This window comes from Leuresthes tenuis, unplaced genomic scaffold, assembly GCF_036924035.1.
Source record: "Leuresthes tenuis unplaced genomic scaffold, fLeuTen1.0.hap1 SCAF_12, whole genome shotgun sequence".
NCBI classification, from domain to species: domain Eukaryota; kingdom Metazoa; phylum Chordata; class Actinopteri; order Atheriniformes; family Atherinopsidae; genus Leuresthes; species Leuresthes tenuis.
In genome coordinates this window covers 28828906-28969765 of record NW_027325366.1, presented here as the reverse complement: position 1 = coordinate 28969765, position 140860 = coordinate 28828906, and the positions used below count along the sequence as shown (strand labels likewise).

Sequence of the window (140860 nt, the reverse complement as noted above, 5' to 3'; positions counted from 1 at the left end):
ATGAGACGTGACGCTAATGCGCACAAAACAATTTAAGTTATTTCACAGTTTTGAAGCTTAGATTGTTAAACTACTGTGTTTTGGAAATATTTTACAATTTCTGCTGAGAAATTATTTATAATTACAATATACGGTAAAAAGCTGCTGCGTGTATTTTATCACGGCTGACGTCTGCTATATGTATAGCATATATATTCAGCTTCTGGACCAAGCAGGTTTGTAATTAGCAGAATCCAAGTCAGTGTTGCAGAGGATGTTATATCTGGGATCCATGATCTGAAATTAGTACAAGTTGATATGCCCCCACTCACCAACTGCTTCTCGTTTCTGTCCTTTCTCTGGTTATCCTTTACCCCCCTTCCAAACAGTCCCAGTTCTCCAGTCACCTTAGTCTGTCCTTTTTGTTTCCCTCAGATGTTTGTGTGACAGATTAATCAGAATTAGTTCCTGCAGAATTTAGAGTCATTGTAAAAGTACAAACTCTGTTCCCGCTCCCGTGTTCTGAATCTCAATACTTTCACACTTTTGCCATCTGCTGCACTCAGAAAGCAGAATCCATCCACCATAAGCTCAAAACGACACGTCTGAGGATGTAAATAATTAGTCATCCTACATCAAGCTGAGATTAACCCCCATGAATGGCTTGCATCAGAAGCTTCCATGTCGTTGAAAACTTAATTTCTGCACTGTTGATGGATACATTTGAACACTCTGATTTATGTAAAGGATTTCCTTTTTAAATTCCCCCTTCAGACATAGTCTGAGCTTTATATAAATGCTAATAAGTCAGTGTGATAATAAATATCAGGGCTTCCTTCCGAAGTAGTTCACATCTTAAACTTTCCTCTTGCATCAGAGGAATATAAAAACAGTCTGCTGATGACATTCTCTTTGCAGGGAGGCTAAAACTTTATGAAGAAGTAGCAGTGATCTAAATACATTTTGGAGCACCAATAAATCTAGAACTGACTGATACAGTGTATGCTTGGATCCTTCAAGTCTTCAATTAGCTTCTTAGTATTTAAGAAACTAAAATAAGTTGATCTGGGGGAAAGCAGCACTTAGAAACAATAAAACAACATTAGCAACATTAGGGCCAAACATGCCACTTTTGTTTTACGGTACCACATCACACAACAGTAACTAGACGAATAGACAAAGTTTTAAAAAAAAATAAAGGGGGGGAAAAGTCACTGTTGTCTCATGGTAGTGCTCTGTTTCAAGACTAACAGGAACTCTGCATCATTACAGCACCGAGTTAATTTGTGTTATCTTGTCCCCTTACCAGGAAAACCTTTAGTGATCATGTAACTACACATGAAGGGTAAAAATGGCATCCATGGCAGTGATATCCGGGCTGCAAGAAGATCACAATCTCACGTCACTCAAAGGCCCACGGTTGAATATGCTGCTCTTAATTGGTAAATCCACTCTATTTATTGAGGGAGTATGAACAAGCTATCTATACGTTGTATATTTTAGATTTAACTTGAACAACCCTGATGGTCAACTATTCTGCTGTAATCCCACAAGTGAAACTTCCTTGGATGCCAGGATTTGCAGAATAATTCCTTGAATGCATTTCCAGGAAACAACGGATTGAAAACTGAAAGACTACTGGTATTTGTGCTTTAGAACCTGAAAGTATGTTAATTTCCTGACTCACCACAAAAGCCCTAATCAAGCTAAATCCCTTGGTAACAATACCATTAATACTATATACTATTACTTTAAAAAAATGTTGTGCAGTGCTCATGATGCTGCTCATTAAAGGCTTGTTGACTTTTCTTAGATGAGGTCTTACAAAGCATCGGCTTTAATTTGCACTACTGGTAGTACAATAAAAATCATTATGACTCAGCATGAACAAATCTTTGGACACTCTATGGTGCTGTTAAGTACAATCTTTTCCAGGAATGTTCCACATTATGACACACATGAAAGATTAAAAATGTTATTTTTAAGAAAAGATTAGGATTATTTCTCCCTTATCTCTCTCTATGGTGATGCAAGTGTGCACATGCTGCCGTGTGTCAGTGTGTGAGCTTCATAGCTGTTAGAGGTGTGGGCTTTTGACTCACCGCCTCTCCTCCTTAATACAGACTGCTGTGTCTCTCCCCATGATTTACCCTCCCAAATACCACCTGTCAGTCAAACTCTGTATTAGACTGTGCCCTTCAGGTGGCTCAGCGGGAGCCTTTGCACACATATCAGTGTTTGTGTAAACGTGAGACGAAAGTAATTAGCCACCTCCCTTTTTTTTCCAGACCACAAGTTCAGACTCCAGCGGTGCTGGAAATGATCTTGCTGGATACCGACAGATGACATGGACACATATTAGGTTGACTAGTCCTCAAGCCACTTCAAAATGCTCAATGTGTCCGCCATCTGGAACCTCAGAAATGCCATCAGTGTCACACTTTTCTGTTTGGTTGAACCATCCCTTGGAGGTGGAAGTGACTTTTGTTTTTTGAAAGTAGTTTTAAAGACTTCATGGAAAAATGAAGTGATGATACATAATAACTCCATAATTAAATGTATCTGGAAAGTAATAATACCAGAGTCAAGTGCTAGAGCAGTACCTTAGAGACTTTATAAAGAAACATTTAACTTAGTATATTTTTCCAGTAAGGACGGCTTTGTGGCTCTGGTTTGGACTCTCCACCTCCCTTGGAGAAATCTGAGGAAATACTGCTATGTCATGGAAAGTGGCCCGTATCCAATAATGACTCATATCGGTTTGATACTCTTTAACAAAATTACATCTATTGATTTCTCCTGGTAGTTTTTATGAGAGTGTGAGCATCAAGTTTTACATATTGTGACCTAATTAGAAATAATCTGGTACTTGCCTGGTCTTAAAAACAAGACACATTTAATCTTAGATGAAAAACAACACGACATATTAAATCATATCTTAATTCATCTATCAAAATCCAAGTCAAAATGAATATACCACCCTTACTACTTCAATAGGACTTAAAGTAAGTAGCAGCCATATGCTATTTGTCAAATACAGTATATCAATTGAGTGTGAGCACCTCTAGTAAAGCAGAAGTTTTGGCAGTTTGCTGGTCTGGTGCTTTCAGGTGTGTGTTAACAAAATGTTTTAGGAGGAAACGCATCAGCAGTTATATTAGAGAAGCAAATGTTGCTGTCCATCAATCTGGGAAGGGTTATATGGAAATTTCCAAACTATTGAGAGTCCATCATTCTACAGAGAGAAAGATTATTCACAAGTGGAAAACATTCAAGACAGCTGTCAATCTTCCCAGAAGTGGATGTCTCAGCAAGTTCACCCCAAGGTCAAAAACCCAGGAGCTACATCTCAGAGGGATGATAACTGGGCTTGTTCTGCAGCCACAGGACCTGGGCACCTTGCAGTCATTGAGTCCACCATGAACTCCTCTGTGTACCAAAGTATTCTAGAGTCAAATGTGAGGCCATCTGTCCCACAGCTAAAGCTGGGCTGAAACTGGCTCATCAACAGGACAATGATCCCAAACACAGCAGCAGATCTACAGCAGAATGTGTGAAAAAGAAAAGAATCAAGGTGTTGCAACGGTCCAGTCAGAGTCCAGACCTCATCCTGACTGAAATGCTGTGGTGGGACCTTAAGAGAGCTGTGCATGAACAAATCGAAGAGTGGACCAAAATTCCACCACAATGTCATTCAGAAAACATTTTCTTCAAGTTATTTCTGCTAAAGGTGGTTCTACATGTTTTTAGTCTTTTACACATTGCCTTCAGCTTTTCAGCATAGTTTTTGTATAAATATAGATAGTTTAATTATTCATGCATTATTTATCTGAGATTGTATTTGCCAGATTATTTTCAGTTATGCCCTGATGACTGAAACTTTAGAATTAAAGGAGGGTGTACTTTCTTTTTCAGATGACATGATCATACAGTCTCACTGCATTTTGTCAAGTTTTAACTGGTGAAAAAGCTAAACAACAACAAAAAGAAAAGGTTCTCAGTACCCTTGAATCTAAAAATGTTTTTTAACGTATTTTTTATTGTTTTATTGTTTTCACCTCCCTGAAGGTAATTACAGAATTTAGATAGAGCCAGTTCTGCAGTTGGAGTAAATCCAATCATGTGTCAGGTTGAATAAAGAATGTAGAAAAAAAAAAACTTAATATAAATCCAAGTTTAATGTATTAATATGCAGAAACCTGCAGCCCCCTCTGACTATATTTGGAAGATTAAGTATTTATCTTTAACTACAAAAGAGGTTTAACTTTTTTGTGCAATACCATCTCCGGCCAAAACATTTCAGGCTTCAAGAGGAAATTGAAAGTCAACTTCTCCCATGAAATGTGTAGCCAGTAATTTTTTTTTCGTCGTTCTGCTGTCAGTAAGCATCATTAGATTGGGGCACCATCTCTACTGATGCATAGGTTTTACCGGTGTGTGTTGAATAGACAAATGAACCATAAGGCCAGTCAATCTTCCACCCATTGCTAATGATCACGAGCTGTGGATCAAAAGAATGAGATTACAGTATATACAGCATACACAGTATACCATCCTGTGTTTAATGCCTCATTTTACTGTGAACACAGGACCGTATTTGATTGTATGTAAGGTATGCTGTGATATAAATACTGTAAACATGCAACCTGCCTTGATTCAACTAAACTCGTTGTGCATCTGCAGCACAGCTGCTGATGGAGGAAACCATCTGTGTTCCAGTAACAGCAGTGTCACTCACACAGACAGACGTATGGATTATTTACTGCAGCCTGCAGGGTGTACTGTACTACAGCACGATGAGCATGAAAGCATCCAGGTCAAATCCCTCGGTGCACACTCATAAGGGGATAAGAGGGAAGAAGTGAGAAGAGCAAAGGAGGCCGGATGGAAAAGAAGAGAAAAAGGAATGAACTGATGAGGAAGAGCTGCACCTCAAAGTGAAGGAACAGATGATTGGTGGTAAACAGTGAGGATGATAATTGGAAAGCAGAGAGCATCTGAGGGAGATAAATGGTAAATGGACTTGTATAGCGCTTTTCTAGTCTAGCTGACCACTCAAAGCGCTTCACTACATGCCGCATTCACCCCACTCACACACACTCATACAGCACGTCTTAAGATTCATAACTACGTGCTTTCTAATCATTCATACACACATTCATACCCCCAATGATACTCTGGGGGGGCAACGTGGGGTTCAGTGTCTTGCCCAAGGACGCTTCGACATGTAGCCTGGGGAAGCCAGAGTCGAACCACCAACCTTCCGATTGGTGGGCGACTGCTCTTCCTCCTGAGCTGAGATGTTGATGAAGAGATGGAGGGACTGTCAGTGTGAGTTTTTACGTTCACTCCCGAACTTTGTGAGGACCAATTTATGTTCAGGTTTGAGCAGAACATTTTGCCAATTCCTCACTCCTTAAGTCTCTAAATGCATAAATCATAATGATACTGTTTCATTGATATGAAATGAAGATTTTCCTGATTTCTAAGCTGCATTTGTATCAAAAAGATTAAAGATGGGGAAAAAAAATGCAAACGCAGAAATCAATTTCTAGTGCCTTTTGTGTGATTTAGTTTAATGACATTATTATTTAAATATTTAGATGTATATTCACATTTTGTTTTACTATTTTGTAACATATGAGGAACAGATTTTAATAACTGTGCTGTATTATATGTTATATATATATTTTATATTCATTAATATTGATACAGTTATAAACTGTCATTTATGTGGATTCAGAGCTGCTTTTATATTTAACTTCTGTGTATTATTCAATAATTCACAGCTGTGGGTCAGCTGTACACTGGTTTGATCCAGTTCTCCAATACACATATTTAGATGTACAAGCTGCAGCAGCACTTAAACTGCAATTTCAATGAATCAAACATTCATTTGAGAAACCCGTCTTCATGGAAGAACAGCTCCACGGTGTGTCTGTTTCTCTGTCATGTCATTTAGCAAACTTACAACTATTAAAGAAAAAAGGCCACGTTAAGACAGTATGCCATCCAGTAAAACCCTTACAGATAGTCTAGAATGCTGTCGCACCTCTACTGTTCCATCAAACAAAAAGATCCCATCACCTCATCTTTCCACCCGTATCAAATTAAAATCAAGAGTGACTGCAGTGTCTGCAGCCAGCTGAATGAACTCAGTCATAAAGGCTTTTGGTCCTTTTCAACCCCTGCTTTCCTCCCAGGAGCATCATTGGGTATTAACAGCCCAACACACAAATCATCCTCAGTCCAAACTGTTCTCGTGTTTGGTTATAAGACGATGAAACGTGCGCTCATATACCATCAGAGTAGAGGGTGTCCTATACTACCGTCGAGAATCTCTCCAAGATTCACCTCTTTCAGAAGCAATTTTTCACTGAACATCTCTAACAACCAGACATGCCAAACCTGCAGCTCGTTCTCTTCTCTGCTTTTATTCTGTGCTTTATGAATTGCTTTTGATAGAAGCGTCTGCTAAATAAAAAAATAAATGTGTAGAAAGCTCTCTTTCTACACTTTTTATCTAACGTATTTTATGGTGGAATACATCAATTGTTTTCAGAGCCTTTACAGAAGGCTCGCTATTGTCAGTTATTTCCATCCTTATCTTGTGCTTTCCTTGGACACATGGTTACATGGTTATTCCATTTTATTTGACATTTTGCTCAAATTTTGGGCAGCTTTTTTGCCATTTTGTGTCAGCATGTCCATTGTTAGCATGATATTGTTGACATCTGGTTGGCAGCCTTTGTGAGCTTTGCATTTGTGCCAGTGCAGAGTGCTTTTGATAAGCTGTGAGCCTTTGTGTCACGTGTATAAGGTGGCCAGGAAGGAGGACCTGAGGAAGGAGGACCCAGGTGCAGACACAGCTTTAAAGCCGGGAGGTCAAATGAAAAGAAAACTAAGCCCGATAACCATTTCCAAAAAAAGAACACTAGAAAACAAAACCAAAAAGCAGACCGAACAAGGAAAGCCAGGAATAATTCAGCACTGACCAATGCCAGCAGCGACAACTCGGGCGGCCAACCTGAAGCAAACAAAGGATCGGCCGAAGAGTGAATGAAACCAGGAGTTTAAATACAGAAGAAGGTGATTGGTGAGTGAAGACAGCTGAGGGAAATAACACAGGTGAAGGGAGTGGAGCTGATGACCGGACTGAAGAGAGATTGAAGAAGTGAGGAAGTGAACAGGACTGAGACAAAAAGGCACAGATTATGACACTTAGAGGAAATATTTGTTTTAGTATAACCTCAGTGGTACAAGTCTTTTTAAGATATTTTTTAAATGTTTGAATGTCAGAGCCAGCCTTGGTTTATGCCCCTTTTTGTTATACTTAATTTTTTCCTAATGAATCTTTTGAAGATTAATTTAGACCCAGGATGTTAATTATGGTATTCATTTTAAAGTAGTTGACTTGCCTCTGATTTACTTATTTGTTTTTATTCTAATCCTTTTTGATTAGCTTCTATTGTTTTGCTGATTCCTTTGATTTTTTTTTTTACACCCACAGGCTCTTATTTCAGTTGTAGTTTTGCTTTTTTTGATGTACTTAATTACTTAATTACTGTTGCCACTAAACAACATATTGTTTTTCCTTAAACCAACACCGGTTTAATGTTACCTCCCCTTTCCTTGGCTGAGCCGAGTCATAACAAATGGATATCTTGGGCTAGATTGGGATATCTTTGGTAATAAATTGCAACTTCTGCCACTAACTGGCAATTAATCCTGGATCTTTGTTATTCAGATTTGACTCTGACCTGCTGGTAAACAGAAGAACAGTTTAGTCTTTCCTGAAGATTCTCCCAAATGTTTCCTGGACATAGATTCAGTATTGTTGTTGAATTTGGCATTACAGGTTTGGTTATTCTATATTTTCAACGACTCATCTGTTGATGTATATTGCTGAATGGAGGTAAAAAGCAAAAGTGTGCATAGAATAAATGTTTTTTTTTTAAAAAAACATAAAAGCAATAGATACTTGCCAAAATGCTATATGCCGCCTTGTGTCATCCTGATTTGTCAGTGTATTAACAAACAAAAACATCACAAGCTTTACGATGATAACCTACTGTCTCTTTGAAGTCTCTGCCTGTCTGGTTGTAACCTCATTAGTGTTAGAGACATGTGCATCTGTGGCTCATACACTCCAGTACATACTGTAGATCCCTGCTGAATGCTTCTTCTCTCAATGGGACTGAACATGTCTTTGAAAGACACGAGTGGCACAAAATCAATGTTTCCATCATGTATAAAGCACAGGACCATGCTGACACTTCCATTAGTGACATTCTTGCACATCAGTTTAAATCCCACTCATCTGCTGACACCATGAGTACAGTGAGTTCCAGGATCAAAAGTTTTTCTTTCTTCAGACTTACTGGAAAGTAGGAAACAAATGTGGATTTAAAAGCATACATCTAGTCGACTGTAGCTCAGTGGATAGAAGGCTGGTGATACAATCTAAGCTGCTCCACGTGCCTCAGTCTCCTCAAACCACGCACCGAAACCCACATCGCCTCTGATATGCTAATTAATGTGTGATTGTAGATAATGGGAGTGACATCTTGCTCATTCTGCGTTTGCCTTTATGTGTCTCAATACGAGCAAAGCATTGTGTATGACTCAGAGATTCAGCTCAAAGCAGAGTGAGCTAATAAGTTTATCCATTGCAGATTAACTGGCATTTGTAATTGTCATCCTGGCATTTAGAAATGTGTGGCTGCAAATTTCACACAAATGGGAAGAAATTAGCAGGAATAATTTCTATTGATGAAAATGGTGTTTGTTTTAACTCTATGTAGCAGGACATTTACAGAAGTTTATGCTTGATTATTCTGTGTTTTGCTGTGAAAACTACTCTCTAAATAAGTCTATCTTAACAGAAGAAGTTGTATAGGAAAAAAAAAGAGTATATATGTATATATTGTGTCCTCTCAGTGCAAAAGTGATGCTCGACTTTACTGTTAATGTTAAGCTTTTACTTAAAATGACAGCCTGCTCCCACCATGTGTGTCTTAAGCCTTTATGAAGTGGGATTTACATTTAAAGTATTGCCTGTGGTCGTGGGAAATTTACCTCTGGGAGAGATTTTATCCCGGGATGTGGTTGATAAAAGACATCAACACTTGGAAGGACACATTTTTATAAAAATGCATCACATTTCAGTAAGAAACTGTGGTTGAAGCAGATGAAGCATACAAGTGTTGTGCCTCTGTAGGCAGGCTCCTTCATAATGTATTCATATACAAGCCCACTTCCAGAAAAGTTGGGAAGTTTTCAGGTTACACGTCCAGATGCAGTGGTGGATCCTGTTGAGGGAAAATGGCTTTCCAAGGTACTCCTGAGCCCATGTGGCTTATCTGATCAAAGAAGTGTGACTGTTTCTAATGCAGTGCTGTCTGAGGGCTCAAATGTCATTTAACAGTGGTTTCTGTTCTTGGCCTCATGAGATTTCCCAAGAATATCTGAATATTTTCCCATTATAATGCCCTGTAAAAAATCTCACGGATGAAATTTTCATCAGGAAGAAGAGAAAACGACCCTGTTGGGAATTCTATAAATGTTTAATACAAGCAGGCAGCTCAGGTTAAGAGAGAAGAGATACATGATTATCATCAGATCATGTCTCACAGATACTGACATCTAAAGTGCTGCCGGTTGTCCTTTTAATTCTCTAACTGGTCTTAGTCTAAATGTCAGCATCTTGAAGCTGACGTTGCTTACAGGCAAAAGTGGAATAAGATGCATTTGAAGTACACCACAAAAAAAAAAAAAAAAGAAAACTGGTCTGGAAAGTTTGAAAAGACCGAGCTACCCCCTCAGGTTCTTCATAGTGGTTTGGTCCAGTCCAGGTCTGTCCTCCTCACAGTGGTAGCAGCTAGCTCAGGTGTATAGTGTTAGTGATTAATGTTAATGTTTCCTTCTGTAATGTTAATTCTCCTTCTTTAACGTTCATGTTTCCTTCTTTAACGTTAATTCTCCTTCTTTAACGTTAATTCTCCTTCTTTAAAGTTAATGTTTCATTCTTTAACGTTAATTCTCCTTCTTTAACGTTAATTCTTCCTTCTTTAACGTTAATGTTTCCTTCTTTAACGTTAATGTTTCCTTTTGTAATGTTAATTCTCCTTCTTTAAAGTTAATGTTTCCTTCTTTAACGTTAATGTTTCCTTCTTTAACGTTAATTCTCCTTCTTTAACGTTAATTCTCCTTCTTTAACGTTAATTCTCCTTCTTTAACGTTAATTCTCCTTCTTTAAAGTTACTGTTTCCTTCTTTAACGTTAATGTTTCCCTTCTTTAACATTGTTTCATTCTTTAACATTTTTGTCCCTTCTTTAACGTTAATTTTTCCCTTCTTTAATGCTAATGTTTCCTTCTTTAACGTTAATGTTTCCTTCTTTAACGTTAATTATCCTTCTTTAACGTTAATTCTCCTTCTTTAACGTTAATTCTCCTTCTTTAAAGTTAATTCTCCTTTTTTAAAGTTAATATTACCTTCTTTAACATTAATGTTTCCCTTCTTTAACATTGTTTCCTTCTTTAACGTTCTTGTTTCCTTCTTTAACGTTCTTGTTTCCTTCTTTAACGTTCATGTTTCCTTCTTTAACGTTCATGTTTCCTTCTTTAACGTTCATGTTTCCTTCTTTAACGTTAATTCTCCTTCTTTAACGTTCATGTTTCCTTCTTTAACATTCATGTTTCCTTCTTTAATGTTGATTCTCCTTCTTTAACGTCAATTCTCCTTCTTTAAAGTTAATGTTTCCTTCTTTAACGTTAATTCTCCTTCTTTAACGTTAATGTTTCCTTCTTTAATGTCAATTCTCCTTCTTTAAAGTTAATGTTTCCTTCTTTAACGTTAATTCTCCTTCTTTAACGTTAATTCTCCTTCTTTAAAGTTAATTCTCCTTCTTTAACGTTAATTCTCCTTCTTTAACGTTAATTCTCCTTCTTTAAAGTTAATTCTCCTTCTTTAACGTTAATTCTCCTTCTTTAACGTTAATTCTCCTTCTTTAACGTTAATTCTCCTTCTTTAACGTTAATTTTCCTTCTTTAACGTTAATTTTCCTTCTTTAATGTTAATTCTCCTTCTTTAAAGTTAATGTTTCCTTCTTTAACGTTAATTCTCCTTCTTTAACGTTAATTCTCCTTCTTTAACGTTCATGTTTCCTTCTTTAACGTTAATTCTCCTTCTTTAACGTTAATGTTTCCTTCTTTAACGTTAATTCTCCTTCTTTAACGTTAATTCTCCTTCTTTAACGTTAATTCTCCTTCTTTAACGTTAATTCTCCTTCTTTAAAGTTACTGTTTCCTTCTTTAACGTTAATGTTTCCCTTCTTTAACATTGTTTCATTCTTTAACATTTTTGTCCCTTCTTTAACGTTAATTTTTCCCTTCTTTAATGCTAATGTTTCCTTCTTTAACGTTAATGTTTCCTTCTTTAACGTTAATTATCCTTCTTTAACGTTAATTCTCCTTCTTTAACGTTAATTCTCCTTCTTTAAAGTTAATTCTCCTTTTTTAAAGTTAATTCTCCTTCTTTAAAGTTAATGTTTCCTTCTTTAACGTTCATGTTTCCTTCTTTAACGTTCATGTTTCCTTCTTTAACGTTCTTGTTTCCTTCTTTAACGTTCATGTTTCCTTCTTTAACGTTAATTCTCCTTCTTTAACGTTAATGTTTCCTTCTTTAATGTTAATTCTCCTTCTTTAAAGTTAATGTTTCCTTCTTTAACGTTAATGTTTCCTTCTTTAATGTTAATTCTCCTTCTTTAAAGTTAATATTACCTTCTTTAACATTAATGTTTCCCTTCTTTAACATTGTTTCCTTCTTTAACGTTCTTGTTTCCTTCTTTAACGTTCTTGTTTCCTTCTTTAACGTTCATGTTTCCTTCTTTAACGTTCATGTTTCCTTCTTTAACGTTCATGTTTCCTTCTTTAACGTTCATGTTTCCTTCTTTAACGTTAATTCTCCTTCTTTAACGTTCATGTTTCCTTCTTTAATGTTGATTCTCCTTCTTTAACGTCAATTCTCCTTCTTTAAAGTTAATGTTTCCTTCTTTAACGTTAATTCTCCTTCTTTAACATTCATGTTTCCTTCTTTAATGTTGATTCTCCTTCTTTAACGTCAATTCTCCTTCTTTAAAGTTAATGTTTCCTTCTTTAACGTTAATTCTCCTTCTTTAACGTTAATGTTTCCTTCTTTAATGTCAATTCTCCTTCTTTAAAGTTAATGTTTCCTTCTTTAACGTTAATTCTCCTTCTTTAACGTTAATTCTCCTTCTTTAAAGTTAATTCTCCTTCTTTAACGTTAATTCTCCTTCTTTAACGTTAATTCTCCTTCTTTAAAGTTAATTCTCCTTCTTTAAAGTTAATTCTCCTTCTTTAACGTTAATTCTCCTTCTTTAACGTTAATTCTCCTTCTTTAACGTTAATTCTCCTTCTTTAACGTTAATTTTCCTTCTTTAACGTTAATTTTCCTTCTTTAATGTTAATTCTCCTTCTTTAAAGTTAATGTTTCCTTCTTTAACGTTAATTCTCCTTCTTTAACGTTAATTCTCCTTCTTTAACGTTAATTCTCCTTCTTTAACGTTAATTCTCCTTCTTTAACGTTCATGTTTCCTTCTTTAACGTTCCTGTTTCCTTCTTTAATGTTAATTCTCCTTCTGTAACGTCAATTCTCCTTCTTTAAAGTTAATGTTTCCTTCTTTAACGTTAATTCTCCTTCTTTAACGTTAATGTTTCCTTCTTTAATGTTAATTCTCCTTCTTTAAAGTTAATGTTTCCTTCTTTAATGTTAATTCTCCTTCTTTAAAGTTAATATTGCCTTCTTTAACATTAATGTTTCCCTTCTTTAACATTGTTTTATTCTTTAACATTGTTTCATTCTTTAACATTTTTGTCCCTTCTTTAACGTTAATTTTTCCCTTCTTTAATGCTAATGTTTCCTTCTTTAACGTTAATGTTTCCTTCTTTAATGTTAATGTTTCCTTCTTTAATGTTAATTATCCTTCTTTAACGTTCATGTTTCCTTCTTTAACGTTCCTGTTTCCTTCTTTAATGTTAATTCTCCTTCTATAACGTCAATTCTCCTTCTTTAAAGTTAATGTTTCCTTCTTTAACGTTAATTCTCCTTCTTTAACGTTAATGTTTCCTTCTTTAATGTTAATTCTCCTTCTTTAAAGTTAATATTACCTTCTTTAACGTTAATGTTTCCCTTCTTTAACATTGTTTCATTCTTTAACATTTTTGTCCCTTCTTTAACGTTAATTTTTCCCTTCTTTAATGCTAATGTTTCCTTCTTTAACGTTAATGTTTCCTTCTTTAATGTTAATTATCCTTCTTTAACGTTAATTCTCCTTCTTTAACGTTAATTCTCCTTCTTTAACGTTAATTCTCCTTCTTTAACGTTAATTCTCCTTCTTTAAAGTTAATGTTTCCTTCTTTAACGTTCATGTTTCCTTCTTTAATGTTAATTCTCCTTCTTTAACGTCAATTCTCCTTCTTTAAAGTTAATGTTTCCTTCTTTAACGTTCATGTTTCCTTCTTTAATGTTAATTCTCCTTCTTTAACGTCAATTCTCCTTCTTTAAAGTTAATGTTTCCTTCTTTAACGTTAATTCTCCTTCTTTAACGTTAATGTTTCCTTCTTTAATGTTAATTCTCCTTCTTTAAAGTTAATGTTTCCTTCTTTAACGTTAATGTTTCCCTTCTTTAACATTGTTTCATTCTTTAACATTTTTGTCCCTTCTTTAACGTTAATTTTTCCCTTCTTTAATGCTAATGTTTCCTTCTTTAACGTTAATGTTTCCTTCTTTAATGTTAATTCTCCTTTAACGTTAATGTTTCCTTCTTTAACATTGTTTCATTCTTTAACATTTTTGTCCCTTCTTTAACGTTAATTTTTCCTTCTTTAATGTTAATATTTCCTTTAAGAAAGGACATTTTGAAGCCTGTCATTTCAGTATCTCGGAGCATCACATACACATAGTCTCCCAAAATGCCAGCTGAGACGGTATTAGAAGCAAGAAATGTCAGTCTGTCGTGTTTAGTTATGAAGAAGAAACAAATTAATTAGATAAGAAACAATTATTATAAGGTAGCTTGAAAGAATGGGGGAAAGTCACAGGACCCATTGTCAAGGACTGGTGGAAAGGTAGGACCCAGATGCAGCTCTTTAACTTCCAAAACAAGGTTTATTCCAAAAAACAAGACAAGGCAAAACCATAAAGCGCGGCAGAGCCGGATCAAGACTATGACTGTGAAAAAACAAAGGAACATGACTATGAGGCAAAATCAGCCTTATCTCTGTGGCAAGGCATGAAGGGATAGTGAGGATTCTGTGATGACTGAAAGGAAACTAGGAGGCTAAATACTGTGGAGGGAGTGATCAGTGAATGAGGTGCAGCTGTGAACAATGAGCCAGGTGACGTGAGTGAACCGAGGTGGCAGGGCAAAAACATTACTAGAACATAACTTGAAAACATGATTAAACATAAACTGTGACAGGGCATAAACTGTGACACCCATGATGTGGACACTTGAGTTGAAGACCATACTGGACTGTTTTCCATTTCCCTGCATTTTCACCCATGATTCAAATTTACCTGAAAACTCAAATTCCCTCCAGACAAAATAACAGATGAAGTAGCAAGTCTCTGTAAAAACAACACACAGATATTATTAAAGCCAGTCTACGTTCCACGGCCAAATAAATACTGTCCAAATGGGATGAACACAGAAATAACCCTGCCAGTGCCAACAGGACACAATGTCTATGATGAAGACCCACAATGCAACAAATCGATCAGGAAATAAATCATAAAAAAGAAATTGAAAGTGTTCCAACTCGTGTTTTGCATGAATTTGTTTGGCAGAAGTAAACAAACAGTCGAAAGCATCATTTATTTATAGGTGCAGATCTGAGGTGTCATCTAAAGATCTGTCGCAGAGATTGAAACTTTAAGCATAAATGCCGCAGGCTTTGTCTGCAGTGAGAGATAAGAGCGAGTTTGGGTTCATCTCTGCCACCCAGAATCATTCCAGTGCTTTCAAGAGTTCCTACAAGCCTTGAGGTAATTTTATGCTCTGTCTGTCACATTTCATGGACGCCAACACAAGTCTCAACAATGCAGCTTTTTAGCTTCCTCGAACACCAGCTACTAAATATTTACAAATACTACCGTTAAAATGTATGTGCAGCACACCAAATATTCATCGATAGCATTTTAGCTGTGAACTTCAGAGATGACTTAAGTGATTAAATCAGATTCTGGTAACAAACAGAGGTTCAACGATCATTTTCATGTGTGTTCACTCTCACAGTTTCGATGCAATCTGTCCTTAGCTTCTCAACTTCTTTCAATTTGCTTTATGTGAGTTTGTCTAGTTTAGAATGTAATGAACATGATTCACTTGGATTATTATTGTAGTTCAGTGATTGTAATTGGCTTGATCTGGACTGTATCTTTTGAAGAGCCTTGAGTCAGAGGGCTGCATTGGGATTGGGTCCGGCCGGGTCCCACGGGACCCAACTCAAATCTCGCGGGAGCAGGCGGCTAAAAAAAAAATTACTGCGGGATTGTGATGTAGCCTTCGGGACAAGATGTCAATAAATGATGTGGAAAGGAAACTCAAAGAAGGTCTTTACAGCACAAAGACAATGCAAAGCAGGTCTGACATTTGGAGAAGTTGTCCATGAATCTCTTTATTAATAGCCTATAAAATTACGTGTTCTCTCCTGCGGGACGGGAGAAAACACAAAATCAATGCATTTCTATTATTGTGTGGGCATAAATTCTCAAAGTTTTGCGGGTGCGGGCGGTAATGGTAAGAAATTCAGCGGGAGCGGGATGAAGAAAACAGTCCTGTGTAGGGCTCTACATTGAGTTAACATTTGCTGGGATTTGGCGCTATATCAGTAAACTGAAATGAATTTAATTGAACTTGCTGTGATCTGCATTTGGGCTTATCGAGTAACTGTTGATTGTATTTACTGTAATTGTATTACATTATAGTAATTACAGTAGGATTCCAGCTTCTTCATATATGGCCAATGAAGGTCCTTCCATCCATCTACTGTCTATACCCGGTTGATCCAAATTTAGGGTTGCAGGGGGGCTGGAGCCTAAACCAGCTGCCATTGGGCGAGAGGCGAGGAACACCCTGGACAGGTGTCAGAAACATTCTCTCAAAATTAGGCTCAGAGTCGCTGGATACAATTAACACAAAACATGTATTTCTTGCAAGAAAGAGACAAGTCCGCACAACCCATCAGGAAGCTGGCTCAAAATGGAACCATTGCTATTTATATTATTCATGTTTACTGGCCTCACAATGTTATGGGAAAACGAGTTCAGACAGTCATGTTATGAGACATTGAGTTCAGACAGTCACAAACAATTTCACTAGCTACACAGTGTTATGAGAACCAAAAGGCAGGAGGAAGTCTGCCCCCTTCATATAAACCTTTATTCTTGCAGCTTTTCTCATGATGATTTTTCTAACATTTCCCTCCTGTTTATGCTGAGACCAGTCCATCACAGGGCCACACAGAGACAAATATCCATGCATGCTCACACTCAGTCCTACGGTCAATTTGATCAGAATCACCAGTTAACCTGACATGCATGTTTTTGGACAGTGGAAGGAAGCCGGAGAACCCGGAGAGAACCCACACATGCACAGGGAGAAGATGCAAACCCACACAGATTAAAAGTGTTAATCTCCACACCTGCGTTCAGCCCACCAATTAAAGTGTAATAAAAACACCCTGGATAAGGTCAACAATTTATTATTTTATTGTAGATGCCTCAGATTTGAGCTATGAATATAGATAAGTAACTAAATTGATGAACAGCCCAGTCCAAATTCCTCCCCTTGGTTCCACCACTTGGCCCTTTCCCTCCATTTTTATTATTGAGGTAGAGCAGGTGCCCATTAAGTAACGGTAATATTACCAACCAAATGGCTCCAGACATCCCACTCTTGCTTAACATGTTTCAAGACCCTGTGCTGTCCACGTCAATGGGAATTCCAGCCTGAATGTACCATAACAGTGAACTGCTGTTCTGGAACTGAAAACTCATTCATCAGCACAAAGTTCAGGAAAAAACTCCAAATCTAATAAACCTGCTTTTGATTTACAGCACTCCAACATTTTATGTGCACAGACCTGAACACTTACCATATCGTACATATGAAATGTTTATTTAGTCATGCACATTCAGCACCCCAAATATTTATGTGAAGGGTTTCAAATACTAATGTAGACCATGCCCGAGACACTTCATAATATTTGGCAGTGCAGCATTCAGCAGTCCTAGTCTGGAATCCATTATCATCTACAAATAATCAGCTCACAACTAATTATAAACTGTTAATGTTTATTTTACTATCTGGTAAATGCGGCATTTGTACGCCTTACCACTAATATTCAGGACTGGATCTTAAATGTTCAGACACCTCACACTAGATACAGATCAAAACAGAAAACTCTAAATTTCAACACACAGTAACTCCAAGAGTTACTTTCAACTTTCAAAAGAAATCTGAAAATATTCCTTCTCTTCAAAAAAATGTTCCTATAATGGTAAAGAACTTCCTCTATGCCCTCCTGCAGGATAACCTTGTTAATATTCAGACTGGACTATGTGAGCCTGAGAGTGGCAGCTGAATTGAGCCCTGTGTGGGTGATCTGGATATTAAATACACATCTGTCACAGTGAAATTGATCTGACTCTTTTATAGCACCCTGACACCTCATACTGCAGCTCCTGTGTTTCCTGCTCAGAATTCACCTCACAGAAAAGACAGCAACCAACTTTCAGTGTAGAGTTTTCCAAGCAGGCGGTTTGCATACAGACTGCAAACAACAAACATCTCCTCAGTCTGCTAAGACACACATTCATAAACGATCTGCAACAACATGCAACTCAGAGTTCAAACAGCTCTCCAAACCTTCCCTCTCAGTCACCTGTGCAGCATTTTCTCTCTACATACCACGAGCCCAGTTGAAAAAAATGCTTAACAGTTGAGATGCTGTGTAAAAGGTAAATGGAGTCAGAATGCAACGAATTCTTAATCCCATAAACCAATATTTTATTCCCAATAGAACATAGAGAACATATCAAATGTCAAAAGTGAGACATTTTACTATTTCATGAAAAATGTAAGCTTATCTTGCTTATCTTTTTGAGCAGCAACACAAAGTTAACTCTGTGTAGCATCTCCTGTTCTTTTAACAAATGTTTTAGTAAATGTTTGGTACTGAGGAGACCAGCTGTTGGACCTGTGGGAGAGGAATGCTGTCCTAGGCTTGTAGTCTGATATAGGATTCTAGCTGTCCTGGGTCTATTTTGCTGTATTTTGCATATCAGGCAGTCCAGCACCTGGACTCTTCTGTCACAACGCCATGCTGTTGTGATAGATTCAGTATGTGATTGAACATTGTTTTGTGCAAGGTCCTCCCCTGAAAAAGACATAATCTGGTGCTCTAAACCCTATATACCTCGCAACATTAATGGTGCCTCTCTAGATATGCAAGTTGCCAGTTCCACAGGTACTAACGCACCCGCATGCTATCAGAGATGCAGGCTTTTGAGCTGAGTGCTGATAACAAGCCTAATGGTCCCGCTCCTCTTTAGAAGGAGAAGGATGCAGCATCCATGATTTACAAAAAGAATTTCAAATTTGGATTCATCTGACCACAGAAACGTTTTCTACTTTGCCTCAGTCCATTTTAAATGAGCTTTGGCCCTGGGAAGATGGCAGAGTTTCATGTTCTCATATGGCTTCTTCTTGGCATGATAGAGCTTTAATCTGCATCTGTGGATGGCACAAAGAACTGTGCTCACAGGAAGTGTTCCTGTGCCATGGAGTGATCATATCTGTTTAAATGCAGTGCTGCCCGAGAGCCTGAGGATCATGGGTATCCAGATGGGTGCAGATGTGTCCCCTGTGCACGGAGAAGTCTCCACATTCTCTAAATCTTACTATACTGTAGATGATGAAATACTCAAAGTCTTTAATTTGACTATTTTTACAGTGAAGAATGGGATACATGTTTAATACTTTCATACTTTCCTCAATACAGCCAATATTAAGCTTTGAAAAAGTTTTGTGTTTTTGCCTCTGGAAACATTTTCAATATATTTATTTATCTTACTTTTACACTTACAAAAGAAGAGAACATGCACAACGTTATACAAACGTACAAAATGAAAAAAGAAAAACACCAAACGAACAACAACAATACAAATAAAATTGATTTGATGGCATCAAATTCAAGATAAGCCCACTTTTCATGAAATAGTAAAATGTTTGACTTTCAGCATTTTATTTTTAATAAAACATTTGTCTTAAATTATTATTATTAAATTATTTAATTCTGTTCTTATTTACATTTTACATGGTATCCCTATTTTCTAGGAATCAATCACATTTTCAATCGGTTTAAATCGTGTCTGGATTTATCTTTAGCTGCTGGGTGCAGAAGAAGTCATTAATTCCTTCATTTTGCAGTGTGGTACATAAATCAGACTGTAAATATGTCTCTATCCAATGTTTACTATCATGTAATTTATGTGTTTAATCATTTATTTAATGCCATAAAATTATGTACATTGTCAGGACAGATTGTCAGTAGTGTAGAAAGGTCCTTAAAGTGTCCTTAAAGTAGAATTTAGAAACTTGAATAGGTTTATTATCGTAACATTTGCTGAAAGTGGCAGTAATACACAAGACAAACTGTTAAAAAACTAAAATATGGATTCCTGTGGCTTGTCCTTGTGTTTTTAATGCAGTTTTTAGGAGCCCACATGCCTGAGTGCAAAGGCAGAGACCGCACAACCTCCAGTTGTATTCGTTCAAATTTACAACCTTGGCATCTGGAGAATTTGACCAGCCGCTAATGGCTGCCTATTACATACTTAGATGCATCTAATGCACTTTTTCTAGTTCTACCAAGGCAGACTCATGTGACAGCTAAGTGTAAGAGCAGTTGGATTCTCTTTGTAGAAACGTGTAACGATTTTTTCACCCTAAAAGTTTAATTTGTGTTCCATTAAGGTCCATTAAGGATCTTCATTTTCGGTCAAGATCAAGGACAATGCATACAACTATTACAACATACCCTCACAGAAATTTGTCTTGCCAGCCATAACAGTAATTCATTGTTAAAGGGACATAAATACTGCATTCGGGTCTGATAAAAAAATAAAAAATAAATAAATGATTTGATGATATTGCCAAAAATAAGGCTAAAATGGTTATTTCCCTTTATTCTTCTCTTACTCTTCCTTACCCACAGAGCAACAACCAAACCAAAGTGAACAGCTGTTGTCATTACCATTACTGCATTTGGGGCGCTGGTCCCACTAAGCGTGCTTTTACAGCATCTAAATACAACTTCCATGAATAAGTGATGTTCTTTGGCTGAAATACCTCCACAAAAAAGAGATGAGACTACAGGAAACTTTTCTAGATAGAAAACAGCTTCGCCAAAGCTTAATTTAGTAAATAACTTTTCATCTTCACATGAAAATGTCAGTTTTAGTGCTTGTTTTGTTTTCCTTTGGAGTTTTTAAGATATGAGCTTTACTTAATGCTTTCGCTGGTATTTCATTTGGTGACATGTTTACACTTCGGAGGACTGGAATGAATTCCAGACATCATAGAGCTTTGGTTGCAGCTCGGAGAGGCTGCAGTGTATTTTATTTTGCAAAAGGTGACGAGAGTTCACTGCATTAAAGCCAAATATAATGAAACATACATCCTGCTCTGACAGAGTGTACTCAGAGCCTGGGAGGGAGCTGTCAGTCAAACAAGTGAAAGTCTGTGTTTGTGTTGTTTGCATGATCGAGAGCAAATACGACCGTCTGACGACATCCACAGTAAGCTGTGTTCACATACAGTGCGTCTGAGGAGACATTCTGTTGGATCCTCATGTGGCGTTTGGCTGCTTTGGCAACAGCTGTTGTCGCTCTGCTCCTGACTGACATTGACTGGCAAAGATTAGCTGTTCAAATTTTGTTAGACGAACAGGAAGCAGCTTTAATTGGCTGCAACATGAAAGCTAAGGGAGGCAGGTTGGACTGTGTTCTCAGTGACCAGAGCCAAGAAAGGTCAGCCTGCTTACTGTATGAGTGTGTGTTCTGATGCATGTCAACCTTTGTGAAGACCTAACTGACCTTTACACTGATACTGAGGACATATTTTGAAAGTGACAACCATTTTCTTAGAGGATGCTCCTCTTCTTTAGCTTTTAAAGGGAAGTATTTTTTAGTAGTCAGGGCCATTTTTATAGCATAACACTGTAAAGTGCATATAGTGTGAAGTACACCTGGGAGCATAACTGGGATAGATTAACTGAATAAAATGGATGAATCAAATATCTTTTAAGATATTGCATGTCCATATGATGTTATCAGTCAAAACTTTGAGCACACTGAGGAAACCTCAGTGCTTAAAGGCCACGGCAAGAAACACTGTTGCATGACTGCTGAACAACACTGTGGAAGCCATCGTCAAAGACCATTAACAATAAAGTTACATGGCTTTAGGAATATCCTGTACTCAATACAGTCCATCACTGTATCAGTATTAAACTGTATTAGAGTAGAAAGAAGCCAAATATCACCTCTGTGCAGAAACATGGCCGAGTTCTCCAGACACAAGCTCATCTCAGATGGACAGAAAGACAGTTAACACATGTTCTGTGGTCAGATGAATCAATGTTTCTGCTACTTCTGGGAAAAAAAACCCAGAAAACTGACTCCTGGTTCTACAAGCTAAAGATGAGAAAGATCTTCCAGGCTGTTATCAGAGCAAGATGCAAAAGCCAGCGTCTGTGATGTTATGGGGGTGCATCAGTGTCCACGGCACATATGTGGGAAGATACCATAGATGCAGAGGCTGGTGTTTTGCAGAGATATGTGCTACCATCAAGGTGAAGTCTTTTCCCAGGAGCTCCGTGGTCATTTTAGCAGAACAATGCCAGACCTCATTCTGCAAGATTTCCATCAGTGTGGCTTCATAGATACAGAGTGCATGTGTCTGACTGGCCTGATTGACTGAAATCTTGAACTCAGCAAGAATAAACACAGATTCCTCTAAAAACAACTGCAACAATAATTCTGCTCAGTTCCTAAACTATAATTACGTTCAACTAAGAGTGACTTCACAACTTGTGCTGTGGCATTTAATTCTAGATTTGTATTTTTTAAAAATATAATGAAGTTGGTCAATTAATATGCCATAATTTCAATAAATTAGAACTAAAACTCAAAATGTATCTTTACTGAATATAAATACTTGCAGGATACACCAATGGTAAATTATTGCCTCGTGCTTTAGATGCTGAACATGTTTGTTTGGCTGATGAGCTCATCTGCAGTCTGTAGTGGCTCTCCGGGTGAAACTACAGCTCCCATATGGGGCCATTTTGTTCCGCTTCCAGACAAAAGTCAGCTGAATATAAAATTAAGGACAACAAAGGTCTTGAAAAGTCAGAACTTAATGAAAATATTAGGGATGTGCAGTGTCATCCACAGAATTGCTTCTCACACACTGTAAGAAAATTGCTTAACTGTTAAATTGTAATTTTTCTTAAAGGATGTGAAGCCTCGAAGGGACAAACTCTGACATCCTACATCGATAACATATATTTTAGATTTTTATTAGCAGAAGAGAAAAACTATGACACACCTCAAAATAATCTTTTCTGCCTCATTAACCTGGAACTAACCGGATTTTGCATATTAACAAAGCATGAGTACTGATTTTCTTATGTATAGTTCAGAAACAAACGTTTAAAATGTCAAAATTAGAATGTGTCATACACTGTTATATCTTTGAAGTTATCTAAAGATGCCTTCTTGCATTTCTAATTGCATAATATATTATTATTTATGATTTATAATGAACAAGAGATTCAGAAAACTTCCTGCCAGCCACTGGACCCAGTTTTCATGTCTTACTTTCAACACTTTTTTTATGTGTCGATGTGACTAAAATGTTGGTTTGTAGCATTCACAAATCATTGCATTCTGTATTTTGTTTAAATTCTGCAGCATCACAACGTTGGAACTCTACATATGTTAAGTGACGCAAACATAGTAAAATCAAACACATTTTTTCTTTTATGGAGCAAGAGTGAAAATGAGCTGTCATGGATTCAGAATGAAGCAGACAGCTTGAGAACTGTGCTAAAACTCAACTGGATAGTGAAGACAACAACTCTTTGTTTATCTTTCGTGTTTTTCCCAAATGATGAACGGATCTTAAATGCTCATAGCTTTCGCATTTGGTGACAGCAAATTTTCCCTGAAGAGCAAGTCAGTCAGTGTAAATCTGCCTGTTTAACGACTGTGTTCTTCCTGTCTGGGACTTCTCAGGCTGGAGAGTCAGATGTGTGAGGCAGACTGATGGAAAATCGAGTTGGATCACCCCAGATTTTAACAAGCTTTTATTTCCGATTCCACCTTAAGAATTGAGACGTATGGCTGCTTTGGAAATTCTGCTTCCCACAGTGCTTCCGTGATGTTTCTGGCTGTGCTGACAGCCAGAAACCATACTGTGAGGCATTGCTTCTGCACAAGTGCTGCGTCTGTATGCGCTGGAAACCACCAGAAAAAAGCCTGTTCTTAATGAATTCAGCCCGCAGCTTTCTCTGCTTTGACCCTGCTGACTCATTTCTGATAATACAGATGCTTTTGTGCATCCTGAGTTAGATTCAAAGGAATAATTATTTCTAGGCAAAATGACTACTTGCTGTATTCCAGATCATTAGATTGAAAGAGTGTATTTATACCACAGCTGGAGCTGGCTTAACAATGAATCAATTCCATATTTTTTTATTTAATTCTCAACAGGTTCTGCTGCAGAAATCATAGATCCATGTCTTATGGCTTAAATCAAAGAGGGTACCTATGCCTTTGAATGTATGAGCGTGGCTTCATCTATTATGTATCTGAATAAAAATAGAAGATATAGATCATGATCTGTGTAATGCTGTTTTTAGATTTGGTGGATTGTAAGACGTCGTATATGAGGGTGTATTATTATTATGTTTAATTCAGAGTTGCTTTTTTCAATTTTAGGAGGAGGATTCATTGTTTTCGGGGTCAGCTATGCTACTGATCCCCCTCAAAATGTTTCCGTCACACTCACTAAGCCCCAGCTTGAGTGTACCGCTCCACCTCAAAGTTGTGTTTCTGCACTCAGATTCACTACTGTGTGTACAAATGTTCTCCAGTTTGAACCCTCAATCTTGGACTTAAATCAAACCTGTCAAAATTTCATCCTCATGGCCAAACGAAGCAAGATTTGAATTTTGCTTTATATATAGAAAAAAATTCTTATGATGAACTTGATTGAAGATAATAAAATAGTTGCACCGGAGTGAATTATTTCTAAATTCAACATGTTTTTTCAATGTATTTTCTCTAATCAAACTACAATAAGACACATAATCCTTGATAATATCCAATGAGTAATAACTCTACTTTATGTCTCTTTCTCTACTTCCTTCCTACAATTACTTACATCTGACTCAAACAACCATTTTCTAGAGTAAAAACACAAACAAATATATTACTCAGATATGATTACCATATCACCTCTAAAGAGACCTTTGCTTATTTCAGCTGCTGATGGTAGTGGGCCTTTTTAAGAGGCAAGCTTTATTATTCTCATTTTTATTACTATGGCTGTGTGGAACAGTGATCATAAACATTCCTCATGTGTGACTACATTTGTTAATCCCATTCATTCCTATGGGAATCCCCGTAATCTCTGATAAGTGTACAAAACACTACTATCAGTTTTTTTCCCACTCAGACTTTGCCTTGAACAAGGTGAAAAAGCTCAACTTTTGCAGTGAACATTAGAGGGAGACCGTACTGTGAGGTCAGTTATTGGATGGGCAAAGTAGCAAACAGGCCTAACAAGCTTGGAAAGCTTTTACCATCCACCAAACACGTCTTACACTATATCAAACTAAAATCCATTCTGGACTAAAAACCCTACTGTTCTTAACATGGCTTTTACTGTGAATGATGTGCATGCGTACAAGATACAACCAGAGTGGACTGATCCGCAGTGGACCAATGTGGCTAATTTCATGAGATAAATTTGCCTGAGAAGAGATTTTGAGACTAATTATCTGAGACCCCTACTTAATTCTGTCAGACGTAAAACAACTCGATGTTTTTTGTAGCTATCGGACACCAAAGATTTGTAGGTCTGCAGATAGTCTCCTCGAAAATTTAAGTTATATTGGTGTTTGTACTTTAAGAATATCATTACACCATCTGAGATAACTCGGGTACTTTTTTTTCTGCCTAAACTGGCAGATTATTCCCACCACTTATTTTCAGAAATTCTTCTTAATGGTTCAGCAGCAGGATCCATTAATCAATGCAGTGCAACACTGGACAGAAATGACCCCTACAACAGCTGAATGTATAGCATAATGAGTTAAGAAGAACAAGTTGGAACATAACAAGCCCCTTTGGGCTGGAGTAGCTGCTGTCACCATCCTGCAGTTCATTAGGACCATTTTAGTATTTCTTAGCTGGTCTGAAGTGAATCAAGGAGAAAAAAAATATTCTAAGGGTACATGTAAAGTACAGCAGAGATTAAAGGAGAAAATGGTCTGCTATATTTACAGCCGTTTCTCCAAAGAATCTTCCATATTTCCCAGAAACCAGTCACCCTCATCAGGGCTGGTGGTTTCACATGTTTTCTCACCTATGGCTCATAAAACTCAGAAACAATCCATCGCACAGGGTGACAAGAAGGAATTTTACAGAAGAATGTCTGAGCCGATGTTTGGAAATAACTGTGGACTGGAAGTCATTTAGGAAATAAAAGGGAAACCACATCTCATTGTATGTATTTTCTAAGCCTCCTCCATTTAAATTTGTCACATTAATATAGCTGCATCACAGATGAAGACTGTGTATATTTGCTACTTTAATGTTTATAATCACACTTTTATTTACGGTAGGTAGAAAAAACAGCAAATTTAAGCTTGAGAGAGGTTTATGATTAATCGTAGTTCTAAAAGTGTACAGAGATTTTATAGCTATAAGCCATATTTTGGAACCTGCCTTTTCATTCATTACATATTCATTAAATCATAGTAATGTATCAAAAACAAAGCAAATCCTGTCGAATCCTTCATGTCACCCAATGAAATTCGTTCTTACTTCTTAATAGTCTTTAGCATCATTTCTCAAAGCTACAAAAAACAGTAAAATATATAATCAACTCCCAGGAGAGAGTTTCGTAGTCTCTTGAGGGACATTGATTCGAGAACAGCTCCACCATTTGCAGATGCAGTTTTTTTGCAGATCGCTAAACAACAACCCATTTTACTTCTGAGACCATCTGTTTTTTAACATCCACATCTAACCATCGCGTACCCCTAACCATTTGTGAGTGTGAGCAAAGCTAAAAAGCAAAAGGATGGGTCTTGAACTGTCAGACGGCGGAGTTAACACCTGCTCAACCACTTCCTCACCCAGTAATTATCATCATGTAGAATGGCATTATGACAGACATACTCAGGTGTCAAGCATCTATGTCATCACATTAGGGCTGTCACAAACGATTATTTTAATAGTCGACTAATCATCGATTATTTTTTCGATTAGTCGACTAATCGGATCATACGTAAATTGAATGTAAAACATATCTTATCGCACCGGGATGCAGCTGCTCTTGTATAACTATCATTATCTTTCAGCTTGGAGTGTTTTAGGTATATGCTAACTAAAAAAAAGACAATATCATAGTTCATTAACCCTTTAATTAAATATGCAACTTGTTGCAACAAACAATTATTTAACTGTGTAGCAAACACACAAAAATAAATACTTTTTAGGTTTTTCTTTCCTTCATTTATCTCTGGCATCAAACATAGCTGCATTTAAATCAAATGAGGTAGGCACCTGAAACTAAGGAATTATTCACAAAAAGTTTTGGTCTCACTGACTCAAATATAACACCAACATGTTCAGTATGGACTCAGTCAGGACATTTGCTTGCTGAGGTGTGCATGTAGCTAGCTTTGTAACAAAGCCGTCCATTGAAGATTAACGTACTTTTTTAGCACTGAAACGGAACGTTAGAAAACATTAGCATTCCTATTCAAACACATCACTGTTATAACGTTACAGAAAACACATGAAATATGTGTGCTAAGGCTAATTAAAATCGCCTTAGCACACATCGTCATCGCTAATGTTAATGTTTACAGCTATCAATATGAGTAAGTAGCAAGATAACTCTCTGTTTATGCTAATTTTAGCAGCTAACTAGCCAGTTGGCTAACCAAGATAACAGTCCCTCTTCACAATCAGCCACAACAACATGCTTCCTTTTCAGGTGCTCATGTATCGTCGTGTGCTGCCGTGGAAGGCAAGTTCTGCCTTGCAGATATTGCATTGCACACATTTGTCTTTAGTTTTCTTAAAATGCTCCCACACTTTTTATCTCCGTTGCTGGGTAGCCATGATACCAGAGTCTGGTTTAACTTTCTGTGACATCACGGCTGACTCCGGTTACCCCTACTGCACATGTGTCCGCAGCAGCTTTGAGAGAAAAACAAAGTTTGAAAAAGAAAAAGAAAACAAAAAATGACGCATCGACTATTAAATTAGTCGTTGACGATTTTAATAGTCGACATAATTGTGACTAGTCGACTAATCGTGGCAGCCCTCACATAGTGAGACATATTCTGCATTTCTGTAGAATTAAAGGATAAACGGTGCCATTTTTGCCTTAATTGGAAAACTGCTATTTCTGTTGTGACCTGGGCTTGATCATTATTTGGCATTAATGTTGGTACAAACTGTCTCAGTCGCTGCATTATCCTGTTAGTGAGCCTGAGAGGACAGATGTCCATGAAGAGTGGTGTAATCGTGAAATATAAAGAAAGATATGAATCATCTGTTACCAGCTGTGACTGCATACATGGTTACAACCTGGTGAGCCAGTTGGCATAATGTGCTCCTGGAGACACCTACAGTACTGTAGCAGGAACAACTACAAAACCTTGGCAGGTGTTTATGTGTCTGTGTGCAACTAAACACATTCATAAAACAGTGCAGTAACCAGGCAAGATGTAGTCACAAAACTATCCAGGGGTGGAGTTGAGATCAAATTGTTGATCAAGTTGAAGTGGTCTGGCACATGAGTATGCATGAAATATCCATATCTGGAGTATAAACAAATATTCCCAGAGATGTGAGGAGTCTGGACGATCACTGGCATCATGGCTGGTGTGATAGTGTGAGGATGGAAAGTCAATTAAAGAGAAAGATGTGACAGGCAATAAATAGCTGGAGTGAGACACAGTGAAAAGAAATGTTGAGTGTCATGGATCTTCTGCAGACGGCTCAAACACCAGTGTCACTTATGTTAATCCTGTTAGTCAGGCAGCTGACAGAGCTGTAATCATTTAAAATTAGTTTTAAAGGATTGTTCTCAGCTGGCGACCTCAAATAGCACCAAGCAGAGCAGTTATTGGAGCTCCTGTATTCTTTTGCTCAGACTTATTGGATCCTGGTGGGTCTTATAAGGATTATGTGCCCCCTTTTTAACAAACAATTGTCTCCCGCTGATAAAACCAGACATTAACTTGCTCAAATTCTCCTCACATCTAATGTAGATAATATGTTGGACTGTGCTTCACTAGAAAGAGCTTTCAAGTATTCTTATTGCAGTGTTGGAATTGCCTGTGGTATCTGTTCACATATTTAAATCTCCAAACACTGAAATGTGACTCACTAAGTCTAAAGACAAAAATCGTGTCAGCAAATTCACAAATGCAACGGAAGCTCACACTCAGTTGGCCCATAACTGCAGCTTTTTTTCTGCCAGGTAGAAGGTAAAAAATGAGAACTAAATCATTTTCTTTTTCCCAAATGTTAATAGCCGACCTCCAGGCAATAGTTTGAATAGTATGAATTGTCATGGACTCCACAGTTTAATTTCCATCGGTTACAGTTTCTGTCACATGCACAACGCTGTCCTACATAAAACAGCTGCCTACTAAAACCTCATCTCACAGTTTTTAAGCCACGGCTAAAAACTGCCGTACTGGATGTGTGGAGAAATGTTCCCATTTCACAAATTCTGCTGAGACTGTTCTGTTTTCGATAGATAAAGTCACTGAAGCCAATCGTGGTCACTGACACGTAAACCTGTGAGATAATTGGGTTTTGTTTTTTCTTCTTTAAACAACTGACGATGCAGTTTTCCACTCACTACGGCATGAACTTTACATTCATCTCCAGCTAGTCATTGCTGTCATTAACTTCCACCTGACCTCCATATCCATCACACAGTGTGATTTAAAGGAAGAAATATCAAACAGATTTCTGTCTAACGCCTTTATCTGTTTCTGTCAGTTTTTTTTTACTGTGCACATTTTGTGATTATTTAACTTATATAATAAAATTGTGTTTTTGTTACGGGTCTCTCTCTTTCCATTATATTTCTGTGGTTTGTGGAGTTTCCTCTTCCAGGTTGAGGCTTAAAGGATAGAAACTTTTGTGTGTTTGAAGGAAATTGTGTGATTATAGGCAACAAATAAAAAAAAAATATCCTGCTTATTTAACAAAGAATTACATACAATGAATAATAATCCAGAGAATACTTCAATATTGTGTCATGAACAGTTTTATTTTATCAGTTGATATTAAAGTGCTGCAAAGAAAAAAAAACTCAAATCAGTCTTTAGTGCAATGATCTTATACATTTAGGGATTGAGTTTACATAGAAAGGTTAGATCGTGATGTGTTCATGAGCATAACTGTCCTTACTGAATTCTGCTGGAACACAATCAGCAGGTGACAGTGGCTGAAGTGTTTTGCCCTGGTGAGGCCAGTCAGATAAAGAAACAGCCATGTTTTTAAAAACTTATCAACTAGAAGACAAATCTTTTTGTGTTTGACAGATGAAAGAAGAAGCATTAAAACCAGGTGTTAGCGGCTTTCCATTTGATTTACCTTTACGATGATCAATCCTGTTTTGTCATGAGATTAGCTTCATTGTGCAGATGCGTACTAATGAGTTCACACAGAATAACTGATGTGTAAAGTGTTTTTATTTGTTCACCTTTTCCTTATCTTTTCATTCTTATTCAGACTTAGCAGTTGATACTGTTGCTTTTGGAGGAGCCACATCTGGCAGTCCAGAATGAAAACTGCGCTGTGAAGGTGGGTGAAGTTGAATTGACAGCTTTCTTAACTATACTGGAAAAGGGCAACTTGCGTAAGTGTGTCTTGCAGAGATGTTCTCTGTATGAACCTGAGTAAGACAAGGAGATAATGCTTGAAAATATGACAACATGTAGCTGACATTGCCGAGGGAGAGTGTCCATCAGATAAGAGATTCCCTTCAGCAGAGAGAGTTCTTTTTTTTCATCCTCAAACACACCTGGAGGCCTCCTGCAAAGCTTAAAATGACTGAATCTGTTCCACAGAAATAACCCTGATGAACACAAACAGAAAATATGTTTGTTGAGTACTATCTAACTAAAAGGTCGTGGTACTTTTGTTATGCTCGAGTAGTAACCCTTTACTCAATGACTGTGGACTGTTTGACTGGCACAAAAACACACAAAACACGTCTAAAATGGAGCGGTGCTGTTGTACAATCAACTGTCCATAGATTAGAACTTTCTGCCATCCCCTCATACTTTTTATAACATTTGTCAGCATGGAATAAACATGCATGAGTTCCGCAAGACGTCAGGATTTTCCTTTTACAAACCTTCAAAAAGCCAAATGGATTACTACGGCTCATAGAGACAACTGGAATCCAGACCTGGAAATGTGGAAATGAAGTTAACATTGTGAGATTTAAGAGGCAAAAATCTGTTGACTAGATGGGCTATTTAATTTTACAATCCGAATTGTTTGAGCATTTTTGCTTGTACTGTCTATCTGGCTCCATTTGACCTGCATAACATTCTAATAAGACAAAGAGTTTGCTTAAAATACAAAAAAATGCACCACCAGCTCATAGTTTTCAGCACAAAAAGTTCAAATAAAATGAAAGACGTTCGTGCCAACCTGTCCATATACAACCCAAAATATCTATGAGGGTCCATATTGTCTTAATTTAACTGTCAAATCCCACTATGGTCAGAAATCCAGGCTTTTATGCCTTCAGGCTTTAGTTTAGAGAATCATCACAGCAAAATAATGAGGTAGACATGACGATTAGGAGACGTTAATGTCTGTGTTCCATTGATTCTTCCGGAAACTGCAAAGAGTTCATCAAAACCAACAGCCTTAAAGAGGATATTCTATTGTTATCATACCAGTTCCACAACTCTGGGATGTAGGTGTGTTCCCTCTATTCCTATCTTAGTCTCATTATATAGACATGTACACGATAATGATAATAATTGTATCATTACATCCTGCCAGAAACATCACGGTACTATGCAACACATTGCTGCTCTATGGTGTAGCACAGCCACTGTAGTAATTAAAAGCTTTGGATGGACACAAAAATTCCAGTGACAAGTATACTGTCCAGACCTTTGCTACACATGTGAATGTGGCCACTGTTGATCTCTACGTGCACATCACAACTATCTCGCAGAGCTGATGCAGATTAGGTGTGTGCGCTCACACTGACAGCGACGTTCCTGGAGCAAACTTCTACCAACTTCTCGACATGATATAATTATCTCCTGTGTGAGGCCTGCTCTATGATTACACAGTGTCTTCACTTTTGACTTTAATAACATGCTTCAAAAAAGTTCGAAAATAACGTTCATCTCTGATCTCTGACATTTTTAGATATAATGTAAGGTGTCGACTATGTAATGATGATGGCAGGATGTCAACGTAGCAGATCTTTTCTGCTGAGAACTTTGATCATCATGTGGAAAGTAAAGAGGACTGCTGAAAGTCTGGATGATGCACCTCAGATGCACAGCTCAGGTAGACTCACCAAAATGTGTCCCAGGATAAAGATCAAGAGGATTTACATGCAGTTAATGTAAGCAGTGTGGCTCAGAACTAATGCAATCAAAGATTGAAACTTCCAGACATACTTGCACTGCAGTTGACGCTCTCTGTGGCTTTGGCAAGTTGACTTCCCCTGTTGCTCCCTAAAGCCACTTATCGACTCTGCCACTTGGATAAGGAAAAGTGTTTCAAAAAGTGCTTTTTCAGAGGGAAGTTCTGAAACAATCGATATCTCGCATCAGCGATAACATATATGCTGTATATCCATACATTAGATCAAACAGACATTACAAAACAACAGTGAGTACAAATGCAGGTTTGCAATAAAACACCTTAAAGGAAGCCAATGGCTGCAATGACCTGACTGGACAAACAAGAATGATGTCGTAAAGGCAGTAAAGTCGCACTCGTCCACCCCAGGATGGTCTCAGTGTGCCGGACTGTGCTTCCTCGAGGCTCTGCTACCTGAACAGCTCCTCCTTCAGATCTCTGCCGCTCCAAAGGCGCAATGTAGACTGGAGCCCTGCGCGGGACTGTTTTCTTCATCCCGCTCCCGCTGAATTTCTGACCATTACCGCCCGCTCCCGCAACGTGTGTGTTTCTCTCCCGCCTGCACCCGCAAAACTTTGAGAATTTATGCCCGCACAATAATAAAAATGCATTGATTTTGTGTTTTCTCCCGTCCCGCAGGAGAGAACACGTAATTTTATAGGCTATTAATAAAGAGATTCATGGACAATTGAGAAGCCTCTCCAAATGTCAGACTTGCCTTGCTTTGTCTTTGTGCTGTAAAGACCTTATTTGAGCTTCCTTTCCACATCATTTATTGGCATCATGTCCCTAGGCTACATCCCGATCCCGCATTGTGTTTTTTTTAGCCGCCTGATTTGAGTTGGGACCCGATGCAACCCTCTAATGTAGACGCCTCGGGGAAAGATGACTGACACTCTGGCTTTCCTCCACCTCACCACACAGCGGTTGGTGTGTGATAAAGTATGAGCGTAGAAAAGCTTCCAGCCGGAGTGTCACAAACTCTTCCAGCGAACACACGCAGGGCTGTAAATTTTATTATGATGAACATAAGGAACATTAGCAGGGCTCAGAAAACCTGAATCATCCAAAGGAAATAGACCTGTCTGATAACAGCGTTGAAGATTTTAATAGATGGGACAGGTAAATATCAATTATCCGTTTTATATCCCTGAAGCCAGTTTAGAGGTCAAATTACTCTACAGATGTAAAGCCCTGAGCTCTGCATCTCCCTCTGGCTCCTGCTGGTGTAGCGATAGCACATTATTTGATTAACATGGTGGAACATGTCATTAGCAGGCCGAGCCGAGCACTCAGACAGGAGCCTCAATCCATTTACCATTCGCTCTAATCTGATTAGCTCTGCATGCTGCATCAGAGGCTTCATGACTTTGATTTTATGGCGACACAACACATCCTGCTTCAGTGCACTTTCTCATGTCACCAATCACATCTGTCACCGCTGACTGATAACTGTCTTATGGGTTTATACTCTTATGCTTTCTCTTGTGTCTTATGCTATTTTTTCACACTATCAACTTTGATGGATTTTGCGGGTCAGATCTGATGAGGAAGGGAGTGTCACCTGGTCCAGGTAGAAAACATTCAGTCATATCTATTGCCCAATCCAGATGTTCAGCCTCTGAGTTTTACAGAAACAAAAACACCCTGGACTGAAAGCCGACGTCGCTGTGTGTTTTCATTTGTTTCAGACATTTAAATAGCATCAAATTACAACAAATGTCATCTCAAAAACATGTAAAAAGTTGTATGATGCAAAGTAGAAATTGTGACACTGACACTGTAAACTGCTTGTTTCAGTGTAAAACTTAGACGTGTTGTGTGTTTCCAGCATTGGTAATGTAGTGATTTCACAGATTTCTTAATGTACCTGTGATTGTGTCATGTAATCCAAGACGTACGCATGTGTGACTGTTGATTTTGAAAGGCAGACATAGATATATAATGATTTTGCATCCTAGAAACTCTACGGAAGTTTAGCGGTTATACAGCTTTTTAAGATTTATTGTTGAAAAGCTACATTTTGGGCTGTGCATCAACAGCTATTACGCATTCTGGTGTGAGACTGGGCTGTTTTGTGTCGTCATATGTTGTCATTTTGTGCCTATGTGGCAAATGAACACCTTCCCTTTTTATCTGAGTTTTTGTTCTCATTTTGGAGTTTTACATGTGTTTGAAGCTGTTGAGCTGTTCTCTGATGTTACGTCACTGGAATTGTTTTGCATCTCTTGATGTTAATTTTTAACCGCTTTGTGGTGATTTGGCGTCTCTGCCTTTTTACACATGAAATCATGTGAGTACTGTTGAACTCTTCCATTATAACCTGTGACTCAAGTTCATGTTGTATTACAAAGAAATTATGAATGAATTTGATTTGCATTTAAATTAACTCATAAAAAAATGACTTGTCAAATTCAATTATTAAAAACAGAAAATGGCAAATGGATGTAGTTTTTTTTATATTCCTTATGAGATTTTAATGTGTCATTAATATGCAGTTACAATCTGAAGTAATTTAGCTCGGGTATCACACCATCATTTCTCAAAATGGCTTCAATAGAATGAATCATATTAACACATTAACACACAACTCAATAAAGTCAGCTAAGGAGAATGATATTACGACAGGTCGTAGTAGTTTTTGTATTGTTTTTAACAAGTTCTTTGTTTTATAATGAGAAGTTTGTGTTGTGTTGTGAAGGGACACCCATGTGGACAACATTAAAGGACCGAGAAATATCTACCCACCAAATTACAGTGACTGTTTTCTGCAAATTAACAAGTGCTAAATGAAAAAGCAGAACATATTACATCACTGGAACCAATTGAGTTTAATACTGATGATAATAATACTAATAATACTAATAAAAATAATGCTAACTATTACGGTGGACTAAAGAAGATATGAGACCTACAATTGTGACCACAAATTACAAAAGACCACAGGGGAAATGCTTATTAAGTAATAAATTGGGGGCTGTTCTCATAATCCTTCTGTCTGTAGTCAGTTTGTATAAGAAGTAGCTGGCAGTTATGAACCATAATAGCATGAGGCACCTGCTTCAAAAACCTCATGTGGTTCTCCTCAAAATAATTCCATAATTAAGAAGATTAGTGATTAGTGCTCAATGATACGTATTTCTGCCTAATCGGGTCTCAAGTAAAGCTCCATTAATAAATACAGTCGCTTCCAGCGGCAAAAACACCAAGATGGCCACAGCCAAAATCTGGCTCCGTCACATCCTTTCTACAGTCTATGCTTCTATACACAGCACCTAGTCAAAGTGTTCACACAGTCACAGTTTACCTATTTTGTCATATTGCAACCTGGAAAAATTTAAAATTGCTCTTTTGAGACATGTTTTGAGCAGCTATAGTAAAAACATCAAGTGAGCGCACCAACAACAAACACTTTAACCAGCTGATATTCAGTGTTTTTGGTACTTTATGAAGCTGGGACCAACAACAAAGAGCCAGCCTACCCACCTGCTCGGTCGCTAATGCTTTTTGTCTTCATGGCTTATTAAAGAAACCCAATCAGTGTGAAGAATGAAGGCGCTGTCAGAACAGATGAATGTGGCCTGTATTTAAAAGTGCTTGTAGTGGGCAACACGACTACGAAAGTGCCGATGATAAGAACTTGGCTTTCATATCGAAATAATTCAACACTTGCGTCAACTTGACGTTGCTTTCTTGATAATATACCTTTTTAAGTTTGAAAAATTCAGTCTCAACATTTAATTGTTGTTCTCTAAACTTGACTAAAATCTTCTGAGATTATTCCCAGAATATTACATATTAGGATTTTTGAAGACATTGACCTATAGTTAGATTTTCGAAGATTTCACTGGCAGAGCAGTAATCTTGAAGAAGAAGAAGAAGAAGAAGAAGAAGAAACCTTTCTTAATGGGTATATGAACACAGTTAAGTGATCTCATTCCCATTTTATGAAGAAGATGTCTGTGCAAACTGGAGGTCTGCTGCTGTCACCTGATGGGCAGAGGGAGCAACAAACATTTAAGGGCAAAAACACAGCTATGTGTGACAAATTCTGCTTTAAATTGAGTCCTCCAGCACACATTGCTGCAGGCGTAACCATAATCATGTTGAGGACAGGGAGTGTGTATGAGGATGCTGAGTGAGTTTAATCTGTTTTATGAGTTCGGGTAGGCGGACATGGGGGTGGTGGACAATTTCAAACAATCTAATTTAGGAAGCAGCTGCAGACGCAGACAGGACGCAAGAACTGGTGCACAATTTTACGGGCCAAATTCTGCCGGCACATCCACAGGTGAGGATTGCACAGGAAATGAAGACAAATGAAGAGGAGATGGAGAATGAGAGGAAGAGGCAGGTGGCGTCAAAATAGTTGAAAAGAAGAACAGATTAACAAAGACAGGATTTATGGGAAGGAAATTAAGGTGTGCTACAGATGAATACACACCACAGAAGGGCAGTAATTATAGATTAATAATAGATTTTATAGTTTTACGTGTTTCATAAAGTGGACTTTTGACTTTGAAACTGTGGTTACAGGTGATCATGCTTGAGGACAAACTGCTGAAGAACAGTCCATACACACATATGTTGAATTGATAACATGTGTAATATGAGGGATTGCACAGGGTCCACAAGTTCCCTTCATATTAATTAGACCTGCATTAGCTGATTTATTGCAAAATTTGTCAGAAATAGTTACCATTTTAGTACAGTTTTAAGTAACTGGATCTGCAGCTGTAGTAACTTGTGGCCAACCTAACAAAAATATTCCACAAAATTTGTGATCTTCCCAAAATACTGAAGTAGTTTACTTTTTCTTCATCCATGATGGCAGTGAAATCTAAATTATCACTCCTTCTTTGGGGTTCCTCCAACCTTAAACTAGCTCAGTTTACCCCACAGCATTTGTCTCACTTCGCCCCACAGCTGGTATTTTGGAAAAGAAAACTACATAATGCTCAAATTCAGGGAAATATATAGTTAAATGATTTGCATGTGTTTTTATTTTGCCATTTTATCAACATGCAACATAAAATTTTGTAGACTTGGATAAACTAGCACAAACCAAATGCTGGCTCTGCAGCCTTACACCTTTTTTAAGATTGAGAGTTGGTGGGAGCGTTGGTATTTGCAATTTTAGCCACCAGATTTCACAACATGTACTGTAGTAGACATCCCAATAGAAAACTGAGGGTGGCTGTGCCTGAAATTATGTATATAAGCGCTATTATCTTTAGATAAACAAAATAAAGTACTCTGTTGTCCTAAAACCACAAACATTGTTTTCTCAAGAGTGTTTGGTTAATTTGATCATCTGGTTTCAGCTTTTAAGGTCCATAACTGAACACTATGTCCACGCATGAAGTTTAGTAATTCTGTTTAGTATCAATACTTCCTAAATTTAAACATTTGTCATAAAAACTGTAAGTATTTAAAAAAAAAAAACATTCTTGCTATTTTTCTCTTATACCTGACATTTGTTGTAGGATTTCAACTTTAAATATTCTTAATGTGTAGATGTTTTCTATCTTTTGAAAAGTTATTATTTATATTGATATTGTTAATATTATTTTTACTCTCAATGGCCAATTCACGCGTTTTTTCAAACAGAAACAGGATTTCTCATCTTGACCGGCAGAGCTATCTTGTGGCTGAATGCGTGTATTGCGTATCAACTGAGGAGGGGGCGGCTCCACTGACGTCACCACGTTGACCCTGACGTTGTTGGACTCTGGACTGACGGCTGCAGCGGCGGGGAAGTTAGCGGACCAACAAGCGAGCACAATTACCAACAAAATACAGTGATTTGATCAGGTATGCTCCGTGAATAATGCGTTTAAGTTGTTTACTTGCTTTGCAACAGCTTTCAAAGTGTCATAACTTGAAGCAGACATTTGTGACTAGCTGTTACCGGTGAGTAAAATTAACAGGAGCTAACTTTACTTGCTAATCCCTGCACGCCCCCCACCGAAGTAGTATGTCAAACTCCATATTAATTCCGACCGTTTTTATTTTCCAGTGTTTGGATTGTACGTGCTTTAAGTAACTTTGGCCTATGAAATGTATTTTTGCGTTTTGAAAGCGTAAAGACGTGCAGTACGTCCTTCTACATTATAGAAGGACGTACTTTGGTGCCTTTTCTGTGCACCTCGCTGCTCACGTTTTCCAGAAGGTAATATTGCTTCTCTGAAGAATTAAGTGCAAACTGCGCAAGAATTGGCATAAAACTGTTTTGTTCTGTTCTGATCGCGGTCGACGTCGGCTGTAAATTGCAGCTTGTGTAGCTCAAACTTTGGGATGTGCTGCTACAATTTGAGATTGAGATTGCCACACGCCATATGGACTAGAAGCTCGAGTTTAACAATAATAAAAGCAGTTAAATTTCTAGTAGCGACATGTAATTTTTCTCAGTTTAGGTCTCAGACATGTTTTGGCAACAATAACTGGAATTTAAACTTTCTAGAACACAAGTCGTTACGCCTAGTATGGATAAGTTTGGATTGTCCGAGGGAACACAAAGGTCACATAATCAGTCACTTCAGTTAATGTTGACGCGCGTTGTAAACGGATTCATTTTGATACCAAATCTGAGCAGATGCAGATCAAAGCCCAGGCTACCTGCACTTGTTACACCTACAGATTTATTTATTCTTTCTTCTGTTTGCAAACATAAGTAGTCCCTTCACTGTTTTTCTTTTGTTCTTCAGACCTGCAGCGATAAGACTATGTCCACACAGAAATCAAGTCTACTTAAACCTGTCTGTACTACAACAGAATAGTCCTTGCTATTATTATTATTATTATTATTGTTATCAATGCTATGCTATCCAATGCCATTAAAAGAGAGTCAACTCTTTATTACATTTTCATTTCTATTAAACGGTGGAAAACCAACGTGGAAACATGACATTTTTCTCAGGTAAATGAAGACGATTACGACTATTATACAGCCATGATTATCTCAAATAATTCTATCGCACAATTGAATTGTTATTTGTAACAGCGCTATTTTTAAATGGTTGATTATTTATCATTTTGACATCATTCAATTATTACATGGCGCTGGATGCTGGTTGATTCTCCAGACATCCACAGTGCAGGCAGAACAATATTTAACAGATTCAAAGATGCCCATATAAATCTTCCTGTAATTATTACTAAGTTGTCGATATCAGCAGGACATGTTTGGCACCAGCTGTGCCTGGGAGCTGTCCAGGTAATCAGAATTGGCATCGACCCATTAAACCTGTCTGTTTAACTTCTCATTTTAAAGCCGGTAATCAGAAGCTGTGCTCCTGGGAGCATTTAACTCGTATCATATAAACGACCTGTAAAATTGACTGAATATTCCTTTTTATTGTCCAGATAATCTCTAACTTGAGGATGATTACTGTGTCAGTTTTTCTCTTTGTGTGTGGTGTCATGTTTGGTTGAATCCATATTAATTTATACCGATAATATCTCTGTGTGACTCAGTTTATTTATTAGCTTTGCTGCGTTATTTCCCAGATGTATACCTCTACTCCTAAATGCATTCGTGCAGTGTTGTAATATGTTTTTATTTCAATAGAAATGAGAACTAAATGACCTGCTTAAATGTGTATTTGAGGATGTGTGTTTTATGAGTGTTGAAACTGAAAACAAAGCTGAATCAGGGATTCCTAATTTGATGTGGAGAAGACGCACGCTGTGTTCAAGCTGCTGTTGTGTGTCTGCAGATCAAAGATGGCCCTCACACAAGTGTCCTCCAACAAGTGCGCTGGTGGCTTCCAGAAGGTTTTTGAACATGAAAGGTGAGACGCATTTTCACACCTCACATTCAGCTCAGCATTTGTAAAATACTGTTAAACGAATACACACTCATTTTTGCTCACAAATAAAAGCACATCAGCGAGCAGAAACGCTTGCGTCTCTCCATTAACATCACACTAACTTCAGTTAACTTTAACAGCGAGTGGACTGTATCTTTGAAGTGCCCTGAGATGAAATTTATTGTGATTGGTGCTATGGGAATAAAAGTGAACCGAGTTGAATTAAGTGAAACAGACACCTAAAAGACGGCTGGTGTGAGAGCATGACGGCAGATATCAGGTGGTGGCAGAACGTGACGCAGATGCCTCCAGAAACAACTCCGCATTTTGAAACGACTTTGTTCGGTTCAGAATGAATTGAAAATATAAATGCTCTCATTTCGATGTGTTCGTGCACAACATGAAGTAAAGGGAGCAAAAGTCAGTTAAACTCGTGTGTTTGTATTTCCTCTGCAGCACCGAGCTGAAGTGTAAGATGAAGTTTGCCGTCTATCTTCCCCCCAAGGCTGAAACAGACAAATGTCCCGTCATGTACTGGCTCTCTGGTGAGTCTCTGGCTGATGACAGGGTGGGGAGTTTCACTGTGGAGAGGTTCACTTGTCCAGTGACTTTACAGCCACAGCTTAGATCTCACAGCCTGGTGATGTTTTTATCTTTAAATACAGTTAACGTACAAGTCTCTAAGCTTTCTTTGCACTTGTTGGCTCTTGATTTACTTAAAATATATTCTATATATGTGTGTATATATATATTTCTAAACATGGATTGCGTGTTTCTCTGTAGGCCTGACGTGCACGGAGCAGAACTTCATCACCAAAGCTGGCAGTCAGCTCCCGGCTGCAGAGCATGGCATCATCATCGTGGCCCCAGACACCAGCCCACGTAAGTTTGTATTCACAATATAATTCATTATACACATAAAAGATGTTTGTGCATGAAAACTGTACTTAACGTATACATAACTTTCCACGTTGTTGCCTTGTTCTGAGTGTCTGCAACAAAGTGACGGACTCCCTCCATCCTGCTTCAGGTGGCTGTAACATTGAGGGTGAAGATGAGAGCTGGGATTTCGGCACAGGAGCCGGTTTCTATGTCAACGCCACCCAGGACCCCTGGAAGACCAACTACCGCATGTACTCCTATGTCACCGAGGAGGTGCGATGGATTTACATCATCTCTCTGCCTTTCAACTGTACTTTTAGAGGGAAAGTGTTAATTATGGCCTTGTTTTTCTCATGCAGCTCCCAAAACTGATCAACGCTAACTTCCCCACCGACCCAGACAGGATTTCCATCTCCGGCCACTCCATGGGTGGCCATGGGGCGCTCATCTGTGCCCTGAAGAACCCTGGGAAATACAAGGTACTCAAAAGAATCACTATTTTTCTCTTTTTTAAGAGGCTGAACAGTCTGTTTACTGTTCTCTGGACAGAACAAAGCGATCGGTTCTTTTTTCCAGATTTAATGTTTATTTTGAGAAACCAAAGTGATCAACAACACTGTTAAAGATGGCATTTTCATGGACCTCCTGCAGGCTGTGTCTGCGTTCGCCCCCATCTGTAACCCCGTGCAGTGTCCCTGGGGCCAAAAAGCCTTCTCTGGATACCTGGGCTCTGACAGGTCCACCTGGGAGGTAAGACCTCTCCCAAACCAAAGCAGGCAGAAGAAAAAGGTTTTAGTATGTTTGACTAATAGATCTTCCGCTTTTTATCACTTTCAGGCGTATGACGCTACCGTGTTGGCAGCGTCGTACTCTGGCCCCAAGCTTGACATCCTCATCGATCAGGGCCGCGACGACCAGTTCCTGTCAGCCAGCCAGCTGCTGCCCGACAACCTGATCGCCGTCTGCTCCGAGAAGAAAATCCCTGTCGTCTTCAGGCTGCAGCCGGTCAGTTCTTCTTAACGTAAAAACACTGATCTTAGTCTGTTTGCTTTGTAATAAATAAGCATTCCTCTTCCACCTGATTAAGTGGAAGATAATCGGCTAGTTTAATTCATGTTCGTGGTGTTGTTCCTCCTGCAGGGCTACGACCACAGCTACTTCTTCATGTACTCCTTTATGAACGACCACATCAAGCACCACGCCAAGTACCTGAATGCCTGAGCTGCCGCCATGCTTTAACGCACGCATCAGTCCACTGAGACTGCAGCTCTCCTGCTACCACCCACCTTTGTTCCTGCAGACCAGTACAATAAAACTCCACCTGGAAACCAAATTATGTCACGAAACAAGCAGAGTTGCTGATGTTTTCAGCCTTCGGGCCTTCAGTGTGAAGCACTTACCTGAAGTCTCAGATAGAAATGGAGACTTATCACATATCAGGAGGCGTTCCTTTGACCTGACGGGGTGATTCGAAACTTTTTGCTGGAGCAGAGAGCTGTCAGTGAACAGTCACATTGATGTTCCCTGAATAAATTCCTTTACTATTGATTTGTCTCATGTTTTTTTGCAGCAGTTCAGTTAAATGAGCTTAAAACTGCAAAGGGCTTATGTGGACTTACAGTTGAATATTTGTGCTCTACTGCATTAATTAATGTGATATGAATAATATGATGGTGTACTTATCTTCTCAGAGCAGGACAGTGGTTACTTCAAATGTGTTGAGGTCACATAAAATCTTTACATGTGGATAAAACGGCACCTTTGCCTTCACTGACGTTAGCTCCCTGATCAGATTCAGACGTGGACGCATCCAAAGTTGCTCTTTTCTATCAAGTATTGCATCATCTCTTTGTGTGCCTTGGAGTACTGGCTTAGCTGGGATGTCAGCCCAGAATCTGTGAGACTGAAGAAATTAAAGATCAATTATTGCAACAACATGCTAATCTCTGTTAGATACTTCATGTGGAAATAAACGTAAAAAAACCCCCATAAATCTGGTTGTAATAACTCATGAACAACAACTCAAGACAAATACCGTCATTTAACATAAACTAAGCAAAAAGTTCAGGATTAGTGATAAACTAAGTCCAGCCTTACTGCATCCATATTAAGTGAAGGTAGCAGGTAGGTCATGCTAATAGAATAACTGATTGAATAATTGATCATCGGTAAGTGTGAGCACCTCTATAAAAAGCAGCAGTTTTGTTAGTTTGCTGGTCTGCAGCATTCAAGTGTGTTAACACAATGCCAAGGAGGAGACGCATCAGCAGTTATAGAAGCAAATGTTGCTGCCCATCAATCTGGAAAGTGTTATAAGGCCATTTCCAAACCATTTGGGGTCCATCATTCTACAGAGAGAAAGATTATTCAAAAGTGGAAAACATTCAGGACAGATGTCAATCCTCCCAGGAGTGGACGTCCCAGCAAGTTCACCCCAAGGTCAAAAATCCAGGAGCTACATCTCAGACTCTACAGGCCTCAGTTAGCATGTTAAAGGTTAAAGTTCATGACCGCACAATTATGCACAAAAAGACTGAACAAGTATGGCTTGTTTAGAAGGGCTGCAGGAGAAAGCCTCTTCTCTCTGAAAAGAACATGGCAGCACAGCTTAGGTTTGCAAAGCTGCATCTGAACAAAGCACAAGACTTCTGGAACAATGTCCTTTGGACAGACCAGAGCAAAGTGGAGATGTTTGGTCATAATGCACAGCAGCACGTTTGGAGGGAACCAAACACCTCATACCAGCTGTCAAGCACGGCAGTGGAGGGCTGATGATCTGGGCTGGTTCTGCAGCCACAGGACCTGGGCACCTCGCAGTCACTGAGTCCTCCATGAACTCCTCTGGATACTCGGGGTGTGACGATACACTCAGCTCACGAAACGAGACGAGAATTTAAGAAAAATACAACGACAAAATATATAACTGGACCAACAGACTTTTATTTAACTGAGTTGCACATGCATTTTGAAATGTTTTATTATAACTCTTTACATGAATGATGTAAGCATGAGCTTTTAATAAACTTATTCTTTCACAAATTGAGACTAAAACTAAAATTTTAGTTCAAGTTAAAATAAAACATTTCTTTATATTAGCCGTGGTGTACGCCATTATTTTCATAGAATGCTTGCATATTGTCTGTGTCTCATCAGTCACTCTACATCCATTTATCATTTCCGCCGGGTACCCAAACTGCTGCCAAACAAACGATTTGGAAGTGGCGGGGGCATCTTCAATGGTAATTGAATTGGTTCAATTGGTATTTTCATTCTGGCTGCTTGCTGCTTCCCCTCCTGCTCCTCCTCTTCTTCTTTTCCTTCTCCAGGTTCTGGCAGGCTAGACGTAGCAAAGGTGCAATACTGCCCCCACAGGTCACAAATAGAAGTTTGGATGGCTCACAAATCTCGAGACAGATTTTTAACTCGATGAGAAATATCGTCGAGTTTAATCCCGCGAGATTTCGTCACAGCCCTACTGTATACCAAAGTATTCTAGAGTCAAATGTGAGGCCGTCTGTCCGACAGCTAAAGCTGGGCTGAAACTGGCTCATCAACAGGACAATGATCCCAAACACAGCAGCAGATCTACAGCAGAATGTGGGAAAAAGAACAGAATCAAGGTGTTGCAATGGTCCAGTCAGAGTCCAGACCTCAGCCTGACTGAAATGCTGTGGTGGGACCTTAAGAGAGCTGTGCAGAAACCAATGCTGCAAACCTCAATGAGCTGAAGCAACGCTGGAAAGAAGAGTGGGACAAAATTCCTCCACAAGCATGTGAGAGAGTGATGACCATCAGTTTACATTTACGCAAGTGTTTCACGCTGCTGCTGCAGCAATAAGAGGCGCATTTCCTTTCACATGTGAGGTCTTTACTGATAAAGTGATGAGAAATACAGTACAGTATATACAGTATTCACAGCAGTTAAGGCGCCGTTACGGGGACATTTCATGCATGCTGTACAACAAATTACACAAAAGTTCACAAAAAAGTTACAAAAGGGCATGTTACATCGAAAGTTCAACAAACCTGAAGAGAAGTCACAAAAATAAATTTGCTCCCAGTCAGAAAAGTACAAAAAAGAGAGTACAGGCTGTTTTTGGACGATATTCATACAAAAAAACAAAAAAAAACAGCTGTTTTACGTTCAGCAGGCACACATCATTTACACCAGCATCACATTTCTAACCTAAACCTAAACTCTGGTTTATCGTTTCATTGGAAAAGTGATTGAAGATTCTTTTGAGTTGCCAAAACAAAGATATAAATACAGAAGTTTAAAGTGCAGAATCAGTCGGAGACGACGTGATGGGCACAGAGCCGTGGAAGACGTGCGTAATCTGTGATCACATGCAGACTGAGATAATCAGCTCCCTTTAATATCTAACAGCTGAATTCTACAATTTCTGTTTAAGCCGCCCGCCAACGCGTTCATTTTCATGATCGTCTGCTTTTCTGTGACTATTAAACTGAATTGATTTGACATCAGGAATGTGAGAAATCTCAAGAAGAAAGTTTGCTCTTCCTCTATTTTTGCCAGAAGGAAAAAAATAATACTGTTTATAATAATTAACAGCACGTACAGTGACAAGATTATACTGAATTTATCTACCAGGTTGCCTGTAGTGTTGAAATACGCAAGCAGTTCTTTATTTTTTGTCATGTATATGACATTTTTGTAAAGAACAGGCCGTTTTATGCTGAATAATACAGTACACAAACTATTAACAGGAAATCCTTGTGAGAAATAATATGTACAGACCTATAGTACATTTAAATAAACATGTTTATCACAAGAGACGGAAGATTTGTTTTGGCAACTGTCAAATCTATCCAGTGGAAGCATTTGCTGTTTTCATCTATCTACTCTTTTTTTTTTTTTTCATTTTACTGCTGAATCTTTAAGTAGCTCAAGCTTTGGATATCAAGCTGCACAGAAAAAAAACATGCAACGTCTCATTCAAACAAATTAAATGTAGACAGACTTTTTACAGGTTTTAAAGGGGCAGTCTCACTGCACTTTATGTTTGTAATTTTAAAGCTGAAGTTTGGCTTCTTTTCCATCTGGTTCCCAAGCTGATTGCACACAGTGATCAAGCTAAATCAGTGCAAAAAAAAAAAACACGTCCTTTTTATACCACCGCTGTTCCCTTTGGGTTGTTTACACTGACCTGTGGAGCCTCAGCGCAGCATCAACGTGTGCTTATAAACAGCAAGATGAGCATTGCAAATCAGGAAATATACTGACACACGCCATCGTAAGCAGTGCAGTCATGTCACGTGACACTTTGAATCCCTGTTGCTCTTCACAGTCACAGCCTGCTACGATGCAGCAGGTAACTTCATCATACGGTCTGCGCACATCAAACAGAAAATCCCACAGTTTTTGTTGCTGCCTTAAAACAAGGCAGAATAAAAACGTTTGGAGACAGAAAATGTCAATTACAGCGTTGATGCTGATGGATCGAGAAAAAAAGAACGATACTAATCAACTAATCTAACTGCAGAATTTAATGGTGGTTAATACCTACTGCCCCTTTAAAAGCTGGTTTTGTGTCAGGTCTGCACTGCCACATGATTCAAAAGGAAAGGCCACACACACACACAGAACTACTGTTGATGTAGCACGCTTTGGAATGAGGCATCAACAGTGCAGTAAACCAAACCCACCCTGAGTCACACAGTCTGTAATCTCCCACAGCAACACGTACAGCCTGAACCTCTCTCTCACACACACACACACACACACACACACACACACACACACACACACACACACACACACACACACACACACACACACACACACACACACACACACACACACACACACACAGTTTCAGCACAGTCAGCAGGCCAGAGGAACGTTTCGCTACATTAACCTCAAATTTACACTGCAAAGCATTGAGAATTAGTCATTTTTGTGTTCGAGCTTTTAAAACTAAGCAGTTAAAATTAGAGTTCTAAAATTCCTCACAGGTCCAGACTGTTGGAGCTGAGGGTGGAGGTGCTCCTCGCTGAAACCCGCCTCATCCTGACCGCTAAATATCAGATACACGGCTCCAAAATTCATCAAGTGTCTCGCAGTGTGGACGCTGACAGAAAATCAGGGTTAAGTTGGGGAAGTGGATGTGAGGAGTCGAGGGCAGAAGACATGGATGGAGGACTAGAAAATGGGCCCCTGAGAACACATTGGAGGAGCAAAACCTGTGCTACACAGGTAAAATACTTCCCCTCACTACATTAATTAGCTATTTTCTTTCTTTCTTGTCTCATTGAGATTGTTTTGAGAAATGGAACTCTACAGCTTTAAGCTGGGCTCCTGTCCTTGTGCTCATTAGCCCATCCAGCAGCCCCATCCACACCTTCAGCTCTATGGAAAGTCTATTTAACCTTTGAAACACAGTGACTGGCGTTTCACTTGTGTTGCTCATTTCCATGAACACCATGTGTGTTTTGGCACATTAACAAACTGCATCTCACACAAACACATCAACTAATCACTGACAAAGTCCTTCAGGCCTAATTTCACTGAGTGAACACTGATGAGCAACACGTGCGAAAGGAAACACCAAATAAAGTTTAGCTGTCCGTCTGTCTGAAACACAGATCGGTGTCCCCACAGTGGCAGTTAATCACAGACTCGCACCTGAGTCAGGGACACGCAGACAGCTCCACACAAATGTAGGAAACTTTATAAAACATACACAATTATACCTAAAATATATTAGAGAAAAATAGTTTTGGGCTTTTTCTTTCTGACTCTATACAACAACTCAAACCATTTATCAGATTCTCTTTATATTATAAATATCTTCAGGTTTAAATATAAACTGCAGATAAAAGCGGTCTCCCTCTATTTAAGACTTTAGTATTTTGGTTTTATTCTCTTCAGACGACTGAGAGCAAAACACTCAGTCCAGAAACACTTCACCTGAAACCTCAGTAAGAAAAGAAAACTCATCTGTACAGAAAATCATTTAAGTTAGCTTAAATGACGTGTGCATAGACGGCGTGATCCAAAGTGGTGCGGAGGTGGACTAAAAGGTTCAAAATGACAGCAAACGGGTGCAACAAGAGTTAAATCCCAACGTTTTCAAATGTCCTCTAATTTCAGAAGTTTTTGTCAAAATATTTCCTTCAACGACTGTAAAAGTTTCTTGAAATACCAACAATTGATTCCATAAAACAACTTCAGTCTGAAACTTACTCCTTCTCCCTGTCTTGATGGCTTTAATATTTTCAAAGTAAAAGAAAAGAAAGGTACCAGCCAGTGTTAAAATGTACTGAATCAAGCCAAAACAAAACAGATGTGGAGTATTAAATACGCTATTCAGGATTCAAACCGAGTTAATTTTCACCAAACTTCCACCTGAAACTGATCTAAATCACGAGTAAAGGTTCAGATTTGTCTGCAACCAGTCACACGTCGGTCTTCTACCCGACTCTCGGCATGATTCTAAAGTTCCCCTTTATGAATTAGTAAAGAAAATCCACCTGTGATGGGTTACGTTCCCTTTCTGCTTCCTCAAATAAAAAACAAAAACACTTTGCTGACAAGGATGCAGAGCGATTGCAGAGGCGAGCTGTAGCGTCATGTGAAATCACGTCAGTGTGTGTTTGTTGTACGTGTCGGCTGATTCGAGGCTCCGCCGCTCTGGGCAGCTCACGTCAGGAGGGAGTGTTTGGAGGAGGCCTCGTCCACCAGGGCCTGCACCGTGATGGAAACCTTAACCAGGCCTTTCTCCTCCAGGATGTGGTGAGGAAGACACAGTTTGTCCTGGGAGAGCAGCCAGAGAAGAGGAGCAGGGGGATGGGAAACATAAAGGAGAGAGAAAGGAGTGTGGAAGCAGATGCACAAAAGAGACAAAAGACAGCACGGGATTTAGAAACTGCTTGCAAATATAAGGTGTGCATGTATACTGTGTGAAACCTTTGACTGTCTTCACTCGCTTCGCAGAATAAACATTGTTCTGATGACGTTTTAGTTTGATGTGAATCAGCTATGCACTGCTTCAAACAGCTTTCAGTGTGAGAATACCTGCTGACCGCTGGCTCATCTGGAAAAAAAGCACCTGCATCCAGTTATCTGAAAGTTTACCGTTGTAGAACACTTGGACTAAGTGTAGAGCTTAAAAAGTCTTGCCTCTGACTCAGGGTGCTGATACAACTAAAGAGACGGTGCTTATGTTTTCACATGCAGTTTACATGAAATCAGGTTTACCTTTGAAGTGTTTTCAGATGATTTATTGTGCATAGTACGTCATTTGTACATGTAAGTATCTTAAAGGTATTTCAGAGCTTGTAACATAAAAAATGTTTCATGACTGATAAACATTTGACCTGCACTAGGAACTGACCAGTCACAACAGACTGGGCTTTTGGGGAAGGAGCAATTCTTCTTCTCTGTTGGAGAACAGATGTAAAAATGGAAGATTAAATTAGAACTTTAAGGTTAAGGTTGCTTTTGCCATGATCTTAACATAAATCAAACACTAACTTACTTTGCTGTCTCCATGTTTACTTCCTGCTAATTCTAAAGTTCTGCATGCTCTGAGTTTGCTAACATGCCCCCAAGTGGCAACAGGAGTAGTACACGTAGGTGTACTATGTAATACCCAGTAATTAGGGTCTGTTAATGCTTGCATGGAAAAATCCATCTGCATCCCTATCAAACCACGCAGAGTGATGGATTTAGGAGATTTAATCAAAGCAGACAAACTTGGAGATGATGATACCAGGAGACGAATGCTTATTGACTGGAAGTTAGTTTGGGCATCAAGATGAAGACGAAGAGCCTTAGTTTCATTCTTACTTCTGTTTTACAAAAGCAGAGAAAAGCTAAAGCGCCAACGAAACCGAGAGCGACTCATAGCTTAGATTGTTCCACAGATTTCTGCGACTGCCCGCCAAACGTTACTACATGCACTGACATTAGACGAATGAAGGCCTAACACAGACGTCTGCATCAGTACGTTTCAAGCATTACAACAGAGACTGTGGCCTTTTTAAGCACGTGATCTAAAGCAATCATATTCTGGGCCAAAGACCTCATACCCTAAACAATGATGCTGCAGAACAGAAAGCATCCATAAACTGTGTTTATTAGCTCTGTTTTCAACAAGGCAAAATATCACATAGGCGTCTTAAAAGGAATTCTATTACTTTATTTCAACCAACAGAGATCCTTCCAGATCTGGAACCACATAACCAATCGGTCATTGAATGAACCGGCAGCACAGGGTCCCTGCTGCAGTCTGATACAGGACTGTCATTTAACACAAGCTGTTTTCACAGCGAAACGGGACTTTAGGTGAGCAGCCGACTTTTGTTTTTTAAGTTAAAATACCCAGAACACAGACTCAGCTGGTCGAAAAGTCCAATGAGAGAAGATGCTGGCATCAACTACAACCACAAACAGTTCCTGTCTGAATCATTTGACAGAATATGAATAAACAGCAGAGCGCTGTAAATAATAACATTCATGACCCTATCTGAAGGCTGATGGCGTTACTCAGCTGCAGATATTTACTTTCCATCTGTGATCTCATCCGGCAGCCTGTCAGCTGACAGTATTTCTACAGGCAAGTATTCACATTATTTTAATTTTTAATTCCTTTCAACATTACAAACATAGCAATATGATAATCTCATATCAAACCCTCTGAGATAAACATCTTAAAAAGTCATATATTGATAAACACATCTAGTTTCTGTAGCCCTTCAGTTATTCTCCAAAATCAGTCAGATTGCATATCAGGGTGAAGTAGAATAGAAATGAAAAGAAGTTCAAAACTAGAACTAAAACACACGTTTCTCATGTTTTAAACATCATAGTCAAACAGCGGTTTAAAATCATTATTTAAGGAAATAAATACGCTAAAATACACCCAACTGATAGTGAGACGTGGCTCTCAATCACGCGTTAGAAAACAACACATACAGTTTGTGCAGCTTTACTGTGGTGAGCGTCTCCGTGCAGGAAACATGTGCTTATGGAGGAAGTCTTCACTCGTCATCAGGCTCAGAAACGTGTAGCCGGGAGCCTGCATATGATATTCCAACATTAACTGTGTCTTATTTCATCAGATGGGGCTTCAGCAGCTCCATCCAGCAGCTGTGTTGGAGCTCCTCTGAGCTCAATGACATCAGATCGAACACATCACTCGTTGGCTTGTACTGATGCAACACTGTTTAGACCATAGACCGTATATAAAGGTGAGTCACTCAAACGTGAAGACTATGTTGACGATGCCTTTAGGTACAATATCACTGGCCATTAGAGGCTGGCTCCAACAAACTCGACCGACATGGTGTCATTTAATGAAATTCCTTTTGATCGGTGTGGTGGTGGTTATTTTTAAAACATCTCCAACTTTAAACAGTATGACGCTGCAGTTTGCCTAAATGGTCACTTCTGGCTACAACAAAAACCAAGATGGCGATGACAAAGTAACAAATTGTACAAGTGATTCACAAATTAATTAGGCGGTCGCAACTTCACGTACAGTCTATGGTTAAGACCTGCTAGTTAACCATAAAGGTTATATCAAAACGTTGTCAAAGAAACTAATGTAGCCAATTATCCACCAGACCACTGGGTTAGTGCTAAAGATTTGAGCCAAGTAAATGAAACACTCACGCCATCTCAATACCAAGCTCCTGTGCGCTAAATACTGTCCATCACTCATATTAGTGTACGAATACGTAAACAATCTGAACACTAGATCTGAGTCCGTTTTATCAGGAATGAGGTGTGAATACAGGCACGTTCATTCTCTTAGAGGGAAGTAAGTGCTTAAACTGGAGCAAATAGAAAATCTGACATTTTAGGCTCAGGAATGAAACAGTCTGGTATATAAACTCTAAATCCTGCGCAGACGTGATTATCGCTGCTGGACAACATGTGTAGAAGATGTAGTGACTTAAAGTAACCACCTGTCCTGCCTCTGTTAAGAGCTTCTCTTTCAGGTTATTGCAAAGACACAAATAAGGATAGAAGGCGAGGAGAGAGGCTTCGGCTCATGCTGATGCTGCATTGTGTCACATGTGATGGGGACCCAATCACTTTTGTTGATGTTAAGTTGATTAGTTAATAGACATGTTGAAGGTTGGGGTGATGTAATCCGTTCATGTCAGTATGCCGTCCACACTGGCTGAGATCACTTTATACAGTTTCTACATCACCCTTTAAGAGGTTTAAAGACCTGTTCAGTACAACAGACTGAAATATAACTTCTGTTTTCCTGTCAGCCGCAGCACAGAATGACAGAGTTACACTGAAGGAATGACCACAGCTATTTCATAGTTTCATCCATAATTCTAAGGATTGTTTGTCTCATGTGACATAAATGCAACAAAATAAGGAGGAAGAGCCTGGGCAGAAAGAGGGCAGGGCTGTCAGGGCTGTTGTCACGGTTACGTCAACTCTATCCAACTATAGGCCACAAACAGCAAAACTAGGCAAAGGATGTGAACCAGGCTGGAACCAATAATCTCCCAGATCTGCCAAGCAGGAGGTGGAGTTTGAGTTGTTACAGAAACCAATGAGGGAGTCCCTGATGCCCTGCAGGAGGCGGGGCTTGGAGTAGAAATTGCCTCATCCTGCTTCCTGTCCAGAAAGGTCGTATCCAAGGCAACAAGTGCCCGAACTGTGGCACAGACCGGCTGCAGGCGGCACTGGATGATGTCATAGGGCGAACAGAGGGAAGACTGGCACCCCCATAAGGAAAGGGAGGGGGGTATGAAGAAAGTGGGGTCAAATAAAGTAAAAAAAGTGGAAAGATGATGATGAAAGAATGGAGGATGGAGGGAAAAAAACAAAAGAGAAGGCAAAGAGAAGCGAAGACGTGTTGGGAGTAGAGGATGAAGAAAATGAGTGATTGAGGGGTTGAAGAGGAAATATAAAGATATTTAGAGGAAACAAGGCAGCAAACAGAGGATGAGGATCAAAAAGAGGGAAAAAGTTGGAGAACAGATGTAAAAATGGAAGATTAAAATGGAAATGGAGAACAGATGAGAAAAGGGGAAATGTTCTCCAGAAAAGACAGATAAGAATCAAAAAGAAGAAAAAAAGATGGGAGATCAAGAAAATGCATAACAAAAAAAAAAGAGATGATTGTGACAGAAAAACAAATAGGATAAAGTTTAAGGAGCATAAAAAGGAAAAAACATGGTCAGAAATTGAGAGATGGAGGGATGTTATGAGAGACAAAGAGGAGACGCAAAGCCAGAGGTTCAGAGGAAGCAACAAAAAAACATAAAGAAACATAAAAAATAAAGAAAAGGGAGAAGAAAACAGGAAGGAGATGTGGTTCGATCCATCCAGAAAGTAAAAGAAGAGAAAGAAAAGGCAGGAGGTTAACCAGTGGACACACAGGTCATAGGTCACAAGTCTGAGCTGGTACAGAGCTTAGGCAGGCAGAGGTTACCACGGCAACAAGCAGGGATGCTTACTGAGAGGATGCTGTACAGCTCTGCAAACTTTTCTCTCCCAGTAAGCAGCCCCGTAAAGGGAGGGTGAGGCGGCTGAGGGGAGAGCCAGTGCAGCAGGCTAGCACGTTAGCACGTTAGCACAAAAGCCGTTAGCGCTTTAGCCCGGAGAACTGCGGGCGGTGAAGCATTCAGGCTACAAGTAGCTAGCAACGTCCACACAAAGGCTGGAAGCGGTCGGCAAGCAGTGATGGAAGCCAAAAATAGAGCAGGTAAACAGTTCAGAACCAAAATCAACACAGGACTGGATCTGTGCTTTTTTTTCCATACAGAAAAAAGCAACACATTACACAGTTTTGATATTAGAGGGTAAAAAAAAAAGCATAAAACATGTAAATCAACACAAAAAAACAGAAATAATCACACGTATGTAAAAACAACAGCAAGAAAGAAAAAACTACCAATAATCGTGTCCTAAAGCTGTGACAGTTTCAGCTTTAAAACATCTAGAACTTCAACTTTTATGGCTTCTTGTTCGATGATGTGAACAAAGTTAGATTATCATAGTAAAGTAAATAGTTAGATTATTTCAGGCCGAATAACCAGCAGCCAACAGCTTTGTCAAGTTCCCTCTTTACCAAACAGACACTGCATCTAATTTTAACAGAAATCTTTTATAAAAACTCCAAGTTAAATGGGAATATATGCACATTTCCATCTCCTGTTGAGTGATTTTTAAGGGCTGGTTTTAATTTGCAAACTGGAATGGCAGAAGTTGTAAAAAATGCCTCCAAAGGTGACACTGCACACCTGGCAGGGCTTCTTAAACCAGAGGTGTGGAGGTAATGCATCTCGCAGGTTTACCCCCCCTCTGAGCAGGGAGACTAGACTAAAGTCAACACATTAGAGCACTTTTAAAGTTTGCAGATGCAGATGAGGCTGAAGCCACAACATACCAGCCTATCAAACCCAAACACACCACAACTTTTAGGCGTTTTACCTAAATCCTGATGGGTATGTTAAACAAGATGCTTCATACAGAGTTAGAAATAAAAAAACGTTTAACTTTTCCTTTAAGACTTCATCAATTTATCTAACATCTGTCCGTATGTTACCCAGAATCCAGCAGTCAGAGTATGAACAGTAACAGGGCAGATTCAGGACTGCTGTCAAACACTTTCTATACCTAAAGTCACAGTCTGCACAAATGATGCAAATGATTAGTTTTTCCTAGAAAAGCAATATCTAAATTTTTCTCAGTTTAGACACACACACACACACACAACAGAACCCAGCAGCTCAGCTGGCTCTGGCTCAGACAGAAGATGCTGCTTTGGCTGACTTCTGTCATGATGAAGAAAGCGAGAAGCCACACGCAGCCATGACAGCGGTGATGATGTCAGAGTTTCGTTTTTGTTAAATGACTCAGTTTGAAGCCAGGAGGGCGAAAAGGAAGAGAGGAGTAAATGAAACCAGTCCTGAGACAAGGCTGAGCAGTTCTCAAGCTTCAAGATTAAGACAGAACATGATTTTGGTTTTATTAAATCTAATGTAAGTTCAGTTATTATCGAACATCAGATGTGATTGCAAGAGGACGATTTAATGGGGAAGTTGTTGTTAAACACACAGAACCATCAGCCTTCTCCTCACTTCTGGTTTACAGTTAGTGTCCTGCAAAAATCCTCGATTTCAGTTCTCACCTCCTTCAAATGATCAACTGCTAACACTGGACCGCCGTTAATGCACCAAAACGACAGCTCTTTTCCTCGCAGCACGGAAACTTTTGCAGGACACTGTCAACACTTCCTTTTACTTCTCGTGTTCAACAGTGAGTCAGTAACTCAGACAACCGTCTGACTCAGGCTGATGTGGACTCTGCAAAGTGAACTGAGGCCGTTTTCAGGTTGAACTTCACTGGTTTAAGCTCCTGGACTGACGGCGGGTGACTGAATGATGTGCTGAACGGAATAGAATAAAACTGGATTCAGACCAGATTTTGTCTAATATTTTAGTTTGAAATCCTCCAGTTTAGCACAAGTTTGGGACAGAAACCGTCTCAAGCATTTGATTTCTTAGAATAACCACAAATCATAGCGAGTTTTGGAAGAAGCAACGAAAAATCGACCCTCAGTTCACGGTGGTCGCTTTGCACTCTCAGAGCACTGACAGAGGTGCTTTTTGTCTTACCTCTGGTAAGCCTATTTTTCTGCAGGCATCCAGGAAGTTCTCCACATTTCTCCGACACTTGGCCATGCTGAGTTTGGGCTGGAAAAAAACCCAAAATGTTCAGCTTCATGATCAGCAGTTTTAAGATGCAAGTCCTGGTCTGAAAGTCTGAGACGTACCACTGCAGGTGAGGGGACGTGGATGCTGGCGACCGAGCGCGGACGAATGTGATTGGCCAGATGACAGAGCACGACGCCATCCATCAGAGATGTGCCAAGGTCCTCAGGAAGGACGACTTTCAGCCTGCTTTCAATGCTCTGATGGAGGATGAGGGATGAAAACATGGATTTGTAAGTCTGGTGGATTTAAATGTTATAAAAGCTAAATGACTGCTTTTTCCTTTTTGGTGTGTGTTACATGTCCTTTAACAGAAGATTTAAAGATAAATTGTTTAACAGCATGACTGGATGAGTCCTTTGGAGGAAAAGAATAAAACCTGGAACAAAAGTATTCATTTTAACATTTAACATTTTAACGAAGCGCCCGATCACATCATTAACCCTGCAGTCTATGACAAAAAGCACTAAACGAGTTATTATTTATGCTTAACAACTCCCCCACAATCACTGGGTGTGTTATGCCTCCATCACGATCAAATAAATTCTGCCACTTCATCTGAATACGAACAGATGCATCAGTTGCATCATTTTGAAATTCTACTTGAATGGCCGGGAAATCCAGAGAGACTGAGGCATCGTGACTGAGCGGCATTTCAATCCACCTCCAAATTCAATGGGTTAAAAACTCATTTAAAAAAAAAAAATGTTTTACTTGCTAGACATTAAACGATCAACATGGATAGATCTGCACAACAAACTGAGCTTGGCAGGCAGCGTCAACAAAACAATGGGAAGTAAACTCAGTCTGAATGAAGTTTTTAGGTACAAATAAATAAAAAATAAAACTATACGAGAAGATATAAATGTTGAATAGAAGTGGGACAGTTATGGTATAAATTTTGATGTTCATGCTGCGTCAAACAGAAATATCAACAGCAAAGTTGAATTTAATCCAACTCAGACTGCCATCAGACAGTAAACGGTAAATCCAGTGCGTCTCACGTCTCTCAGCTGTTCCATGAGCTCCAGCTCCTCTCGCAGCTGCTCCATCTTCCGTCTTATGGTGAACTGAGGATCCACAGTCTCCATAGGCTTGTGGGTTCGCAGGAACACTGCAGCAGCAACAACAACAAGACATATAGCGACAAACTGAGTTGTTTTCAAGAGCAATCAATTCACATCAGGAAGAAAAAAAATGTGTAATCGGACTTCTGGTGGGGAGAAAACACTTTAGAAAACACTCTATAAAGGAGCTTCATGGTGTCAGAATGAAATGTGGCTGAAAATAACATTAATTAACAGTCTTAAAGTGTGATTAAAGCTTACTTCAGACTGTAATATGATGGCTTTCATTAATCTGAAGCAGCAGTTACATAAAAACATCCATTTTACCTTCAGTTTTTAAATCAAAGTCAGACATTCAGGTCTCTGTGTCACTGTACAGCATGACGTATTTCACTTCATTGTTTTCACATTTAAAATCCAGGTGTTCTTCTAGTAATAATCATCGTCACTATTGGTATACCCCAACAGATGCCAAAAACAGGTGGGTTTTAATGTTGCTGTGGGAGGCCGGAGGAGGCACTCAAACTATAACCGGCGCAGGGACTTTAAAATGGAGTTTTTACAGTCCTAAAGTGAATCTAGGTGAGGCTCACATGTGGAAAATTCCTCAGCTGCAGAAATAAAATGGAAGATGGGAAAAACACGACATTAATCGAGCTCTTACGTATAGAGAATATGTGGGAGTGGGCGGCACTGGTCAGAAACCTGAAAGCAAACAGGAGAAGCACCAAGAAAACAGTGCCGAGCAGGGCTCCTGTTTGTCTGTTTGATATCGTACACCAAAGGAGATTTAATGGTTTCCTGGAAGCCAGTGTAGCCTGGACAGACATAAATAAATCCAATCAATTTGCCGAAGGTCTCCTCTTGAACCATTATGCTACTTCCATGTGGCATGTAAATGCACTCGAGATGATCTGTTCATACTGTAAATCTGTCAGTTAGGGGCCATGATCACGCTGCATTAATAGTATTCTTTACTGTTTTGTGTCAGAAACTTAGGACAGGTGAAGAGAACGAATGAAACGTTAAACCAGGCAGTTTTTCCTTAATCACCTACTTTAGGATGGAGCCTCGTTTGGATGGATTCAGATTCAGAAAACACAGAAAAACTAGAAGGGTTTGGACAGCCATTAACTTATGTCCCTTACAGATTGATTACTGACACAAGGAGACGTCTTTCTGCCGTAAAAGATGCAGGAAGCTCAACATTCAAGTTCACTCACACAAGCACTTTTATCTCTGGCTTTGTCAACGGGGCGGCCATGTGAAGCCTGAAACTGAAAAATGACTGTCAGGCATTACAGGCACTCATGGTTTATTCATTCATTTTTAAATCTGGGTAAAAACTTCACAGGATTTCTTATGTGTTTGAATATTTCTCAGGATCGTCTACCGGAAAAATAGCTGAGACCCCCAAACGAACACATAACGGTCACAGATGAAACAACACACAGCAGCTTTTGTGGGTGCATTTGTTTCCTTGTAACAGAACACATTCTAAATAGCTTTTTTTAGATTTACTCTTTGCATTTTCTGCTTTAAGTCTACCTTCAAAACAAAAATAAAACCCAGCTTGTGCTCATTTCCCTGGAAAAAAGCAGCAAAATTTCTGGTGAGGTGCTGAAATCTTCCTGGAAAAATTCCTACCAACTTCTTAAATTATATTCATAGCCACATTTTTCTTCTGCAAAGCTTTACTGAACAGTGCGTAGGAGGACAGAGTGTGAAACATGATTGGCCTCTTCAAACACAGGACCTAAATACACACCCCCACATGAACCTCCCCCACACTCACAGCTGAAGGCTGAATCACCTCCTTAATGTCCTACATGCATAAATCAGCCTTTCACAGCTGAATGAAGCAGCCTGCATCCATGTAGGTCCCCTGAGTGACCACAGGAGGGAGCTGGAGAGTCACTGCAGTTTGTTTATCTCTAGCTTTGAACAGCAGAGGACACCAAGGGTGCAGAATGTAAATGTTTTAACGTTAACAGGCATCTTAACACTGTATTAGCTGTGCCCTGTAATGGATGGAGGCTCTTTATTAAATTAATGGATAGGTTAGGGAACACAGACCTATTGGAAGTCTTGGGTTAGGGTCAGTTTAAATGAACTGACTTAGCTCCTGCCCTTGGCCCTTGCACTTCTCCCCACGTTTACATTTTGAAGAAGGGCATCTTAGCTCTGCAAAATGGAGGCATAAGGTCAAATAGCAGATCTAATTGTCTTCCTCTGACAACAAAGACGGAAAATGAAAAAGAAACAAAGCCAACGTGTGTCAAAGTTCAATAGGAAGACAGCAGCCAAGTCTAAGAAAAACAACTGAAAGAAATGCTTAATAACCACAACAGTGAGGTGTTTTTCTAGATTCAAAAAACATGTTAACATGCTTTAATTGTTCTAAATAAAACCATATTTCAGCAAGTATTCTGTTTCTCTGAAGGACAAATCTCCATCTCTATCTCAACGCCCCGGTACAGAGCCGCAGTTAAAAGTCATTGATTTTCTATTGAACAATCAAATGACTACAAAGTGAATCAAAATGACCATTGATTTCTTTTTTTTTTTCCCCAATGAAAACCCTTCACTTCACTCATGGATCAATTACTAAAGCAGTCCACTGGGCACAGGATTTCATTTGGACCCAAAGGGAGAGGAGAAGGTCTGATAACACACACCTCAGGTGATTCAGGTGAGATGGGCATGAAATTCTTTTCAGGGATCCTTCCCAGATCTAAACACTATCTGCAGCTCGGGATAATCCTGACTGGCGTGCATTTCCATGGGGAAAAGAGGTAGGCAATGAAGGGTAAATAGATTTATTTCATGGGGAAGTTAGTTTACAAGCTGCTGAACACGTCCTCCTCTCTTCATCTAAATGTCTCAGCTTCAGCACCATCTGGACCAATTGAGCTGACGGCATGTTGTTTCGGTGGGTGTTCATCTGTAGGAGGGATCAGTAAAAGGTTGTGACATTTAAAGCCGTGCTTTGTTGGTGTGTTTTCATAAATGTCTAACTCTGGGTGCTCGTGTGCAACCAGGTGCCTTTTTACTGACAAAACTGAGGTTTGCAGGAGAAACCGCTCAGCACTGAGAAAGAAAACAAATAACAGCAGACTAAATAAATCCAGTTTGTATTCACCTCTTTAAAACAATGCATTGTCCAACCGGCTTTAGATAATCACATGATTAATGTTCCATTAAGAGAGGAGAGTGGCTCTACTCTGTCCGTGTAGGCTGCTTCTTTGACCCAATGCACAGCTGCTACAAAAGCACTCACAAAGAGCCTGATGGTGTCCCTGCATGTATGTGTGGGAAGGCGGTACACCCACCTTCATTTCATACAAGCCAAGTCAACTGCGCACAGCAAAAAATTTGCACATTTCAGCTGTTACATGTCTCTGTGAATTTTAATGACCCTGCAGTGAATAATGAATGAGTGGACACTGAAAAGCTAAAATCATCTTTTTGTGCACTAACCAAGGCGCTGCAGGTCCCAACACATTTTCAGTGAAAACAGCAAAGATCAGTGAGCTCATCGTTATCTACAGCAGCACCCCTGATCTTTCCCGTTACTGTACAGATGACAGATGATAGCTACAAAAAGAGCACCTCAGTTTGTGTGTGCGTGTGTTTTCATCCTGAGGTCCGTGAGGTTTGAGTTTCTGTACGATTCTGCAGGCAGAGCAAAAAGCTGCTGCTGTCACAGGGTCAGTCTCCGCTTGAACACAGCAGTCTTTCTGCACTGATATTTACGATCCATCTGTACAATTTGACACCATGCCTCACTTTTAACACTACTCAGGACCCCACAAATGATGCTTTGTGACATCAGGACTGGGTTTTGGAGTTTGTTACAGAAAATGTAGCCTGGTCTCATGAAAAGTGTGTGACATTACATCTCATTTTGCTTTTTTGGCATGTCACAGCATGCAGGGTAGTGTGAAGGAATGACAGCTTGCTGTTAGAACATGTCTCACTGCCCATCCTGTTACTTTTCACTCTACGTACAGTGACGGGGAAACACCCTGCCCTGAACTTTTACCCTAACCCTAAAGTGTGCCGTTTTAACAGAAAATAACACATGGAAAGCTTCAAATGTATATAAATGATTTCTATACACTGCTGTGCCTTGTTAACAAGTAATCATATGTTTAAAACTACAGATACAAACATTCATGAAATGCATGCCCACACACTCACATACACTTCAACACCGGGTGATGATTGGCTGCTAGAGATGATGGAAGTGTGACATCACTCTCCCTGAGGACTGAACCCTTTATAGACCATCACTCATATCATATCACGCTCACACACAAGCCGCTCGTATCCAAACACAAAGCGCTTCAGAGGAACATGTTACAGATGAAAAATAGAGCGATCACCTGAGAAAAGACAGACTGACAGGTTCTGCTCAGCCCGCTACTGCAGCACATCACAGAGATGTGCGTCAGACAACCGAGGGGGACGAAAGACAAAGGGTTGACTGTGACGCTGGGAGGCTGCACTGCTCAGCAATCACCAGAGGAGTCACTAGCATAAATGCAGACTTACAGTCAATATGTATGATGTGTGTTTAGGGAGCTGTATCAGACAAGAAAGGACTTACTCCCCAGTTCTTTAGAATTTTTATTTAATACCTCGTCCTCACAGTTAAGCGCTTATCAAACTGGGTGCATGGTTCATCATTTACTGGTGAGCATGCATATGATCTTGTGGTCTTTGGTCTGAGTAGCTTTGTTTTCCAGCACCATTTACTCGTGCATGCAGTGGGGAATGTTGACATCCCCATAGAGATTGTGATGGCACTGTTCAAATGAATGTCTGTGGCTGTAGGACTCAACAGTTTACAGAACTATATAATGTTATTTTCACATGTGCAGACATATTGGCGTTCTTTTTAAGGACAGATTTATGACTGAGTCGGTTATGGCTGGAAGTTTGGAACAGTGAGAAAAGAAGATCCACAGCTTGCAATCTGTAATACTCGTGAGTGGAAAAAAGGGCTGGAAATACGATGAAAAAACAAACTGTCAGCTGACCGGATGGAGAAACCTATGTTTGTGAAAAACAAACCAAAAAACCCTTCTCATTACTGTTCATTTGATTGCTCTGGACCTACATTTACTGTCCACAACTTAAAGGTTGTTTTAACTACCTGCTATAATAGCTTTTTTTCCAAAAGTACAAATGCAGCAGTTCTCTGATAAACTTTTCAAAGTAAAAACTCAAAATGAATGTTAGAAAATTTGGAAATCTCTAATTTTAAGATATGCTTTTGTCTGCATGTGTATTTGCATGTTATTTTTCTAAATAATATCTTCTTCTGGACCCTCAGTCTGTAAGTAAGTCATTTATTTATACAGCGCTTATCACAGATAAAATCACAAAGTGCTTTTCAATAAATAAGAACAGATAAAAAAACAGCATAAAATAATAGCAAGATAAACAAGTAAAATATCTATAAAAGGATAACATCACATTTTCTGGCTTAACCATAAGCACCTTTAAACAAGTGCGTCTTCAACTGAGACTTAAAGCAGTCTTCACTGCAGGCAGATCTAAAGTTGGCAGGGACAGCGTTGCAGAGTGGGGGGGCAGTGAAGGTAAAAGCTCTGTCCCCACAGGTTTTCAGGCGGGTGCGTGGACAGACAACAGGTTGTGGTGACTGGATCCAAGTGTGTGTGAGGCGGTATGGGTGTGACTGAGATCTAAGAGGTAAGTGGGTGCTTGTCCACGTGGAGCCCTGTAAGTGATGGTGAGTATTTTAAAATGAATCCTGTAAGTCCCTGGAAGCCAGCGCATAGAGCAGAGAAGGGGGGTGACATGAGAATATTTATTTGACATCGTGAGCAACCAAGCAGCTGCATTCTGGATGAGTGATGAAAACAGAGCGTTACAGTAATCAATGCGGGATGAGATGAAAGAATGAATGAGTATCTCCATGTCAGCCTCAGTTTACTAATGTTACGGAGGTGGAAGAAACCTGATTTTTTGTGTGGGTTAAATGACAGAATTTTTAGTAATGACTTTAGTAATGAGGCTCGAAGTGAAAAGTTTAAATCAATTATTGAGTAAAAATGAGGAGACAGTGAAATGCAAATTAAACTTTTTAAGTGTCCTGAAAGACAGAAAAGGTTGTGAGGGTGAACTAAAAGTCTGAGAGTTTGTGAGAAAAGTTATTAAAATAAGAGTTAACCAGCGCAGAGTTGTTGCAACATATTAGAGCCTTTTATGGACCAACTGAGCGAGGCACAGCCAGCGTCTGGAGGGCTCGCACACGTTTGAGGTCGCACACAATCGTTGTGAGGACCCTCACTGATGTAACCCACTTCCATGACCTTAAAAACTAAAAGACTATCCCCAACCTGACCCTGACTGGATTCAAACCTAAATCTAAACCCTCAAACAACCCACCCCCTTTCTAAAGTCTTCAGCTTGTAGGTTCCACATCAGTCCATAAAGTCACAGCTCGAGAACAAGCTTTAAAACACAAAGTAAAGATACTATTCCAGCTATAGAAAACTCATTCTGGTCCTCACACACACACACACACACACACACACACACACACACACACACACACACACACACACACACACACACACACACACACACACACACACACACACACACACACACACACACACACACACACACACACACACACACACACACACACACACACACACACACACACACACACACACACACACACACACACACACACACACACACACACACACACACACACACACACCTGCGATCCATCCAAAATTCTGGACTCTATCCGGTGGAAGTAGGATAGTCCTTCAGGGACCATTATCTAACACTTAAAATATAGCTGCTAAAAATAGCCACACACACAAATGCGTACAGAGAAAAGCCAAACTCATTCATAGTGTAGATGTTACACACACACAAGACTGAAGATGCATCACACTTTCCTAATATGGGCTCTGATGTTCCAGGCTGTGTGACGGTTACATTTCATACTTTGCAAAGCGAGACACAAACATGAAAAGACTGATATCTGCTGACAGAGACAGATGTGTTTCTCATACTGCTCTTAAGACTACTTCAAACTGGTTCTGTCAGCTTTCACTTAATATGAAGATATTTGCAGAATGGGCTCAGTTAAAGCTCTGACTGAATTCAGTTCTGAAGGCTGCAAACTTTGTGCTTTTTTGGAAGATATGCTCAGAATTTGTGCTGAATCACAGCTGAAGAATTCACTGTCATCTGGACTCATCTCAAGGACTTAAAGAGGAGGCAACTGGACTTCCTGTCGTGGTTCTAGAAGACGTTTCAACTCACCGGCAAGGCTTTTTCAGTTCTCAGTGGTGAAGAAATTAAAGTATTTCAGCTCTTGTAGGGTAGCTGTTGACTTTCAGCTGTGGTCACACAGATGATTCTTCCAGTTATCTTCTATTCACAAACTTTAGCATAAAGGCAAAAGATTCTTAGTATTTCCATTCTGCTTATGGTGTGGTCTCTGTCAGATGAACATCACCAGTCCTCGTGACAATGCATACATTTACTTTTAATTCAGTTCAGAGAGAAGAAGAGAAGGGACAAAGCAGAAAAAATAGATGTGGCCTGTGCTGCCCTCTAAACATACAAACTGCTATCACACACGTGCTGGGTTAAGTTAACGTGTCACAAGTCAGATTGATAATCTAGCTAAGAAGCATCAAATCACAGCTAGATTGAAGGATTCTGAGGAGAGAGTGCATGAAGCACACTTTGTGGAAACTGGTTCACTTGTAGCCAAGGCAGGATTTTACAAAACTCGATTTAGTAAATATAAAACGCAAGATTCCAATCAGTAGAAGTCTTGTGAACAAAATTGCTGCATATTGTCACCGAGCGGGATTGCCCCCGAGTCTCTGAACTGGAGATGAAATGGAGACAAACACTTTTTTTTTTACACTAAAGTGCTATTTTCTGTAGAATCAGCAATAGTTGGAAGGAACAGAATGGTCTATATAGGCAATGATGCACAGATATATCGGCCTATAATCTGCTGAATGCAGTTTGGTTTATCAGAGTGTGTACTCATTCAAAGGTGGGGCAATGAAGGGTGAAAAACTTCAAAAATGTTCCCTTATTTCATTCTTTTTGGAATGCATACTGCATTGAGTCTGTGCCATCAGAAGCAAAAACAAGCAGCATCAATTGTTATCTTTATCACCAGTATCTGTCTTGGCTCAGAATTTCACAGTCGTTGCATCCCAAATATAAAGAGCCCAACCAAAGGGGGGGTATTATTGCAGTGGATCAAGTAAAACACAGGAGGAGGTGGAGAACCTGCAGTGAATCAGCTCCACCCTAACCAAAGAGGACCAACCACACCCTGTGGTTTGCATCTTTATGGAGGGTTCTAACAGCAGCAGGATAATGAGCCCAAATGGTCTGAAGAACTACAACAGAAACCTCAGTGTTCTCTCCTTGTATGCTGTTAAGTTTAAATCTTAAAGTTCAAATAACTCGAATCATGTGTTAATGCCAAACAGTGCAAATTGTAGTCCTCTGAAGACCCTGCCTTTGCCTCTTTTCAGAATATTCACACACTCACTTCATCATCACACATTTGGGGGAGCCTCTCCATGTGTGTGTGTGAGACCACATCCAAACAGCGCAGAAACACACACACCAGAACTAACTTTTACCACATGCATCTGCTCGTCAGCAGTTACCACACACATGAAAACAGCTGGAGATGAAAGCAGATGTGGTGAGCTCCTCTTTGATCAGCGCCTGCTGCACTCACAGATAAGCGTGCACCAGTGAAGAGGCCAATCTAAAACACTCCGAAATGTGGCATGAGAGAGAAAACATGGCGAAATATGAAGAAAGTTGACAGTGAACTACAAATAAAATAGGACTTTCCTTGTTTCTTTGGGCGTCCACACCAACAGGAGGCGCAACTGAGTCACAGACAAACAAAAGTCAAGGCTAAATTTCCTCAAAACAAGAAATTAACATGAAAGTAAATCTGCAAAAACCCGCTAACATCTGGTTTTAGCCAGCAACAGTAATGGGTGCAATCAGCAGTGACATGGCAACTGAGGGGATATGTTAATTGTTCCTGAGTGTGCCCAAACATTTGCTTTTGCAGGAGTGGCCACGGCCCGAAATAAAAACATACACGCACCTTTACCGACGAAACAGTCTCACACGGAGCCTCTACAACTAACAGCGGTGTTAAGTCCAGTTGAAATTACTGAACTTATCTTCACAGATACTCATGCTGATCAGAAGCTGTGGTCCACCACAACCTAAACAATAACTGGTTACAATCCCTGGGATGACAACTGGAATGCCTGTTAATCCAGCATCAGTTACCAATGACATGCTACACATCTGGATCAACTGTCAGAGCAGCTGGTGTGCTGCTGAGAGCAGAATAAGTGCAAATCCATTAAAGGCCTGTCCAAGTTTCACATATATAATAAGACTGTTGTTGATTCTAAATCATCCTTCAATATTTCTTTCAAATATGTCTACATATCAGAATTATTTGTTAGGAATGTCATCATAATAAATACTGTTAAAGCAGTTTTATATGAATGTGTGAAATACAGAAGACCATGCTTTGTGTCATCGGTTAAAGGGGCATTACCACTATCTGCACATTCCTGAGTATGACACTACAAAGTCATGTTAAACATAGAGTGAGTGCTTCGTGTAAGCCTTCTCAAACTATTCCTCAAACTGTGTGTGACACACACTTAATGAAATCCCTCTAAATCTAATACACCTGTGTTTCCTCACTCTGAGCCCCTCCAGCAGCTTCATCCCTTCTTGTCTCCTCAACGTGCATCTAAGGGACGGAAAGTCTGCGTGAACGCTGGAGGGGAAATGATTTCCGGGTCACGAGAGGAGAGAGGATGTGAAGCAGCATAACTTAGCATAATGAAAACCACCCAAAGGCACCGTGTGTCCTCTGTTGAGAGAGATAGTGATCTAATAGATTTCTGGAAATTCTTTGCTTGCTTTAGAAAAACCTCCAAGAAATCTACATTGCTGCTTGTAACACCTGATTCGATCTCTACCATCTCCTTGGTATGTTTAGACGCCTGCATACAGCACAGAGCAGCTGCAGCCTGATACCAGGATTCACCATCAGGCCTGGTCTGCTCCATCGGGGCTCAACACTAAAACAGACCCGGCTGCATCTCTGATCACCAACTTAAACAACATCTGATGCGTCTATGGACACCTTTACAAAGCAACCGAAGACTGCTGAGACACTATTTTCATAACTGATTCATATTCTGTTCTTCATGCCTTTTAAGGAGCTCTGCTTTGATTAATGGACCACATTACTAAGCTCTTTTAAGATGGGATTGGCATGAATATCTGGTTACTGCCTCATTTCTGAGGAATCAGTATAATTTCCTTTGAACCACAGTCAGTGTGTACACACTGTTCTAGGGTTTTATAACACTTTAATGAATTCAAACTATAAAATCCTACTAGTCAGTGTGCTAATGTTACTGAAAAGACATTGACAGTTAGCATTTGCAGCTAGTATGTCCACCAAAAGAGTTTTCATTTTAACACCAGGTTAAAAGTTAAACTGCTGGTTTCAGCTGGATAGTGTGTAGACTCTTGTCATGTATGATAGAAAATGAGGAATGAGCTGAAGAGCAGGCCAGATAACAAGAAAACAAGAGAGCGAGACTTTCAAGACTTCTGGGACTTCCTAAAATAACGAAAACACAAAGAGAAACCAAGAGAAAACAATCCTGTGTGAAATCAGAGAGTAACAGCTCAGTCCAGATTTGTGTGAACTGGCCAAGTAGCAGAAAAATGTGGCTCACCGCGGCTGTGTATGTCTCCGTCGTCATGGCTACGATGTGTATCTGGAGTATGGAAGGGCGAGGCCTGTGGGAGGAGGGAAGGGTCTAGACAGGAAGTAGGGGGTGAGCACGGCAGTGACGGCGGGGCTACAACCAGGAGGTGGGAAGTGATCAGAGACGTAGAAAGGGGCGGCGAGGGCATGTGTGGTGCAGGAAGGTGGGAGTGGTACCAAGGACAAGGTCATTCCAGGAAAACACCCCGAAAACAAACCAACACCAAGATCACCGGGAGAGGTTTGGGGAAAATGAATCAATGACACAAGCATTGATTCGGAAGTTGAGGCAGGTCAGTTTCAGTGAGTTTGTGATTCAACACCAAAATCATGCAGGAGAAATGAAAGAAAGTGCCAGAAAAACCCAGAACAAATGAATAAATCAGGAGAGGTAAATATGAAAATGAGGAATAAAACAAGATGACGACACATAACACAAAAAAAATTAAGATTAGTGGCATTTCACAATACACATCACGTTGACATGCTGTTAGCGTCATGTTAGCTTCATTAGCAGTTAGCAACACACTTTTAACAGTTTGCAAACAAAAAATGGATGAGCCTGCAGTCTACGATCATTCTACCAATAAAGCAGGCAAACAGTGACCAGCAAGCTGCACGAAACACAACTGTAGCTTCTTTCTGCTAATTATGAATCTATTAAAGCAACAATGCATCCAAATCAGCCCGTTTTTTAGATGCACAGCCCAGTAATTCCACTTTGTGCGAGCCATGCTCTGCCCTTGTCCTCACAGCTCCTCAATATAACTTAAATACGTCACCCACTCACAAAAAAAAATATTCTGCTGCTTGAAGACTTTTAAAGAGGTCAGTTTGACTGAAGAAGTGTGATAACCAGCAGCTACAATCCACCAGAAATAGTGCCCAACATAATATTTAAGCATCCAGCGTATGAGATAAACCTGATGTCAAGAACACAATTTTACTCTCCCCTAGTCCATGTTCCTGATCCACCCTGTTTGCAACTCACCTGAACGTGGCTTCAGTCCGAATGGCGGGCTGGAGAAGGATGGAGTTCCACCACCCGGAGATCTGTCATCTCTCTGTGGCAACAGAAAAGGAAAAAGAAGAAGTGGTAAATCGTCAGTTTCTAATGAATTCACTGAAAATATTGTGGACTTTCTCTGGTTGTGCTTCGTATGGGAGCAGTTTAAGACGACACGCAGACTCATGATTGACACCACAGATAAAAAATGCACAGAAACACTGAACCTAAAGTTTTAACAGGAGCTCAGCGAACTAAGGTTGAGCTCGGAAAAATCTAACCTCATTAAACCTCATGTAGGCGGAGATGGATCGAACTAATTCAATGTCAACACTCTTAAAGGCACTTAAGCACTCTTGAGCAACTGAAAGGAAATGAACAAGTGTAGATTTTATGCAAAATGTTTAATCAATTAGAACAAAAACATCCTGACAGGGATTTCAGTTATGATCTCCACTTTTCCACTTGGTGTAATCATCTGATATGAAGCTGCATTTGTAACGTTCAACCAATAAAAATAAGCATAACACACTGCAGTCCCAATAGTATTAGACTGAAAAAACCACACGTGAAGGTGCTAAAGTGCAGAACTTAAAGGATATTCTGGTTTAAATTATTTTATTTCCAAGTCTGATGGAAAAAGAGCACTGGCGGCACTAAGAGAGGAGCATAAACTGATATAATAACACAGCTTGGACAAAAATAAGACATTACAAAAAGTATTTACTTCAGTAGATTATTGGCTTGCTGGCTTTGGGTTGTTTTACACATCTGGGCCTGAAATAATCTGGATGTGGTTACATTAACTCAGAATTAAGATCTAGCCAAATAAGACATCTAGCCAAGCTGTTGTAAAGTCCAGTTTACACACATCTAAAGCCTATGAATTCATCAGGACACATCTTTACACAAACAGAGATGTTAATAACAAAAAACACAACGCTGTGTGCTTTTAGAAGATGATGCACAACCACACATGGTCATTTTTCGAAATGTGGAGCAACTCTTTCAGTGGTGCAAACGACCAAAGAAAGTGCATAAAACTACAATATTTATGTGACACAAAGGAGAGACAAAGAGTCAAAAACCACAAGGTCAGCCCTGCAGATGAATCTTTATACACGCCGACATGCAGGACAGCAACTGTCAGTTCACCAGCCACCAGTTTCTACCAAGTAGGTAACTAACTAACTTTATTCAAATGAGTTAGTTACTTCTAAAGGATGCTGAGTGACTGGTGAAAGATTTATGGGGACGTAGTGAAAAGAAAACATGTTCCCACCCTGTTCACATGAGTAACAAGCTGCCGGATGAAATGTGGCACATGTGAAAAGCTCAGCCAGATAACACAGCAAACACACACACACACACACACACAACTCGGTTCACTGGGAAACACGACTGAGGGCAGCTCACTCTGATGAGACTACATCCAGAGGACCGCTGCTGCGTTTACCTTGACTGACATATGCCATTCATACTCCCGGCATGCAAGCTGGGCCTCAAACCTGGCCTTCTCTAGAATCATCTGTCTCTTCCTCTGGAACTCATAGCCACTCTCCTCCATGTGCTGCTACAGAACGCATCAAACATTTAGACTGAAAGTGGTTTCCACTCATTGCGTACTTACATTTCTAAGGACAAAGACAAACTACTCCACCACTACAGTTTAGTTCTGACATAAAGTCTTTATAATGTTGGAATGTGAGGAAAGATCCCATAATTCTAAGTTTAGTATCATGTAACCAAAGCTACAGTCCAGTTTTATAATATATGGTATAATGAGCCTGAGTTAGTAGGGTTTATTTATTTAGTTTACATCTAGTTCTGAATCAATGGGAGACCAAAATCACTGTATTTTGGAATGTGTCACATTAAACATTACATTGCTTCTCTTATAGAGATGTTCAGTTCAATTACGTACATCAGCTACTAGAAGCTACCACTTTAATATAGTCAAGCATTTCTTCTGTTTTCTTTATGTTTGATCATTCAACAAAATGATAGAGTTACAAAGCTTAAGTTGTGCTAAAAGCTAACTCTACCCTATTTACAGTCCTGAGCACAAGTCCTGAGCCACCCCTCATCTCTTCTGCCAGAAAAATGGAAAACGGGTGCAACAATTTACTGAAACGTGTAAAGAAACAAGGTATTCATGTCTAATGAGGTGTAAAACCAATTTTTGGTATGAGGACATCTTGGACAAGCTTTCTGTCATGTCTTTAAGTAGTCTTCAGGCATAGTTCTTCTTGAAGGACATCCCAAAGCTCTTCTTTGGATGTCGGCTGCCTTTTGTTCCGTTCTCTGTCAGATGATCCCACACTGCTTCAATAATGTTGAGGTCCGGGCTCTGGGGAGGATTCATCCCTCCATAAGACCTGTTGCCACTGATTTTCAGTCCACTTCTTGTGTCATTTGGCATAGCTCAGCCTTTTCTCCCCGTTTCCCTTCATTATGAATGGCTTCTTGACAGCCACCCTTCCATGGAGACCATTTCTGATGAGGCTGATGGATCAACTGAAGGTCCAGATGCATCTCTCAGGGCTTTGCTTGAACTTTCAAACGGCATCACTTTTAGATGCTGTTCATCTGCTGTGGATAGTTTTGGAAGTTTGACACTTCTTTGTCTGTCCTCCACTTGTCCAGTTTCCAGTCTTTGTGAGGACACCCTGCACACCATGCTGAGATATGCCAAGTTTTCAGCTAATAGCTCTTTTGGAATCCCCATTTCATGTCTCTCAAACTGTGTTATCTTTGGTATTTTTTGCAGACGTAACTAAAGAAATGGGAACAGATGATGTGTCTTTGTGACAGGCTGCTGGTAACAAAGTGCCAAAAGAAACTATTTAAAACTGGTTTTCTGCTAAGTTGTCCGTTACGTACAGACTCAACACTGGCTCATCCCTTTAGTTAGGTGCCCCTTTAGGCTGCTTGGAGGCAAAAGATAAAGAAATGAGGGGTGGGTCAACACTTCACACAGTCCTGTATGAAAGGAATAACTAAAGTGCCATGTGTAAGATTTATAAATATGCATGGATCTGTCTAAGATGCCCAAAACACAACAGCCTTTATTTTCACAATATCCCACGCTTATGAAAGCAAATCACATGGCATTTCCATTAACAGATCTGACACACTGGAAATATAACCAATGTGCAAACGGACAGCCAACGAATCCTAACAAAGCAGCGAGTTTACACCTGAAAAACAAGAAGTCTCCCCATATAAACGCCTCATCTGTGACTAAAGTTCAGTACAATGTAGCTTCTTTATTCACCGTCTCACTGCAAGTGTCAACTAATACAAATAAAGTAATGTATGTGGATGACAGTCTGCTGCTTTTTAGTGGGTTCAGCACACTGTACCTTTGGTGTTGTGGCGCCGTCATCGCTGTCCTGCCCACTGAAGGGAACAAAAGGAGAAGAAAAAGGAAAAATTATGGTCGACTTACACATTTTTACAACTCCACAAGCAACCATTTGTATCTAAAAACTACAATCTAGAGCACTCAGTCAACTTTTAATTAAAAAAGCCAAATCTTTTCAAGCCGTGCAACAAAAAGACAGTTCAGTGAGCTTGAAGTTACCTGGTGAAGCAGCAATACTTTAACTATCGATATGATGAGCACCAACTGAGAAATGATTATTGAGGAATGTTTGATTTGTGTTCTGATGGACAATCTCAACTTACTGGCAAATCAGAAAGAAGAGCAAGGAAGTCCTAAATAAAATATTTATTCTGTTTGTTTAGAGTTGAAAATATGCCGTGAAAAGACAACGTGTTGATAGGATTGGACTGTTAGAGTGAAAGTGTTACATTGCATCATGATTCGTTTTTATTCTTATAGCAGAGACTGAATATAAAAGACAGATGTAGTCAGATGACACTGAAACACAAAGCCACGTTTAAGAAGTGCCTTAAAGTGCAATACCACGGATGGCCATTAGGGGCTGGCTTTAATCTAGTTCAGGTTCACTGAGAAAGTGTCAATTTTCTCCAATGAAATACGCAGTCAACACATTTTTCTCAAGTCACTGTGGTGCCATAAGCAAGGTTCCCTCTTGATCCTTCCGCATGATTAGAAGCACAGCTGAGTCAAGCTACGGTTACAGCTCAGCTTCGCTATTTAATTAATGTAATTAATATACGTGCAAAGTATGTCCAACGTTGTGATGCTGCGAGTTTTGTGAGGAGAAACACATTCTGCAGCTACTAACTTTTTCTGTGGGAGATCATCGGTCATGTAAGTTCACCTGAATGGAGATTTTGTCTGATTAAAGACAGAGCAACGGTCTTCATATATGTCAATTAAAGCAACTTTATTGACAATTCAGCTATGTTAATATGTACTTAAGATGGGAACTTTGGAGCATGAGCAGAGTGCCACAACCCATTTGAATCTACATTAGCATATACATGCAGGAGAGAACTCAACCCGACCTCATTATCTGATAATCTGATAATAATTCACTCCAACTGACTTGATTTAAAAATGTTAAGACTATAAGATACATATTTCTGTTGAGTCATGTTTTAAGTATGTCCAACTTCACATCTGGCTCCAAAAAAATTTAAAAAAATAAATAAATAGTGACAGTTAAATACAGAACTCAGTGTTTCAAAACTGCTTTTTTTTTTTTTTTTTTATTGTGTTTCTGAAGGCCACAGATGCCACAGATGCCACGAATAAAACTAATAAATTATAATAAAAACTAACTCAGTGTCTCTCTCAGATGAGCTGAAAAAAAGAGGACCTTAAAAAGGCAAACTCACATAAAAACATCAAGAGACTGTGAGTCTGAGACTGAAGGACACAGGTTTCTCTTTTGTTTTCTTACATAAATATAACAAATAAATCTCTTTAAGTCTCTTTGGAGCCCATCTGAGTCAGGCTGACTGCACCAGTGTTTCCTGTCCAGATGTGGGAAACGGGGGGGTTGTTTTCATAATCAGGGTCATTTTATTGTCAGGCTAAAACTGTGTTTTTCATGTAAACACGCTTAAGAAATGTTAAAACACTCACTTGAATGACTCTTCCACTGTGACCATCTCCACTGGGTAGAGCTGGACTCCAGACAGATCATCCTGCTCCGTGTTCACTCTGATACATGAGATGTGACATAAAACAGCCGCTGTGTTTACATGTCTGCTGAGCATCAACTTACTTTATTAACTATTTTTTGCACTAAAGGAGTGTTTGGGCTTAGGGAGCCTTGCAGAACCTGGTATGGGCTCCTTTTTCTATGTTCAGAAGAGAATATATTTAGATTTCATACTGTCTTTAAGTCCTCATGGAGTCAAATTTTAGGTTTAAATGTTTGTTGGTCTTATATGATATAATAATTATATATAACACTTGTATACATAATTTCCCTTTGGGATAAATAAAGTATTTATTCATCTAATTTAATATAAAATAACCAGTATGGGGCCATTAAATGACAAAAATTCCAATTAGTATTTAGGAGCTGGCTATTTCCTGGAATAACAAAATGTTAATTACTGTTCCTGTACTTTGGGGCATGTACCTAATGTTCATCCAGTTTAAATCCAATTTAAATCCAAATTTCAGCAAAGCTGGTGCAGGATGGCGGGCGTGGCCTGATCAGGCCAGTGGAGCTGACCAATCAGAGCAGACGGGGCTTTTTTGGAAGGGTAGCATCACTAAGTTGTGTCTTTACAGAAAACGTACAAACACACAGAAGCAAATATCACTGTTCTGGTCATTTAATGGGTTTTAAAACAACAGTTGACTTAGTGGGGGGAAAATCCTAGAGAAATCAGCTTTTTGGCATCACGTTGACCCTGCTGTTGCGGTGTAGTACTCAGGTGTTGGTGACTCACCTGCTGGGGTCCTGCAGCAGCTCTACAGCCTCTTTCAGCTGATTAATCATGTCAATATGGAGCTCTGTACTCCCTGGAACCTTGGACCTATAACCACAAAGACACATGAATAAACACACAGAAATCCCTGTTGACGTGTACAGTAAACCACAGCACACAGAGCGATGACTGCCAACGATGAATACAAAACAGTAGATGCACTGTGACAGTGATGAAGCAGAACTGGAGAAGGATCTGGAAGTCATTAAGTCCCTGAAGTGTGATAGCAGGCTACAAATATGAAAAAGGTGATGTTTATAAGAGCTTTTGCTGATGTGATTAACTAAAATATCTTCTAAAAGCCCTCTATAATCATGATATCTTATCTAAACCGCTGACAGCAGCAGCTGTTTGTGTTGACGTCAACACAGGAGCTAAAGAGATATCTGAGGGATTCTGAAAGCGGTTGTAGATGGATGTTAGTCCAAATCAGCCCAAGCTCAGAGTGTTTCATACAAAGAGAAATCTGTAAGCCCCCAAAATATCGTAACAACTTTATACAAATAAAACCATGTCATGCAGAAATAAGTGTTACTACGGTAACTACGTAAAAAGATCTGCTGAGCAGCTGATCTCATGTTTAACAACCCCTTTACTTTTATAAACTTTACTAGTCTTTATGAAAAGTAACTGAAGCTGTCACTTGGATAAAAAGGAGAAAAAAAATGCCCTCTTATATTCAGGCATGAGACAGAAACACGTTCACAAATAAAATAAGAAATCTGCTGAACTTACCTTTGTTCACTTTGCCACTGTGAGTCTTCTTCTATCCTGAGGGGCTCGTTGAAGTCTGCTGCCGGCTGACCCTTAACCAAAAAAAAAACAAAACAAAACACATCAGCACCAGATGCAGCCGTCACATGACCCACAGCCTTGGTCAGCCATTGGCCCAGATTCAGAGACGTTACCACCAGCTCCTCTGTACAATAAGAACGCTGTGACAGTCTTTCTTCCTTTATCTGTTCCTTAAACACACATTTGATGCTGCTATTCAATGCAAAGCGATAAAGCAATTTATCTAAGATTTACACACCATCAATGACAGCAGAGCGCTTTTAAAACTAGCATCAAACACACAGAAAATCATTGATGTTGCTTTAATTCCTGAAATTAGACACTAAAGCCCTGAACTGTTTAACCAATGAGCTGAAATGGTCCCACGACCACTGACACAGATTCAATTTTCTCTAAATAAATCAGAATAAGATCTCATACGCTTCATTAAAGATCAGACATCTTACGTTTTGAATCCACAGAAGAGCTACAATCATTTATCCAGATTTCCAAAATAATAAGAAATATACTGATATATGTAATAAATATTCATTCAAATTTTATACTTTTGAATTTAATAACAATTATTCTTTGACAATAAGTGATTCATTCTAATTCAACTCAAGCAAATGCCCCTTTATGAATCTTTTATATCCTGCTTATTATAACTTGACGTACAGTTTTTATCATTATGAACTGAGTTACTGTAAATTGGTTCCTGAAGTTTTTAAGTGCAGTTAAACAAAAAGCTTTACAAACGTTATCATTCACGTGATCCAACAAGTTGAAAGTAACAAACCACTTAAACTGGGGCTCAAATTCATTCAGTGAACACAACTAAAATACCAGAAATAAGCAGTCCCTTCATGTTCTACGAATCTGTACTTACAGGAGGGCAAACGGGAAGCTTTTCCACACACTGCTGTACAACTGGAAGGTTTGTTTTTAACCTGCTCCAAGCTTCATCTTTACTGATTACACAATGCTGAAAACACTGAGAACTGCTGGGGGAAAAGGTGCATTTAGGTACCGAAAGCATGCATTTTAAATAACTCCTTCCAGTTCTACTCCACATCACCCGGCTCTGCAGCTCTTTGTTTTATGTGGAGTCCTTATTTGGTCACAGCTGAGTCTCCACCAGTGATACACAGGCTCAGTGTGACGTGAGAGTTATTGGGCCCGTTTTTCTATGATAAAAAAAGCCCATCCCTCAGCTGAATGACTGCTCATGAAAAACCCGTAACGCTCTTAATGTTTGGAACCACGAGGGACAGTCACAGGACAAAGCATCAATCAGCTATAGGGCGTAAAAAGCCTGCGATTCTTTTAGGAACACACACACACACACACAGTGGCTGTTTATACCGTAAAGAAACTGAAACCATTCTGACAGTCTTAATCGTTAGAGCTGGATTTCTCCAATATCAGAGCAGAGCAAAGCGTAAACACAGTCGGAGCAAACGGATCATTGGCTGATGAGCGGGACCAGATCAGCATATTCACAGATCACCATGCAATGAATGAGGAAAGGCTATTTCAAGGCCGTAAGAGCTGTTTTCATGGCAAAAACTGGAGAAATAATGTTTAACACCTGCTGAAGTGGGACTCGAACACATTCCAGGGAACATTTCACACATTCTGAGTAGCGATCTGACTGATTTGGCACACAAAACGTCACTTAAGGCTCAAAGTTCTCAGTACCTTGAAGAAAATGTACTTTTTTCACCTATCAGTCAGAAATTTGGGACAATGCGGGTGATGATATAAGCTATGACTGAGGCTCTGAAAAAGTTTAAAAACTTAAAATAACAATTCAAATCAATAAGTATACGTTTCAGGTCTTTGCCTCAAAACTTTAGTTTCCTTTTTTGTTGTTTAGCTTTCATTTTAGTCTCTACATCAAGCACTTTTCTCTGTTATACATGTGTTCGTGGACACACTGATATGTTCACAAGAAGAGTTATGGGATGAAAAATAGACCCTTAAAACTTCTACTGCCAGAAGTGAATTTGATTTACTTTGACTGAAATACAAAGCGCTATTTTAGGCTACAGTTAAACAGAATCTAGACTTACGCAACCTAAATGAAAAGCAGTGAAACTAAAGCAGCAGAGTGAACGTAACAGCTTTACATAACTTCCATCTAAGTGCAGCGTTAGTCATGAGGCAAACCATTTACTGCATCAAACTCTGACAGTCCCTGAGTGGAACACTCGGAGAGAAGTGCTCTGCAGTGTGAGGTCTTGCCTTGATGTAGTCGATGAAGCGAGAGCTGAGAGTCGAGTCCCTGTAGCTGAACTGCTCTTTCAGGGCTTCCGTAGGGCTCTCCTCTATCAGACGCACCGAGTCAGAGTTTGGGTCCGCTGAAATGGAGGAAACACGATCGTGAGAGCATTGAACCAACATGTCCACGTCTTGTTTTACAGCTCATAAGAGGGCCTTAATTTAAATTAAAACAAAACAAAACACATCAGCACCAGATGCTGAAGTTCAAATTTCCCATATTTAAGAAAATATGGTATGATGTAGCTTTGCAAACACACTGAACAAAAGTGAACTCACTCGAAATGGACTCGTGTTTATGTCCATAAACTCAACATAAAAACAAACAGACCTATTAAACATAAGAGAAAAAAGACAACCTTTTATTTTGTTGTGAAATACGAGATGGATATTTCAGCACACATAATTGATTAAACGTTAATAAAACAATTGTGTTTCAGTGACACTAAGCTAAGGTTTTTGATTAGCCACATTAAGACAGATCCTGGTCTGATGTTGTACTATAACAAACAACATCTCCATGAAGCCACTAACAACCAGCTCATCCCAGTGCTGTGCATGAGAACTCATCGTCTGATGGCCATCAGCCTTTAAATCGACATACAAGATGTTTTATCATTATTTAAACATTCAATCTTTCAGTAAATCCTAGTGGCGAATCAGCCAGTTAGTGTTAATACATTTAAATTAAGCTTTGCCAACATTGTTAACAAATTGTTGTAAAATAAAGATGATCAAGAGAGCCCTCTTTTAACTCAGCCCAGCTTCTTAAATGTGTCCCTCCATCAGCTTTAACCTAATTAAGGCTGATTGAGGTCTATTTAAACGGTGTGTCTGGGGAGCTGCTGCTCTTCCCTATTAGAGCCCAACATCCCAGATCTGTTCAGAGCTGATGCTGAGCTCAACATCCTGACTACTGTCAGCCAGTAGCGATGGACTAGAACACACGTCCCCACAGTGACCACGTAAACCTGTTCATGGATAATACAGGAACACACGTGTTAAAACTGTACGTTAACATGCATCAGAGATGAGTCGGTGTGAGGTCTCAATAGAATCTACTTAATACATGTAAAATCTGATTAAAGCTCTGAGCAGTGCACAACGAAGGCAAAGCCGCAGAACCAATGTGTGTCACATAGACGCGGCGTTCGCACTAACTGACAGGTTTGTCCACACCTACCTGTGCATGTCGTCTCACATCTACACACATAGGACAGATCAACACATTACACCTCATCACTTCCTGCGCTGTGAAAAACAACATCCCGTTTGTGACTTAAAAAGACTAAAAAAGAAGAATTTACTGTTGGAGAACAGGTTAAATGTGCTGTACCGTAAATCACCATGGCAACCCCATGCCTTCTGTTCATCTATAACAAAGTAAGAGCTGGATGAAATACATTTAATTAAAACTTGTTCTGCGTGTTGAGAAAGAGCAGGTCGTGTCATTATCCCTTTTATTTAACTGCCACCATCACTGCTTTTTTATTAAGCTTCCACAAGTTAAATACCTGCTGCAGCGCAGGGTTGCTGCAGCAGAAGAATCCCTCCGAGCGTGTTGGCACAGCAAAGGTAAGTGCACGGATTGTTCATAGCTTGAGAGGATGTGGTGATCGTTAAAGCACACAAAGGTATAAGTTTAGATGTTCTCCATCTGTAAGGGATTCTGCATGTCTGTTGGCTGAAATATTTAATATCGTCTAACGCCGCTTCATGCAGCCTGCGTGTGTCAGAGCGTGGAAGTGTGTACCTGTCAGGGAGCTGATGTGTTCACTGGAGTCGTCTTTGCTGATTCCTTCCTCCTCCGTGATGTTGCTCATCGGCACATTGAGGCTCAGACTGTCTTCATCTGACGGCTACAATAAATAGCAACAACAAGCAGCTTTAAAACTTGACTCACAAATAAGTGATGGACGTTAAAGGTTGTGAACATCCACTGTAAAACTGAATTTCAGTTTTGGATTCAGAGAACTCTGACACTCAATCAGATATTTCACATCTGTTTTTATTAATCGGATCGAATGTGTACAGGAAACAGCCAAAGCTTTAAAGTTTTCTTTTTTTAAATCTCACTTCAGGTTACCTGATAAAACGTGAACCTGAACGTTTAGCTTTAAAACGTCACATCTTTTCACTCAACTCAGTATTGATAAATGTTTATAAGGCTGCAATCAACAACTGTTGCTCTTAATTACAAGTTAATAAAATTAAAAGAAATCCCAGTCAGAATTCCCCGTCTGCACAAAGGTCTATTTGATTATTTGAAGAACAACCAGAATTTTGTCTGTGTTCTTTAAAATTATACATTTTTAATTAATTATACAAATTGTCAATATACATATATTACAACCAAATATCACAGGTAAAACTTTAAACTCAATAGTTCTAAATGTGCTGGTTACAGAAACAGTTAAACATTCGATGATAAAACTGGAATCAGTAGCTCAAACACAATCAAGAACGATTAAAAAGAAACATCTTTCAGAAAAAGCTCGACGGTGAGCGACTTAAAAAAAGTCAAACTCAGATGGTTACCATCGACCAACTGAGTACAGACGATCGCCTCACATACGAAAGATGAAAATAGAATAAGGACAAAAGGATCTGTCTGTGATCTGACCAGAAATGAAGAGGATTCAAACTGGACATAAAGACAACAGAAAGTATTAGACTCAATTTATCAGCCTGTAAATAAACACACAGAAAGATGTAGGACACACACACACACGCACACACACACACTGTCGGTACCTCAGTAGCCGACAGTCTCTTGTCTCCGTTGTCGCTGCCGACTCCTGAGTCGCTGTCCTGCTTCTTCTGCTGCTCCATGTCCTCCACACTGCAGACAGATCACACAGGTGACACACCTGACACACACACTGAAGGCATGTGTGTGCACGACTGAAACTGAAGGAGACAGTCTAACCCCCCCGCCCTCCACTCGCTGCTCACATCACATCGCTGCTGGAAATCCTGGCTTCCTGCTCTGATCTGATTCTAAACTGCTCACCTTTCTGAACGGACCAACAAACACTGAAGCAGGCTGACTTCAGCAGGTTCAACAAAAACGACTTTCAGTCTCCCTGCAATTTCTTTTTCACCGTCATACGTGGCAAAAAATGATAAAATTTAAAAAACGAGCTTAAAATAAAGAGAAAAAAAGCTTTTTGGGCAACTTTTACTGCATTTTACTGTTTACGCAACCAAACTTAAATAATAATTCGTGCTGGAAAGAACACACGATCTTTAACACTCTTCCTTCATTCAGGTTGACAGCAAACTGAGCCTCACTACATTTTACTCTTATCTCGTTTACTTTTAAGGTCATTGTGTTTAATGAGGTTTTAAAAATGGAATCCATCAGCTCTCTGCCTCCTCTGGACAGAGAGAGAGAACAACCACGCCTCCCAGACTACATCATTCAAAGACTAGCTTGGCATAACAGTTCACATTAATAAGAAACCCTACCGAAGTGACCTGAACATGTGGCAGGCAGGCGTGAAGAGCTGAATAAAGTGTGATGTAAAAGAAAAAAGAGAAAGACAAACTCAGAAGGGAGACAAAGTGGGAAAAAGTAAAGCGTGTGGACCAGATAAAAGTGGACAAAGAAAGAAGCTGGTGTGGAGACAAACCATGCAGAAGAAAAGAAAAGCTTCTCTGTGAGGCTGCAACGTTCATCGTTTACTTCATGTCTAAGTTAGAAAAGTTAAGTCCTGAAATTTGCTTCTATTCTTAATCATTTGTGGCGTATGAAACCTAGAACAGCCTAATGAGTGTTTTCTTAGTCTAACGTCACTGCTAGGAGTTCCTGAAGGCTTCTGTAAGTCATTTCGCATCCATACTGACTTCCGGATTTTGAGGAATAACTTTTCCCCGATAGTGATATGAAACACGGTCGATATACTTTTCGATATATGTAATGTATCGAAAAGTGTATCAACAATTCGTCCATCTTTTGACAGACAATATGAATAGCCAATGACAATGAGAGCTGCGCCGCGCTGAACCAATCACGTGGCTGGAATAAAGCCATGCCAGCGGTTAGCCGTGGTGCGTTTGTGCTGCTGCAGCCGTACAAAAAAAGAAAACGAGCGCGCCCTCAGAATAAACGGAAGACACAGCCCGAGGCGTATTTTGTTTTTTTTTAAGTCCGACAGGAAACAGGAGTGTTCACTGCAAATTATGTCGAACGCATGTTCCGACAAAGACAGGGAATACCGCTAATCTTTTTAATCACCTGAAGCAGCGCCAGCCGTTTGAGCACGGAGAATGCAAACTTTTTTTTGATTAGCTGACCGGTCAGATATAGGATTTTAATTTAAAATGTTCGGTATTTATCTGAAACTGTTGTATAACGTCACATGTCACGTTCAACTTTGACAGAAAATAAATATTTCATTAAAAATTAACCTTCTGATATCTTCAAATCTCACTTAACATTTAAAATTCACAAAATAGTGATTTGTTTTATATCGTGATATATATCGATATCGACTGATATTAAAAAAATATCGTGTATCGCCCTGTCTGGCATTACATGGTTTATTTATTCAATTTTGTCTCCAGGCTTTTTGTGTGTTAATAATCTTCTCTCTGCTCTAGATGTAAGGCCTCAGTGCTGCTCTATATTTGTACTATATGTGCTCTGTTTCTGGGTCACTGCTTCATCCTCGCGTTCTAATTTCTTGCGTCTCCTAAGCAGAGTGTATGTATGGCTCCCAGCCTTTTTTATCTAGTTACCAAAAATGAAAACAACACAAAGAGAAGGACAACGGATGATGGAAAGAAGGGGGGTGGGGGGGTGAGAATAAGGAAAAGAATGAGAGCTTTTAAAGAGTGTGACTGCATTTTCTACACAGGAATAGAAACATTTTTTCCTGCCCACATATTGGAAGGGTTTCATGTGGGCGGACACTTCAGAGTTTAAGATCCTCTGAGATCTGGACTCAGTTGAGCCTGAGAGACGAGGAACACGAGGCAGCAAGGTTTTCATTTCTCCAGCTTACAACTGACCTCCATTTGTTTCGTTTTGAGCTCGTTCTGCCATTTAAAAAAAACCGCTGCCTTCTTAACCATCGAATCATTACTGTGTACATCGCACCGCTTTGATTGAAAGGAAAATATCTCAATAACTGGTGAGATAATAACACTTGTTTAAGTCCAGAATACGGTCTATTACTCCATTGAACAATTAACTAAAAGGTTTATATCTAAATCCTTTTTAAAACAGTATGATTCCCATCATTTTGAATAGTTCTCGGTAAAATTACGCTCTGTTCCATCTTGAAAACAGAGCCAAACTTACTCAATGTTTTGCTTTACCTGCTTCATTGAGTGGAATTAAAAAACGATTTTATATTCTAAATGTTTTTGTGGAACATCTGTGGACTGCTTAAATATGGATATGTTGCCATATTACTCAATAAAAAAAACTGCTATGCATTCCAAAGAAGATGAATTAGAATTTTGCTTTGAAAATAAAATAAATGATCGATTGATTAGCAAAGAATCTCCTTACCCATTAAGTTTACTTCTGACAACTGTGTTGATGCTGTGTTTTAAAACTGGGTGAACAAAGACCAGCTGATGTTGTATGTGGTAACCGCAGCACAAATAACAAATGACCTCCAGGAAAAAGTATACAAATCAAAGTGCAACACAGTTGCAGCTGGTAGATATTCTGTAATATGTCCATATTGGAGGAGCAAGTCTCTCCAAAGTCTGCAGGAATCAGGAACAAACAAGCAGAGTCTACTGAGAAAAGGGTATCTGAGTAAATGTGATAGAGCCTCAAAGGTCCCAGACAGTTCACTCGCAGGTCGAGCTGAGCTGGGGAAACGGGTTTGGAGCAGAGGCATTTAGCAGTGTCAGCAGTGAGCGCCTATAGCTGCAGTAACTTGTAAGAGGCACTCATATGATTTGAGGCTGATATTTGTTGAGCTGTACCGTGTGAGCTTGAAACTCTTTTAAGGTTGAAAACATAGACACAGACAGGCCTTTAACAAATGTAACTATTTCCTTATATGTTAGTCTTAAAAATGACGATTTAGTGTCAAAAAGTTCTGAATAAGTGTGATGTATAGCGTCTTTGCCTAGCTGTAACTAGTTTGTTCCTCCTCTCTTCTATCTCCATTTGCTTTAGTTTTGTTTTCTCTATGTTGTTTGAGACTGTGCAGCTCTCCTAACCCTCCATTTCAACAACGCTTCCCTTGTTTCCACGTTTATCCTCCTACGTTCTCCCCGTGTCTACTTGCCTCCGTCTCTTTCCATCATTCAGCTGGATTTACTCTTTCTAATCTCTGGTGTTTTTGTCTTCTTCCTTTATCACTCCTACTCTCTGCTGATCACGCCTGTTCCTGATTCTTTCTTTTATTAATCACAAATAAAATCTCATGCAGCAACGACTGCACTTTGGCCTCAGTTTTAAGTGACGGCAGACAGACTGTAAAAGTGACCCATCAGGGAGTCTGAGAACAGATCAGTTTCAGCTGACTAATGGATGATTTGGCTCCAAACTGAGGAGCTGAGCATTGTAGATCACATACAGCCATTTTTGTTCCAGCAGACAACTTCTATCCCACCACAAAGTGAAACACTGTCAAAACCAAACGAGCTAAACAAGCTTTGAGATGATGAAATATGCTTTTGGCTGACATTTTGGACGTTCTCGTCTCAGAACAACAAGTGAAATTTATTGATTTATTGAGATTTCCTGTTATATTGTTTGAATACTTGAAGCAAGCACACTTGTTAATTTTCAAAGATCACATTAAGTAAATAAGGCTCTATTTGTGCTGTAAACAATTTCTAACAGGGCGTCACAACAGCTTCGAGGGAAGATGAAACAGTCTGACAGCACTGAGTGGTCGTCTTTGCACGCATTTACTCAGCACTGATTTTTAACACCAATTTACTTGGCATCTGAACACGACAAGAAATAAGCCTGTTTTTTTCTAATGATGACACAAATTTACAGGAATCAGAAGTGTTGGACATCTACATTTCCAGCCTTAAGGAGGTGAAACCCATCTCCGACAGCACCACACACCTTTCAGAGATGGCCTTCAGTACGCTTGTATGAATAAAAAAACATCCCATCTGACACCTCGTCCCTGGCCACAGACATTCACCTCTAAAGATACTGTTAGGTTTTTAACGAAGGAGAAAGTGTGACTGATCTAAACAAAGTTTTGAGACTATTCTTTGTGTTTGTACGCATGTAAGCATGAAGAGAGCCTGCAGGACTGCACTTCAGAACAAGATGCAGATGAAATGTGAGACCTGGCTGACACTGAGCGATGCGGTTACTACGGTGACTTACCTGCCAGTGGTGGGTCGTGATAGGCTGAGTCGCTCCATGACGGGCAGGTAGAGAGAGTCGGGCATCTTCTCGCTGCGACACGCCTCGATGCTCAGATACTTGAATATGTGAACTTTGCCCTTTATGCAGATCTGAAGGAAGAAAGCACAAAAATCTGATCAAATCAGATCAAAACCGTCTCAACCTACATCCCCTGACTGCGGGGTCACTGAACTCTTGTGTTCTCTCAAGCCTTCAATTCTTCATACGGTGACACATTAGTATTTGACAGATACAACACTAGGCAAAGGTTCTTAACACTTATTCTATTTTAAAACATATTCAGACCTTCAATGGGTTTTAGTTTTACTCATCTGAGTGTAAACTGTTTAAAGAAGACAAACCTGTGCAGGTGGACTCTGCAGTGGGTTGTTCTCTAACTGAAGCGCCTGGAGCTGCTTCATTTTTCTATAACACACGGGGATGGTGGACACCTTGTTACAGGAGAAATCGAACTTCACCAGAGGAAGGTCAGCCAGGTCTGCAGGAGGACAAAGGCACACAGAAACAAAGGTGTTTTTATGTTTCTATCTTATTCTGCCTGTATGATTTACAGTAGTTGAGTAGATTCCAAGTGTGAAAAGCAGGTGTCGTGTTATGGAGGTCCTGCAGACTACAGCCTGGTCAACAGACAATAACACCATCCACAGACGCCATCAACTTTTTCAGGGGGCACTCAGATCCTCCACTGGCACATCCATGAGAGGAACGGTAGTGTGGTGGAAGCTTATCTCTGGCATAAAATACGTTCATCTACTCTCCGATAACAGTAGATGAGTTCCAGGAAGTTCCAGGAAGCAGTTTTACAACCCAAACAGTCCTCAGCCAGAGGGCAGTAGGAAAGCATGTTCAGTTTGCTTTTAGTTTATGGCTGACAACATTCAGGATGGAGCAGCCAGAAAGCTGACAAAGTCCAGGCTTTGTTGTTCGATTTTCAGAGGACCACTTTGAGAGGAAATTTGAAACACAACTGGACCAATTTGTTTGATCTTCCTGGAGCTTTACTCCTGCTGTGGAAGCGTAAATAACAAAGTCCTGGATGAACCTTTACTCAGAAGGCTCCTTGACATCTTTGGAGCTTTTGGGAGTTAATGTGTCTGGAACTGCTGATGGAAAAACAGTTTTTGGATAACTTGCTACGGTTCATCTGTGGAGTCAGACAGTCTCATTGTCCTTTGTCTCATCATGTAACGTCTCTCTAGCTGAGAGAACTGACTGACTACTCATCTGTTCTGAGAAGACGCCTCACCTGAACTTACTTTGAACCTTTGTACGTGTTCAACAGAGTTATTTCAAAGATTCACATAGATTTAGCACTTTATTACTACTTTACTGAAGCTTGAATGTTGTTCCTACTGAGTTGTAAGTTGGTAAAGAAGTAAATGTAAACTAAATGTAAATCCAGCTGACTTCATAATGTAAAGGCTCCTTCATTTCTGTGGCTGAAGACGGTTCTTTGACTTTGGCTGTATGGTGTATCCTGCAGCAGAATACAAATGTCACTTCTCACATGCCTCCATCACGCTACTGATGCCAAAGAGAATAGTGCCTTTTCCATAAAACGCTGGAATAAAAACTGAGGTCTAAAGCTGTTCATACTGTCCAAGGAGCTGTCGGAGGATGTGCAGACATGTTGTTGTACAGCGATGATTCGTAACAACCAATAAGAGGCTGATGAAAACAACAATATGTGTAGTAAAAACCACACAGACTTAAAACATGCACGGCACAAACCACCAACACGTTTCCCACCAGTCAGAACAATGAAGCTGTTGTTATAATCCGAGGTTTGTAATCGACAGCCGAGTTTCTCACAGCTTCTGTTCACCTGAACCTCTTTCCCCGTTACAATTCACCAGGCAACACTGGAACATCTCCATACAGTTACTGACTGATCAGATGCCTGAATGCAGCCAATTAATAACCAAAATGAAGGTTTCTGTTTATTAGCTGTACAGCAGACAAGTGAGAAACTGTTTGTGATGATTTGTATGTATCAGCCAGTTGGGTTTGAGAACTGCTGTTACTATTTTGGAGCATTTTCTAAGGTAAAGAACAAACGAACAGAGTAATGCCTGGATGGTGATTTTTGTCTTTAATCCGTCCTCCTTTAATGCTGTAAAGCACAGCCTGATTTTCATTTTTTATGGCACTCTATTTAGAACTGCTGGATGAGCGGGTGTGTTTGCATGATTTATTCAACACTCAGCTCCTCAGACTGGTGTGTAGGTTTGTGGGCAGAAACCATTTGAGGCTGTAGGCTGCTAATGATGCGAGGCTACAGAGCCCATCATCTCTGACAAAGTAATCATTACAGACTTCTCCTGGCAGCTACTCTGTATTAAAACCACATGCAGGGGATGATAATATTGGCCAAACAGCCATGATGGAGAGGACAGTGACACCAGAATGAATTCTTTTGGTTACTCGTGGATAAAAATATCATCAAGATTATATAACATCACAAATCCTGTTGCTATGAGGTCAGTTGAGACAAACGTTTGGTTAAATATGAAAGACTTCTGCCGAAGAAGCAGAGAAATAGTAACTTTACCTTGAACGAGTCAGGCTGAAACAGTCAACAATGACAGCAGTGAAGAAGATTCATCTCTGGGCTTCTTGTGTTTTCTGCCACAAACCAAAACATCTAAGTGCCTTGATGACAGTTCTAGCCTTAAGGAAACATTTTCCTGGGCTTCTGAAGTTCTGATCTTTAGATTCGAGTCTGCCAGGAGGCCTTTGACGCCCTGAGCTTGGCCGACGCTAAAACAGTGCTGGTGGTCTTATCTCAGGGAGTCTCCGGAGCGGCAATGAATCCAGCGCAAACTCAACAGATATTAAATCAAAAACAACATCTCTCCCAATGTGAGGGCTGCCGTCCAGTCTGCAAAGTGCACGTCTTCCTGTGGCATCAAGTTCAAAGCTCATCAGTTAGCGCGGGAGAGGGTCGTAATACTGAGTGCAAGCTTGTGCCAAGTTTGGCAAATACAGCGGTGGAATCCAAACAGAACTGAGGAGCAAGGGTAGAGCCGGATGATTCTTCCAGTCAACAGCCTGGAATCATTCATCATTCTGATCGACTGTCTGCAAGCCTGCCCAAGCCCGTGTTCTGTGTTCTGTTTACCATGGACCCACTGCCACGTTGGACAACTGACAACAAAGACAGGAAGGCTTCATGCTTCTGACTCTGTCAACGACCTGCTTGATTTCTGTGCAGTCTTCCACTTTCTATATTTTCCTTTAAAGTGAAAAGGAGCATAAAAAACGAGAGGCCGCTAATTCATTTACCAGGAAATGAAAAGTAAGAAGTCAAGTATCCAGAAAAGAAAACAGATGGGCCTGCACCAGTTCTCTGATTGTTAGAAACACTCATTTCATATGTGTTGCATTCTGTCGGCGCTGGAAGAACAATGGTGATACAGCAGGTGTTGGCCAGAAGTTTTAGAAAAGGGAAAACTCCTCGAACCTCGTGTTGTGTTTTCTCAGTGTTAGGAATTCAGTCACAAAACGGCACAAAACGTTATCCCATGATGGTTCTGGAAGTTCGGTGGCAACTTGTAGGCTGCGCACCGTTTACTGCAGGTGGAGGTTGATGGTGCAACGTGAGGTCCAGCCCTTCAAACAAAGAGGGGCTGCACAGTGCAGGCAACACGTGTTCTTAATACTTGAACATTGCACAAAAGCTCTACAAGAATTAAGTTTGTTGCCACGAGCCAATAAAAAATATTTCTCTACAGCTTATGAGGATGATCTCTGGCTCAGGGCCTGACTGTGAGGCTGAGGAGCTTTAAAAGGTTCAGATGTTCCTTTTTTTCTCTCTCCAAATATCCTTTGATCATCTTTTATGTTCCACTGTGACATATTGATCTTATGATCAAACGTGGAGCTGCAACAACTGGCTGTTTGACATAATTCATTCAACGGCTTTTTAAAAAAAAAAAAATAAAATTTGTTAAGTTTTATTTTTTATATTTTGGGGGAAACGTGATGACTGTACATAGAGGATGGTCATACTCACTGAGGCTAAATGTGAAGCCAACAGATGAAGGTCTTCAAAGACATTACAAGTGACTCTACATTGTCCCTAGGAGTGAGTGTGAGTGTGGATTTTGTCTCCGTGTGGCCCTGTGATGGACTGGCGACCTGTCCACGGTGTACTCTGCCTCTCGCCCAATGACAGCTGGGATAGGCTCCACCCCCACTGCGACCCGGAACTGGATTGAGCGGGTATAGGAAATGGATGGATGAATGGATGGAATTACACATGATGATGGCCACTGACTGACTCAAATAAGGCTTCCGTACGTTACTGGCTGACATTTGAGGAAATCCGCTTTGTTGCTATTTTCTGAGACAGTATGAACAACATGTCAAATTATCAGACAGATTACTGAACGATGATAGCTCTTTTTTGCACCTAATCAAATAAACACAAAAGAGCCAAATCTAAACTCTCATTACACTGGATCCTCAGCAGACCTTGGTATGATGTACCACATCCAGGGAGAACAATTCTCATAAACTCTCGGGACTCATTATTTCCAGCTGGTCTGGGACTGTAGCTGGCAGCCCTACATGCACAGGCCTGCCTCTCTCAGTCCCAGCAGACCAGCACCCTGACAGTCAGTCAGTGGGTAAAATCTCTTGAGATGAGCTCCAGACAGTTGAGGTCGTCACTCATCTCTGCATCAACAACTGATCTCAGACTCGTGAGGAATAGAGGTCACTCTGAGGGTGACACAAAGGGTTAGGTATATTTTGGGGTACTGGGATGGGTGTGATAGTGCACACAGAGGACAATGTGGTCTAAAACCGGCATCCTCATCCTGCATACAGCACACAATACAGAGGACATCGCTCCATTTCAGGCTTTAATTGCAGTTCAAACTTGACATTTCTGCACCCAATAAAAGTAATGATAGTTTCTAAAACAGGCAATAACCATCTGCAATGTTCAAACATAAGGTGAATCCACAAAGGACTGATTATAAGGTTTTCTGTTTAGAGAAAACAATAACGATCACTTGGTCGAAATTACATGCTTAAAGAAAAAGTTCCAAACCGAATCACAACATCTATTTGGACAAACCTGAAAACATGTGGAGTCTAAAATCAAAAAAAAAAATCAGCTGGTTCAGACAAAGAACAAACTGCATCATCAGAGCTAAACTTAATCCCTTAAAGAACATTTTCATCACACAAACTCACCTTCTGGCAGGACGCAGAGAAGATTTCTGCGTACGTTTAGTTCACGCAAAGCTTTGAGTCTGCCGATGTGACGCGGGAGGGCTGTGATCTCATTGCAGCTGATGTCCTGCAGAGAGCAAAACACAGATTCAGGTGAGAGGCTTTTTAAAGGCAAGGGAGGACCAGATGTTTTGAGTGAAAATGTTTTAATTCCACTCAGCGCAATAACATTACAAAGAAAACATTTTGAACTGATTTCATTTTGCTGCTGCGCTGCTGATAGATAAAGGAGAAATTGCTCTAAATGTGAAGAACTGTGACAGTGAAACATAGCCCACACGCCATCTGGAATCTCATACAGAATTGCATACAGAAAAACAACATTGTTATTTCTCGGTCTGCAGTAACACACCAGCAAAGTGACAAACGTTGTAAACAGTCTCACCAGCTCCATGAGGCTGTGCAGCTGTCCGATGGTCTCCGGCAGGCTGACCAGCTTGTTGTTGCTAGCGTTGAGGACTCTCAGAGGTAAACCGCACAGACAGGCCGGCAGAGAGCCGAGCTGGTTGCGACTGCAGCGCAACACACACATATGGACAAAACGTGCAAGAAATCATGACCATGTCACGTAAATTCATCTCACTACTCATACAGGTAATGAACGCAGGTCAATTAGGATAAGATACAATCGAATAAGTGGAAAAATGAGTGCAAAACCATGAATCTGTGTTGTGCTTTGCAGAAAAACTGATACATTTATCAGGATGACCTGCAGCAAATGAATGAAAAGGCAGAAACAGCCGATTAAAGAGCGGATGAATATTTTACCATCTGCAGCATCAATAATAAATGTGGTGGTGAACAGTGAATGATTTCATATTCACACTTAAATGTTGACTGTTGTACAGTCCAGAGAAAGCACAAAAATAAAAAAAAAGGCCCACTTCCCTTTTCTTTAACATATGTACGCCGCTGGGTTTGGTCTACACAGAAGAAGCTCGCTTCAAACTGATGCTAAAAACACCAGATTAATCCCATTAACATCTCCTCACTCTGATTAAACTCCTAATATGTTACTTTGTCCTGACTGGGATGAACACAGAGCCACATTCAGTTATGATGAATCTGTTAATTATTCGTATAAATGTCATTTCTAAATGCACCGACTGCAGTTTTTTAGTCCAATTTTCTATCTTTCTGAACCATAACTGATGACAAACAAACAAAAGCAGATTCTTGTTTTATTAAACATAATTAACTTGTGTGATCATTATAAAAATAGTGTCTTTAAATAATCTTTTAAATGAATGGTTTTCCTTTCACTTCACCAGATTACAGGCCCGTGTCTCCCTCTTGCATTAGAAACCTAAAAGCTTACTGGACAGAAGTAAAACCAAACACATTCAACACATGCAAAACATTGTGTTTCCCTCTACTGGCACAAGAAAAGCTAATCAGAGGAAAAGGAAAGAATCAATTTGATCTATACACATTTTTCCACAAAGATACGAAGTGGCAGCCGGAAAGGAGAAAGATTAAAGATCTGATGCTAAACTTTTTATGCTATGCAACTATTCCATCCCATTAGATCATTGGTGTTCTGCATATTATGGTACCTTAAGAGAGCTGTGCATCAACAAATGCTTACAAAACTACTAAATCCTGGGGTGCACTTAGTTTTTCATACACTACTTCTGCATTTTAGCTTAGTTTTTGTTCAGTACATAATGATAATGTTGTTGTTCATCTGAGGTTGTTTTTACCTGCTCTTAAGACCAGATGGTTAGTTTAACATCAAACTTTTGTATAAAAAGAGGGAATTCTTTATTTTTCAGATAGCTGTATGACTGCCAGCTTCATCTATTAGGACACAAAAATGTTTCCTTCACTCGCTCTTACTGTGCGAGTTACAGAGTTGAAACAGTGAAGACAGCAGGGGCATCTTGACCTTCAAACACAGCGGGACACAGTGTGTGAGGGTCGACATCAGGTGTGTGTGTGTGTGTGTGTGTAAGGCTTTAGATTTAACAGTTCACTGCTCACCAGCTGTGTGTGCTGACACTCAGCAAGCTTTGGATTTCACCCTGTAGCATCCCTGGTGCCACACACACACCTGCAGTGACTCAGGCTGGAGGACGACAGCTCAGACAGTGGAAGCTGACACACAATATCAGAATTTGTTTATATCAGCACACAGCGACCCCATTTCACCCTACTTCATCAGTCTGATTCAATCTGATTTCTTCAGTCCCTCTAAGCGTCTCTTGTGCATGCATGCACGTACGCGTTTAGCTATGAATGGATGTCAATAAACCAACTGAAAAGCAAAGCAACCTTTTATCCTGAAGCAACAAACCTTTGATAGCCAAATCTGCTTCAAGTTGGAAAGTTCAGCTTCAAAAGCTCTGAAGTCCGTCGTAGAGAGAGGAAACCAGCCTTTATTGAGGCACTAAGTGTGTCAAAGTGTGTACCTGAGATTTAATGATGTCAGCGACTGTAGACCAATGATGCTGTCGGGGATGGTCCTGATGCAGTTGTGATAGAGGTTTAGTGTCTCCAAGGCAACCAGGTGGCAAACCTCTGTGGGGACTTCGGTCAGTCGGTTCTTTGAAAGATCTGCAGACAAAACAGAGAAAACCCAATATGAAACAAATTAGGAACAGCTCTGACAAATAAAATGAAATGACTTGAACAAAGAAGCCATTTGAAGCTGAAAAATTTAATGCTTGATAACATTTTCTTCAAGCATCATTCCCCGTAGCTGTTGCTTGAATTGAATAGCGGCAGTAAAGTTATGACATGTTTGGCACATTTGTCATCTTTGATTATTCTAACCACAGAAAGGGACTTCCTGATCATTTGTTTTGAGCTTTTGCAGCATCGTCATCTCTTTGCAAGTCTTGAGCTAAAACACTGACCTCCCAGCAAACGATGATTTCTGATAACAAACCAACATCGACAGGCGTTCCTGTTTTAGTTACAGAGAAGTGACCACTCCACAAGTTTAAAGCTTCAGGGTTGATAGAAACAATGTGAACGTCCAAGCATCAGTTTAATGACAACCTGCTATACACTGTGCAATACAAAATGACAGAATATGAACGCAGGAAACGCTTTGGTCGCACTGATGTATGACTTTGACAAAGCTCTTAAACTTCCAGAATCAATTATTCCTCTTCTCTCTTTTTCATTAGCTAAGATTAGTGCAGGCGGCGTGGAAACCAGGAGCCAGCTTGTCATTTTGCTGGTGAACTTTAAAATGACAAACCTGCCCAAAGGCAGTTTATATCAGCCTCTAATTAACAGTCATTCCTTCAGTGACTCGATGGCAGAAGAAACAAAATAAAACTGGGCTGTGGGACCTGCAGTCTGTTGTTTTACCAATAATGTTTTGAGGTAAAAGAAAGGAATCAGTCTGCTTAACTGCTGGCAGTACAGAGACGCTACTATTTCTAGATTTAAATAACATTTACATGAATGAAATATGTCACCACACTTTCTAAGGACTTGCAGCATAACTGGGTCTGAACTAACAGGTTGAAAACACTTCACTGGGTTGTCAGTTTTAGCAGCCACACAGTGGATTATGCCTTGAACTCTCTTAAAGGCAGTATTCCGTCTATGTGTATACAGTTTTATGGTGGTACTTAACACCAGGCAGTTGTCAAAATAATAAAAACAGCAACACAGAGTGGAACTACCAAGTCGAATCAACATCTTTCTGATAATGTCGGTGACTCTTGGTGTGGAAAAAATAAGCTGGAATCAACACCACACCGCAGAGAAATCTCTGATCCGGGGTACAACTCTCGTCAGACTTGAGGACGTCAGCGAAAAGGGCAGAAGTCAACCTCTCAAGGCCAAGATTGATGACATCACATCCTGCGTAGCTCGGCAACAACAGTATCAACTTTACTTATCAGCTGCCGCCAAATAAGGCCAAGAAATGTCAGGCTAATTATTCCACATTGTTCTGCAGAGGCTGAACTCTCAGCGTCCTGAAAACACATTTTGTTTTTTTAACGGAGCGAGAGCAAGACAAGAGTTCATTTCCTGCCGGAGGCAACAATCCAGGAAAAGGTGTGAGGCATTCAGGTTTCTACATTCACAGCGTTGAATGAATATCAAACGTTTGAGGAAAAGACATCAAGTGAATGTTGCAGCATAGACTTAAAATGACTGGTACGGATTATCAGTCATGATACGAGAAATATTAGTCAAGAAAGGTGTTTCAAAACCATCAGGAGGGATTTGGAGCATCTTACCTCATAACACAGTGCTGTGGGAAGGAGGTGTCATTTATTTATTCAAAATAAATCCAAGCGGCACATCCTGATATTGGACAGGATGGAACCGGGAGGGATTTTGATGAACAAATGACAGATGAAACACTGGTACTGATACATAAAGAACTGTGTAACTGGACTGTGAGCCAAGCAGGCTTCAGACAAACCTAAACAAACAGCTCCTCTGAGCCAGAGGTGCAGCGGGGTTCCTGTCAGTGGAAATCTACAGCAAGAAGGGCAGCGTTGCATCATGGGTCGCACAGTCAGAGGAAGTGCTATTTAAAACAGTGAACAAGAAACAAAAGAGCCCATCAGCCCTGCTTCCATCCCCGAGCAAACAGCAGCCCGACTCAACAACACACAGCTATCACTGACAGAGTGTGTGTGTGTGTGTCTGAAATTAAAGTGTGGAAAAGTAACACAGTAAACACTGCAGAGACCTTAATGAGCTTTTACTGTAAAACAGAGATGTACAGACAGATTAAGAACACCTCTGTCTCACAGACACACACCTGTCAGGTTCCATTAACACGTCTGTACACGCGGTCATGTGAGGTGATGATACAGCTACCCAACGACACATAATTTACCTCGATCTGTATTAGTGCTACTCAGACCCAGAGAGAGTGTTTACATGCGATGATTAGCATCACGAGGCATGTTTTTATGCTTGTGTCGTGGACAGCTCATAAAAGATTGATGTAACCATAGTGACGGAGGAAGAGCTGATGTGCCAAACATGGATCAGTTTCAGAACTCCACCTGTATATAATAATAATTAGCATTAAACCCAATTCAAGTTAATTAAACAGGAAATAAGAGCAGCTGTAGAGACCCAAACATTATCTGAACCTGCCTGTAACCTTCCATGTTGGGCTTGATTTTTCACCCCAGAAGATGCAGCTTGATTTCACACGTCAACAACGTGTCCAAATACAATTAAAAACGTGATGTGAAAGGCCATCATTTCATTACTGATAACCTGTCAGAGGCTACAGAGGACAAATTAACCTTAACGCCTGGAAGCTCTGCCATGTTTTAGGGTTAGTATGGGAGTTTCTGGCCAAATTCCCTCCAGATAACTCGTTTCAACCTGCAGCATCTGACAGCAGCAGATATCCTGCAGCTTATGTCGTGTTGTGTTTTATAGGCCGACGGACATCCTCGAGGCTCAAACCCTCAGATCGACATGTGAGTTGAGACAAAAAGACAACACTGAGCTAAATAAACAACACAGATTTCAGTGTTAGCTGTCCTGGTAGGGGATTTAAATCCAGCCAGAGTATAAATGAGTCAGTGCTCTCAAACAGTCAAAGACCTCCTATGATCTAATTCCACTCCAGAGCTTGTTTTAGTGCTTTAAATTAAATAATTTTTTCATCAGCTTCATGTGAAGGGCAAGTTTTTTTTTTTTTGTAAAAGTAGAAGTTAAAAATATTTAACAACAGATATAGGTATATAGGCTTGTTGTAATGCCAGCTACAGACAGGTGGTGCAGTTCTCCGGCTGGATTTGTTTACATCTTGCTCACTTGGTGCTGTGTGCAGAGCATCGATGATCCAATTTACCAGTGCTTTAATTCAGGATGGTTCTGAAGCATCTTTTTTCCTTATTATGACTACATGCTGTTGCTTTGAAGTTAAACAATCAGGGAATGCAGATTATTATTTGCTGGTCCTTTCTAAATGGTGTTTGACATCACGTGTGAGGTAAGGTATGACGGCAAATATTCTCTCGTTTCCCCACAGCTGCCAGTCCTAAACATGACTAAAGATTCCAGCTGTTAGAGTAAAAACAAACTGCTGCTACTACCTGATGGGCAAATCTGCACAACAACATAACGACTAACACAGAGGAGCTTTGTCTGATCACACGTAGCTGTTTTACTGCAGAGTTGGGCTTCAGTTCAGTTACAGCTCTTCTTTCATCCATTCATTCAATTTTAGGGGTTTGTTGCCTTTCACAACTAATACCGTCCATATTTGCTATATCAGAACATTTAAACTATCTCAGTTTCCCTTACAACTAAATATAGATCTATAAATATACCTTTAAACCACTTTGACCAGCCGGCAGTGAGAGGTAAGTAACTGCAATCATGCAGCAAAAAACGGAGAATTATTTCAATGGCTTTCTTTGTCGGATCTGCAGGCGACCGAGGCGAGCAGATAAATTAGATAAGTTCACCTTCTGTGTGAGATTAAAAGCAGAAAGTCCTACTGCCGTAAATACAAACTCCTCCACCGCACCCTGCGAGGTATGCATGGGACTTCCTGTGTTATTAACGACACTCTCCCTCTCTTATGAAGCAGGAAGTGATCTTATCATGGTAATGAGACGGGTCATCGCCTCGCTGCCAAGGTGCAACCTTGGGCCTCTTGAGAAACTAAAGTCAAGAAAACTGATAGTGGAGGAAGGTGTGTCTTCCTCAGCCAAAACTTAAATCAGCATAATCTCAGACGCTCATCAGAAGAAAAACTAACCCCAACACATCACTGTAACGCATCTCAGTCGAGAAATGATCAGTATACATTCCAAGCAAATGCCTCAACAGATGCAGAGAGAACAAAATCCTTCTTTCTAATTCTAATCTGCTTATATTTCTATTTGCCAATTAGCAACGCCTCAGAATCCAGGATAATGTGCAGCAATCCAGTGCAACAGAGTTACAGCACACAAACCGCTGAGCTGCGAGTTTCCCGTACAGATGTTTTCACATTAAAAGCCTTAAAGTCCCTCCTGTTCTTGGTGGGCTTTTAATCTTATAACATACGGATGAATTGTTAATTTGACAGAGAGCAGCAGAGTCCTAGAGACTGGAAATACTTGCTTTACGTGCATAAATGTATGACTCAAATCTCAACACGTGTCATCTCAGGAAACCCAAAAAGGTAGCATCAAAACTCCAGACTCATACTAAGGAAAGAAGCATGTTCATGCTTTTAGATGAGTACAACAAAAATAACAAGAAATGTAATTTGTGTTTAAGGTTTAAGAGTCACATAAAAGTAAGTTTAAGTTCAAACTGATGGCAATTTTTTAAAACTTTAAAGTTATTAACCAATGCAAAAAGTTGAAATGTTTTCTATTTTTTGCAAGTGAGAGAGGAGTGCAGATGTGGTTTTGTTCATATATCCATATACTATTCGGGTTTTATGTTCCCTGTAATCCAAGTTCGCCTGTTAGCTGAGTTTTTAGAGTGATTTTAATGCAGCCTGCAGGCTAACAGGAAACAGCAGCATATTTGTGGTCTGTTGTGTGAGGTTGTGACACTGTCTTCCTGTGTCTCACCTCAGCAACACTGAATTCATCAGGATTAAACGGATGGACGAGACTTTGGTCTATGTGACCAGTGATGCCAAGTGTTCAGACCTCAGCCTGTTGTACAAAGACTTGTAGTGTACAAACACTCAGGCAATGCAGGAATGTGGAGGCTGGGAGCTGAGACACAAGAATGTTTTCGTGCCCACTGATTAAACAGAAGTCTGTCATCCAACAACACCACAACAGGAAGGAATGGAGGAAGAGAAACAAAGGAAAATGAATGATGATGTTTGCATTGAAGGTGACATAATATGGAAAAATCCCTTTTTTTTTTCGGTTCTTGGGAGCATATATTAGAGTTCCTCTTTTACCCCTTTTCCACCACATCAGTTCCAGGGCTGGTTTCGGGGCCAGTGCTTCGTTTGGAACCGGGTTTTCTGTTTCCACTGACAAAGAACTGGCACTGGGCCAGAAAAAAACGGTTCCTGGGTAGCACCAGCTCTTTGCTGGGCTCGAGGAAAGAACAACAACGATTCCAGCTGGGACATAACACCGCTAATGTTAGCTTCTAACAAAGACTAACATAACCATCACACATTCAGTGTAAGTAAGAGTCAAAACATTATTAGGTTAGAACGCAACCGCCGTCCACTCAAAACCTTTTTCTCAAAACCGTTTTCTGATCCCAATGAAGCACCGTAAAGCCAGAGGCAGCAGCAGTACAAACGCGAGGTCATCCATTACTGTTGTTGCTGCTTCTTCTTCTTCTCCTCCTCCGTGTTGTTGTTGCTTTGCTGTTTGCACCGAGGTGTATGCAAACGCAGCGACGTAACGGATGTATACTGAGACGTAATGACGTGGCTCCCATTAGCGCCCCGAGCTATGGAAAGGGAACTGATTTGCTGGAAAAGGGGTATTTGTTCAAAAGTTTGTCATTTAAGAAAAAAAAAGAAAAAAAATTTATGTAGTCAGACGCACATGTAAAGCCTTTTTACACTATTGAAAAACCTGCTAAAACCCACTAACATCTGGCTTCTGAGTGCAATCTGAAAATGTTTCATGCAATAGATGAAGGTTTAATAAGAACACAAGATCACTGTGTACAAACTAGTTTTAATAGATTATGCCGCGGTCAGGGCAACAAAAATGGGAACAACTCACATTTACTTCACAGAAGCAGAAGCTGACTGCAACAACTCAAGAAACACCCCAGTGTTAGGGTTAGGTCGAAAGTAGGGAACTGGCCTGATGATCTCAGAACTATGATGATCAGAAGGACAGCCTGCACGATACATGTAATGCCATCCCTTCATGTTGTCCAGTAACGGGCAAGTCTTACCCAACAGAGCTCTGATGATAAACCCGCTACAACACGCAGTGGGAAAGGCTTTAATCAGTTTGTTTTAGGGGGTGTCCGTGCTAAAACACGCTACTTTTGGGGTAAAAACGGCAACAGAAGCTTTCAAAATCTTCATCTTAAATCAAGCTTAACAAACACAAACTGATTACATAGAAAACAAGTTAAGCAGGAAGGGAAACAACTTAGCACATCGCTTCTGATCTGGCAAAGATTATCAATGACATGAACCACCAGCTGCCACCGGTCTGAGCTGGCACACAGTCACCTCATGTGACTGTCCAGCGTCTTCCCAGAAGAACTATAACATCCACGATGAACACAAAGGAGCCATCTCCGTTTTTCTATAGAGGATGTCCTTGTTAGATTAGTTTCTGGTTAGTATTTCCACTGAATTTGAACCACTAACAACAGAAACTGCTTCCCACTGAAGACACTACACAGCCTTGTTTATTTGCTTCAAAACAGTCAATGGAAACGTGTCTGATTCCAATTTTTTCCTGCATTTGCACTGTAAGGAAACCGACTGGTGACTAAGAAAGACTTTCCAGTGTCCGCTACGGACTCTTTTATCCCTGAGCAATAACAACATGATCTAATGATGTCACGTTTATTTTGCTCTTTAGACATTTATACACCTGCCATTCATACTGTAACTTTCTCAATACATTTTCTATTAAGTCATGCTATTTATAGGCAAATGATCTGGTTGAAACCTTCTTTATGGTTGTGCCACAAGCGTTTTTTAAGTGATTAAATATCACTTTATATAAACTCACTTTCTGAACCTTGCACAAGTTTGCTGAGACATTAACAGTCATGTAATTTTGATCGGCTATGGATGCATGCATGGAGATTTCAGCTCCGGGTGTTTCAAATCTAAATTTTGCAGAGTCAGTCTGTGTCTGCCTGAAAACCTCTAAACTAAACATGCACTCTGTGTGAGTATGTGTGTGTGTTGCAGCTGCATCCTCTGGTTTGTGCGGGAAAAAGGCGAGACTCCTCCCAGCAGTGCAGTAATGACAGGTTTTACACCACACACACACACATACACACACACACACAGAGGTACAAAAATAGCTTCAGACAACAGTTTGAGAGCAATGCAACTAAACCGGACACACTGAAAACAAACAGCAGAATGTTTGAAACTCTAACTGAACATCTGGAGGAGGCGAGCGATTACCAGGAAAGAAAGAGTATGAGAAAAAAAACTAGAACACAGAGACAAATATGCAAAGAAAATGAGGAGTCAGGGATTATACAGCTGAGTAAAAGCCAGTGTGAGTGGCTGTGTGGTTACTGCTTTGCACACATAACGACTCACACATGTACGCATTCACACACAAACAATGAAGAGCCACATTTCTGACCATGTATTGATTCATAGAAAAACTACAACAGGTCATGTGATTTCCGGTGCTGATCCTGTGTTTCAACAATTTCTAAAATAAATGGTGCAAAATCTTTTCTTTTTCCTGGTTGTCAGAAACGCTCAGGTGGTGAATATAATATTCAACCCTGAATTAAACACCAGTTAAGACTAAAATGTTCTGTGTTTAATAAGATGTATTTCATGAAAGCTGCCATTAGAAAGCATGAATAAACCACACTAAACAAACACAAAGTTATTTAGTAGTTCGAGGCTGAAATAAGCTCATCTAAACTAATCTAAACTGCTGAAATCAGCAGTCCCAAAACTGCAAGCATCCACTTACAACAACCGGTACTTTCCTTTGCTACATGAGAAAAACAACAAGGCACTGGACACCTGGAATATTCTAGAGATGTTCTGGAGGGCCCTGCAAACCCTCCTTTGCATTTCCACCCGTGAGAGCACATTTCCTGCAGAAAGACCCCCGCTGTGAAGCACATGTGTAAACAGCAACAGGGGAAAAAAAGGGTCAGGATCAAACTGCTCACACATTCTCCTGAAAACCAAGTTCAAGCTCGAACATGCATGCCCAGGTTAGCTTTCAAAACAAAGAGCTTATGAGCAGGAAGTAGAAAACACACAGAGTTCCAGCTGTTTGGAGCTTTATTCAGGTTTAAAATATATCGCATACTGGACATTTAAGGCCAGAATCTGGTTTATAAGGTGAGGCTTGTAAAGTGAAGGGGGGTTAGCCTTTTAGCTTTTTGATTATGATTTCATTGTGATCTGAACCCCCACTCATCATAAAAATACATTCACAGCAGTCACTGTATGCCTTTTCAAAGAGAGTCCCCCGGCCCGCTACTGTCACCTGGACCCACCAAACTGCTGCTACCCTGCCAGGAGCAGGAGGGGCAAATGAGGCAGGTCAGGTGAGTGGGTGGTCTTTCAGAGCACATTCCATTTGACCCACACCCCCTCTGATTGTGATCTGACCGATTAGATTTCAATGGGTCCTCACTACAACTTGGTGGCATTAACATCTGCACTTCAAGCTGTCCGTTTGTAATCCAAGACACATGCTGATGCCAGGTAGGAACAAGGTCAGCAAGATGCATCATAAAGACAAAAATACACACGTATCTTGGGCGTGTGTGTTGCTGAGAAAGGGTTTTTTTCTTGGTAGTGTTCTCACCGCCTGCTGACTCTAAAGGAAACAGTCAGCTCAGACAGGCAGATCCAGGATGCTGAAGGTGCCGCTGGGAGAAAAAACTTGCTGCCTCAGACTAAGCTTGTGCTGATGAGGATGACGATTATGATGGAAAACCCGCTTTGTTACGGCTGCTGTCAGCTTTCAGTGCTGGTGGAAGCAGCAGTGACTGAACACCATGAGCCAATCCTACACCCATCTCAGGATCAAAAGCTATCATTTCAAACAAATATCAGTTAAAATATGAACTCTTTAACCTGAAAACTAAAAGATCTATCCTTTATATTTGCAGAAATTCAAAATTCTATTAATTTTCCAGTTTACATTAGTATTCTTTTTACAGCTGAATAGAAGTGGAACGCCTTCTGACGTGTAAAAACAGCTTCTCCTTCTGCTGGCGATGGAGTGTGGGGCCGTAAGGACACCTTGAGGTAAAGCCCCGACTCGAGGCTTGCATAGAGAGATCTCGTAATCTGTGACAAATGAAACCTCGCTCCAAATACAAATACATGTGTGGGTTTGCATAGCTGATTTTTTTCTTCTAGGTTGTAATGTTGTAATCAAAACTGAAATATGTGCAAATTAAGTATAAAAGAAAACAAGAAAAGACAAAAACTGATTTGTCATACAACAAAACAGATCCGGGCTGTTGAATGATGCTTTAGAACTGGTTGGGATTGTACAACAACAACTGTTGGGAAAGCTTCATTTGGCAACCGCTTCCTGAGTAGTAATGATTTAAAACTTTAAAACCTCTTTCCATCTTCACACATGGTGTTAGTAACACTAACCAACCCATAGCTCCCATTGCTAACCAGTATCAACTTCCAACTTGTAACTACTTGTGAGTTTAAAAGCTAAATCTGCTCCATCAAACAACACGAGTGCTGAGCTTTCAGCATGGCTGCAGTCACCACAAAAAACTATGTCATAACGAAACTCCAAAAACTAATCATTTGGCCCCAAATGCAAAGAAAACAGGGATGAATGAGTGTCCAATAACTCTTTCACAACTGCTGTTCTGTGCTTTTCTGGACAAGCTTCAATATAAATCCAGGAACAGGGAGTCAGGCTGCGGCCATTTTGGGACATTTTGCGACCACTGTTTGAGTCAGTGAAGAGGTATTTTGAAACTAAGCGCACCCGAGTGAACTGAAAATATAAAACCCATTAGCTGTTGTCTGTCATTCTTTTTTATTTTTTTCAAATGTGAGCACGTATCCACTGAGCCAGCCGGACAGAACGAGGATGTTTGTGGTAAGCTATGTGCGATCTTTGCTCTCCTGACCGAGACTCTCCTGTGACACTACAGCCCCAAATTTAGATGAGGAATGTTGTGTTAAAAGGAGCAAAGACCTCTTTCTGCGATGACATGTTCATGGAGTGCAAAGCGGAGACACAGCAGAGACGGTGTTGTGTTGAGGTTGCTGTTGGCACCTACATTTTTCAGTTAATTCAGTTTTTCCTGTCAAGATGAAGAAATTTGTGAAGGAAGCATACTGATAGAAGCTCAAGTTACCATGACAACCATGTGAGGCTTTCTGCATAGATACAGACTGTGTAAACGCGCACATGGCGTAATGCAGCAGGCGTCAGTGGATTTTTTTTGTTTTCAGTTCTAATCATAGACTCAACGCTTGCATGCTTGTGTGTGTGGGACTGGCTGGTCCTCCCACAGGAATTCTACATGACCCATTTCTCAACCCATGTCCATCTGCTGAAACCTCACAACTACACTTAAAGAAGAATGTCCATTAAACACACGAGATTGGCTTTATAAGGTTTGTTTATGGCAGGAAAACACACACACACACAAATCTTTAGTTTTTCTGTGCTTCCAAAACATTCCTCGTCAACTTGTTTGACCTCAGAAAATGCTTTTCCAGAACCAGCAGAGATTTTCTGACAGTAGTCGTTACTACTCTTCAGACTTCCTTCTAAATCAGAGGCTGATCCTTTCCACATTATTTTTCTGTCTTTCCCACAACCAAATGACACATTTCCTCTTGTTGAAATTCATGCTATATGCATAGAGTGGATAACTTAAACGAATAAGAGGCCAAATTAAAGAGGCCACTGAGCAGAGAACCACCTGCTCCTACGAAGCTTTGCTTATATTGTTAACAGCTCTTCTCCTCCTTCTTAGGCGCTCGACCTCCCCGTCCCGCCTCCCTTCCTCCCTCTGTTTTTCTCCGGATGTCTTGGTTTTGTTTTCCAGAACAACCAGCTTTAACTACCTGTTACATAACAGAGTGCTAGTAGTTCAAGTGTGCGTCAACCCACATCAACTCACTCCGTTTCACTCTGAGAACAGCAAATATCTGCGTCCGTGACAGCTCACCGAGACATCCACAACCTCTGTTCCCACAAAATAATCAAAAGAAAAACTATGTGTGTGTTTTGTTTTGGTGTTCCTTAAGCTCCTCATGACATCATGGGGAGCCGTGCGCTATCCTCCGTGTTCTTCATCACTCCTCTGTCCCACTTTTCTGCCTCCACGGAGGGAAAAGTAGGACGAGAAAAGAACACCCAGGAAGATCCGTCTGTGTCTTCTCATGTGCGTCAAACAAGCACACAAGACTTGGCTCCAAAGGGTTATGTAATTAAGCTGTTACAGAAATAAAACAGCGCTGTGTGTGGACATCAAGCAAAGAGGCCATACAATGATACGCAAGAGCAGGATATTCGCTGCCAAATCAAATTTCTCATTTCTACATATGTCTATCACTCAATGCTCAACTCACAGATCTCTGCATCCTGTTTCCACTCAGATGTAATTCTACATGCTTTGACTGGAGGGGGGGGGGATCTCTTTTGTTCTGATGCGATGATGGATGCCAGCCTGTTGGATGACGACATCGTCTGCAGCCACAACCCTAATTGATAACTATCACAACTCTGACGACGTACTGCAGCATATTGGGAAATTACATCAGTCAAACTCACAGTTTTAAATAAAAACTGACGCAGCAACAATGAGAGGCTTATCAAGAACGATGGCAGACATTTTTCAGCCACCTTACCGAACACAAGCAATGATAAATGTGGAGAAGTCTCACATGGCTCTGCAGAAATGTACGTAATGTGTATGTAGCATCAGTCATTTACAGGATCAAACGAACCCTCTGATGCGGTGTCTCTATACGTGTCTCTAAAGTGCAACACTGTGCAGCTCCCAGCTGTTTTCCATTTGGCACTCACACATAAACAAAAGGCTGCAGTGTGTGTGTGTGTGTGTGTGTGTGTGTGTGTGTGCATGAAAGGCTGGGGGATCTTTCTGCCTGTCTGACCCAGTGACCAGCAGACAGTCATGGATTAGCAGCACAGTGGATTTAGAGAGTTGGGGTGATTATTTTTGGGTGGGGGGAGGTCATACAGATGAACGTTCTTCCCCAAACAAAAATATGCATTCAGTCAAAGACAGACTTTTGGCGATTTTATGTGGGATTTAAGCTGTTGTTGGAGGCTGTTACGGACACAATAAAGGAGCTTTTTTAACTCACGAGTAGTCAGGAAAAGCTTTGTGGTCCAACTAATCATCTTAACTATCTAATTCAAGATAATATTCTGAGGTGCAAATTCAGATTAGCCACAGCACACAAACAAATTGCTTAATCTTGGTCTATTCTGGTATAAAAAAAACATGATTCTGAATCAAAATATAAGCTACAGATGGTAAAGAATAACCCTTAAATGTGTTAGCACTACTGTCGGCAAGTCCTTTTCATACAATTATCACAGATTATCAGTGTTAAACTGATCTGATCTTCTTTGGTAAAACAGCCCAAGTAGAAGCGTCTCAGTGTCTGTCAGCGTGTGCTTACACACACACACACACACACACACACACACACATAACGCGGCTACACGGTGACAGCATCGTTGGTAAGAGTGTTCCATGATGACGACTCTCCGTTATCACATCTGTGACCATCAGTTTCAGACCCCATTCTCTTCTTAGTTTGTTCACACGACACCAAAGGGCAGCAAAGGGCACAAGTTAACAACAGGCCATTAACAGGATAAGATGCATCAGGGACCATCGGTGGATTTAATTTGGCTTTTCACGTTGTTGCCTAAGTTCTAAACATGCTGTGTTCCTGATACATCCCATGTTCGTCCTGCTTATAGCAACCAGAGGTTTACAGAGTGTTTAGATTGTGGTTTGTATGCTTTCAGACGCAAAAAGAAACATGTTATGAATTAGTCTCACTCTTAAAAACAAAACAAATAAAATAAAATTAACATGAAAAAAATGTCACAACAATAAAGAGAAGGCCTAAAACTAGCAACAATCAAGAAGACCGTTTTTTCTCTTGATTTAATGAAATGAGGGGAAAAAAGGTGGCAGATGTTGCACGACAGAAAAAATAAAACACAAAATGAAGCTGTGAGGGAGGTGAAGAGCAAAAAACATTTTAAAATAGATAAAAATAAGGAACACAGAGAGAAGGGGAAGCGAGCTGGCTGGCGGAGACATTAACAGGATTAGAAGGAAGGGGGGGGGTTTCCTCAAACTAGCAACCCACCAGGCATACTGTCAGCACACACACAACCATGCTGTTCACACACACACACACAATAATCACCAAATGAAACAACAACCCCCCCCACCACCACTGACCCACATCTTTCTCTACCGTCAGCATATCAGTGAAATGGTGTGTGTGTGGCCACTGGCAAGGCTGCGGGGGACGGCGTGCCAACCAAGCACGACCCAATCCCATTAAACACACTCAGTAGAACCCAGCCACGCAGGCACACAAACATGATCCCTGGATCTCTCGCTTACCCAGTCCTTAAAATTCTAAATCCAAGTTCCCACACAGAAACAGGAAACTGAAGGTGTAATAGGCTGTCGAGATGAGGGAATTGGCCCAGTAGTGGATTTGGGTGGTCCAGCAGCCCAAAAACGCTATTATTGAGCTGTTAATGTAAAATCCCCCCCATTAATGTCTCACAATCACAGTAAATATCTCCTCTCAAGCAAATCGCACCTTTTTTAACTTAAAAAAACGCAGCAACGTTGAGTGTAATGGCTTTTTCCCGAACAGCAGCCATGTTAAATGCTTTGTGTGCAACATTTGTAAAGTCTGTATATTAAAACCTGCTTTTCCATTTGCTGGTGTTGACAACTGAGAACCAGCGGAACAGAAACAACAGCTTCTGTGTTGCCTGAAAATAAAACTGAAACAGAGGGCATAAAAACCATCTCCGACTGCAAACCTGTGTGATGCCTGAGTGCAGAGATAAAATAAGAAGCGGGCGGTTTCTAAATGAAAACCAGTAAAATATGGTAAAACACGAGCAGTCGACATTTAACTGAAACCAGCAAATACTGGGAGCAACACCACACTCCAAATATCCACTCAAAAATAAACTCATTAACAATCCTATTTAATTCCACCACAGACAAAACACCCCAGCAGAGCAATTCATTGTCCGGAGGTGCAGGTGCAGCTAGAGATTACATCCCAGCACATTTCCCTTTATGACACTTAATACAGCAGCTTTTGATCAGTCTGCATGTGGGTTTATTTTGACGTGTGAGCATATGTGAACAGTTATTTCTGTGTGCTGGCATGTGCTTCGTGGTGAATTAGGATAAGCCTGAAGCAGAGGGATATGGAAAGCTTGTGTATTTGTCACAGTTAAGGACGTGGATGTGTTTATGGATGCCAGAATGATGCCAGGAGGATAGGTGGGAGACAGAGGTGTGTGTGTGTGTGAGAGAGAGTACTTTGGGGGTGAATTTGGCCTACATTTGGTGGGATGAGATACTGTCCTCGTTTATTTATTTAAAGGGATTCAGCTTCTGTGAGGACAGACTGAAACTGTTCATCTCAGATTTGGACCAAAACAAGATGATCTCATTTTGTTTTACAGCTGCATCACACATGTAAGCTCCATGTTTATTACAAAGAACACACAGACTCATCTTGTTTTTAACATTTTTTATCCCTTTAACTGTGCAGCTAATAGCCTACATGGACTGAGCACTAAAACTAAGATGAGAAATGAATCACTGTGTCATAAAAGGTTAAAAACATGAGCCTGTGTCCTCTAGGAATAAAGACATCTATCACTGGCTGTGCAGGACTGGGTCCCTTTTAAAAGACACTTCATTTTATAAATCATGAATCAACTAAACGAGAGAGTATTTGATTGGTATCAAAGGGACTTCAGATGAATATCTTGCTTTTCCGTTTCTACTCAGGAGGACAGATTATTTTTAGAGTTTGGCTCGATATAAAAAGACATTACACAAAGTCAACATACTCCTGTTTCCGGGAGCGTTAAAGCACCACTAAACTATTTACAGCTACTGCTCCAGATTACAGTCTGACAAGTATGCCATTTTTCTCTGTCTGTTACTTTTGTTCTTTAGGTTTTGCTTTGCTGTTTAGTGCAAATGACAGCCGGACAGTTTAATCCTCCGTCTTTGAAATGTTCAGATGAGGCTGATATCTCACTTTGCTGAAGGATACAGCTCCAAACTCCACAGAATAAAGTCATTGAAACATTTCTTCAAACAAAAAACAGATGACTCTTAATTACATAAAGTGAAGCATGAATTTTCAATCAAAACAATATTAACAAAAACAGTATATATTATAGTATATTTGTCTAAAGACTATCCTTATTATGTGTATTGAAGCAGAAATATATCAAGTAAAACCAATAAGCATATAATATCCAACGGTGGTTGTTCCGTAGTGACACTGAAAGTAGTATTTTGTGCCGTGATAACAATGAGCAGAATATGAGCATCATATTAATGCACTAACACCGTTTTATGTATATCAGAAAAATAAGTCAACTGAAAATTCACTTTTCAGTCATTTCTGTAAACCTGCAGCTCAACTTTCAAACATAGACACTTTATAACACAGTTCTGTTTAGAAAGGCTGCAGCTAGCAGATGACTGATCTATTTTTATGTTTGCAAAGTGGATCTATGTGGCACCACTTACAAGTTAGTGTCTCGCCTCGAGGAGCCAGATTCATAGATTATAGTAGCACTGCTGCAGCTGCTCCTCAGCTCTGTGAAAAGGTCAGAAGTTTGCAGATATACAAATACTTCCACAGCAGTCAAAAAGGTGACGCCATTTAAATCTATCTCGTGTCTGCACTAAACCTCATCACAGAAACTTTCCAAACCTTGGAGTCCAACGAGCCCGCGTGCAGGAAAAAAAAGATAATTCAGGTTTAGATCAGGGAGAATCTGGTCTGTGGTCTCTAAATGTGTTTGTATTTTCTGCTCCACAGAGCGGCTTCAGAGAGCTTTTCTGATCTGTGCACACTGCAGCGGCTGATGAAAAACACTGATTACAAAAAAGGATGAAAGCCTGAAAAGACCTAATTTAGGCACAAACACTCAAGATATGACTTCAACACATCAATGCACTGCTGGAATGACACACAAACACTACGTGATGAAAGCAAAAATCTGCTCAGTTCAAAACATATAATGTAACGCATGACATCAGGGTTACGGTGTGAACGTGTGACGCTACGCTGCAGCCCGCCAGCACAGCCCGCCAACACAGCCCGCCAGCACAGCCCGCCAGCACAGCCCGCCAGCACAGCCCGCCAGCACAGCCCGCCAGCACAGCCCGCCAGCACAGCCCGGCTCAGCGGTGTCGGGTATCTAAAGCAAAGACCACTTCCTTTGGGCTAAGTGATCAGGTATCCTGCTGCAGATCCTCTCACTGTAAGGGCTCGAGCTACCGATTTTTTCAATCAACCGAAAAATAACTTCAGGATTAATCAAACAGCAGGAAAATAAAGCAGCAGTGAATGTTAAAAATGCAGATAACCACGTTTAATACTGACTGATGAAAGATTCCTTTTTAACCTTGTCAGCAGTTGTTTGAGAAAACCATCTTAAATCAGAGCCTTGACTGCACTTCATGGACTTTATCAGCGAGGGGGGAGAAGTTTGGTGTCCGTAACAGGAAAAGATCGGAGCTGAAAACAATGAGGTGGGGAGCGGTCACTTCCCGTCTCTGTGGTGGGGAGTGGACCGGCATCTCGGCCTTCACTGGACCACCTTAAAGTGTCATTCCAAACAATCACAACTTCATCAGCACGCAGTTTGTCTGTTGCTACACAATGTATTTTACTTATGAACCACTGGTTGCATGTGCTGGAAGAGCTCTTTTTTGTCCTCATCCTTAATAATTTCATAATAATTGATTTTATGATCTTAAAAAAAGTCTAAGGCTAGCAAAAATCTAGTATTTTCATCACTGATTTATCTAACAAAAGGTTAAGGTTCAGATCAAAAGTCCAAAAACTAAAAAGATTTAAAAAAAAAGTTCAGATGGAGCCACAAAGTCACCAACAAACAAATCTAAAATCAAAATAGATGATGATGATGATGGCTGTTTCATCTGTGTGGATTTCCACATCAATATCATTTTTAAGTAATAATAACCCACTGAAACATAACAAATCATTCATCAGTAAGAGGTTCAAACGTGCCTTAAAAAGGCTTCTAAGCGACATTCAGCAGTAACGATTACAGCAGCCAACGGGAGAAATCAGCACTTTCCAGCAACAGACCGGGTCTCTGCTCTGATCCTGGTGACAGGAGTCCATCTTCATTGTGTTGGGTTTGACTGTTTTCTCCATCTTGGCCCACTGTGTCCCTCTCTGATTTCATCTGTTCCTCATACACTGTCTGGTTACTCTGTAGCTGTTCGCTCTTCTGAGAGAAAACCATTAACTGCTCCATTAACTGCTTCATTCAGTATGCATGAGACACTGACCCTCTCCCTGACAGCCCCTCTGTGAACAAATCAATACAAAGAGCTTTGAGGTGAAGTCCAAGGCAAGAGGGGACGTTAAAATATGTATCGATGGCCGGGGTTAAAGGTCAAGGTTAGGCAACAAGTCCAAACTGTCCCCGAAGACAGAAGTCCCTGCCACAGTTACTGCGATTAATGAAGCGTGTGCAGATAGGAGTGTGTGTGCGCCTGTGTGTGTTGGTATGAGGGTGTGCGTTTCCGCGCCAGCTGTCATTACATTCAGGTGTGGCAGGAACACTGAGCGGATAGACACTCATCTATCCCAACACCCCAACACATTCCTTGAAATCCACAGCTTCCTGTGTGTGTGTGTGTGTGTGTGTGTGTGTGTGTGTGTGTGTAGTAAATGTAAAGGAAGGAAGAGCAGTGAGGTGGAGGAGGTGAGGATGGGAAACTTAGGGGAGGTCTATCTTGCCTCGACACGCGTTGTTGTGCCTGTCCACACACATTAGAAACACGCTGTGTGCACATCTGAACACATCTGGAAAAAACCTCTTGTACAGTTTATATTTTGGATAGCCTGTGATTAACTTTCACAAATGAAATGTAGAAATAAATGCATTTTATATATACGCTCCTCCTCCTGACTTCTAGCATCACAATCAGCCGTGGACTCGCTCAATATGAGGTACAGAACACTCCGAAACCATTTCCATCCATCGGGATGCATCCATATATGATCGTAACCCTCTGTGCTGGGAGGTGTTACTTCTTCTTAAAGTCGAGTACAATTTATATCCCCAACAACAACATTACCCTCAAAATAGGGCAGGCAAAGCATGCAAATATAGTCAAAATAAATAACTGAATACACTGTAATCAGAATATATGTATTTACATAGTAAATATTAGAATCTTCTCTCACAACTGAAAGTAGAGCATCGTGTTGTGAACAATGTTGAGGATTTTAACTGAAGAAGACATCTCAACCAATAGAAGATGCTCCACTTTAAGAGAGTCTACTCCGACTGTGCAGTAGCGTTATGTTGGAAATTCGCTGTAAGATGAGTCACTGCACATGCCCACATCGCCTTAGAGAGAGTGATTGGACTAAACATGCAGCATTAAACTGCAATAAATTATCCAGTAGACACAAACAGTGGATGTTGTTGCTGTCAATACACACACAAACAGTACAATGACTCGTGTGTCCACTGAAAAAGTGCCAAACGGCAGAAATGTGTATTGTCTGGAGCTGGGAATGTGGTGGGAAGCAGGCTGAACGTGCACACACATGAAACCCACAGCAGGCACACAAGATAAATATTTTATAACTGAATAATTCAGCAATTCAGCAGGGGAGGAACAAAAAGTGAAAGTGTTGGAGACACACCAACACTAACATACACATTAATGGAGCCGGATTGTTGCTCAAATACAACAAGAACTGAGTTTATTGTGAATTAACACAGCAAACAGACAAGTCTCAATAAGCAGAGTCTAAAAATCACTTTTCTAACTCTGGACTCATTGCATTTGTTAAGAGTTATAATGAATAATGCTGACTGATTCTTTCAATGGTGTTCAGCTGTGAGATGATGTGATAATTTAGCGGGTAAAACAAAGTGAAGTGGATGATGACACACGCATAAAAAGGAGGTTTTTCCTTAGAATTAAACGTTGTGTTTGCGTTTAAGAACCTGAGATGGTTTGCAGTTAAAGGACAGCACTGCACTCACATTCAGTCACGGTTTGGCAGTTGCTGCTGAGCTGATACCCCCACACATGGAAGCAGCCTGACCGGTTGGTTGGGTTTCAAATCGCTTTCCCATAAACTCTCTGTTCCTGGACATCAGTCATACCATCTACCTGTGAAGTCCCCAACAACTACCAAGAACTCAGGGCCTTCCTCAAACCATGAAGACTTCCTCTAATTCAAATGGATTCCCATCAAAACGTGAAAAGCATTTCAGCTTTTCACACACTCTTCCTCTTACTTTTTACTCTCAACTACGTTTAAATGTTCCTGTTTGCATCCACGAAAAGGCAGAAACTGTGGCTGTGCAATATTAAGAAACATGCCGAATGCAATGTCATTGTTGAATATTGCAATGACAATATGACTTGCAACTCATAAACACTGAAATATACGCTGCTAATCTCAAGTGTATGAACTCGTGAAGTCCACTTCTGCACCCCTGCATGGTAATTAGTTGTTGAACATGCAGAAAAGTACACATGTGCTTGTCTGATGTCAGCTCAAAATGTCTTTCCCGTAGTGACAAAGCCCGAGTTGATCCTGCAACAGTGATTATCCTTTTTATAGACTGTGCAGAAACAATCGTTTACCAAGCTTCACATCTCACATGGAGGCACTAAAACTGACAGCAGCAACTCACAGACACCAAAGTCTGCCTGCTCTGTGCAAGACAGTCGTCACTCTAATATAAAATATCAAACTAATCAAATTATCCCAGAAAGTTGTGCTGCTCAGAAACGGCGATCCTACACAGCCTGCAGGATACGCCGTAGTGCCATCCCCTCGTGGTGTTGACGTCACAAGCTTGTCCCCTGGGAATTACGAGTAATTACTAGACCACTTCTGAACACTCGCCCCTTTTCCCATTTCCCAGTTTACACCCACACAATTCCTCCTTTCAACTTCTCTGCTCGCATCTTAGTCCCTCCCAGATAGAAGCAGAGGAGTCAGGCACAAGGAAAGAGGAGGTAAGGCGACAGGCATATAACAAAAGCTGTCATTTAAAAAGCCAAAGTAGGTTAAATGTGTGCAGCATTCGACCACTGCGTCAGATGAGCATGAATATGTCTCACGCCACCTTCAGATGTCGTAGATGCTAAAAAGACTTCCCACAAAGGACACAACTGTGTATCCTCACTTCCAGCTCCTCGATTCTCTCTCCTCCGAATGCATTTTGGGAAGTGAGACATCCTTCAAAATATTATGAGGATGGAGGGGAGAGGAGCCGAGGAGGCTGGAGTTAGTCAAAGGAGATGAGCGCACAGCAGCACCGACGTTAAACACGCTGCAACGAGCCACACGAAAGTAATTCATCTGCTTTTTTTAGAGCGGAGAAGTCATTTAAACAGGCTCTTTATGGCGTAAAAATAGAATATTACAGCTCAATGCAACATGTCTGCAAACATAAGAAATCAGAACTTTTACATGTCACCATAAAGTAAATACAAACATGAACAAGAAGCTGTCGATCCAGGATGTGTACTAATCCTTTCCTGGTTACAAATGAGTGCAAATTCATTTCTTTCAAAGAAAAGTATGCGCTTAATACTTTGACTGAAACAAATATGTTAAAAAAATCATCAACCGTCTTCCTCAATTTAAACTACTGTTCAGTGACGTGTAAATGAGCAGTTACTGCATTTAAAACAGAGGAAACAGGCAGAAAGAGGTTACACTCATTCTACAAGGGCTGCCTTTTCCTTCAGCATCATAGCGGCGAACAAATAAAAACCTTTGAAAGCAAAGAAAAACACCTTTTGTAGGGGGAAGTGCACAGCAGCTAGCTTCACTTTGTATTTCTGTACAAGCTGAGGCTTGTGCAGCTGCTGATATGAAACTGAGCTCATGTGTGTTTTTAAAGGCATGCGAGCAAACTGACAAACTGCTGCTGCACACTTCAGTTGAATTCCATATATATATTTAATTGTGTGTGGGTGTGTGTGCATGAGCAGTCCACCACGTGTTCATCTGTCACAGTGACTCACTCTGTTCTGTCTCATCTAATTTTGTTTCATGGGGGTTGGTCGCAGTGGCCGTGTGATCAGAGATGACTCCGTCTTCACCGCTGAGGAATCTGCACACGACCACTTCCCACCACCAGCGTTATTCACTCCAAAATGAGTGATTTCCTCCTGTGCCACTTAAACTCAGACACAAAGGCCCGCAGGTTAAAACGCCAGCTGCATCAGGCCTGTAAGTCTAATCCCTCTGGTAGCTGCAGAATTGGGATTGGCAGCGTGTTTTTAAGTCAGTGAGCCATTAAACTAACACTGATTGAAATATTCACAGCTCACTTCATGTGCAATCTCTTCCTATTTGTTCAGCAATTAAGATGCAAAAGAGAGAAACAAATAAATATGATACAAAAATGCAAATGCAAATCCCAGAGGATGGGAGGCAGAAAGGCACCACTCAACAACAGCACAAAGACCCCCATTTAAGAGGACACCGTGGCCTTATCCTGTGAAAAAGCTTTCGGTGACATGTGAAGGACTGAACTGGATACCAATCCTCAGCACTTGGATCAGTACTTGCACTCAGCTCTGATCTGAGATTCTTCGATTTAAACAACAACACATGGAGCCTCAAAAGCTAAAAACAAACAAATCTCAGATCCAAATGCTAACAAATACAAGACAAAGCAGCAATTAAGACCACAGACAAGTCCAGTCATCTAACAGCTAAACTGTGTGTGTGTGAGAAACCCAGAGTGTGTGTCCTGGGCAGAAATTCCCAACTAAAACTGACAGTGGCCCTGATATGTCGGTCAGTAAAGCTGACATTTGCCTCACTTTCCTGCCATTTCCAAAGGGCCCACATCCGTGCTGTCACCGTGCTCCTGTAAACGTGCTCCACTGCAGTTATGTAAGCCGCATTTCTTTTTTAGCGTGCATAAACACAGCAACACAACGTGAGGCTTGACAGGCCGATCGACCTATCCACACTGCTCTGAGGAGAAACGCTGCTCGTGGTGTTTTAGAATCAGTGCCTCTACTGTGGATCGTATTATCGCAAAGGCTGGACATGCAAAGCAAAAAACTAAATGCATGGAGTGAAAAAGCAGAAAACACGTGAAAATACAGCATGTACTAAGCCTTTAAAGTGGGATGCTGCTACTGACAGAACATAAACAGGCTGCAGCCAAGTACATCAGCTTACCCAACTCTTCTCCAAATCTGCGCTTCATGGATCCATAATGCAGCAGAACGTACAGGTAACGGCTGTTTGCATGTACGCAGAAGAGTTGGGGGGCAGTTTGACAGCTCCATAACCGACAATCACACACACCTGCACTCCACAGAGATCACCCCTCAGACCTACCATTTAAAAACCCACCCTGACCACTGATCAGTGCAGCAGGCAGTCAGTCTGCTTGCTCTCCAGTGTCTGGGATCTACTTTGCTGTAAAAGAAGGAGGAAGCAGGTGCTGCTTGACCTCCTCACTGGAGTTGAAGTCATGAGAAATGTCCCTGCCACTTGGTCCGTTTCACACTGCTGCAGTAATGCCAGAATATAGAGCTTGAAAAGCAGCCATCACTGATCCTTTATCAAAAGAGAAACCAGAAGTAAACACAAATGCGTCGGTCTGGATGAGATTATGCAACAACATTTTTGTCCTAAAATGTCCTGAAAATGAGGTGTTTAGATACAAGTGTGGAACGTATGCCAAAGAAAACCTTATTTTTTAAGATAAAATAACACAAATAGGCTGTCTGGGTTCATCCTGCATCCCATGTCTGTTCACAACTGTACATGGATAAAAGGGAAGTGGTGGGGATTTCCACTGAGGGCCCACTGTGAACGGACTGATCCGTGATAAACGCGCTCGTGCCCACTTTCACTGCAGCTCTCCATAAGCACACATGACTTCCAGTGATGTACTGTAAACTGGGAACCTAGGGACGAATTTCCCAGGAGTGTTTTTCATTATAAATCACATATCAGAGTGGCCTGTCAACTGGCCTTTTACACGAGAGTTCAATGTAACTGCACCGGCACAAGAGAAGCAAAAGTTGCAAATACACGCACGAACTAACAAACTCCACCTGGATTATGAGTTCACCTCCTCGTGTAGCTTTAAGCCTAAACATTTTCATGGGTTTAACGTGAATAAATCACGGAAATGTCACCGCTGTTAGCACGTTGCTGCGAAACAAATAGTCTTTGACGGACCAGAACCGGTCCCCCACTCAGGGTTTTATTTTCAAAAGCTACCCGGGGATCTAAGCCAGAGAGCTCCTCACCAGCGTCCACCGTATCCGTCAGGTCGTGGTTGGCGGCTGTCCGGGGAAACTCCTTCAGTTTGCGGCAGCTGAGGTTGAGGACACCGCTGGCCACCGCCTCCTCCAGCGCCCGCTCCAAACCCCGGTTGGGAGGCAGGTTGGCGCAGCCGATGTGAGTCTGAATCGAAGGTGAAGAACCGAGCTGGGCAAGAGAAGGGCGAGCCGACTCCGGTCCCAACGTCGCCATAATTTTCCGCCGCTCCGCCGCTTGTGTGTCGTTTATATCCAAAAGAGAGCGCGGGATTAGCTAACGTGCGGGCAAACGGGAGGCTGACTTCCCAGGGTTGCTGTGCCGTGCCCTGCCGCGCGGTCAGAATCCTCCTTGTTTGTCGCCGCCGCGTCTTCCTCCTACTCTGCGCGATGCGTCAAGTATCAGAAGCGTATACGTGGTTAAACATCCGGTTGATTAATTTCAAAATAAAACGCACACATTACCAGTGACTGGCGAGTGTCGCGGTCGACGTTTGTAGCATCACCAATTTGTCAATTCTTTAGATTTCTAATTTTAATTTTTAAATTTATTGACAAACATGCAACAGGAAAGTTATGGAGTAAGAACGGAAGCAAAATAACAAATAATCAGCTTGGAGTTAAGCAGCAAAAAATTAGAAATCCTTTAGTAGAGTAGAAGCAGGTCAAAACTGAGTTAAGGAAGTGTGTTTACAATGAGCTGTCCCACCACAGGATGCATATTCTATTTTCTTTTTTTAACACAATTAGTATATTATTAAAACAGTCCGTCTCAGTAATCTCACAGATACTAACTTGCAGACTTTGTTTTATCGTTTTAGTCTTTTTGCAATTTTCAATGACATTTTTGTTATAAAATTACAAATATAATTTCACTAAATTTTTATTATACAGGCTGCTTTCATTTTACATTCACCTTTCTCTCCCATTAATCTATGGATTTAGACCGAATAAAGCAACAATTAATATTCTTGGAACCCTCAGTAGCACAGTGGCCTGTCAGCCAGAACAGGAAACATAAACTGTGTTTCTATTGAAAGAATGAAGCAGCTATAATAACAAAAACGGGGACTGGACAATAAACCTCTATTTATGTTTTTTCCATAAAATTAAAAGCAACACCTTTTATTTTGAAGACTCCTCTCACGTTTCCGTTCTGCCTTTACGATACTTTCAACTTTTTAAAGCAACTCACTGCGGCTGCGCAGTGGATCTTGCAGCTCTGAAATAGTGGTGAAAATAAAACAGAGACGGGAACTTGGTAAACAGCGACCTCTGATGGATAAAATAGCACATACCATATTATGTCTGCTTTAAGAATAATAACTACATCTTCTCTACAGCCTTAGTGTAGGGAAATGTGCACTTTATTCAAAATTTCAGAATTCTTTTCAATTGATAAAATACATTTATGTGTTGAAATTTTTGGTTCATTTAAGGAAAAGGACTGAACAAAAAAGCTACAGCAACAGCAGGTTTTTCTGTGTAGATTTTAAAACGTTTGACACGTTTTAGTTGTTTGGGGGTTTAGTTTTCATCTTTAAAATGTGCTATTTTACGGCATTGTACCTCTTTATCATGCTTTTAGAAAGACAAATTATCATTGAAATGGTCCAGATTTGAAACCCCAGGACTCACAATCATCTCTGTAGAGTTTACTGTCCAAAGTCCTGATGTTTCATAATGAATTTGAAATTATTTCAAAATTTAGCTGTTCAGTTTTGATGCACATAATATCATTTTATCTTTAAATGGATCTCCAAACCAGGAAATGCAGGTATTAACACACTTCAGTGTTAACAAACTGTACTCCATGAAGCCCTGTGAGGTGACAGATGCTTTGTGACATTACAAATCATGTTAATTTAATTGACTGCACTGTAGTATATCATTTACTACACAACAGCATGCGTGCAGTGTTCTTTGCATCTTGATTTTGCTGTAGTAACTATAACTTGTTTAATCGTGTGTGATTTCTGCTCAGAGGTTTGAGGGAAGGAACAGAGAGGTAGGACAAGCAGAAAAACTGAAGATTACGGAAGATTCAGCCTCCCACAGAGCGTCTTTGTGCAGCCTGCCAGCTGTTTACTACACTAATAAAATATGAAGACATCAATTACAAGACTTTAAAAGTCATTCAGGTACATACGCAAAAAATTATTTCTCCTCGTCGACCTTCCTCCAGGAGACTAGAACCTTGGATGACTGCTCAGTGTTGTGCTAAATCTCTGCTAGCAATGCAGCTCTACTGTAAGAAACTGATGGTAAAACTGGAGGGAAATTAGCTACATTTGAAAGTATTCATTTTTCAAAAATATCCTTTAAAAATATAAGTTAAAGCAGCTCTGATAAGAAGACAGTAACGGCTCTGAGCTGCAGGTGTGTCTGTGTGTGAGAGCTTCACTGCAGAGTGGAAGCGCTGAGTCAACTCATTGCATAACCAGCTTGTATCAGCAGGTTTAAAGTGCTGATCACTGATTACCTCATGTGTGCTAACACATATTTGTACTGGCATACTTGTGAGAACCTTTATTGACTCAATAAATCACATATCTTGGAGACTAACTCTAACGTTGACCTAGTCCTAAAAAATTTATTCCTCATTTGTTTTAAATGTGCCTCACGGACATAAAATGTGTTGCTTCTTGAAAAATTGACAGATTTCTTTAAAAGTCTTCCTATTATTTTCTAAAAACCTCTTAATTTTGCATACATTGCTTTCAAAAAGTGTCACGATTTTCTAAACATTTTCTACTTTCCAAAAATGTACGCATTCAGTATCATTTCCGTTAAATTATCCTCATCTTTTAAAATGTGTTACGATACCCTTTTTGAAAATGTTCGCACTTTTCTTAAAAACTCATCTGTTTCTAAAAACAGCTTCACTCTTTGATAATGTCCTTACTCATTTTGGATTTGCTGACTCTCCACAAATGCCCACGCTTAGCAGAAAATGACCTTATTTTTCTTAAAGTGTTGCGTTCCTTAAAGTATTTTTGAGTAGTTAGTCTGTGTGACTCAATCACAGTTGAGTCAATCATCCTTCTTCCAGTACATATGCGTTGGAAGTTAACTGAGCAGTTGACTGAAGAATGTCCAAGAGCAGAGCAACACACTGAAAATACTTAGTACAATAGCCTGAATTTCAGTCAAACTTTCTGACACATTAATGAAACTGCCAAAAGGAAATTAAATGAATGAGAGCAGCTGCTGTTTTGATATACTCTTACACATGCAAAAAGATGGATTTTTGGAGGCTGAAAGGCTCATTTGAGTCAAGTTGAGCAAATACATGCATTACATATACATGCAACTGTGTTATCTGGGTGTGTTAGTTCAATTTTCGGAGCCACATTTTCATATGTTTTAAGGCAGACTACTATGTTTACATGCATTTTAAAAGTCTGGCTTTGCTGGTACCACAATTGATTTTTTTTCTATTGGCACATTAATTAGCATTAGACAGCTGTCACAGAGCTCTCAGTGTGGAGAGTCAAAGAGGATTCCTGACCTGTGAGTCAATCTAAAGCTTCTAAGAAAGGTGCCAAATGAATATCTTGATCTAAAATAACTCAAATCTAAAAAATTGAATAGCACGGGTGTTGTATGGCTCAGCTGGTTGATCGTGTGTCACCTAAAGAGAGGCTGTAGTTCCTCATTGCAGCCCACTTGGGTTCGAGTTCCAGCTTGGGGCCCTTTGCGGCATGCTCCCCCCCTATAAAATTAGGGCCACTAGTGCCCAAAAACCTCTTTAAAAAAATCAATAGTTGTTTAAGAAAAAATGTAATTGTGGATTTTTACACCACATCACTTTTGCATCAGACATTTAGTCACCATCACGATATGTTCCTTCACTGCAGAACATCTGTGTTGCAACTTGGTCTGCGGCCTGTGTAACATGGAGCATCTTTCTTCACAGTGTCGCAAAACTCACTGTGTCACTTGAACTTTCTGATGTAAGTGTATATATAGCTCTCTGACCACTGTCTACGTAAAATAAGACACAAAGTACTCGTAAGTATTTCACATAAACCAAATATACATACATATATAAATATATATTTACATAAATATTTCAACATCTTCCCAAGAGCTCCAAATGACCCACTTTCCTTAGAATCTCCTAATTCAACCAAAGTTTGAAGCTATAGACTGGCGTTGCATTAGTGGCAACCTGCCTCAATAGCTCTGAGCGTATAGTGTCTTTATTTAGTGTCATTTACTTGTCTTTAGATTTTCTAATTTGCTTTTATCTGTGAAAATCTGCATTTTACTAAAGCTTCTATGCTGGTTTGGATGCTGTGCTCCTGGAATAATTTCTGCTGGTAATTCTGGCACTATTTTACATTTGCAATTATGCTTCACCATGGCAACAAGAAAGTTGTTTACCTGTTGGAGCGGCTTACTGAGCTTTCCTAAGCCCGAGTAATGCCTGGTACCTGACCCAAATCTAGAGGAGTTTAAGAGGAGACGTCAAGGATGCAGACCAGGAACAAAATGGACACAAAGGAGGAAGAAATTTGAATAATGATTTTAATCATCATCGGAAGTGTGAGATCACTGGCAGATGAAATGGATGAACCTGGATACTTGATGAGAATGCAGCATGAATATCTGTAAGGCCTAATCATTTTTTCAGCTGTATGAGCAGACAGAGACTGCAGACAGAGGGGTAACAGTAAAGGGGGAGGGGTTTCAGTGCTTGTTGACCACAGATGGTGTAATCCTAGATATTTCACTGATAAGGTGACATATCTAGATGTTGAACTGTTGGCTGCGAGTTCCTGTCGCACTACCCTGCAGCCCCAAAACACATTAAGAACAATTGTAAAACACATCAGGGAAATTGAATAAAAGCTTTTTCAAAATCAGTGGCAACAGGTCTAATGGAGGGATGAATCCTCCCCAGAGCCCGGACCTCTACATTATTGAAGCAGTGTGGGATCATCTGACAGAGAATGGAACAAAAGGCAGCCGACATCCAAAGAAGAGCTTTGGGATGTCCTTCGAGAAGCCTGGAGAACTATTCCTGAAGACTCCTTAAAGAAATTAAAAGAGAACTTTTCTTAAAGGGTTCAGGCTGTGCTGGAGAATAAAAGTGCTCATGCTCATGCCAAATATTGACATATAGTAATATTCACATAGTGCTGTATATCTATTAATGTTTGCCTCAGGACTTTTGCACAGGACTGCATTTATTAACATTCAATAACACATCCTGTCTGCAGAAGCATCCTCTGCTTGCTCTCTTATGATAATCTGAAAGCATAGCATGTATACACTCAGACTACAAGAGGCATATTCTTCAAAAAAGAGAAATCTGGGTTTCATTTTATATTTGTGTATCATGAGGATCGGTCAAACCCACAAATTCTCAACTCTGATATAAACTTCCTCTTTCACCTTCACCAGCTGTCAGCTGATGTGATGGCCTATCGGTCCACTGAGCACCGAGACATAAAGTCTTTGCAGTTGAATGTATAGCTGTTGCTAAGTTGGGTAAGATGCATCCCTTTTAACTGAATATAATCTGTGACTCTGCTGTAAATTTCTCTGATGACGTAGGTGGAAAAGACGTGTCTATGTCATACGCTGCTATTTTGACTCCTGCTTTTGACACTAAGCGCAGAAATATTTCCAGACTTTTGTGTCATATTTTGAAATTAAAAAAAAGAAAAATGAAAGCAGAGCTTAAAGTTGATTAAAGTGACTTCCTCTCACTGAAAATACTTCCAGAATAAAGCTGAAACAAGACTCAATCACTTTAGGTTTATATATAGGTTTGTGATCACTCGTAGGGTTGTTTCTGGCCTCTTTGCTGTCAGGAAAAAGTGTTCAGCTGTAAAAAGCACCAAATACTGTTGAATACAGGAAGTGCTGATAATCACCCGCCTCTCTTCCTTTCTGCGACTGCCAGTTTGTGGTGGACGAGGACGCGTCTCAGCCACTCTGACAGGACTCGAGCAGGTTTGCTGCTGCTTCACTTCGACTTCACAACATGGTGAGTAGCCTGATGAGTTTTGTGTGCTGGTCGGTCGGTCAGTCCCACTCTCTGCTGTGATGGACATGACCCTTTTTAGGTTTGTTAAACTGAAATAGGGAAATCTTGAAGAAGTTATCATTCACAATCGCAGTCGACTTCTGCACAGGAAGCTGTTTAAAGCATTAAGCGAACCAGCTACTTGAAGTGAGATTTGAATTAATTCTAATTATAAACAGAATGGTGTTCTTTAGTATCTCATTTTGTTTAATTTTGGGATAAAAAATCTTAAATAACAATAACAACAATTAAGGTGTTTTTTCAGATATCTGATGGCTGCTTTTTTTTTGCTCTTTTGTAAACTGGAACCTTTTTTTTAGACATTTATTTAGTAATTTCTCATCATAAAGTGGCTGTAAAAAGCTGGATGTATCCTCGAATTGAGTTTTGCTTGTAATGTTATTATTTTGCTTCTGTAAATTTGTTCTGTCAAAATGAGATTGAACAGAAAATGTATGACATAAATTTGACTATCTCCAAACTGTGTGGAAGGTTTTGAAGAGTGCAGCCTGATATCCCCAGGCGGGACTATCAATTGTTCCCAGGTGGAGGTAAAAAAAAACTGAGAGCAGAAGTAAGGCCAATCAGGGCCCCTTAACTCTGGAACAATCACAAATATGGATCAGTATGTTATCATAAAACAATGTTAAAGACACCAGTATATGCCGGCAGCTGTAAATATAAAAACAATCTGGTTCTTACCAGGTCTTACAACCTCAGATGAAGAACAACACGTGACATTTTATAATGTGTCACTATTTAACGGAAGTTAAGACAAATTGTAGAAGCAGTGTGTGAAAACCTAAGTCCACTTTTACTTTTACTGCTTTGACAGGAGTTAAGAGGGTAAGTAGCAGCTAGATGCTATTTATCAAAAAAGCTCAGTCAATTGATGATTTGCAAGTGTGAGAATCTCTATAAAAGCAAAAGTCTTTGTCATTTTGCTCATCTGCAGCATTCAGGTGTGTGTTAACACCATGACAAGGAGGAAAAACATCAGGAATTATCTTAGAGAAGCTATTGTTGCTGCCCATCAATCTGAGATGGGTTATAAGGCAATTTCCAAACTATTTGGAGTTCATCATTCTACAGAGAGAAAAATTATTCTCAAGCAGAAAACATTTGAGACAATCTTCCCAGGAGTGGACGTCCCAGCAAGTTGCAGGAGAAAGCCTCTTCTCTCTGAAAAGAACATGGCAGCACAGCTTAGGTTTGCAAAGCTGCATCTGAACAAAGCACAAGACTTCTGGAACAATGTCCTTTGGACAGACCAAACCAAAGTGGAGACATTTGCTCATAATGCACAGCAGCACGTTTGGAGAAAACTGAACTCAGCATGTCAGCAAAAACACCTCAAACCAACTGTCAAGAGCGGTGGAGGAGGGCTGATGATTGCAGAAAAGAATCAAGATGTTGCAATGACCCAGTCAAGTCCAGACCTCAACCTGATTGAAATGCTGTGGTGGGACATTAAGAGAGCTGTGCAGAAACCAATGCTGCAAACCTCAATGAGCTGAAGCAATGTTGTAAAGAAGAGTGGAAAACAATTCCACCACAACAATGTGAGAGACTTATACAATCATAGAAAAAAGGATTACTTCAGGTTATTGATGCTAAAGTTGGTTCAACAAGCTTTTAATTCATGGGGTAGACTTTTATTTCAAACACTGCTTCTGCATTTTATCTTGGTTTTTGTCAAATGATAATTTATCCTATTTTATCATATCCTTACGCCTTGGATTTGAAAGATGGTGTATTTAATTTTTCACATGACTATATTCTATGTACATATATATTTAAACATGTACTGTAAAATGAACATACAATAATGCAGTAACTTAACAAAAGAGAGAAATAAAGTCATTTGTCATCACTGCATTAATATTTATAGTACTTGCATCATTACTGTCAAACAGTGGAGTTGTTAGTGTAAAGATAATGTCTGTAATTTTACTTTTAGCTCTGGTTTGGCTTTTCAATGACTTGATTCTGAGCTATTTTCATCAAAGCACCCAAATAAAAAAAAATGCAGCTGTGAACAACGCCTGTTACCAGCAGCAGCACCAGAGCCAAATAGACACGTCTCTTTATTATATCACATTTATTCATAATAAGGATTTTGCAAGCATCAACATCTCTGTAGTCCCCCCCACTGGGAGTTCTAGTGGTTAATCTGGAAAAGGGGTAATTGCCTTCAAGTCCTAAAATTCTTCCCTGTGGATAACTCATGACATCAGGAGTCATAAAGATTCATATTGAACTCAGAGTTATTGAAGGGACCAACCTTCAGACTTTGACTTTTAAAGGCCTGAAAGTTGTTTTATAATCCTGATGAGTTTCAGTGTAAGGCAATACAGAACTGCGGCAGCACTGATAAAACCTCCTCTGATATGGTCATGACATTATTTATTACGAAAGCTTGTGGGTTTCGTGATAAAACAGTGTTTTAAAGCAATGTTTTATTACGACAGAAAGGAAGTCTTGTCTAAAGCCGTCACCGGGAAACCTCGTCTTTTTTCTGTGCAGATGGGGAGCTGCAGCGGTATGTCCTCCACGTCATACAGATGCAGGTACGTCAGCTGGTGTGTGGACACTGTGGAGTCACCAGCTCCTGCAACTGCGACTCCAATGGGTAAGAGCCACAACATTCTCCAAACAGATTTATGGAGCTTTGACGCAGATTGTGAGATTCTTATAGCCGCAATCACACAGGAAGCACCTGGGAGCTGAAGTATTCATGTTTCTCCCAGATATGTTAAAGCAAACCTGAACAAACTTTACATCTGCCAGTGGCGCGAATAGCAAAACCCATTCTTTTCTTGGTAGGCTTTTCCTTTGAAAGTCCTGGAAATTTTTTCTGAACCATTTCCACCTCTTGGTCCAGCTTGACATGTGGGTAGACTGAGGCTAAGAGCATCAGTCTCACACTTGTGTGTGTTAGAAATTTGTATTGTCCGATCACACTGTGTTCTTTCCTCTTTTTGAGCTTGCTTTCTGTTTGCAGGTCCACATGATTTTCCTCATCAAAACCAACAGACAGCCAATTCAGGCTCTGTCCCACTTCTCCTTCTGTCACCACCAGAAACCAGCAGAGGAGATGAGAACGCAACATTTCCCCGTCCACGCTCACAGGCAACTTACACAAAGAAGAAACAGCAGAATCACTGCCTGTGGAACCTACAGTCCAGCTCTACTGCAAACAACACTGGAAAGGTCACTGATATTCACAAAGATGAAGGTGAGGATGACAGCATCCTTGCAGGCCGAGAGGGGAACTCGAGACTGGCTGACACCCCAAACAGAGAGGAACCATCTGCGCTTCAACCAAAGGATGGAAACTTTCCCCTTCGCAGGAGCAGTCCGGTTATCTCCAGGCATCACCGACCACGATGCTGGCATGTAGTAGGAACTGATCCTTCCAATCCCTCAAGGTATAGATACACAATGTTTATTCAAGAAGAAAAATCTCACTTTTATTGTTTTTATAACTGTCTGTCCATAGCACACGTAAGACACAACAGTGTGTAAGAAAAATAACAAAAGAATCAAGTCAAGTGTTGATCTTTTAGATTATTTTATTACAGTGAAAAAGCTGACAAATGCTTGTTGATGCAAACAGTGGAGAATGTAAGTGTTTATTAAACTTCTCTCTTCTTTAAGACCACAAAAAATTAAGAAAGGGGAAAGAAGGCAAGTAGAAAACATGGAAAACTTCAGTGAATAACGATTAACAATTACCAAGATAAAAGCAGACACACTAAATCATGACCATGTGACTTTTAAAAGAAAAAAAATCTGAGTTTATCGACAGGGATGACCAGTGTTGTCTTATTTTAAAATCACCACTAGATGACGCCATAGAAGAGGCATTTTGCATTCTCTGGATGCCTCTAAGATGAATGAGCACATCTGAACTGTTAAATTTTAAACACAATAAAGTACAGAGCCTCAAAAACGCCAGATGTGATTTTTTCTTTTTTATTTCCATCTTGAAGATTATTTTCTCCGGGGCACAATAATAAAGAAAATGTCCCCGGTTAGGAAGTTAGGGGTTCTGTATCTTTTTGTAAGCAAACATGTGGGTCTTGTCATGAGTCGAACACACTTTCTGATTATTTCTAGACTGGCATGAACAGAAATTGCAATGTGTGTGTTAACATGTCATTTAAGGGAGATTCTTTCTAAATTAGAGTCCCTTTTACAGCAAATGTGACACACAGGCTTCAAATATCATTTGTTTCCCTGATTAGGTTTTTTAAAGTAAAACACTTTCTCAGGCAGTAGACTTTGCTGTTTGTGACTCACAGTGTTTGACATTTCTGATACTTGACATTAAACTCAGGAAAGTTTTGTGGCTGCCCCCAAGCCAGTGAAGAAACAGGAACTGAGATGACAAACAGAGATTAGCTGTAAGATCTTTATATCTGCCATGTCCTTGATATAAAAGGAGAAAGAGTAACTTTCAAGTTCCTTTTAAAATCTACCTGCCAAACTATCTCTAATGTGTACTGATTTTACTTATATTCAACCATGATAGATGTATTCTTTCTCCCAACCTGTTATTTTTCTTCTCTGAGACATGCAATATGGATGCAAAAAATGTCTTCTGAAACAGTTTGTGGTGTTTGCACACTCCCCCCAGGTGGAGTGTGCATGCTATAGATATTTCATGTTTACATATTTCTAACTACAAACACTGTTTACATACCAACCAGATGGAGATCTTTCGCTATCCAACAGCTCTACAGTGGTGTCACATTTCCTATTTAAACATCAGACAAAAGACCACAGCACACTTTCTTTTCTTTCATATTTTTATTAATCTAGATTGACAGCCACGCGGATACAGATGTGTGAGGCAGATGTGGATGGATTGCATCTTTGTTGTTAGAGATAAAGGAGTAGCAGGTCAGAGGCAGTTAAAAAGGGTTTAACCGTAATTTAGTTTGACTGACTTACACAGACTCAACTTAAATGCAATTTGACCTAAAACAGATATTCCTCAACCTAAAGCATGACAGTATTATTCCACCATATGTGTAAAAACAAGCTGAAACAAGCATTTATTTTCTTTTATATTCAAAGGATTATCCCATGTGTAAAATGTCTGAAAATGGTGGGAATATTTGCAATATTGTTATTTTATTATCTCATCAACGTATGGATTTAGTCACAGTACAGAGTAAATCTCAAGCTGCTACACCGTCTGTGTAGAGGTGATCATTTGATGAGATGACCTGTTCCTCCTGTTAGGTATTAATTGTTCATAAACACTCACGTAAATCCCACACATCAAGCATGCAAAGCTCTGACATTTTGTGACATTTTAACTAATTAACTGTTTGTATCTGGTCCATTTAATAAAATCACCTTTAGAAGATCTGATTTTGACAGTTAGTTTGGTATTGTTTTTTGTGATGTTCACATCCATTTGCACAAACTAAAATGAAACTTTATCCCTCCTAGCTCGGACTCTACACCTCCCTCCTCTTGTTCACTGTCTCCTGATCACGACCAGAGTCTGACAGCCACCAATATGGAGGATCTGAGACCCAAATCGACCTGTCAGGGCTCATTTCCAGTCCAAGTGTATGAGAAGCAGCACTGCATTTCTCTCTCATCAAAGCTGAACCACCTCCAAAGTGATCACTACCTTCACCGTGGTGGTCAGCGTAGACTGACCGTGAAGCACAGAGTGCGCAGCCAAAGTAGCTCCAATACTCCTCACACGCCAGGTAAAATGGATTTTTATTATCCTTGGTATCTGTTGTCCGAAGTTTTTATGTTGAGCTATAAGGTTTCACCATAATGTGACACTACTACTGCAAGCACAGAAGCAGGTTATGTAAAAGTAGCTTTCCATATTGCTCATATATTGACCCTGTCAGCAGAAAACGCAGTCTAAGAAGCCCTTGTTGCATTATAGAAATGACCATTTGATTTCATGTTGATGTTATTGACAAAGCTGTACTTCAACACGTGTGTGTGTTGTGTCAGGCCTTTCTACCTCAGCACCACACAACAAGGAGAGATGTTGCAGTGCTATCCCCGTTTTCCCTGCAGACCTCTTCAAGACTAGCTGTGAGCTGGAAAAGGTGTGTGTATTCTTTTAGCACTTTGAGTTTATTCACATATCAAATAATAACATTAAAAATTGTCACATCGGGAGGAGAATATCTGTTTTATGTCCCAGTCTCTCAGAAGTTTTAAGTCTTAATACACAAAACAACATCAGTACGTACCTTAACCCCTCTCCAGTACCATAAATTACACTTTTCTATACTTTTAAAAGGTGTTTGATGAAGATCTGCCATGTCATAAGAAATATATTTGACACAATATTGATGATGTATTTGAAATAATACCATTAACTAAATTAAATATGAAGACAAAGTTGTGGACATTAGAAAAAAAGACATCTTCATGTCCATAACTGTCTCATAATAACCTCTTCAAATAAAGTTGAATCAACTTTTTGGCTAAAATGTGCTTTTCAGCTTAAATGTGCAATAAAAACGTTTTATTCAAATTTCCAATGGACAAACGAGTAAAAATATGTATGTTCGATTGTTTTTTCCCTCATCTCCTAAATAAGATGGAAGCAAGAAAGCACAAAATCTCATAAATGATGAGCGTCTAGAGAAAAGTGTGTCCACTTTTAAATTTATGAAACAAGGAACGTTTTTTGTGTTCAGTGTTATATATGATGAACTATGAACCGTGATGTGATGTCTACAAGCAGTTTTCAGAGAGAATAGAAAATGAGACTGAACAGCAGCAGCAGAAATGCCCTCGGTGGTAATGCTGATAAAGAGCATCTTTGTTTGTACAACTGACTGTGTGCAGGAAAACGCTCATTTCATAGTGGTGGACATGGTCCTGGAAGTGATGGAAGGTGCAAAGTGGACTCTGAGCTTTGATCAACGGACTTCCACTATGGACATTCACCACCCCACACACTGCATGATGTGCATGCAGAGTCGCACAAGCTCACAAGTGCAGGACAGTCCGCCACACAGACAGATGTGTGAAACACATGAAGAGGCACAGGGCTGCAGCACAGGTGATGCTAAACAGATGAGTTACAAGCGCAGACATTCAGACGAGGACATGAGGATGCCACACACAGACACACACTTCTCACACACACAGGGTAAAGACAATGAGGAATCAGAAGAGGCCAAACATTCATCAAAGACTCTCTCTGTGCTCTCCACTGACAGTGGCTTTGAAGGTAAAAAATTCTCCTTGAATGTTTAGTTTTAACTTGAGGACAAACTCCACACACTGTCTTAAATAAGTGCTTATTTATAGAGAAATTGAGGTGTGACATTCTGTATAAATCTCATAATGATAAACAAGAATGTGGCAAAATCTCTGCTCTGAAAATCAAGCCAATTCACAAGCCTCTTAAACCTGCATTCTTGCTAATCACCAGCAGGGGGCGAACTTTGTGCAGACGTTTATGAGTAAATGATCTAACTTCTGTCAGTATTATTCACTCAGTAGATGTTTTTACAAACCTACAGTGATAATTTCAGATGAGCAGACAATAATTTTGGGAGGAATAGTGTTACTGAAATGTAAAAACCTTATTGCATTATGTGTGAATGACGTGTGCGTTTGACTTTCAGACAGTGGACTTGACACAACACTGATGCCAACAGATTCTCTCAGAAAGTAAGAGGAAATTATTAGTAAAAATGTATCCAAATCTATATTTTAGTTCTGATTTGTGAGGCTGTTTATATTCTCCCATTAATTCCAGTGCAGAGTGGTTGGCCGAGCAGCTGGTCTTGGAGTTCAAAAGGAGATGGCTTCCTTCCCATGAGCTTCGGTGTGGCCGGCAAAGCCTCCGAAGCTCACTTCAGGAGGTGAGAACATGTAAAGTAACCACAAATAATCTAAGCTCTTTGATAACTGTGTTTATTTCGAAAGTGGGGGACACAACAACTACAAGTGGAAGCCTGTTTCCCCAAAAAGTTGTGACAGTGTGTCAGTGTGTTTAACTGAAAATCATACAGAGACAAAATAATGAATTGTTATCTTTAAAAACATAGGACAAAAAAATAGGACAGCAACATGTTGCATCAGCTCTTATTTCAACAACATTCATTGAGTGTTTTTGTCCTACTGTTGGGGTTATGAGAGTGAAATTATTGTCCAGTCTTGCTTAATATAGGGTTTTAATTGCTTAGTTTTTCACAGCCATCTCATCATGTCTTATTTCATAATGCTGGATAGTTTAACAGCAGATTTTTTCATGCTGTTGTGTTCCCAATGCAATCATGTGTATAGCAGCATGTGTTGCTCCAAAACCTGGATGTGATATTCAGTACCATGCCAAATATACAAGCTACCAATGTTTTCATTTTCATTTTCATTCTGAAAATTTTCCACTTCATCTGAGTCCAAAGAAGTTGGGGCAGCAGCGTTTCTGCTTTGAGTGATCAGTGATTTGCATGTTTGAGTTTTAGCTTGGACTGGTAAATTCAGTGATGAGTGTTTTTAACAGCTAATGTGTTTTTCAGAAGTGTTTCAGTGAATTCTGCCACAGCATCATGTCGGTTGTTGTTGCAGTGCTGCCTGAGGGCCTACATACCACCAACACTCATTCTTGCTTTTCAGATTTCTCTGGTATCTTTGAATCTGTTAATGATGTGTGGTATTCACAAAAGCTCTTGAATGCTCTTTTGTGTTTCTAACCTGTAGCCAATTAGACATTTAAACAGTGTGATGTTCCACCAGATGTTTTTCCCCTTTCAGTTCCTCAAAAATGAAGTTAAAGTAATGCAAATACATTCACACAACATTCCAGTTTCTATGAAAATATGTTTTTTATGTATTGGAAAGACATTTTATACTATTTAATCAATTTCCACTAACTTATTTTTATCATGAGGTTTATCAAAAGGTTTGAGTTACTGGAATCTATGAAAACTTGTAAACAGTTTAGTCTAATTATCTTTATCATTTGGATTGGTTTCTCTCGCTGCCGTTGCTAGCTGCCGGGCACTGGAGTTGTAGCAGTGAGCAGCGGCAGCCTGACGGAGGAGATCCGGCTCAGGACCAGGATGAGAGGATCTCTGAATTGGGCACCACCGCGTTTCCAGATCATCTTCACCGTTCAGCCAACACACAGGTGTTTACCATATGTTAGAGGACGTTACAATATCAACAAACACATCAACACAGCAGTGGAATGTTTTACTTTGGGAAGACATTGATGAGCTCATTTACAGCTGATTGATTTGGTGTTCCTCCTCCAGACGCAGTGAAGTGGTGGCTTTGCAACACTTCCTCTGTGCAGGCTGTGGGACAGCAGTGGAGCCCAGTGAGTGGACGACACTGATTCAGACACGTTTAATTAATGAACTAATTAAAGAAATTTAAAAAATTTAAAAAATTGCCAACAGAAAAAATAATGACTAAATGAGTGAACCAGATTCTTCCACTGAGGTTCTTCCACTCAGGGACTGCTTTTCTGTATGAGAGGATCAAGGATCAATTAACACAGAAAAATCCAAATTGAAACTGTACCAAGTGGCATGAACATGACATTAATAGAATATTACATGAATTAAACATCATTTTGAAAATGTTATGTTAATGCATTTAGCAGATGCTTTTATCCAAAGCAACTTACAGATAGACAGTTAGGGTAAGGGGATCTTGCCCAAGGACCCCGGCTGGAAATAGTACCTTTCATGCAGGGGACTTGAACCCAGATCTCCCACATGAAAGGTGGCAATTGTACAACTATGCTAACCAGTCCCAAATGAAAATTGAGACTTAAAAGTAAAGAATGTACATATATTCTGGCTGAATGCAGGACTCCATCACAATGTTTATTTATTTATAATAATTAGTTAATTTACTCTTCAGACTTGAGATCACAATATTCATGAGAGGTACAAACTAAAACATGGCTGATTTCTGTCTCTGTCTGCCATCAGGATACATCAAGAAACTACGGTACTGTGAATACCTTGGCAGGTAAGCAGAATAATAACACTTGTTTTTCAAATCCACCCATTGTTACTTCCTTATTAGCTCATTTTAGCTCCTTTGGCAGGTATTTCTGTGTCTGTTGCCATAGTGGCTCGGAGGCTGTGATTCCTGGACGAGTTCTGTCCTGCTGGGACTTCAGCAGGTAATAAAATCACCAATGAAACACTGATTTTGAAACTCGAATGACACTGACACTGTTATCCACAACCAATGTAATACATAAATGCTCCTACCAGCTCATCAGTTGCTCTGCCTTTGCGTCTGCCTCTGAAATCAGTATCTATCAATCTATTTATTCATTTTTCTCCCCAATGAAATACACACAGTTCAGGACAGTTGTATGTCATAGTTTTTGTCATATTTTGTCATGTTTCATTCATCCCAGAAAAGGCTTGTAGTACTTCCATATTGCTTTTTTAACAGCTCGGGTCAGAGAGTGAAATCATTACACACAGGTGAGTTTTGGATTAAATCGGTCACTCTGATATTGATATTGCAGGTACTCTGTGAGCGATTTCTCCAAACAGTTGCTGGATTCGGTGTGGCACCAGCCCCTGTTTGACCTGACCTCTGTGGGAAGGACACTGTGCAGCAAAGTGAAAGAGCTGGACAAGTTCAGAGTGAGAAGACTAAATTAATTATGATGACTCATATCTGAATTCAGACAAACTGCCTCACATGTACATACAAGTAAATACTGCATGGATGTCAGAATATTCAAAACGTCATCGAAAAAATAAACGGAGATGTGATAAGTAGATGGTATGAATAAACTGTTGTTATGTATAATTTTTCTTTCAAACTTATGTTGTTATAAAGTGCTTTTCAGTTTTGGAGGCTGAATGATGGCTGGGTGCACCTATAAGATGTTGATTAGATGACAAGTTCTTCTAATCATATCAATAGAGTTCTGTTATAGGTGGATTTATGTTACCCAATAATCTTTTAAAACCAACATGATGACCGAAACATTTCTTCGTACCATCTGTTTGCAGGAATTCTTGTTTTTGACAGACAGATTAATAGAAAGCCAATGTACGGAAGCTCAGAGGGGACAAAGCATTTTCCATTGCTGCTCCTAAAATGAGGAACAATCTGCCTTTGCATGTTGGACAAATTCATTCTAAAACCTATCGGACTTCTTTATTCTGTTTTAGTTGTATCTAATTGTTTTATTATTTGTTTTTCTGTCTTAAGTTAATTTTATTATCTGATTTACAGCACTTTGTTCCAGCTATAGTTATGTGAAAGTCCTTTATAAATAAAGTTTGTATGGTGTTGTATTGTAAGACGAAAAAGAAAAAATATCTGATTTTTTCCTATTATTTTTATCTTTCCAACAGGAGCTCCAAGAACAGCTGATGGGCATCAAAAAGCTCCTGAAAGTCTGCAGATTATCAGAAAGGTAACATTTTAAACTTTCTCTCACACATTATATCAGACTGAATTCTCTTTCGATTGCAAAAATATATCATATTGTGCACAAAAGCTAATTTATGAGCTTAAGGGTTTCAATACAGAATCTTCTTCTTCTGCTTTCGGCCTCTCCCTTCATCAGGGGTCACCACAGCGAGTCGATCTTGCATCGTCTGTTTAGCAAGCCTCACCATCTAGTGGCTTGGGACCGGCACCGGCTCGTGCTCCCCATTAGCTGGATGGTTTCAATACACATTATTGCTCATAAATAAAAAAACAAACGACTGACATGAGTTCATACCTCTGTTTTGTGCATAAAAACTTGCCATCAGAAGGATTTGAAAGCTGATACATCACAAAGACATCTTAAAGGAAATGACAGGAATGATGAAAAGTATACAATGATCACTTCAAGCCAAATGATTAAACAGAAGTTCAGTATAATTTATCTGCTTATCACATAGGTACAGAATGAGTAAAAGTAGTTACAGATTAAATAAAATAAACAGAAAGGCTGAAAAAAGAACCGGCGGTGAGGTGAATTGTAAACAGAAAAAATCTATGTCCATTCATGTTAAACTTTCCTTCTTACAATTAAAGTTTGATCAGTCAGTGGTTTCAGACAAGACAACAGCGTTAAATAAACACTGAAGATATGTTTTATTCATGTCATTGTCAGAGATTTTATTACCGTCTGCGAGATGTTTTTCTAAGTGTTTTTTTAATTTAATCTCACTTTGATGCCTATTTATGTTTAAGTCTCGTATTTGAAAGAGACCACATGAAAATCACTGAAAATAGGAACAAAAGAGCCAGTAAATGATGCAAAACAGGCAGAAGAGCATGAACACAAATCACAACAACACAGTTTTGACCAAAACAATAATGCAAAAAAAAACAAATAGATACAAACAACCGATAAAAGACCCAAAGATATGAGGGGAGGTGGCCTTTTTCTCTCTGAAGTGAACATTTGTATGTGACCGTACCCTCACGTGTCTGTGTTACAGGGTGTTGGCTGAGTTTGAGCAGCTTCCTGCTCACCTGATGGAGCAGCTACTCGTCTTCTCCATGGACGACCTGGTGAGAGTAAAGAAAGGTCAGCTGGCGCCGCCGGTCCGAGCGGTGCTGCACTCTGCCATTGACCATGTTGAAAGCTGTCAGGTCAGTCTGAAGCACCATGTTACACGACTTAAGGGGCAAAACACCATGCAGTGCGTTCCTTATTGTCTCCATAAGCTCAGACTATGAAATGCTGGATGTCTCCTGTTACACAAATATCTGACAGAAACAAAACTCCAGAATGAAAGTCGAGGTATGGCAGTTCAAATCTCCCTCCGAAGCTCAACTCGTCTGAAAAATTATCTCAGAAAGTCCCAAAAACTGTAAATCTAAAGCAGCATAAATACTAAAACATTTCTAAACAGTGTCACAAAATGTTTTAAAAGAAGGAATGCGGACAGTTCTGTTGAATGGACGTTCACAAGTACACAATAATAAAATACATAATAAATGCATCATACATTACTAAAGGCTTTTAAGGCTCTAATCTAATCTAATCTAATCTACATTGAATCTGATGTAAGACTTTTCCAGGGCAAATGCTTCACAGATAAAACATGCAAAGTCTTGTAGTTTCTGGCTGAACACATGTCGCAGCACATAAAACTGTTCAGAACACAAGGGACCCAAAGGCTCAAAGAGCCTCACCATGAAGGACATGATTTTTCAAAGACTGAAAACTTTTCTTCTCACTTCTCCCACACAGCTGTGTCTGGCCCGAGGTTTTGTCTGCGAGATTTGTCGAGAAAAAGACATCATCTTTCCTTTTCAGAGTGACCTGTGTAAGCGCTGTAAAGGTGAGCAAATACTCAGTAACGGAAATGAAAACACAGGATTACAGTAGGAGGTGGGTGGCTGAAGATGAAATATGATGAGCATGCCAACAGAAGCATGCTTTTGCCATTGTTTCTCTGCCTTATAATCAGTTCACCATATTTTTAGTGTTGATGACATTTGTGCTCTTGTCCTTGCAGCCCTCAGTTAGCGGCAAAGTAAGTTTGTGTAAGACAATTTGTTCATGTAGGCCACAGCTATTATTACTTTAGAAGACTGTGACCTCGAGTGGTCACAGCAGAAACTGCATGTAATTTGTTAAAGTGGAGTCTTTGAAGGTGAAGGTGTATTTTTAGCCCTAAGCATGATTGTTTTCATTTTAGTATGTTTTGGTGTTATGTTACTAACTGAATGTAACTCAGAAGTAGAGCATGTTGTCCTTGAACACGCGTCACTCGGTTGAAAATGATTGCTATGCACAACAATTTTGTGGCTTGTTACAGGAAACATTTGAAAATGATTTAACATGGATGTGTTCAAGAGACACATTTACTTGACAATATGGGTCAAATGTTGGGGTATGAACAAACAATCTATGTTTGTTTCAAACTGGAAGACTGTTTGCACATGTTGGAAATTTTTTCTTAGATCAGACGATCGCTCTGTGTTCTTAGCTCAGGGGCGCTGTCTTTCAGGCATTAAATTACACACAAACAATATTTTGCATCGGGAGAAATGGAGTCCAGATGGGGACAGTTCAGATAACCAATCCTCTTTCCTTGTTATTATTGAAATATTGAATCAAATATACTATTGTTGTATAAATTCTAAAATGCATTCACTCTAACATCTTTTCCCTCTTCACAGTGTGCAAGACATGCTTTCACAAACACTGTTTTGTGGAGAAAAAGTGTCCGAAATGCGCACGGATCCAGTCACGGACAAAAGTTCACCTGCATCCATGAAGTGTGACTTCCGAACATCTGCAGCTCAGCACCGTGCTTTATTTGACACTCCTGCTCATTCAGCTAGATTACTTTAATCATAATTTCCCTGGAAAACACTGTTCACACGTTATCCCTTCTCACATGTGATGTAATGAGCACAGTGAGCCTCCATGGTGAGACTGCCTTTATTTTCAAACACTGATGCTTATCTCAATATTAGTCTAAAGTCTTTGCTACAGACCAGGAGTTGAGCCTGTAAAACAGGTGATAAGTGTCAGAAACCTGGACCCAAAATTCCAGGAGTGGATTTTAACGTGGAAAATACAAGTCTAATGTATTTAACTGACAACTACAATACTATACCAGAAAGTATAGGAGGGAATGGGAAACATAAAACATACTGACTTTGACTTTTATTCAAGAGAGCATGATGACAGGATGCACTTATTTATCTTCCTAATAGGATTATATTCAGCAAACCAGCAAATAGGGTAACATCAAGTGATGGCAGTGGCTGATGTGTCCTGGCCGTGTCTGAGTGTCTTTGCCTTAAAACTGAAAGGATTTATTTGCATTTAATTTTGTACGGCACAAAAAAAAAGTACTGAAGATCCAGTGATTTGGTCATGGTTTAACTGGCAAAGACATTTTCTTCTACATATTACATTAAAGGTAATAATAAAGAATTTTTGACAGACTTGTATTAATGATTGTGTGCTCTTTCAGGATAGCTGATATGTTTCTAACTGTTCAGTTACTTCTTATAAAAGATACATTGTTATTATTGCTCGAAATAGAAAATATATGACAAAAAACAACTGGTATTGGCTGTCGACTATGAGTCAAATTTCAATAGTGTTTTTTAATAATGTGAATAGGTGTACGCTTACATCAGCTACCTAATAAATCACAGGAAGGCACGAATAGGGTCTAAATTAAGAAATACCAGAAAAATATAAATGTTATTGTGTTATAGAACTTTTAAAGATCTGACACAAACTTTAGATTCTCTGTTTAGCGCAAAGTTAATGTAAATTCTGTTTGGACATGTTTATGCTGGCTTAATGAGCACATAATTTAGGTGTGAACATTTATCTCTCCATAGATCAGTGTTCGTTAAGAGGTTTACTTTCACTATAGGTGTGAACCGCTGAAATGTGTCTGTAGTTTGTGATCATTAGGAGCCCCATAACACAGAAAACCAAAGAAGTCCCATGAGGTTAAATGCACTTCTCTGTGAACAGTGTTTTGTCGCCCATTAGCTGCTCTAATTGCAGCACACTGAACCCCTCCAGACAGGAAGTTGGTTCACACCTACATGAGTGTCACATGAAGACATCTTCTTCACGGAGGTGTCGCTGCCATCAAAGGTGTTAAAAAAAACATGATACGGAATAAACACATGATGCAGCTGCCACACAAACTGATGCAAGAATGACTGAAGTTTGCTTTGTTTTTCACATGAGAAAGTTGGACTTGTCCTATTTCATCATTCAAATATCATCAAAGAAACATAGTTTTCTCACTGTCACAGCTCCACAGAGAACCATTGCATAATGCTGTAATACCCTTGAGCTGCATGCAATGTTTCAGTGTCTTAACCCATTGTTTTATTTCATGCAACTCACAGTTCTCAGTTTTGGTTAATTCCTTTTTATCTGCAGCAGCTGTTTTTAGTGAAAAAGTCCTGAAAATCATTACCTGCTTGCCAAAAAGCTTTAAGCAAAGCTGGCTGAAACATGGCTGAAAAATGGAGCACTAACATACTCTGATTTCAAGTAGAAAACTCTGCTTTCAAGTTCACTGTAAAAATTGACAGCTCAGTGGTACTTTTACAGCAATTCTGCTGCCCAAAAGCCCCCCGCTCATACAAAACGGTTTTATTGTTAGAAGTGATGGTCAAGAAAATCTGCCGGGAGATATTTCTGTTTCTATGACCCAAAGACGTACATTTAAATGTTTTGAAAGTCAGACTGCCCAGCTGACGCATTTCCAATAACTTCTTTAGAATTGAGCTGGCATGTATGGTTTTCAGGCCGGTTCGACTCCTTAGGCTCCTTGTTGCCTGAGTTGTTTTTGTGTTGTATCACTTAATAACAAACTGCCCAGCAGGATCATTAAGATAAATGTACGTCTCATAATTATATAACATAGGCAAGGGCCCACATAAAATTTATTGATATCAATCCATCTTTTTAAGAAATGAAAGGTGCCTGACTACGATTTTTTGTCATTTCATAAAGCTTTCTCTTTATGAAATTTGTGCCAGTATGGACTGCAATGTTGCTAGCAGTGAAGAGAGCCTCCTTTCTATGTCTCTGCTACAGCAATCGGCTATAACATTATAACCACCTGCATAATATGTTGTGGGTATAAAAGCTCTGACCAATCAGTGCAGGGTCAGAGAACATCTAAAGGATTTCCTGGAGTGTAACAGTCAAGTCTTTGGAATGAGCTTGCTTCTCACAGATGCCATCAGATTGGTATCTCGTGAGTTTGCAGTTCCTAAACAGTTTTGTACAGTAATGTATTATAAACAGAAGAACATACAATCGCTTGGTGCTGCTGCCTGTTGGTAATAGCATGCAGAATGTGAAGTATTGCAATCTGCAATCAGCACTGGTGTACAGTGAATATATTGTCAAAAGTGTGTGTTGTTGAACCAAAATGCAGAGGCAGGCTGGAGGCAGACATTACTGTAAAATAATAAACGTTTATTTTAGAACAAAGCTAAAGACACTGCAGAGACAGGTGCTCCTGGAAACACAAGTCCAAACAGAGAAAGGAGTTGCTGCGCCCGTTATAAACTTGAAATGAGGCACTGAATGGACAAGTGAGATAGAAAGAAACTGGCAAAAACCAAGAAAAACCTGTGCTGTGTTCAGGATGTCCACAAACTCAATCATTCATCTGCCCACTGTAGTTTGTTCAGCATATAGTAGTCTCCGTTGCAAACTAATGCAGCAGCTGCTGATGCATTTTGAACATTACTGCAGTTGTACTTCATAATTATGTGTGTATATTCAGTTACTTGTCACGCAAATAAACACCAGCGGGATATGTCCCCCTGAAATCCGATGTGATGGAGAGCACAATGTTACCATTTTTGGTTTAGAACATGTTGTCAGTGGCATCTCTCTATATAACACTGAAACACAGCTTTACAAGGGGTGTAATAATATAAGTAATACAGATGTGGTAATTGGAAATTTGCGCCAGATGTGGTGGGGAAAGCAAAAAGCAAGACTAACTGAGAAAAGATGTTAATCAAATACACTCAGTCAGTCATTTGCAAGTGTGTGAATCTTTATAAAAGCAAAAGTTTTCTTGTCACTTTGCTCATCTGCAGCATTCAGGTGTGTGTTAACACCATGACAAGGTGGAAAAACATCAGGAAGTATCTTAGAGAAGCAATTGTTGCTGCCCATCAATCTGGGAAGGGTTAAAAGGTCGTTTCCAAATTATCTGGAGTCCATCATTCAACAGAGAGAAAGATTATTCACATTCAAGACAGCTGTCAATCTTCCCAGGAGTGGACTTCCCAGCAAGTTCACCCCAAGGTCAAAAACCCAAGAGCTCAGACTCTACAGCACTCAGTTAGCATGTTAAATATTAAAGTTCATGACAGCACAATTAGAAAAAGACTGAATAGTATGGCTTGTTTGGAAGGGTTGCAGGAGAAAGTCTCTTCTCTCTAAAAAGAACATGGCAGCACATAGCTCTGGTTTGGCTTTTAAATGATCTGATTCTGAACTACTTTCATCAAAGCACCCAAATACAATGGGTACAGAAACTGAAATGAAAACACAGGATTACAGTAGGAGATGGGTGGCTAAAGATGAAATATTGATCACAGAGGTTTGTTGAAACCAAAGAAAGTTAAACATGTGTCAATATTTTACTCACATTAACATGCCATCAGAAACATGCTTTTAAATGAGTGCCATTGTTTCTCTGCCTTATAACCAGTTCACCATATTTTTAGTGTTGATGACATTCATGCTCTTGTCCTTGCAGCCCCCAGTTAGTGGCAAATTAAGTTAGTGTAAGAGAATTTTTTATGTTTTAGTCTTAGTTTCAGTCTTGGATAAGGATACTGTCATCCCTCCAAAGAAGAGCCCATGAGGGGGGGCTTGTTGTTCATTTAGGCCACAGCTGGTATTACTTTTGAAGACTGTGACCTCTAGTGGCCGCAGAACAAACTGCATGTGATCTGTTAAAGTGGAGTCTTTTGGAGGAGGTATAATTTAACCCTTACCATGATTGTTTTAATTTTAGTATGTTTTGGTGTTATGTTACTAACTGAATGTAACTCAGAAGTAGAGCACGTTGTCCTTGAACACGCATCCCTCGTTTGAAAATGATTGCTATGCACAACAATTTTGTGGCTTGTTACAGGAAACATTTAAAGGGGAACTCCGGTATTTTTAAACCTAGACTTTATTTCTGGCATGAAATATGTTTATCTATTCACGAGAACAGTTTGACGAAAGTCGGCGTTCTT

The 140860-nt window shown here is 39.9% G+C and overlaps 3 protein-coding genes across 7 annotated transcripts; 2 read left to right on the top strand and 1 right to left on the bottom strand.

The window, feature by feature from the left end:
* The first annotated feature begins 37744 nt into the window (after positions 1–37744).
* On the top strand, positions 37745–42259 carry esd (esterase D/formylglutathione hydrolase). Its single transcript, XM_072397421.1, has 9 exons — positions 37745–37832; positions 39737–39811; positions 40286–40374; positions 40613–40711; positions 40860–40984; positions 41071–41190; positions 41363–41461; positions 41549–41716; positions 41852–42259. Exons 2-9 carry the CDS (start codon positions 39744–39746, stop codon positions 41930–41932), a joined length of 849 nt encoding a protein of 282 aa, XP_072253522.1. The 5' UTR covers positions 37745–37832; positions 39737–39743; the 3' UTR covers positions 41933–42259.
* A 2298-nt stretch (positions 42260–44557) lies between these two features.
* lrch1 (leucine-rich repeats and calponin homology (CH) domain containing 1) lies at positions 44558–116495 on the bottom strand. Of its 5 annotated transcripts, none has more exons than XM_072397416.1 (19): positions 116098–116495; positions 92322–92466; positions 90296–90422; positions 89872–89977; positions 85008–85144; positions 84625–84755; positions 80055–80142; positions 79054–79159; positions 77265–77380; positions 74979–75049; positions 74205–74291; positions 73384–73461; positions 71726–71762; positions 68346–68418; positions 67323–67448; positions 56428–56537; positions 55486–55623; positions 55328–55405; positions 44558–48488 (listed from the first exon to the last, which is right to left on the bottom strand). In XM_072397416.1, exons 1-19 carry the CDS (start codon positions 116321–116323, stop codon positions 48375–48377), a joined length of 2094 nt encoding a protein of 697 aa, XP_072253517.1. In that variant the 5' UTR covers positions 116324–116495; the 3' UTR covers positions 44558–48374. The 5 variants fall into 5 exon arrangements, with proteins under 5 accessions (XP_072253517.1, XP_072253518.1, XP_072253514.1 ...); XM_072397413.1 differs by lacking the exon at positions 44558–48488 and adding an exon at positions 49436–52420; XM_072397414.1 differs by lacking the exon at positions 44558–48488 and adding an exon at positions 49436–52420 and having other exon boundaries at positions 67323–67406.
* A 5527-nt stretch (positions 116496–122022) lies between these two features.
* rubcnl (rubicon like autophagy enhancer) lies at positions 122023–136985 on the top strand. Its single transcript, XM_072397402.1, has 17 exons — positions 122023–122107; positions 124673–124778; positions 125151–125577; positions 127613–127881; positions 128144–128241; positions 128993–129380; positions 129781–129826; positions 129915–130020; positions 131152–131288; positions 131416–131480; positions 132103–132142; positions 132222–132299; positions 132657–132777; positions 133501–133562; positions 134584–134737; positions 135342–135432; positions 136277–136985. Exons 1-17 carry the CDS (start codon positions 122105–122107, stop codon positions 136372–136374), a joined length of 2289 nt encoding a protein of 762 aa, XP_072253503.1. The 5' UTR covers positions 122023–122104; the 3' UTR covers positions 136375–136985.
* Positions 136986–140860: the final 3875 nt, after the last annotated feature.

What these genes read in the sequence shown, in the direction of transcription:
- esd (XM_072397421.1), top strand. Translation starts at nt 39,744, where the DNA reads ATGGCCCTCACACAAGTGTCCTCCAACAAGTGCGCTGGTGGCTTCCAG. An exon ending in CTGACAGGTCCACCTGGGAG is followed by an intron (nt 41,462 to 41,548) that starts GTAAGACCTCTC and finishes TATCACTTTCAG; the next exon opens with GCGTATGACGCTACCGTGTT. An exon ending in TCGTCTTCAGGCTGCAGCCG is followed by an intron (nt 41,717 to 41,851) that starts GTCAGTTCTTCT and finishes TTCCTCCTGCAG; the next exon opens with GGCTACGACCACAGCTACTT.
- lrch1 (XM_072397413.1), bottom strand. Translation starts at nt 116,323, where the DNA reads ATGGCGACGTTGGGACCGGAGTCGGCTCGCCCTTCTCTTGCCCAGCTC. An exon ending in ACACATCAGCTCCCTGACAG is followed by an intron (nt 77,381 to 79,053) that starts GTACACACTTCC and finishes CCTCCATTTCAG; the next exon opens with CGGACCCAAACTCTGACTCG. An exon ending in ACGGCGCCACAACACCAAAG is followed by an intron (nt 68,419 to 71,725) that starts GTACAGTGTGCT and finishes CTGTTGCCACAG; the next exon opens with AGAGATGACAGATCTCCGGG.
- rubcnl (XM_072397402.1), top strand. An exon ending in CACTGACAGTGGCTTTGAAG is followed by an intron (nt 129,381 to 129,780) that starts GTAAAAAATTCT and finishes TTTGACTTTCAG; the next exon opens with ACAGTGGACTTGACACAACA. An exon ending in CCTGTGTAAGCGCTGTAAAG is followed by an intron (nt 135,433 to 136,276) that starts GTGAGCAAATAC and finishes CCCTCTTCACAG; the next exon opens with TGTGCAAGACATGCTTTCAC.